At 35.2% G+C, this 120826-nt stretch overlaps 3 protein-coding genes across 3 annotated transcripts in view; 1 reads left to right on the forward strand and 2 right to left on the reverse strand.

Moving 5' to 3' along the window:
• Window positions 1-7584, reverse strand: part of opn7d (opsin 7, group member d) — an 89294-nt gene extending 81710 nt beyond the window's left edge. The window contains exon 1 of the mRNA XM_051116933.1: window positions 7337-7584. The gene's annotated coding sequence lies outside the window, so the exon portion shown is untranslated. The remainder of the gene's footprint in view (window positions 1-7336) is intronic.
• A 3978-nt stretch (window positions 7585-11562) lies between these two features.
• On the forward strand, window positions 11563-40533 carry rasef (RAS and EF-hand domain containing). The gene is made up of 17 exons (XM_051116925.1): window positions 11563-11999; window positions 13764-13910; window positions 16592-16682; window positions 19982-20077; window positions 20987-21064; window positions 21152-21267; window positions 25248-25316; window positions 27674-27755; window positions 27934-28031; window positions 30859-31138; window positions 31296-31430; window positions 31548-31695; window positions 31781-31862; window positions 35755-35869; window positions 36838-36957; window positions 37516-37592; window positions 39783-40533. The coding sequence occupies exons 1-17, from the start codon at window positions 11677-11679 to the stop codon at window positions 39886-39888; spliced, it is 2163 nt and encodes a 720-aa protein (XP_050972882.1). The 5' UTR covers window positions 11563-11676; the 3' UTR covers window positions 39889-40533.
• A 316-nt stretch (window positions 40534-40849) lies between these two features.
• On the reverse strand, window positions 40850-119736 carry frmd3 (FERM domain containing 3). Its single transcript, XM_051116926.1, has 14 exons — window positions 118478-119736; window positions 98671-98775; window positions 97930-97972; window positions 94424-94502; window positions 90948-91045; window positions 90481-90604; window positions 90119-90206; window positions 89865-89953; window positions 83699-83762; window positions 71924-72012; window positions 70317-70391; window positions 70157-70225; window positions 67071-67195; window positions 40850-47145 (listed from the first exon to the last, which is right to left on the reverse strand). The coding sequence occupies exons 1-14, from the start codon at window positions 118580-118582 to the stop codon at window positions 46493-46495; spliced, it is 1806 nt and encodes a 601-aa protein (XP_050972883.1). The 5' UTR covers window positions 118583-119736; the 3' UTR covers window positions 40850-46492.
• Between the last annotated feature and the right edge of the window lie 1090 nt (window positions 119737-120826).

The raw sequence follows: 120826 nt of genomic DNA on the forward strand, positions 1-120826 counted from the left end.
AAATGAAACGTTGTTATGATCAAAAAGCAGTTGTGCGTAACTTCCTGCCAGGAGAGAAAGTTCTGGTATTAATTCCTGCTCCTGGGTCGGCATTCACGGCGCGATTTTCCGGTCCCTACGTGATTCAAAGTAAAGTAGGTGAGACTGGTTATATAATCCATACTCCAGAACGGCGAAGAAAAACTCGCTTATGTCACGTAAACATGCTAAAGCGGTATGTATCTCGTGATGTAATGGATGAGGGGGAGACTACTAATGTTTCCGTATGTGATTTAGCGACTGAAGCAAGAGAGCGCGTTTCATTGCTTACTCATATTTTGCCTACGCAGGACAGCGATGATGGATTAAATGTGTCGATGGAAGTCTTAAGTGGCGGTTGTCTGAAAAACTCTGAGGCTTTATTAACACTCCCCTCTCAACTTTCTTATTTGTCCACTGAACAGCAGCAGGACATACAGAAATTGTTGAAGAGTTTTCCTAACCTGTTCAACGACGTTCCTCCCGGTACTTCTGTTATCACGCATGACATTAATGTCGGTAGCACATTGCCTATTAAACAACATGCCTACCGTTGTCCAGTAAGTAAAAGAGAAGCAATGAAGCATGAAGTGACGTATCTTCTGGAAAATGGCTTTGCGGTTCCTAGCAGTAGCCCTTGGAGTTCCCCCTGCGTTTTAGTGCCAAAGGCCGATGGGTCTTTTCGTTTCTGCACTGATTTTAGAAAGGTTAATTCCGTCACCGTACCAGATGCTTTCCCTCTGCCGCGTATCGACGATTGTATTGATAGTCTTGGTACCGCAAAGTATATTACGAAATTGGATCTTTTAAAAGGTTATTGGCAAGTGCCATTAACAGAGCGTGCGTCTGAGATATCCGCGTTTGTTACACCAGATTCATTTCTTCAATATACGCGTATGGCATTCGGTTTACGGAACGCGCCCGCGACATTTCAGCGCTTGATGTCTTTAGTTTTAGGTGATGTTCCGAATTGTAATATTTATTTAGATGATGTAGTCATCTTTTCGTCTACTTGGGATGAGCATTTGCTGTCTCTATATGAAGTGTTCCGTCGTTTATCCGCTGCGTCCCTTACATTGAATCTTAAAAAGTGCGAATTTGCTAAAGCTTCGGTTACTTACCTAGGGAAACAGGTGGGGAACGGTCAAGTAAGACCGTTGGACGCAAAAATCGCTGCTGTCCTCGAATATCCGATCCCTACTACGAGGCGAGAACTGCGTAGGTTCCTTGGTATGGTGGGATACTACCGTTGTTTTTGCAAGAATTTCTCAAGTGTCGTTGCACCATTGACAAGACTGTGTAGTCCGAAAGTTGATTTTAATTGGACTAATGACTGCCACCAGGCATTTTTGTCTGCCAAATCTCTTCTTTGTAGTGCTCCTGTTCTCTCTGCTCCAGAGGTATCCTGTGCGTTTCAATTGGAGGTTGATGCTAGTGCCGTTGGAGGGGGAGCTGTCCTTCTACAGGAGGGTGCTGACGGGTTACTCCATCCTGTTTCTTATTTCTCTGTTAAGTTTAACCGTCACCAGTTAAACTATTCGACCATTGAGAAAGAAACGTTATCGCTTTTATTGGCATTAAGACACTTTGATGTTTATGTAGGGGGCAGTATGTTTCCTGTTACGGTCTACACGGACCATAACCCGTTAGTTTTTTTGAGTAAAATGTACAATCACAACCAACGCTTGATGCGATGGGCACTAATGGTGCAGCCATACAATTTGAAAATTCAACACAAAAAGGGATCTGAAAATGTGGTGGCGGATGCTTTATCACGGTGTTAATTTTGTTCTTCTCCGAAGCAGTTTTTCCTCTTTACCCTTTTAAAAGTTTAAGGGGAAAATAACAAAACTGCTTCTGTTTTTAGGGGGGAGGTGTTACGGTCAAAGTTACTTCGTCCTTATTTTGTGTTTGTATACGTTTTCTTTGTATTAATTTGGTTATCTCCTGTCTTCTCGAGGTTGAGCTCCGCCCCGTTACACCTGTGGCCTGTTTAGTGAGCGCTGAATTGGATATGAGGGGGAATCAAGATGGTGTTGCCTCTCTCTGTTTCCAGCGTGTGTTCAGAACAGTGAATTCCTGGCTCGGCTGAGAGCATGACTCGCACTCGTTTTGAAGCTCTGTTCAGCTACCTTTTACGAAGCACTGTATCCCGCGAGCTTCGTGTGCGTCTTGATGCAAGTCAGCCTCCGATAAGCGGTCTGTTTGTTTGTTGTTTTGTTTTCTGGTTGATCTGTTAATTTGTTTGTTTTTGCTATGTTTATTCCTTCGTGTTGTGTTTTTTAAATTAACGATTAAATGTGTATGTTGCCTGTTGCCGAAAGTGGCACGTGAGCCGACTAGATCTGTTAATAAAAAGCTGAATTGATATCTGTGGTCTCACGTGTCCTTGTTATGTTGCTTAACCCCTTCCCTACGAGCATTTTAAAACGGGGTTCGTAACAAAATTATTTGTAAATTTTTGTTCTGGAAGTGGACTTCTCCTTTAAAGCAAAATCTGCAAATTCTACTGTTGGCCTGCAATGAATATCTTTATTAGTTGCTGTCTGTGAACGATTCCACAGGTATACACTTGATTCATTTAAGTAATATTGTTAGCGGTAAGCTAGATGGTCTGTCACGTGAAAGTGAAAGTAAAGTGAAATGAATTTGATCGCAGCATTTCATTTATAGTAGATTTGCTTTATTATTGAAAATGCTTTTTTGAGCGCGGTCTGCAGCGTTGAGTATTGAGTAACAATCACACACGTTTTTGATGAGCTTATGAATGTAATATCCAGTCAGAGTTGTTTTGATTCCTCACCGCGGCGAACTCATGAAAAAAATCTCTCATCAGCTAACAACAAACTGCCACTGCATGACATTGCAGCTTTAACTTTTAATGAGATATGAGTTAAGGTAGTTATAAGTAAGAAATGCCCCTGTGGAAATCAGTTAATTATTCAAAGTAGTTAGTAACTCGCTACTTGAGTAGATTTTTCATTGGATACTTTTTTACTTTTAGAGTATAGTTTTTGGCTACTCTACCCACCTCTGCATTTTTACCACAACACAACTCAGAATGAGCAACTTGGAAAATAAAATACTGATACAATGCCACATTGTGTGGCTTTTGGTTGTAATTTTCCATCAAAGGGCAACAAGAGAAGTCTTCACCGCTTTCCTACTGATAAGAAAAGGAGACAAGAATGGGAAGATACCTGTGGACGAATAAAACTTCCTGAAGACCCTCGTCTTTGTTCTCTCCACTTTAGCCCTGATGCCTTTAAGGCTTCTAGTGGACCACAGCTACTAAAAGAGCTTACAAATGGCAGAGACAAGAAACGCTAGATGCCATCCTGGCAGGATGTAAACATGCCGACGCTTGGCATGACGTTTCTCAGTGTGGATTTCACTAATATCCAGGCGTGTTTAGACATTTGGTTTAAGTCTATCCATCGACGCCTGTAAGCTTTTCAGTGGCTGTGCTCATCGTGTTAGTATTTTATTTTCTTGAGTTGTGTTGCGGTAAAAATCATCATTGAAATAATGGCGTCTCCATAGTCCAAAATATGCATGAAACGATGCAAACCACACAAGTCCCGGGGTTCCCTTAAAAAAACTAAGAGTGTTTCTTGAAATCAATGCTTCCATGAAGAACCTTTAACATCCATGCACTCTTAAAACTAAAGGTTCTTTTTTGGCATTTATGGTTCTATAAAGAACCTTGATCAACCATGGAACACTTCTATTCCACAATGGGTTCTTGATAGTAAAAAAAAAAAAAAAAACGTTCTTCTTAATAAAAATGGATTGTTTAAGAACTGTTCAGTTAAAGGTTCTTTGAGGAACCCAAAATGGTTTTCATCTAAAATGTAATGCAGTGTGTGGTGAAAAGTATCCAGTTTTTATCAACTGCGGACAGTGGTCAAGGCTCAGTGAACCCCGATCTCTGAACAACTGAGAATCTTTTGATCAGCCAGCAACAGTATCTACAGGGGTGGTGTGCTGCAGTGATTAACACTCAAGGCTGAAGACCGAAAGGTTTCTGGATCAGTGCCCCTAAGAAGGGAGCTATAAGTCAACAGTGCTATGCCCTTGAGCAGGGCACTCAACCTCGGGTTACTCTAGGGGGCTCGTCCTTGTAATAAAGCTCATGGCATCATTTGGTGGTGATGGCACATGACACTGCAGAAACAACAGCAGACCCAATCGAGTGCCAATGCCAATTACAGAAAAGTTTGAGTAAAGGTAAGTAAGATTTTATTTAAAGAAGTTAATAATTTTATTAAGCAGGGATGCATTAAATTGATTTAAAAAAAAGTGACAAAGACATTTGTACAAAAGATTTCTGATTTAAAAAAATGCATTTTTAATTTCTATTTATTCAGAATCATGGTTTTCACCAGAAATGACAACTGTTTTAAACATTGATAATAATAAGACATTTTTCTTAAGCAGATTTTTTTTAGATATATTCAAATGGATTCAAATGTTTCAGAAACATCTTACCAAACCCAATCTTTTGAACAAATATTGCATATTATTATTATTATTATTATTATTATTATTTTATTTTATAATTTTTTTTTTTTTGGCACACCACAGAACTACACTACCAGTCAAAAGTTTTTGAACAGTAAGATTTGAATGTTTTTTTTTAATTCTCTTCTGCGCACCAAACCTGCATTTATTTGATCCAAAATACAGCAAAAGTAGTACTATTTTGAAAATTATAGTAGTAACTATTTTAAAATAACTGCTTTCTAATTGAACACATTTTAAATTGCAATTTATTTCTTTGATCAAAGCTAAATTTTCAGCATCATTACTCCAGTCTTCAGTGTCACATGATCCTTCAAAAATAATTCTAATATGCTGATTTGATAATCAAGAAACATGTTTTATTATTATTATCAATATTTAAAACAGTTTTCAGAATTCTTTGATGAATAGAAAGATTTTGTAAATGTTATTCTACTGAACTTTCTATTCATCAAAGAAACCTGAATAAAATCTACTCCGCTGTTTTCATAATAATAATAATAATAATAATAATAAATATTTTTATAAAACATTTACAGAATATTAGAATGATTTCTGAAGGATCATGTGACTGGAGTAATGATGCTAAAAGCAGTTATTTCAAATAGTAAAAATATTTTACAATATTACTGCTTTGCTTTTAGATTAAAAAAAAACCATTTAAAATCTTACTGTTCAAAAACTTTTGATTGGTAGTGTACTTGAGTGAATATATATTAAAATTTACATTATGTATACATTTTAACTAACCGTCTTGATGCTGAAAAGCATTATTAATTAATATAATAATATAATAATGCCCATTATACATTTCAGCTATTTTTTAAATAATTGTTAAGAATATTTTGTAACACAATATCATGTTTAATTTGGAATTTCAATGCTTTAAAAAATAAAATATATAATATACACCAACATTTAAAGGGGTCATCGGATGCCCATTTTCCACATGTTGATATGATTCTTTAGGGTCTTAATGAAAAGTCTACAATATACTTTGATTAAAAATTCTCAATGGTTTTGTAAAACAACACCCTTTTTACCTTGTCAAAATCAGCTCTGCAAAAATCAACCTATTCTGAGGGGATTGTTTCTTTAAATGCAAATGAGCTCTGGTCGCCCCGCCCCTCTCTTCTCTCTGCTGCTCTGAGAGATTGTTTACTTTAGCCGCGTTTAGCCGTGAAACTTGCTAACTAGCACATTGTTAAGAAAAGGTGGTATTTGACACCACACCGACAGGCATCTGAGAACGGCTCGATTTGAAAAAGGGGATATTATTTTTACAGATTAATTAAAAACCACTACATGGATTTTTATCATTATAGGGTAGATTTGTCCATACACTGCCAACACACATTAATCTTCAAACAACATGTAAAAGTGAACTTTGCATCCGATGACCCCTTTAAAGTTAAAGTGATTAGTAATTCAGTAAAATTACATTGCTATATCACTTGTATACTCTCACAAGTTGCTTGTATTTCAATCCAAGACTCTTTTACAAACTAGATTTAGTACTGAATGAAGGACATTACATTCCAGCAGAGCCAATTACCATCAAATTAGTCTTCTGACGTTTGACAAGGGAGATTTGCTTTGTCTATAAGAGCCATCTTCACACTCACAAACATTTATATCACGATCTAAGAAGGCTTTTGTGCTGTGAACGACTCTTGGCTAAATATAAAGCCTTCAAAGTATAGCGGTATAGGAGATGGTGACGCAAGTCAGCAGTCAGGAAGCAGTTTGCTATCATTGTTTGTGTCACAGCGTCCAGGCTAGATGCCAAAATGCCCATTCGACTGAAGAAACATGTCATGTGCAAGTCATTGCAGCAAAAAAAAAAATGAATGAGACAAGCTACCACATTTATCTAGGGAATTAAGCTCAACCTAAATACTTTGCGATGCCTTGGAGGCTTATTATTAATAACTTTACAAACCAAAATTATTTTTAAAGCTCTGAACCAGGGTTGTATTATCTAACAAAATGATTAGGCTTCATACAGTAGTTAATTAATTTTTAATTAATATTATAAATCACATACTTTTTTTTATGAATCATATAATTCATTGTCACACTCTGTATAATCATATTTAAACTATTTATGTCTATCATATAATAACACTGGAGTAATGACGCTGAAAATTCAGCTTTGCATCACAGAAATTAATTACATTTTTAAATATATTCAAATAGAAAACAGTTATTTTAAATTGCAATATTTTTTACTGTTTTTACTGTATTTTTATCAAATATATTCAATATTTTATGCAAGAATGCATACTCTTACATTTTGGGCAATTTTTGCTTTGCATGTAAAACATGAAGCAGATAAATGGCATCTGGGAAACTAAACTGTAATAATATTTCACAACATTACTGTTTTACTGTATTTTTGATCAGATAAATTTGATATTAAATGCAAGCTCTTACATTCTGGTCTATTTGCACATACTGTACAATGAATTAAGCAAATGGCAAAATGTTTCACAATATTACACTCTTTACTGTATTTTTTTATTTATTTATTTATTTATTTTTTAATATTAAATATTCAATATTCAATATTCAATATTCAATGGAAGAATGCACGCTCTGACATTCTTAACTATTTTTACTTTGCACATAAAACAAGGCAGACAAATGAAATCAAGGAAACTCTGAAAAGTCGTGGACGATTGCATCCCACAATTTGTCCCAGAAGAACTTAGAGTGGAAAAGCCCCTGATTTCAGTAAATCAAACATGAGATAACACATTCCCTTCTCCTGTTACACTCGGGTTGGTCTTACCTTCCAGGGAGAGGCTGGATTTCCTCAGCTGCACTCATGGAGGCCAAAGGTGTTCCAGGGCAAACGCAGCAGCGGCCAAACTCCAGCAGGAGAGGCGAGAGGATGCGTCCGTCCTCAGACTGAGACTGAAAGAGCGCTAGAGCGAGGAGACTGGAGCTCGGAGAGACCCGGTGCAGAGCAAGCCAGCGTCTGACACACATACAGACACACACTGATGGAGAAATGTGCGTTTACACTCACACACACATCCACACAGGAGTAAGGGCAGTTTGGACAGACAGTTGCAGAGGTGTGGTGTGCATTGGATTGGACTCACTCATTCAGGCTGCACACACACATACACACACTCTCTAAGTCAGTCCAGAGTGCTGCCAGTCCAAGCATGGCAAGAGAGACACTGAGACTTGTTGTCTACCTAACAGCATGGTCTCTCTCACTTTCAGTCTCACTCTCTTTTCTCCCTCCCCCTCTGTATCTTTCATCCTAGCTATATCATACATGTCTCTCCACCTTCTGCTTTTATATGGCTTTCCTTTTGCTTCTGTTTCTCTGATTCACTCTCTTTTTGTTGGGTTGACAGATACTTTCCCTGTACTTGTCACAATTCTCTTTTTTCTTTGCTTTATCTTTGTCTTCACAATTTAGCACTAAATCATACAATACTAAATACCATGTTAATTATGATGATTAAACCTAAAGATACTTGGCAAAATTAAGCCCATTACATTACTGCTCAAAAGTTCTGAAGTCTCTTATGCTTGCCAAAGCTGCAATTATTTTAGGGGGGAAACCAGTAATATTGTGAAATATTAAAATAACTTTTTACTGTTTGAATTTATTTTGCAATGTAATTTATTCCTGTGATACAAAATAATAATAATAATAATAATAATAATAATAATAATAAAGCAATACTTTTGAATGAAAGTGTACATATGATTAATATTTAATCATTTTAATTATCCAAAAAATACTTACTTTTTGCATTACTGGGGACTGATTTTGTGTATTTAATAATATTATGTATACTTGTTTTTGACAGTTTAAAACTAATGGTAAAATTATATAAATATGACAAAATTAAGTCCATTACATTACTATATATATATATATATATATATATATATATATATATATATATATATATATTATTATTATTATTTTTTTTTTTATCATTCAATTTGCATTTTGACTAAACACATTTACCCCCAAAATTTCCATAAACTAAAATTATTGGCCACAATGACTTTAAACAATATATATTATGAGCACAGTGACTTTAAACAAACACTAACGTACAATTTTATAAATCTATTTAGAATTTAGAATTACATTAACTCAAATGAGAACTGATTTTGGTATTTTGTAATAATATGCAGACTTGTTCTTGATTGATATATATTTATTTGTATATTTATTTTATTTTATGTATTTATTTTTTCTCCACTCACCTCACTGGAATGTAATACTGAAATAAGCTTCAGATTTAGTGATGTATGCGATAAATCCTCTTAGGTATTGATCAAAATGTTTGAATATTGTAATGCTATAATTTGTCAAACAGAACATCACGTGCATTAATATGTGCAAAGCTGAACAGAACCAGACATGTTTCGCAGTGACATGCTCTATTTTTAACCTCTATTTTTAAGCCTTTCCTGCATTTCAGCAGGAAAGATGCATGAAATAAGATAGGTGCCTCTTCATTTCTTTTTAAACTCTTCATTTTTCTACATCAAACCAGTGTCAGATCTGAGCTGTCCATTTTATGCCACAGGAGTGAGATGTGAAAGCATTCACAAGCACAAGGCTCTTCTTAAATACAGCTAGAGAATCCCTGTATGTTTCTTCATGACCAATAAGGTTTATGTGCAGAATTTTGTACAACAGTGACTGATCAGATTGAATCATTATTATCAAATTGTTTCTAATGGACAGTTGAGATGTTTGCAGATGCCAGATGGTGCTGGCATGTGGTGTGTGTTGTTTCAGTAGTTTTCTCCAGCTGTGTTTATCATCTGTTTTTCTATCTGTGTTGCAGATGCAAGACACAATGAGAGTCATTTAGGTGAGTTTGTTCAAGGGCAATTTGTTTCAGTGATCTGCAAAAGAGCACAATATTCAAATTGGCATCATTAATGAACTCAAAGTGATTTGACAGGACACCCACACACAGTACATGTACTTTATCAATTTTCATACCTGGCTAAGTTTGGCAGGCATCTAAATTGATGATGGTTGGTTGTCTTAAATGTTTTGTCTCCATCTAGTGTTTCAGGCATTACACTGCATGCCATAGGCAGTTTTTACATTACCTTGTTCCTGCATAAAGAGCCCACTGGTGTTGAACATTGTGAAGATAATGATTGTTGCAACAGATGAATTTAGAAATCTTTCTGAGCAGCTGCACATGATGTTTCAGTGATTTAATCTTCTTGAAATCCTTTTCTGAGACAAAAACATGAATACAAAGATAATAATAGCAAAAAAAGAGTGAAGAATAAAATCCCAAATCTTATTAGGATTTACACACCATTATAACTGCAGAATATACCCAGCTGCCCTTCTCTTCCAGATGGTCCTGCCTAGTTGTGTGCTTGTCTCATGATCCAAACCTGCTGTTATCCAAATCTTTGGAGCGGTTTTAGACAGATAGAATTGGAGATTCAACAGCTCACGCTGGTCTGATGAATTTGGTTGGGGACATTTGTGGAAAAAAAATAAATAAATAAAAAAATTATATTTACAGGGTTTTTGGACAGTAAGGAATTCTCTTCTGCTCACCAAGATTGCATTTATTTGATCCAAAAGCGAAGCAGTAATATTGTGAAATATTTTTACTATTTCATATAACTGCTTTCTATTTGAATATATTTTTAAATGTAATTTATTCCTGTGATCAAATCTACATTTTTAGCATCATTACTCCTGTCTTCAGTGTCACGTGATCCTTCAGAAATCATTCTAATGTTCTGATTTGCTGTTCAAGAAACATTTTATTATTATTATTATTATTTTTATCAATATTTAAAACAGCAAAGTTTTTTTTTTCTTTGATGAATAGAAAAATCCAAATATCAGCATTTATCTGAAAAAAAAAATTTTTTTTAACATTTTACACTATACCATTCAAAAGCATGGAGTCAGTATCATTTTATTTTATTTATTTATTTTTATTTTTTGGATAAAGAAATTATAGAAATGCACACTTTTACTTAGCAAGGATGCGTTAAATTGATCATCAGTGATAATAAAGACGTTTATAATGTTACAAAATATTCTATTATTCTATTTCTATTTCAGATAAATGCTGTTCTTCTGAAATTTTTATTCAGCAAAGAAACCTTAAAAAATTCTACTCAGCTTTTTTCAACTTAATAATAATAATAATAATAATAATAATAATAATGTTTTTGAGCAGCAAATTAGAATAGTATAATGATTTCTGAAGGATCACGTGACTGGACTAATGATGCTAAAAATTCAGCTTTTAAATCACAGGAATAAATTACATTTTTAAAAATATTCAAATATAAAACAGTTATTTTAAATAGCAAAAATATTTCATAATTTTTACTGTACTTTAGATCAAACAAATGCAGGCCTGGTGAGCAGAAGTGACTTTCTTAAAAAACATTGAAACACTTATTATTGGTAGTGCATGTAAAAATAAATGGCATTTGTATTACCAACAAGTGGTCCTAAACTACTTTGGTCACTACCGGAGTAAATACTAAATATGCACCCCTGTCGCCAATTTTGCTTTATTTTTAATAATAACAACATTAAAACTAAAAGTAAAAATGTTTGCTTAAAGTAATGACAGTCGAGAGTCGCAATTTTTGGAAACGGTGTTGCAAATATGGAACTTCATATAAAATGAATGTTAAATAAAATTCCTCGTTTTACTTATATTTTATTCAAAAAGAAAAAAAGGGGTTTGTTCTTCAAGGTTTCAAGATCGTTTTTGTTTCCTACCCTTTTTTGTAAAGAGTCTCAAAATGCGGTAGTCATGCCACTGTATATGCCTCTATAAAACTCTGCGTTGTAGAAATCTGGTAATAAATTTAATGCTATACGTTAGTTTTCTTCTTACTGTAAACAATATTTTATCGTCAGGTATTTCTTGACTATTTTGTAAACACCTCGTGACGCGCCGCTGCAAACTAAACGCCTCAAACAGTTGAACGAGTTTGTTTACTTAACGCAGTTTGTGTAAGGGGCGTCATTCCACTCACTCAACTCATAGAGCCACTGTACAAGTATGATACCACAAGGTCAACAGCGTTTGAAAAGTCGCTCTTCTGATGTTTGCTAAATAATACGTGTGTGGAGCAGTCATGGAGTCTGACGCTCAGAAGGAGAGACTTCGCCAGCTCTTCCACGCCTGTGATGTGGATCAGTCAGGACGCATCGAAAAATGGGAGTTTGTCAAAATATGTTCCGAGCTGCACGTCCGGTCCACAGAGGTAGATGCGCTTTTCTCCAGACTTGACTCCGACCAAGACGGCACGATCAATCTGGAGGAGTTTATCGACGGGTTTCAGGAGTCACACTTCTTGACGGACGAGGAGATGAGCAGCGAACACGCCGGGGAAAGTTTCTCCGCCGCCTGGGAGGACTTTAAATCCCGCCTGGGGGATCAGCTCAAATTCATTCCCAGGTAAAACAACACCTGGCTGTCTTTGCCATAGCTGTCAGTTTAAATCCCGAAGGAATGCGTGAGGAAGTTTGTACAGTGTTCCAATTCAAAAATGATTCAAATGTATCTTTAAAGTTCTTAATGGGAATTCTGTTTATTCCAATGTAACACAAAACGGTTTTGTGTTAACGTAGCTGATTTAGTTAACTAACTTAATAACTAACTAGAAAAAAAGCTTTTTTTCTATTTATTTTTTATGATTGCATATGACTTTTCATAACATTCCTGACTAGTTTTCCATCAGGACATTTAAGTTTAAAAGACATTTTTGGGGTTTTAAAAATCCACATTGTATTTAACTGTTTATTTTAAAGAAACACTATCTTTAAATTTTATCTATCTTACAAAAGATATAAATAACTTTTTTTTTTCTTTAGAACTCCAGTTGAAATTTATTATAATTTGGTATCGATCTTAAAATATTGTAATCATTCGTATGTTTTTATAGGATTTTTTTTTTTTTAAATTCTAACAGGACAAATAAATAAATATATAAATGTGGAAAACAAAAGCACACAAAGTCTAATTATTATGAGTATTCATAAAATTCCAGTTCGTTATGATTTTGAGTTGGACAAATCTATAAACTCTAGTCTCTATATGTTAAAAACAAAATAAAATGTATTAGTAATACAATTATACTACTAAATAAATTCAATATATATTTTGTTATGTAATTGTTAAATACTTATGTGTGTGTGTCCGTTGTAACATGATGTATTTATGATTTTAAGTTCTCTTAAGTATCAACGTGAAGAAAAATTTAATTTGTTAGTAAAACAATTGTACTATATTATTATTATTATTATATATTATTAACCATATATTATTTTAAAATATTATTTTTAATTTATTTTCTGTTATTTATTTATTTATTTTTACACTTAAAAAATAAAGGTTCCAAAAGTTTTCACAGCGATGCAATTGAAGAACATTTTAATGTTTTAATGTAATGGTTTCTTCATGCTTTATTTTTAAAAGTGTACAATCAGGGAAGCAGCTGTTCTGTGTTTGATAAATACTCTTTGGGTAACTAAAGTTGTTGAACATATTCACATAATGTATGACTGAAAAGTCCAAATAAAAGAGTATCACATTTCAAAATGAAAGGTATTAATACAGTATATTAGAATACCTAAATATATCTGACCTAGTTGTGTTTATCAGTCTGTGCAAATATCCTGTCAGGTACATCACCACCCATTTAACATAATCTATAGATTCCCAGAAACACACAGTTTTAGAAATATGTTAAATTATTTCTCTAAATGCCATGTAAATGGAATTTTCTTTTCTGAGAAGTTGTTTCATATATGTGTTGTGTTGATGTTCTTTATGGTTTTAATTTCCCAAATTTTAAAATTTCAGATAATGAGATGTTCAGCTTTTGTTTGGTTGATGGTGGTTTTTGTTTACATGAAGTTTGATGTATCTCATGACAGGTCGGTGGAGTTGATTCTAGCCAGAGGCTTGACATGAGACACATCACCGTTGCACCACGCTAAAGTCGACAGAACATTGATTAGTCGTGGGCTCTCAATACCTCTCTTATTTCACTCATCCGCTATAGCATTTGATGACACAAGTGCTACTTTATAAAAGAGAACAGCAAAGTCATGAGGCTCAAACACATGCAGTTATTCACAACTTGGCACCATCCAGTGATTGTCCTTAATCTGAACCCTGTCTCATTAAACTGTGTTTCTGTTGTTTTTGTGTGTGTAGGAATGATCAGATATCAACTCTGTACCAGAACATAAGTTTGACGGAGCCCAGAATTGTCCCTCAGTATGAAAGAGTTCTTCTCAGTTTCATCAAAGAGATCCGAATACTGAACACAGAAATGGAGCATCTGGCACTTGCTGTGAAAAGGTACACAAACTCATGCATACGTACTTACATAGTCATGTGGCAACCAGGTTTTCTTTACTGTACTTTCCATCCAGGAGTTTAGAAACTGGGTGGAGTTCAAATCATCAGGGTTTCTTCAGAAATTCCTTCCAACATCTTTGTATCACAATCTGGTTTTGGTTGTTTAGGGTTCTTGAGTTGCTATATGTGACCCTGGACACAAAACCAGTCATAAGGGTCAATTTTATGAAATAGAGATTTATACATCAATAAATATGCTTCCCACTGATGTAGGTTTTGTTAGGATATGACATTATTTGGTCAAGATATAACAATTTGAAAATCTGGAATCTGAGGGTGCAAAAAAATCTCTCAAAAGGGTTCTCAAAAAATATTGAGAAAATCACCAAGTTGTCCAAATGAAGTTCTTAGCAATGCATATTACTAATCAAAAATTAAGTTTTGATATTACAAAATATCTTCATGCAACATGATCTTTACTTAATACCCTAATGATTTTTGGCATAGAAGAAAAATCAATAATTTTGACCCATACAGTTTATTATTGGCTATTGCTACTTATGACTGGTTTCATAGGGCCATATATGATAGTAGCCGATTACATGTAATCTGGATTAGGTAATCAGATTTCCAAAATTAAATACTTGTAATTAGATTACATTATTATTTTTTTAGAATACTCATAAATAGACTACAGTTACTTTTTACCAGCGAAAGTTACTTTTAAAAGTACAATTACAGTATTACAAATACAGTTACTATATTGAATTACTCCCTAAAAAAGTAACTAATTACGTTACGTTACTTTTTATGAAAAGTAATGTGTTACTATACTTTTGCGTTACTTTTAAAATCTGTGCAGGGCTTGCTTGTTTGTTTTTAATATAAAAAGTTATTTTTTTGGTTTTGAGAAAAGTAAATTCATGTCTGTACAGTAGACCGCAGAAGAAAAAGTCAACTCTTCAGCAATTAAAAAGGAAAACAAATGTTAGATTATCTTGAGTAATTTTTGCTTATTAGTATGGTTGAATTGGATCATCGAAGGTTGGCAGCAAAGACATTGGTTAATAAAATGGGATTAAATGCATAAAGGATATTTGTATTATTTAACATATTTAATTATTGCAGGTTTGTGTCATATTCTGAGTTTTTATTCATTTTGAGGAATACTGAATCTGTTTTTTGTGTGAGTGAGATGAATTAATGCAGGTTCACATTTATTCTAGAACTAATGTCTTACTCCCAGTTTCTCTCAACATGGGGACAGGAGAGCCTTTAATCAATAAATGGGGGGGGAAAGTAACTGACGTTACTTATTTGAAAAAAGCATCTCAGATATTTTCTTGTCAATTAAAAAGTAATGCGTTACTTTACTAGTTGCTTGGAAAAAGTAATAATGTTACGTAACTCGCGTTACTTGTAATGCGTTATACCCCAACACTGCTTTTTACTATTACATTATTACAAAATATTCACAAAATGGCAGTAAATTATTCATAATCTTATTGATTCTTCCTAATTCTTTTTATCTTTTACATTTTTGTTTTCTAAAAATCACTTGTATAAGTGTTTTGTTGAATTGCACTAACAATTATTAAGCAGCATATTAACAAATGAAATATTCAATATTTTTAGTGATGTATTTTGATCAGTTTGATTTTATTATCATTATTATTATTATTATTGTTAACATGTTTAAAGATTTCATTAATTAGCTTCATTGCAATTCCTTCACAAACTCCATTTTTGGAAACCCTGATGTGATGCACTTCATCTTGTTGATAACAAAGAATGGAATACATTTTCTTTTCTTTATATTTTATATCAATATGGTGCAAGATTATCCAATTCAAATCAGTGTGGAAACGAGTTGTGCCAAAAGTAATCTAAAAGTAATCAAACCAAAATTTGTGTAATGTAATAGATTGTTACTAACTACACTCTTAAAAATAAAGGTGCTTCATGATGCCATAGAATAACCTTTTTTGTCTAAATTGTTCCGTAAAGAACCTTAAACATCTGAAGAACCTTTCTTCAGATTATAAAAAGGTAAGAACAAGATGGTTCTTTAAAGAACCTCTGACTGAATGGTTCTTTGTGGAACCAAAAATGGTTCTTCTATGGCATCACTGTGAAGAACTTTTTAAAGCATCTTTATTTTTATTTTTAAGAGTGTACCTCTTTTATTATTTAGTAATGGATTGCAATTTGTAGGTAATCTACTGTTTATAGTTCTGTGAGCTTCAAATGTGATGCTAAATTTACTGTTTGTTGATTTCTGGGTCAGGAACAGTGCATAGGTTGTTATCTGCATGACATTAATTGGCCTTAAACACACACACTGCTGTGTTTTGGGAGTGAAAATTATGTATAAATTAAATATTAAAAATGTGCTTGAGAACTTAAAAAGGTTAAGAGCCTAACTTAAATGAGTAGTTCAGCCAGAAATGAAATTCTGTCATTTTATCATATTGTGCTCCAAACCACTTTGACTTTGTTTCTTCTGTAGAACATTTTCTTATCTATACAGTGGAAGTCAGTGGCAACCCAAACTGTGGTTATCAACATTCTTCAAAAAACATTCTTTGGTTGTGAGCTGAACATTAAGAGAATTTTATTAAGAGAATTGTGCATTGCTGCATATGTGACGGCCAATGTGTGTTCTGCTGGTGTTTGTTCAGAGCTCAGGATCAGACAGCTATACAGCTGAGTGAGATGGAGGAAGAGATGGATCACCGCATCCAGACCGCAGAGAGAAACGCACGTCTACAGGTCAGGAGACAAACAGAATTTGCCTAATTTAACATCGGGAATAATATGTACGCGTGTATTGGGGCGTTTCCTCCGAGGAGGCAAGGAAGACAGTGTCTCCTCAAAAAAATAAGCTAGTACAAAATAAAAACAACATAAATATTACAAAATAAGACATAGAAATAGTATACTAGTATCACTAGTATCACTAGTTTTTCTAAAGAAATATTAAAGAATGTAATTGAGAATGAATAAGGGAAAATGACGCGAGAGGAGGCAATTCCTCCATTGCGACTGGTTATGATCAGCTGTGATTGGTTCATGCGATAAATCCCGCCTCTTGTGTTTGCGTGCGTTCTGCGTTTGTAAATCAGTCTAAATGAACAATATAATGGCGCTTTAAGTAAAGTAAACAACTCACACACTTAGATATAATCATTTTGTTATGTCAAAATAAGACTCAAAATGGCATGAAGACAGGATCTTTGGGAGTTTTTAGTGAGTAATCAACTTGGTGAAGTTTAACCTCTTAACGGTCACCCGTCCCCTCAGTGGAAGTTTACTTCACCATAACATGACAAACTATATATTGTTAGAAAGGTCTAAGACTCCTAAGTAGATATTGTACCATATCTTTGTTTTACAAATTATGTAGGAAAAGTAATAGATTAATATATGTCAAGAGTGCAACTCTTGAATCTGCATCATAACAGGAGTTCTGACCTATCATTTCCTTATCATGCTCTAGAAATCATAAGAAATTATATATCAGTTAAAATCTCAAAATTCATTCTTTGAAATCCATTTTAAAATCAGATATTGCATTACCATGGACAATATACATCAAAATCATATTACAAAATGTTTTCATTTATGAATTATAAAAGTTAAAGGAGAAGTCCACTTCCAAAATAAAGATTCACATATAATGTGCCCTGAGTTTGAACTTCCAAAATGCAGTTTAAATGCGGCTTCAAACACAGTTGTGAATGATCCCAGCTGAAAAAGAAGGGTCTTATCTAGCTAAACGATTGGTTATTTTCATAAAAATAATACAATTTATATACTTTTTAATGTCAAACGCTCGTCTTGTCTTACTCTGCCTGGACTGTTTTTGTTCTGGTTCGTGTCAGTTAGTGTATGTCGAAAAACTCCCATCTCATGTTCTCCCTCAACTTCAAAATTGTCCTATATTGCATTTTTGTTAAGGGTGTTTGATCTTCTTGCATGTTCGCTTTGCAAAGACTGGGTCAGTACTTCTGCAGTGATGTAGGATGATTTGAAATGATTTTTGAAGTTGAGGGAGAAAATACGATTGGAGTTTTTTGACATACACTAACTGTCTTGAGTCAGAATACACAGAGTTCAGGGAGAGAAAGACAAGACAAGCGTTTGAGATTAAAAAGTATTTAAATTGTATTTTTTTTTAATGAAAATAACCGATCATTACACTAGATAAGACCCTTCTTCCTCAGCTGGGATCGTTTACAACCGCATTTAAACTGTATTTTGGAGTTCAAACTCAGGGCACCATATCAGTCCATTATATGGAGAAAAATCCTGAAATGTTTTCCTTAAAAAGCACAATTTCTTTACGACTGAGGAAAGAAAGACATGAACATCTTGGATGACAAGGGGGTGAGTAAATTACATGTGAATCTTTGTTTTGGAAGTGGACTTCTCCTTTAAAGGGTTAAAGTAAATCTCTGTGTCTGTGACCAATATTTACGTAACATTATACATTATTATGTTACACATATTTATTTTAATATATTTATATTTAGTATTTTATTAAACTTTAATATATATTTATTTGTTTTTTGCAAATTTGCTGAAAAAAAATATTAAGTTCTCAAGTAAATTCTTGTTTTAAGCATGTTTAGATTTTTTTTCAAACTTGAAAACATGATTTCTGTGTCGCAAAATCTCCGCCCACAGTGAAACCCTTACTTCAGTTTCAGTTAGGGTGGAAAAGGTACTCAGATTATCCACCCATGACCCATCGTTAAGATAAGCAATTCACACTGTAAATACTGTCCCTCATAAACATCTGTAACTGCACTTGATATTCTGTCATGTACTGAGCATATTGAGCTCATAAACTGTATATAAATGCAGTGTGCAAAAGGTTTATTTTACAGAACAGGTGCAGTATAGATATTTACCATAATGATAAATGATGTTCATTTATGCACATTGTGATGAACAATGCACATTGTTCATCACATGTTTAGTACTACTGTTTAAAAGACAAGTCTACTTTTTAACAATTTACAGATAATGTACTCACCCCTTTGTCATCCAAGATGTTCATGTCTTTCTGTCTTCAGTCGTAAAGAAATTATGGTTTTTGAGGAAAACAGTTCAGCATTTTTCTCCATATAATGGACTGATATGGTGCCCCGATTTTGAACTTCCAAAATACAGTTTATGCAGCTTCAAACGATCCCAAATGCGTTATAAAATGTTTTCCTCACGACTGAAGAAGGAAAGACATGAACATCTTGGATGACATGTGGGTGAGTACATTATCTGTAAATTGTTGTTCTGGAAGAGGACTTTTTTTTTTCTTCTTTTGCTTGCATTTTTTTATCATCACTGTAATCAAGGATTAAATTTATTATTATGAAATTATTATATATCACCACAGCGCTTGTATTTATATTGTTTCTATGGATACGGCGCTCTGTTTACTGTGAGTTAGGAGTTGTTATACACAGCTCTAAATGAACTGCCACAGGTGTTTGCTGTGATCTGGGGTCCAGCCAAATCATGTGAGTGTCAAGGCTTAATTTATCCGTGACATCACATTTTAGTCCAGACAGTTTTTGACAGTCCTGCATTTGTTCTTGTTCCCTACCCCGTTCCTTATCTGAGACCCGTGTTCCACGACTTATCACATTACGTAATATCAAATGAACTGACTGTTTGTTTAACAGCACCTGTTCAAGTTCCTTTGAAAAGTGAAAAGAAAAAAGCATTTGTTTCCATTAGTGCACTGACATTCCTAAACCTTTTGTTACCTTAATTGTCTTGCTCTAATGTTGTATCTCAGTTTTAAACTTCACTATCGAGCTTTCAGGTGTCTTATTTTAATGTTTTATGTTTGAAAAAAATATTATATAAAAATATTTTGACTTGCAGTCATGATTCCATCTTATGCTGACACATTAGGATTATTAGGATTGTTGTAAATTTTACTTTTTTGTGTTTTTGCCCATTGTGAGTACCATTTTAGTCCTTTTTTTGTTTTAGAAATGTTATGAAATGTGAAGATTTATGATTTTTACCACCTGTGAATTGATTCTATTCTTTTATAGGAGACTAAAAAAGCTGAGGCGACTCTGAGCAGCATGAAACACCAGTATGAGTCTCAGATATGTGAACTTCAGCAGAAGATACAGACTCTGCAGATGGTGACTGACTCCTACTGTCTCATAATATCAATGGGCTTGTATAGATTTATATCATAAATATTCAGTAATATTATTGATTTGACTGCACTTACACTGTTAGATGAGAACAAAACTTGAATTGATTGAAGGCGAATAACGACACTATTGTCTACTGTAGAGCTGCTTTCAAAACTTTGCATCATTGGCACTGAACTGAATTCAATCAACACTGAACTAAATCAAGCTGAAAAATTACACTATTGTTGTATTTAGAGCTGCTTAAAAGCTGAATTTATTCAGTTTTATAAGTGATGAGCTCTGCAACATCAACGCTGTTATTAAACTTAAATGAACTTGAATTTATTTATGAATTGCAACATTGACACTTATTAAAGTAAATTGAACACTGAACTAAATTAAGGCTGAATAATGACACCATTACTTTGTGTAAAGCTTATTTGCACTTAAAATCAGATTTGTTGGTAACACTTTTCAATAATGTTCATTATTTAACATTGACTGCATTAGTTAACATGAAGTAAGAATAAACAATACTTCTAAAGCATTTAATAAACTTAGTTAATATTAATTTCTGCATTTACTAATGCATTATTAAAATCACAAGTTGTGTTTGTTAACATTAGTTAATGCACTTCTAACATGAACAAGCAATGAACAACTGTATTTTTATTAACTTACCACTACAAAGATTAATAAATACCTTAATGTGTTGTTCATTGTTCATTCATGTTAGTTAATACATTAACTAATGTTAACAAATGAAACCTTATTTTAAAGTGTTACCAATTTGTTTAATTATTGATGAATTTTGCAACATTAGTAGTTATTTTCCCTTCTTTGTATTTGTTTGTATTGTATAAAGCATTATATTTAAAAAACATTTATTTTAGAATTTTCTTTTTTTTTTAGATTGAAAATCAAAACAAGAGTGTCAGCCTTAAAGAGGAAACGTCAGCACTGAAACGACAGAACAACGAGCTGTTGCTGGTATGGCTCCTATTTGACTCTGAATAGATCATTAAAATTTGTCTGTGGTGTTATATAATGTGTTTTTGTCTTGTATCCCTCTTTCAGCAAAACCAGAAGTTGAAACAGGAGCTTTTGGAGTCCCAAACTAATATTGCGTTCTTGCAGAGTGAGCTGGACTCTCTGAAGAGTGATCTTACAGACCAAAGCATCAACTTTGAACGGTACGGGCCGCGTTTGTTTGTTTGTGTGTCACAGTTGACTTAGTTATTAATGAATATATGGTAAGCCCTGTGGATATGAACCTTCAGACCAGGGATTTTTTAAGAAGCCCATCAAATATGTACTCTGAAGTAACTCGGATTATCTCTTCTGACTCAGTCTGACACTCCCAGCTGGATGTGCAATGTCAATACCATGTCAATAATGAAAGAACGCATAATGGCATAATGGCTGTGAGCAGCTGTAAACCGGTTTTGTGAGTGTTTGCAGTGCTGACATCATCAGAGCAGGATATCCTGGTGTCACGCGTCACACTGCACAGGAATGTCTGAAACTTGTCACCTAGTAACGACAAAACACAGCACAGTTTACATGTTTGTGAATGTCCCAGAATTAGTATAATGAGTTTAGAAAACATTAGGAAACCCAAATATTTAATGACTGAATCCACCCGAGTACATTACCTGAAACCAATGAAAGATAAAAGCATAAATTGGTAACACTTTAGTTTAGGGACTAATTCTCACTATTAACTTGTTGCTTATTAGCATGCACACTGAAAAAAATGATTCTGACCCCTTGTAAATGTTACATGTTTTTATCTGGTTAATTTCACTGATTTTAATGTGTTATTTAATCCTACTTATTTTTTATTATTAATTTTCAAATTCACTGCCCTTGTTTAAAACAAGTTAATTTCATTCAATTAAAAGTAATTAGAAAAAAATAAGTTTCATTTAATTTCCATATACACTCAAAAAAATATTTCAGCCCTAAACTTAATTCAATTACATACATCAGTTCCATGCATTTAGATTACATAGTTTTAATTTAAACAAATCAATTAAACTTAATGTGATTCAAATACATCAGTCTTACGTAAATGAAACAGGTAAAGTTGATGTAATAGTTCCCAGTGTTAAACAAACCCTGCTCAGTGTTCATGTGTTTCCACACTACAGAGTGTTCAAGTAGCATTGACACAGTGTTGGAGTTAAGGAGATCATTATGTCATGATTGACCAATAATGATGAACACCTGTTGTTTACAAGCAGAATCATCGAAGGAAAGAGAAACACAAGAATCAGACACAGCCAAAGATAAAATGAACTTTAATATAATAAATTTAATATACATTAAATCTCTGATTAAACAACTCCACAAACATTACAGTTTGGCTTGATTTCTGTCATATATCTACAAATATTATTTCAGAACATCTAAACAGAGGTTTAGATGTTTTATATATATATATATATATATATATATATATATATATATATATATATATATATATATATATATATATTTTTTATGTTTCAATTGACCTCACCATCATGGCGATCAGGGTTTACTTTAGTTGGACTCTTGATTTTTTTTTTTTTTTTGGCTGCTATAATTATGTGTATGAAGCGCATCTATTACAGCAAAATAACAAAGCCAAAAAGAAGTCTGATTAGGTGTTTTTGGTTAATTTTTATTTGTGGGGAAATCACTAACATCCAGTGGCCTGATACACTGATCTCATGCAGTGGTTAGTCTATTATTTTCATAATGTTTACAACAAGTGTATGAACTATTATGGATGTTTATCTTATACACTAAACCTTGAAATCTACGGTGTCCCTTTGACACACACAGACATCAAGAATCAGCATTTGAATCTCAACAATGGTGACATTCAACAGCTGCATGCTGGGTAACAGCAGATTATAAAACTCACCCATGACTCCCAGCATGCAGCTGTTGAATATCACCATTGTTGAGATTCATATGCTGATTCTTGATGTCTGTGTGTGTCTAAGTAATGCTGGAGATCTTAAAGTAGTAATAGTAAGAGTTCATACAACTATTGTAAATATCATGAAACTAAGAGGTAAACCATAGAACGATATCAGCAAATCAGACCACTGGATGATGATTACACCATCAATAATAATTAACCAAGAACATTTAATAAGGCCCTCCCCTTGTTTTTTTTTGGCGCTATAACAAATGTGCTCTGTAAACACAATTACAGCAACCAAAGAACAAAAAAATTATATTAAGAAAGTGAAGGCTCAAGAGCCCAACTAAAGTAAACCCTGTTCGCCATGATGGTGAGGTCAAATGAAACTTTTTTTTTTTTTTAATAAAACTCAAATAATATTTGTGGATATATGACAGAAATCAAGTCAAACTGTAATGTTGTTTGTGGAAAAGAGATTAATAAACTCAATGTATAAAATATAAGTACAACCAATTTATAAAATATAAGTAAACTCAACTTATAAAATATAAATTCTCTCAACTTAAAAAATATATCTGGATTTAGATAAATTTATTTCGTGCAACCCCTTGACGTAATAAAATTAAGTAAATTCAACATAACATTTTTTTCAGTGCATATTACTAGCATATTGGCTGTTTATTAGTACTTATAAAGCTTAGTAATATCTTTGTCAGGGTTGTGTGTAGTAAGGAGCCGTAGGGACGAGGAAATAACGCCAACATGCTTTAATGAATATAATCCAGACAGGGAACAGGAACAAGCAGAAACAGCAGGGAAAACACACGCTAACACAACAAAAACTAACATTAAGAACCGACAAGGAACGAGGAACTGAATCAAACTTATATAGCAGGCTAATGAGACAAGGACAGGTGTAAGTGATTCAACAATGACGTCATAACAAGAAACGGAACAGGAAAGACCAAATAAGGACACATGAGGGAAAAACCAACAAAACAGTCCACAGGGGTATGACAATCTTATTCTGCATGACCATATTTTAGATCCTTCAATCCTAAACTTAACAACTACCTTACTAACTAATAATAATAAGCAGCAAATTAGGAGTTTACTGTGGTAAAATTCATTGTGAGAATGTGTCTCCAAACTAAAGTGTGACCCTGAAATATTTATAATGTAAACTGTAAAATGTTAGTAGTGCTGTTTATTTTGCTCGTCCTTAGAATGTAAGGACGAGCAAATTGTATGCAAATTGTATAATATCCCAGGTACACCATTCTGGTAATTGTGCAGTTAATTCTCATATTGTATTTACAGAAAGTTTTGGAATATTTGTCCTCTCTCAAAATTTGTCACTACTGAAAAACAGTAATGTATAATTTAATTAGGGTTATATTGACCTATTAAGATTTTTAGGTAATACGTATTTTTGCTATTTTATTAACTTTTTTTCAGAGGTAAATCAATTACATTTCTAACAATATTTCAAGTGTAATTTATGAGATTTGTTGTATTTTTAATCCAGTTTTTTCTTTGTAAGAGGCAAAAAGTTGATCATACTGATTTTAAAGTTAAAGATTCATTAGTTTGAATATACACTGAACCAACTATCATAACATCTTAGTTGTTAATTCAGTATACTTTATTTTTGACAAAACACCCAGTGTTTTAATGACTACAGCACATTTTGGGTAGTAACATGTTTTTGTAGTGACCACGTCACATTACAGAATTTTAACCCACATAATAAAAATTTAAATTTTGCATAACTGTACTAACTGTACTACATAACTGTTTGTTTATTTCTCCCAAATAAAGTGTTGTGTGTTACCTTTTGTCACTGCCGAAACAATGATGACATGTTTTGGTTGTGACTGTTTTGGTAGTGAGAAATGTATGGGATAACACCCCCCAAAAAATGAACCATAAACTTACTTTTAAAAACAACAGTGGGAAAAAACAAACAAAAAAAAATTATAAGCTGAAATTTAGGGGTTATGGTTCGGGACAGTCACCTCCTAATTGAAAGTACACAGTAATTGATGATTTTATATATTAAGTTTACTGATATTTGAAATATTATTGTGGGTTTCTTAGTAAACATCTAAGATTTGAATATTTGGTTGTAAAATTTTTGGCTGTAAGACAGCAGTTTGCACCAATTCTGTAGAATGGCCCATATTTTAATTTGGATAAACCTTGAACAATAATTATTACAATTTGTGTGTTTGTGTGTCTGTGTGTCTACAGAGATGAGGCTCTTATGAAGTGTTTCTCTGAGGAGAGAGGTAACCTGGAGAGACAGATCGAGGTGCTACAGTGAGTTGAACACACAGCACTAAATGAAAATACTGCTACTGTAGAAACTCTTCACAAAGTTTTTTTAAGCTGTTTCTAAGCCACATTTGAGAAATCAGAAAAACAAATCGAAACAAACTGGAAATAGAGGCCAGAAACTAGATGCACTTACAAGAAACTCTGAGACTTAAATATTGAGGAAAATTAATTCAGTATTTACATATTTCTTCCAATTATTAATCCCAAGCATATTTAAATACAATTAATTCCAAATTTAATTTCTTATTGCTTCTCCATCCAAATTTGTTTTCCTTTAAAACAAAAAAAATCTACACATTCTCATGACTTAAATGAGCTTTCACACTTGTTAACCCGTCATCTTGTTCCATTTTCACACTGTACACATTTTATCCTTTGCTAACAAGAACCATGTCAATGGGAAGTCATGATTCAAGATTTCACTGCAAGAAAAGGGTTGTATCCGGTAATATCTGGCAATGGTAAACTCCCGTGCAAATTTCAGGTTTGCCAGATGTATGTGGAAAAATCCTGAACCAAATTACACAGAACAGTAAATTTCCAGAAATACCCTGATACTTAGGGTGCACGGACATATACAGGAATCCGTGAAATTTCTGCGTCTTTATGGAAGTATACGGATCTGTGGTATTCCCCATATCTGGTCAGTAATACTCCTGGATTCATCCGAAAATCTGTATACAGGAGTGTACTGGTCCGTATACAGCTCTTTTCATGCAGTGTTTTATACTGCAAATCTGTTATTGAAGCAGCTGTTTAAACAACATATACATGTCATATACATTGACTTTCGCTGTCTTGCATCTTCTGAAGTATGCTTATAAACACAAAGACAAGTCATTAGAAAACTGAGATCAGTTTTTGCTTGTGTTAGTGTTTTGCTCTTTTATAATTTATTTTCTTGCTCAAATGCTCAGGGCTGTGTTTCCCAAAAGCACTGTATCCTTAAGTAGACTATAGAAACTTTTGACACCACTGGTCTCAATATACAATATACTTTACTCTTATTAATTTACCCTTAAAACCCAGTTTGGGTGTGATCTTAGTAAACTAATAATAAAGCTCTCAGTTTGAGTTAAATGAAACAATAATTTTCAGAAAGGTTTTTTTTTTTTTAAATGAAAGAAAGTGTTTTAAAATTATTAAATGCTTTTAATATTTAACCCTTTCAGACCTGAATTTTTTTCACTGAACAAACAATTTTATCCACTTTATATTTGCTCTTCTTCAACATATAAATGAGTCATTTTTTGTTAGATTTTTCTCATGTCCACTAGAATGGACACCAGGACTGAAGAAAAATAAAAATCCTCATATTTTAACCATACATAATAGGTAGAGTTTGTGCACTATAGTTGAACTGGTGTTTGAGATTTTGAAAAGAACACATACATTAAGAATGAACAATGTTCATTCATTAATATCGCACATATTCATTTGCATGAGTAAAATGCGTGCTTTTAATTTTAAGCAGTTTTTAAGTTGTTTCTTATAATTGCAACTTTATATCTTACAAATGGCTTTTAAAATTTTAGAAATTAAATGAAACTTTTTTTTTAAGTTTTTAATGTATTTTTGATCAAGTACATGTGACACACACACACACACACACATACATACATATATATATCCACCTTATTCGTCAAAGCAGAAGTAATCCTGTGGGCGAGATTTCTGGTTCATTAGCTATAGCGAAGTAACGCGAAGAATAACAAGGTGCAGTAAACGGTAAAACTGTCTGCACTACAAACCAGTTCATAATTAAGATAATACATTAAAATAATATAGTAAGACACACAAGTTTTCTATAACAAGGAGCAACATTAGCTATTTTGTACAGCTAAAAAGGTGGACACGGATAAGAACAGAAGCCAGACCCATAAAATTTACAAATTGCCGCGCCGCTCTTATAGGGAAAATAAGGTGGATATAAAACACTATAAAATAGTGCTATGGTTTTCCAGAGATTAACATTAACAAAGTGAACAGATGTCTTGTCTTCCTCTCTACTAAGTGTTAATGTACTGGTCTTGCAAAGATGCTTAATACTTACCACACTAATGACACTTTCACTCCCTCTGTATCTGTGAGATCTTTCAACTTATAACACACTTCTAACACACAGCCAAAGCCAATGCAGCAATTAATCACAGCTTCATACAAGTGTGAAAAGTCTTGCTAACATTGTCTATTTTAAGAGACACACATCCATTCAGTTTTTAAGAGTCTTGCTTTTCTAAATGTGCAACAAGGTTTGCTACATTAGAAGTCCAATATTTTTTTATTTTTGCTTTATAGTTTTGTTGCAAAATTATATTTCTGCTGTTCTTCATGTGCAGGGCGGCGAACAGAAAGCTCCACGACAGTAATGACAGTCTGCGAGCGGTGCTGGAGAACAGTCAGAGCAAGAGTAAGACTCAGGTAAGAGCCTCCTGTGTCCAGAGCCTTTCTTTACTGCAGATGCTGTTGTAAAATGGATTAAGCTGTTTGAGAGCAATGTTTGCTGATTGGGCTAATACTTTGATGGCTGTCTGTGTTTTTTACAAGGTGTGGATTAGAGTTCTAGTTTACTGTATTTACACTTCTTCTTATCCATTAGGACAGACGTGATGTTTCTCTCTTACACCGTGTTAGTGGGATGTCACCTGGAGTTTACATGAGCACAAGAAAGAATGTCTGTTCTTCTTATTTTGATCGGTAAGACATGTATGTACAGTTCACTTCGGAGTTGAGGTCTAAATGTACTGATATTGATCACACTTTCTAAACTCTTAACATTAGTAATTAAACCACTGCATCATTTCAGCCCAAATATACAGACTCCTTTTAAACTTTACTTTGTGCTTTATTGCTGTCTTTTATTATTGCTACGGGATGCAATAATACTACAATTCTGACCAACAAAACAAAATATTAAAATTAAAATATTATTTTCATTTGATATCTGATATGATATTAACTGTTGATTTATTTTGTCAAAATAAAATAAACAAATAAAAATAAAAACTCTAAGCACTAAAATTAAGTGAATTTGTGAAATTAAGTGAAATTAAAGGAGAAGTCCACTTCTAGAACAAAGATTAACAGATAATGTACTCACCCCCTCGTCATCCAAGATGTTCATGTCTTTCTTTCTTCAGTCGTAAAGAAATTATGTTTTTTGAGGGAAACATTTCAGCATTTTTATATAATGGACTGATATGGTGCCCCGATTTTGAACTTCCAAAATTCAGTTTAAATGCGGCTTCAAACGATCCCAAATGCAGTTGTAAACGATCCCAGCCGAGGAAGAAGGGTCTTATCTAGCGAAACGATCGGTTATTTTCATTTTAAAAATACAATTTAAATACTTTTTAATCTCAAACGCTCGTCTTGTCTTACTCTCCCTGAACTCTGTGTATTCTGGCACAAGACAGTTAGGGTATGTCAAAAAACTCCAATCATATTTTCTCCCTCAACTTCAAAAATCATTTCAAAATCATCCTACATCACTGCAGAAGTACCGACACAGTCTTTGCATAGTGAACATGGAAAGAAGATCAAACACCCTTAACAAAAAAGGTAAAACAGTGATATAGGGCGATTTTGAAGTTGAGGGAGAACACGAGATGGGAGTTTTTCGACATACACTAACTGTCATGAACCGGAACAAAAACAGTCCAGGAAGAGTAAGACAATACCAGTGTTTGGCATTAAAAAGTATATAAATTGTATTATTTTTATGAAAATAAGTGATCGTTACACTAGATAAGACCCTTCTTCCTCGGCTGGGATCGATTACAAACACATTTAGGATCGTTTGAAGCTGCATTTAAACTGCATTTTGGAGTTATATGGAGAAAAAATGCTGAAATGTTTTCACCAAAAAACATAATTTCTTTATGACTGAAGAAAGGAAGACATGAACATTTTGGATGACAAGGGGGTGAGTACATTAAATGTGAATCTTTGTTTTGGAAGTGGACATCTCCTTTAACCCTTCCCAATACACTCAAAAAAATATTTCTTTTTGGCTTTTTTATTTTGTTGTAATAAATGTGCTTCATACACATAATTACAACAGCCAAAAAAATCAAAAGTCAAGAGTCCAACTAAAGTAAACCCTGTTCGCCATGATGGTGAGGTCAATTGAAACTTTAAAAAATAAATAAATAAAACATCTAAACCTCTGTTTAGACGTTCTCAAATAATATTTGTGGATATATGACAGAAATCAAGTCAAACTGTAATGTTGTTTGTGGAGTTGTTTAATCAGAGATTTAACGTCTTCAGTTATTTAAGTTAATTTTATCTTTGGCTGTGGCTGATTCTTGTGTTTCTCTTTCCTTCTGTGATTCTGCTTGTAAACAACAGGTGTTCATCATTATTGGTCAATCATGACATAATGATCTCCTTAACTCCAACACTGTGTCAATGCTACTTGAACACTCTGTAGTGTGGAAACACATGAACACTGAGCAGGGTTTGTTTAACACTGGGAACTATTACATCAACTTTACCTGTTTCATTTACGTAAGACTGATGCATTTGAATCACATTAAGTTTAATTGATTTGTTTAAATTAAAACTACGTAATCTAAATGCATGGAAATTTTGTACGTAATTGAATTAAGTTAAGGGCTGAAATATTTTTTTGAGTGTACCTAAATATAACTGTTACAAAAAACTGCTTAAATACTTTCCTAATGCAAATTATTACAGAATACTGTATATAGTAGAATATATGTAGTAGTTTTTGTTGATATTTTGAATTTGATTTGTTTTTCAGTGTAATTTTAGTAATTTTGTTGTGTTTTTAGTGCTATTAATCTTTTATATTATATCTGTATAGCTTTTATTAAGTTTTCGTTTTAGTTTGTTGGCGTCAATAGCCTTGTGGTTAGTGCGCCGTCATATGTGCTCGTGGCAACCCGAGTTCGATTCCTGTCTCGAGGTCCTTTGCCGATCCCACCCCACTCTCTCCACCCAATACTTTCCTGTCTGCTCTCTACTGTCCTATCTAATAAAAAGCCTAAATTTTAGTTTAATTAATTTTAGTTATTTTAGTACTAAACATAACAGAACAACTAAACAATGAGAAAAGGGGTCTCACTGACGTCAGTCGACGTAACATCTCTATTCACTCCTTCAGGGAACGAGGGTTACAAATGTAACCGAGATGTTAGAGTTGATACAATACAAAAAAAATATTTTATTTTTTAAGAAATTGAATATAGAACTTTGGAATATAGAAAATCTCCCTTTAGCTTCCACTGATAGAATGTTTGCAGTTCTAATTTGACAGTGATGAGGTTATTGTAATATTTGCATACTTAATTATGATTGGTGTGTTCTTTCTTGCATCAAAGTAACAATATAACATCTTTAACATGGCTAAGAGAGTGTCACATTGATTCTGATAGCAAACTGACCTTTCATGTACACAGAACTAACTAAACTAAAATTAATGCACAACTACTTCCTTAAGGAAATGCAAATCTAGTTTTCAGTAACCGTGATGTTGACACAGTGAATACTTCCGCAGGTGCTGTAACACGTGCGTGGATGAGGACTTTGATCAGTTCGGACTGATGGAGGATCTGCACAGACCGAGGAGTGATTCTTTGGCTCTGGCCCTGTGCGACCCCATGCGCAGACGCAGCTGTGAGGAAGACAGTCTCCCCGACAGCTGCGTGGACAGCGGCATGTCTACCCTGCGCTCAAACAACGGCTACGATTACGAGCACGAGAGAACTTCCTGTCCGAGTCCAGTGCAAGCAGCGGACACCAACACCACTGTGTCTGGAGACACTTCGGATACAGAGGTATAATATCAGTAAATCAGACAATGACCAATCAAACACTAGAGACAGCATGAGGCAAATATGAACAGATTCAAATAATTCAGATTCAGATCATTCAAAGACATCTGTCTGTGTACTTGCTGTCATTTCTTTATCAGTGAGCTGTGTGTGTTCACAGGTTATGGAAGTGCGAGAAGAGGAAGCGATCGGGTCGGACAGTGAATCCGTTCTGAGCTGGACTCCATCACAACCTGCTCAGAAAAGCGATGTTACTGCTTCAGGGAAGAAATGCCTCTCTGCTATCTTCACAGAGGTACTGGATTCACCTGCTAGAAGTATCACAAAGGCTTAAATTTGACCCAAGGCATTCAAAATCCTGAACTCAAACAAATCCCAGTTCTAAAGCCCAAATGTGTGTGTATGTGTGCAGAAAGAGGAGGATGTGTTGGCAGTGACTCAGCCTCCATCAGAGAAAGCTTACAGGATTGTGCTGGCGGGAGACGCAGCGGTGGGGAAGTCTAGTTTCCTCCTTCGCCTCTGTAAGAACGAGTTCAAAGGCAACACTAGCGCCACACTGGGTAAGACATTTCTAACACTTCACCACACTTGAATATAATCTCTAACTCAAAGATTGTGAAATCATTTGCGTTTATTTCCTTGCAGGAGTTGATTTCCAGATGAAAACTTTGGTGGTGGATGGTGTTCCAACAGTGCTTCAGTTATGGGACACAGCTGGACAGGAGAGGTAAGATCCCAGCGGCCCCACAACCAAAATATATTTATACCACAGAGTAGTGTTGCACGATATAGCGGTGCTTAAAAAGTGTTGCGATACCCTGCTTTTAAAAATGGTATGATTACGCATTTTACTAGTACCGGTATTTCAAGAATGCATTTTAATAAGAGCTGTATTTCTGTGTGTCTGTGTTAGTGAATGACACAGACGCGCAGTTTTGTTTACATATGCATGACGCTCACAGTGTTTTCAGCCTCTGCCGCCACAATATATAAGTACATGAACACATGAACATAATCTCCAGAACTGCTCCGAGAGTCACTTCATGAGCATTTTACAGTTTCTTTTGCGGAAAACTATCGTCGTATAATGAAGACCCTAAAGATCTTCACAGCAACCCGTCAAAATAAAAGTTCGGTTTAACTTGACAGTCAGAAATATATTAATATATTACTTAATGTAAAGATAGTAGTACTACTACTAATAATAAAAATATTATTAAAACAATGTTTAAGGAATATTTACCAGAAAAAAATATTTACCTGAATTTATTTACTAGAAAATTGTAAATACACAACACAGTATTTCTTAAAAAAAAGAAAGAAATAGCCTATAATAAATTAATTCTAATCGAATTATCCTTTATAAATTCATTAGACATGCTTTTGATTATAAAATGTAATGAAAAGATTAAAATAGAATTTAGAAAATTAATGGAAAACAGAGATTCACAAAACTGAATTTGAGAAAAATAATAAAACGTATTTCACAGAGCCTTAAAAGCTTAATTTTTGTTAAACTTTTAATAAATTGCTGTTAAATTCTGCAAGTTTCATGATTTCAATTAATTAGACATGCTTTTTGATAAATCTTTTATTAATGTAACCATTAAAATAGAGTCTAGAAAAAACAAAACAGATTTCATAGGGCCCTCTTTATTTCATTTGTGTCTTTGTTTTATTGTAGTTGTCCTTTAGTTTGTCACTTGCATCTAGGTTCTTATTAATAACAAAGATAAAATAACAAAACATGACTATGTCATGATATAAATTGTTGTGAAATAACATTACTATATCATGAAATAAGAATTGGCTTTATCCTTTATGTTAACTTACCAATATAGCAAAAATCTTTACATACCTGTTGGCTCGCTAGTTGTTTACCATAATCCTGTATAGTGGCATTGGCATGTGGTTTTTATTATTTTATTTTATTTTATTTTTTTAAAGGGGGGATGAAATGCTGTGTTTTAATAGATACAATAGCTATGATCTCCATCATCTCTTATTCAATTACTTTTCCTGTTGTTCTATGTTTTTTTTCATAGTATCGTTTCAGTAGTAGTATGGTGATATTTTAGACAGGTATTGTGTCCGAGTCAAAATTTTGGTCTCGTGACAACACTACCACAGAGAATAAACTCTAAAGCCTGCAACATACTAAACAGACATCAAAGAGCAAGTGTCAATATAAACTGACTATGTTGTTTCCTATGTCTGAGCCAACACAGAAAAAACACTATCAAATACAATCTGTACCTGCATGAGAAGAAGAAACTCTCCAGACAAGCAGGTGGCAGTAGTTTGTATTCATGATTCAAAAAGGTTGCATTATGTTGCTCAGTTGGTCTTTACTTTCTTCATTTGAAATGACCATGTCTGACCTTGAATGTGAAAGGTCTCACCAGTGGAACACACCGCAAAAACTGAGCTGATAGATGCTCAATAACATAAGTGCTAAAATCTGTAATTGAGCCATTCTTCTATTCGCCAGATAGACTTCATCTACTTTATAGTCCAAAACAAAACCTAGAAATTAAGGAACTGTTTTTGTTGATCCTCTATAGACCTTAGCCATGGTATCGCCATGTTTATGACATGTCATGTTCTGTTTTTGATCAAATTTAAAACAAGACTGTGAGGGAAATAAGTACAATGCGTTCAATTGATTGCACTGTTGTTTAACAACGTACTGCTCTACAAAACAGCTGTGAAACTTGTGAGCTGTGAAAATTATGTGATGTAGGACCTGTATACAGTGCATGCCATTTTAAAGACTGTTTAAAGACCAGTTTTCATTGGTGTGAAATTCAATGTGGAATTTAACACCAATTTAACACGATGTGAATCTCCCGTTCCACCACTTCTTAAAGCTGCTCTTATTGGATGGAGATCTGTTGACTATGGAGGCTATTAGTGTTGTCACGATACCAAAATTTTGACCCTGATATGATACCTGACTAAAATATCTTGATACTACTACTGAATCGATACTATATCAAAAGCATAGAACGACAGGTAAGGTAAAAATGAATAATAGATGATCCAAATGGAGATTATAGTTATTTTATCTATTAAAAAAGCATTTCAATAAAAAGACGTGCAGAATGTGCAGGATTCATATTTAAATAGGCAAAATCTGTGATATTCCGTGCTATACAGTAAATTCAGTTTTTGTGACTGGATCTTCCCCATTCTGATGCACAGTTTGAAATTCAGCAGATTGTCTTGACCATGTCTACATGTCTAAATGCATTGCAAATGCTTGGCTGATTAGATACCTGTGTTAATAAGCAGTTTAACAGGTGTACTTTAAGGGTTAGTTTGTTCAAACATGACAATTAGCCCATTATTTACTCACCCTCAAGGCATCCTAGGTGTATATGACTTCCTTCTTTCAGACGAATGCAATTGGAGTTATATTAATAATTGTTCTGGCTCTTCCAAGCTTTATAATGCGTGGGTGGGCGTTTCTCTTCAACAGTCCAAAACAAGTCCAATAAAGTGGATCCATCCATAATAAAAAGAAGTGAGAAGTGATGAACGGGACGCACAGTGGAAAGACCAAATGAAAGGTCATGAATTAGAAGTACAAAACGAGAATTTGTAAAGGAAAATGACTGAGGATTTTGATAAAAGCCAAGAGGAGACTGGTTTTCCTTTGCTAATGTAAGGAAACTTCCTTTGCTCCTGTAAACAAACTTTAGTTTTCGTGAGACTCACAGGCGCATGTGTAACCCCCCCAAGTCCTACGTGCACTAACAAGGAGGCTAAAGACTGCAGCCACTAGCGTCAGTTGCTAGTGCGCTTCTTGAGATCACATGCGCTATGCTTATGTCCTACGTCACCCATCCGGAACGGCTTCCGTGTACGACAGTTAGCGCAAGCTAGATTAAAGTGATTATTATTTTATTTTAAATATTGAAATTTGTCTTACAAAACCGCGGCGATTCGCTACAGGAGGCTTTTATTCACCCCCTAGAGCCGTGTGAGGCACTATTTATAGTTATTATAGATTTTATTGAACTTGTTTTGGACTGTTGAAGAGAAACACTTCAACCATTGCTGTTATACAGCTTGGAGGAGCCAGAACAATTTTTAATGTAACTCCAATTGGGTTCGTCTGAAAGGAAGTCAGTCACGTACACCTAGGATGGCATGAGGGTGAGTAAATAATGGGCTAATTTTCTTATTTGAGTGAACTAACCCCTTTAATAAAAATGACCGGTGAGTCTATGTAATGATCACAAATCCCCTGAAGTTCCATCATAGACCTCTAGGGGCACCGTTGTCCATGATACAGCTAAAGTTTGGTTTTAAAGCAAACACTTAGTGTATGCATACAGACGCATGCACACCCTTTCAAAGTATATTGTGTTTGATAGCATGTGAACACAGGCACATTATATTTCCTTGTCTATTGTCTGTGCTATTTCTCTACTAGTATTACCACCTTGTGGACAAACAAATAAGTGCAAAAAAAAAAAAGTGCATGTTTGAGCTAAGTATACAAATTAAGTGTACAAATTTACGTCACGTACTATATAGATACACTAGCATATGTGTAAAAACCAAAGTGTACTTTGTTCAAAGGTTTAATTACTGTGGTGTCTCTTTCACAGGTTTCGGAGCATTGCCAAGTCTTACTTCAGGAGGGCAGATGGAGTTCTCCTACTGTATGACGTCACATGTGAGAAGAGCTTTCTGAATGTGCGCGAATGGGTCGACATCATTGAGGTAATTCCTCTACTTAAACAGTCCTAATTTAGTTATGTAGACTTGACCAGTTTCCATACTTTCAAGGAATCAAATGGGCTATTTCTACCTGGTGATACTACACCACTACATGTCGCTCATCAAGACAGGTCTAGTTGCTGAACAGTCCTATGCTAATGTGTTCATGATTTCTGATTAAAGCTTTTTTTTTGTTTGTTTTTTTTTTTTTACCTTTTTTCCATAAATGGTCTAGGACTAGGTGAAGACTAGGTTTTTCTTTGTGAGAGTTAAATGTAATGTGAGGTTTTTCATGATATTGTCATATTAAAGGTGCTGTATGTATTTTTTGACTGTACTAAACCAAAAAAAAAAAAAAAAAAAAAAAAACTAACATTTTTTGCGAATGTTTTGAAAACATACTAAATTCACATACTTGTTTCTCCGAAAAACAATGCTACAGACAGTTATTCTGCATTCAAATAGTGTTCCGTGTCGGAATGTCGAATTTTGTTTTGGTTTGAATGACTCAACCCACTGCCACTTTAGCCAATAGCAGTTTGACACCACGGGTTGCCAGTTGGTGGAAAGCACAGCGTATGGCAGCCATTGAAGCCAGCAAACAAACTAGATCAGAGATCACAGATTCCTAAAAAGCCTCGGCATCCATCTAAAAAGCACTACAATCAGAAGCATATTAAAACGTAAATAAATCAACCCATCAACTTACAGCATAAGGCTTGTTACCTGCCACTGTCACTTGTGCTCGCTCCTGTTGGGTGTCCTCAATCTGGCAACCAATGTGAGTGTGGAGTCTGAGAAGGAGGGGGCAGGAGAAACAATTTTTTTTTGACTGCAATACCCATTTAAACCACTAGCTGTCAATAGTATGCAGTATACCTTTAAATAAACACTACAATGGGAAAAGATACAGAAATGTAGGATGTTGCTGGTTCAGTTTGAATACTAACTGGCAGTCTTTTCTGATGCAGGATGTGTCCCAGGATGACATTCCCATCATGCTTGTGGGGAATAAGACAGACATGAGAAAGGAAGCTATTCTGAATGGAGTTACCTGTATTCCAACCAGCTATGGAGAGAAACTGGCCATGGTTAGTGCCTGGACATTATTCATTGTGATTTACCATTGCTTTCTGTTTTCTGCAGGAATTGTTTACCCAAAAATGAAAACAGTCATAATTTACTCACCCTCATGAAAACTGCAGTTGACCATAAATGGAGACGGAAGAATTCAAGCTTCAAAAACACCATAAAAGCACCATAACAAATAGTCTGTATGACTAATGCTCTATATTTCAAGTCTCCTGAAGTCTGTTTAGTCAGACAAAGCTATCACAGACTTAAGAAGACTGGGCTTTTTGGCTGTTTCTCAAAGAGTGGCCTGCATTCAGAATTTCTCCTATTGTGTTCCATGAAATAAACAACATGTGGGTGATTAAATGATGACAGCATTTTTATTTTTAGCTGAACTGTTTCTTTCCTGTGCTTTCATACTGCCTGTGGGTGTTGATTTGATTTGAACCTTCCGTTATGCAAAACACTGCCACCTGCACATGAATGAATATGACCTAAAACAGTCTCTGTTAATTACTGTTTTTTTTTTTTTTTATTAGTGTGAGTGCTAAACTGTGGCTGCTCTCTGTGTTCAGACATACAGTGCCTTATTTTGTGAGACGAGTGCAAAGGATGGATCCAACATCATTGAGGCTGTTCTTCATTTAGCCCGGTAAGTCCTATTCCAAACTCGAAATGAAAAAATACTGTAAATATAGTAAATCTATCTGGTATACATCGCCACCTTGGAATTATAATGTTCTATCTGCATTCTGAGCAGTTTTGAGATATTGAGCTTCACAGTTTTTGGGGTCCATAGACTTCTGTAGATAGAACCCTTTTTGTTTTCTAAAAAAAAGGCCCAAAATGTGCCCAGCCAAAAGAAGAGAAAAGAAAGAAGTTGTCAGAGAATAAGAAAATGTGAGAAACTTAATTTTGACAAAAACATCAGATAAAACCTTATAATTCCAAGGCGACAACATGTTAATGTCAGAATCTTGGGCAAGTTGCATAAACTGCTTAGACTAGTCTTAAAGGGGTCATCGGATGCAAAGTTTACTTTTACATGTTGTTTGAACATTAATGTGTGTATGTACAAATCTACCCTATAATGATAAAAATCCATGAAGTGGTTTTTAATTAATCTGTAAAAATAATATCCCCTTTTTCAAATCGAGCCGTTCTCAGATGCCTGTTGTTGTGGCGTCACACCCACAGAGGCCACTCCCACGATAGTTGATTGACATGAGCGTCTTACCTCAAATCAGCTGTAACAGTCCGACCTCCATTGTTTCGATGCTGGAGCAGGGATGTAAGTTAGACAAGAATATCTCAGATTGAGCGATTGAGGTGTTGTGTTGCTGGATGTAATAATGAACATAGTGGTCGTCATTTACTCCCGACATCTGAGCCGCTGAAGATGCAGTGGATTACGTTTGTTTGTGAAGGGAATGCGCCTCCTGATCTACATATATCCGTCTATGTTCACGCGAATCATTCGTGATCCAGCTTCACTTACAGCAGAAGTGAGTATAAGGGTTTATTTATGAATCTTTGCGATCGCCTTTCCTAATAACGTGCTATTTAGCAAGTTTAGCGGCTATACTCGACTAAATGGGCTAAAGTAAACAGGCTTGTCACTCCACAAAGAGAAGAGAGGGGCGGGGCGAACAGAGCTCATTAACATTTAAAGCATGTTATAGACGTTTCATTAAGACCCTAAAGAATGTGGAAAATAGGCATCCAATGACCCCTTTAAAAAGTTTGTCATGTAATTTTTTTTTCTAGACTGGTCATAAGTTTTAAAAATCAGCTACAAAAAAGTAGACTGCTTGAAAAGTAAGGTTGGTTAACCCTTGGCTAGCTGATAGTTGGACAAACTAGTATTTAACTAGTTTTTAAGTTACTTACATAGCAGCTATATGCATCTGGTCCCTGACTTGCAAAACAAAATAGATCAAATACACTGAGAAGAATTTTACAAAAACATGTCCAACTCACATTTCACCATAAATTGAAAAGACTCAGTATGTGCAGTATGTATACCTTCCAAAAGACTGTTTCAATTTGTGTAATGAAATGTGTAATGCACTGATGCAATCTATATAATACAATACAAGCAAAATATTACTATGCATATGCATTCTTGATAGGTTTTGTGAGATTCACACACATTCAGAGCATTCAGATGAGCTGACTGCATGCAGTATTTGTAATATTAACACAAAACACAAGAGGGCAGCAGAATGAGTTAAATTGTGTTTCATAATGCTTTGATGAAACCTTGTAAAGTGATTAAAAACACATTCCTGTAGTATTAGTCGATTTCCTTGAACTTATATTTAATGTAAAAACAAACAAACAAGCAAAAAAACATGAGTTCTCTTTCTCTCTATATATACCCTAATAATACAAATATAATAAATAAAAATAAATTACATAAAAATGAATAAATATTTATCCCATTTCCACTGTTTACCACACGTCATACTATATCATTGGAAGCCAAAATTGTTATACAAATTTAATTTTATTAAATGCTCAACTCTGTTGTTAATGCCCAAATTCATTACTTATGGTCAAATCACAGTTTAAGTATAATGTATACTTGCTGGGACAGAAAATTGTATAAATATTTGTATTAATAAATATTAAATAAATTAACTGATATTATGTATTTAATTTAGTTAATTCAGTTTAAACAATTATTTTCTGTATTTTTTAAACCTTTTTTTTTTTGTTTTTTACTAAATTTTAATGCACCTCTTCCTAAGTACTTCCCTCTTTTATTAACAAATTGCACCGTGATTATACAGATATTTTAACATTACTTGTTGAATGATTTCTTTGTCCTGCACATCAGAGAGGTGACGAAGCACGCTGATGAACACAAGGAGCCCGTATCAGTGGCCAAACTGTCTGGAAATCACAGCAAGAAGATGTCCAACCCAAACTGCTGCATGGGCTGATGCGTGTTGACGTCACATGACCAACTGACAGCCTGTGTGCAGGTACAATGCAAGGCTTCTGCACACAGCAAATTGAATATTTAACTATTCAACTATTTATTCAAGTCACGTTGGATGGGAAATGTTGTTTAAGAAATTCAACTGCGTATTGTCCTCAGGACTATCTCTGATGTTTTGCAACGCTGAGTCGCTTGTTGAAGCAAATCACTGTGAGTCATGCGATGCCTTTAACAGACCTGAATTTCACAGCTTCTGGATTACAGACAATTTCTAGTAGCTTATGGAGTGAACAGAGTTCAGTATGCTGCACCTTGCCTCTATTTATTACATGAAAATCCCTTAGCTAAAGTGAACAGGAATAATTGATCTGTAATGTGTTACAGGGTCATTGAAAAGTGTGAGTGTGTGTGTGTGTGTGTGTGTGTGTGTGTGTAGAATGTGAAAGTTGATTGATTGATAATGTAAAAAATTCTGTTTGTCAGGTAGAATTAGACATTCTAGAAGTAGAACTCGAAACAAATGACAGAATTTGTTTAATGAGAACTGGAAGTTGATGCTTAATGCAAAGCATTTATTTTTGGCTTGTAGCTTAATATTAAAAATAAATATATATATTAATAAATAAATATATTTTTGCTCAGTGCTGATACATTTTAAAACATATTGACAAGCTTTTGTGGATATTATCATTGCTTTATGCGTTTCACAACAGCACAGCTGGCTTTTAATGCTCTTTACGTATATGTAGCATTATATTCTATAATAAACATTTATGTTAAATCTGTTCACAATTATATGAATGACAAAGTCAGTAACATCTGAATGCTAATGTCTTATTTGTAATTCTTTTTTCATGTTTTCATTTCAAACTCGTTTCACTGTTTTCATCTTTTAGAAATGTGTTGCATTTAAAATGTTGCTTTAAATTTCAAATCTTAATAAGCAAAAATAAAGATTGCAATGTTTTCACTCCAGTTTTATTGTGGCAGTACTAACATATAAAACAATTCAGTTTTTTGGAACATATAAACAATCAAAAATCACTTTACAAATTTAATAAGGCGATTCCCAGTGAATCTGGAAACTGATTTTTTTTTCTGATACTCCCAGAGTTGTATTTTGAAATTAAATGACAGACTGTTTTAAACTGAAACATTAAAAATGCTGCTAAACATGCAAACAAAACACTTCACATATGCCGTGAAATCACCAAACACTCAAGAAGATCTCAAACCTCTAAAGAAAAAAACAAAAACAAAACATGTACAAGCATTTTCCAGATGTTTGCAATTTGCATATTTTCTTTTTTCACTATATAATTATCAGTTTTTAAAGGGCAATGGATGGTTTTCATGTTATGTAAGAATCATCTGGGTGTTTTTAACACAAAATGCTGATCAAGATCTAAAAGTAAATGACAAGAATTAGTGAATGTTGCTTTTTCTATTTTTTTTTTTTTTTTTGTTGTTGTTGTTTCTTCAAAAGACAATTGATTTTAATCACAGCATATACAATTAACAGACTCTATACTGTCATCCAAAGGGCTGAATTTCTTTTCCAAGTCATATTTCATCCTGAAAACACATTAAAAAAAAAATACAATAAATTTTACATTATTTATGAACCCATCAAGATTTCTTTGCACTGTGACAGTATTGTCATGATAATTAAGGACATTTCCTTCACAAACCCTCATTACTGTAATGCAGCCGGATGTTTTCGTTTGTTTGTAATTCTCATTATTTTCAATGATGATTCTCATTATATAAACATTACTGTAATGAGAGCAATGAAAACCATGCTGTCCACAAACAATGTTTAGGTTTTTTAATCAGAAACACTGAGATGATGTAGAAATACTGCACAATTTCATTTTTCTTTTCGCAATATGTTATATAGGCGTCATTTTCATAACAATAATAATTCATATTAATATTTAGCAAAACATTCTTTTGATTTTGGGGTAAATTATGACCCTGATATGATGTTTTTGACAGGACTTGTAAAAATTCACCAGAAACACTTCATTTAACAAATGCTGAAATATCGTAATTTACCAAACAGGATTGATTAATTAATAATGGATGTTTGAAAAAATAAAAACTGTTGTTCAGTCAACAAATGCTGGGATAAAAATGAAAAACTTAAAAACATAATTCCCATTTCTATTAGTGTTCAGCTTTGTAGGCAAATAAAATCACAGTTCTACCAAACATATGAGACAAAACAAAGGATTCAGTTAAAGTATTTTTGTTGTCCCATCATGCAACAGAATAGCAAGGCTACAAAAACAATAAACACAAATTCAGTGCATGACATTTCTGAATGCTAAATGAAATATGTTCACCCTCTAGCCAATTAAAATGAGTTCGGACATCTATATTTTGCCACACTACGATATACGATAAGAGATGTTCAGGTTAATGGGCAAATTCAATCAACCTGCCATTGCCTGTCATGAGCGAATGAAGAGCACAGTCTATCCGTCACTGAAGCACTGGCTTCATAGCAGTTTGATTGAATGTGGCCACTGCTTCTCTGCTTTCATTGGTCATGATAACACACATTAAAGCACAAAGCATGACTATCTATTATCTACATTGTCCACACATGTCATGTTTTTATTACAATGAGAGCTACGACATTGACAGCAGCATCAGAACTAAGCATTAATGTTGTATTTATGTTATTGGCTTCTTTATGAATCCATCAATAAATATGACTCAACCCTGAGCTGAAAGTCCAGAGAAACCTGAACACGACACAAAAGAAAAAAAAAAAGCCTTCATGTCCTTTTCATAGTCCTATGATCATATAGAAATAAGACTTAGATGAGCTAGCTGGATACATGAGGTCAGACATGTGAGAAATGAGAATGACGTTTTCTTTTTTTTTCACAGTATTTACAGACGTTATACACATGCAGAAGAGTGAAACTCAAACAGAACCAGTCAGTTTTTTAATGCACATATCTATATTCAGTGTATGTGGATGTTTAAACTACCGGTGAAAAGTCTGGACACACTTTTTCTTCTCTGTTAATAAAATGTAAATATAACAGTTATTTAGTAGTGACCAATTGTAGCATGGCAAATCAAATGTATATTTCAGCTTATTTTCATTTACTATTGGTTGCATATATATATACATATATATATATGTATACATACTGTATATATGTTATAAGTGCATTGTATCACAAGATTCAAATAAATTTGAATACGTAGTAGTTAAAGATACTTGATATAAACCCAAAATGTATATTTTTCAAATATTAATGAAATATCAGTATGAATTATTATTATTATTCTATATACATTTGTGGTAATTTTGCATATTGATTAACTGATCATGACATAAATTCAAATTAAGTGTGTCCAAGTTTTTGACTGGTAGTGTAAACAGTATGCAATTAAAAAACAAAACAAAACAAAAAAAATATATTCATGATATATCAGAAAAAGAGCTGTTAATTTACAGTGATGAATACTGAATCACAAGCGTATGCAGTATGTTGGTGTTATTCTGATTCTGATGCACATATTGTATTGGTGAATAAATGAGTCAGTATGAATATCAACCACACAATGAGCCACAAATAACATACAATAGCAATCAAATATTTACTTTATGGTAATGTAGCCATATAAATGCCTGTATGCTAATATGCATATTTGTTTTGTTTTCTTTTTTTATCAGAAAATAAAGAGCTTTTTTAAAGATCCTTCTGTATTTGACATTCGTTCCTGAGAGCGCCACCTGCTGTTAGACGGTAAATATCAGAGATCGGGGTTCACGTTGAACTGGATTCAAACTACAGTGTGATGCATTGACAGAATTGTGTCATTAGCCCTTTTGCTATCACCTCAGCAACAGATGTGACGTCACATCAGATTTGCATCACAAGTAGCCGCGTTAATTTGATTAGTTAATGTGCTGCGCTGTGAACATGAGATCCAAAGGGAAGTTAAACCGGAACAAATCATTTCCATGATTTAATCAATTCAATCAAAAGAGAAAAAAAATTGTTTGCACGAATGACTAAAACCTCTCACTGATTATCGATGATTTTTTTTTCTACCACAGAATTAATATAAATAAATAAATAATGGTGTTTATACCTTGCAATTCAGGGTTTTTTTTCCTCAGAATTTTTAATTAACATTTTGCAATATTGTACAGGTTTTTTTTTCACCAATAAATAAAACATTTCAAATTTGTGAGTTTATCGTAATTCAGACATTTTTCTCAAATTTGCAAGTTTATGTCTGACAATTCAGACTATTTTCCTTGAATTTGCAAGTGTATATCACAGTTTGGACTTTTCTTCTCACAATTGCAAATTTATGTCTCACAAATTCAGACTTTTTTCCTCAAATTTGTGAGTTTATATCTCATAATTCAGACTCTTCAAATTTGTTTATATCTTATAATTCTGACTTTTGCAAACTAACTTTTGCAAATTAATGTCTCACAATTCAGACTTTAAAAAAAAAAAAAAGTGTTTATAATCCAGACTCATTTTCCTCAAATTTGCGAGTTTATATATCACAGTTCAGACTCTTTTCCTTAAATTTCTGAGTTTATACCTTACAATTCAGACTTTTTTCCCTCAATTTGTGAATTTATCTCACAATTCAGAATCCTTTTATCAAATTTGTTTATATCTTATAAAAAAAAAGAAAAAGACTTTTTATTCAAATTTGCGAATTTATATCTCACAATTCAGACTCTTTTCCTCAAATTTCTGAGTTTCTATCTTACAATTTAGACTTTTTTGTCAAATGTGTTTATATCTTATAATTTAGACTCTTTTTATTCAAATTTGTGAATTTGTATCTCTTAATTCAGACTCTTTTTCCTAGTTTATTATTCAGATTCTTTCTTCCTCAATTTGAGTTTATATCTCACAATTCAGACTCTTTCAGACTCTCAGACAATTCAGAGTTTATCTCATTTGCAATTCTGAGTTTATATAAACAAGTCAGAAAAGTAAGTAAAAAGTTGCAGTTGGCTTTTTATTTATTTTATCCTGTGGAGGAAACAATCTTCCATACAAAATAGCCTGCATTAAAAATAAATTAATATCTATAAAGAAAAGCTAGGTGTGCAAATGAAATAACTTTTCCATTGACAACTTTTTTGGGCCGAATGGACTTAGTTTGTAAACTATATTTCATTATCTGCAATTTCATAGTTTGAATACGTTCAATCTTTTGACTTCCCCATAATGATATTGACACAATATTTAGGTTCTTTCAGTATGTAATATTTGGATTTGTGGCATTTTCATGCATTTCGGTTATGTATTTTGTGTTTATGTATGTTGTGTGATTACAGTGATCAGTTTCAAAAGAGCCTCTCAAATGTACTAGCAACCTGCTGTTACATCTGCTCATGACATCTGAAAATCTGAGGAAAAAAAATGTTTTATAGTTTGTGCTATTCTATATAAAAAACACAGCACAGCATTTTAAGGTAAATTGTTGGTGATAATAAAAATATTTCACTTCTATACCACCTACATTTTTGTGTAAATCAGTTTAAATAAGATAACTTAAGCTTTTTTTTTTTTTTTGCTGAAAAATATAAGTAACTGTAAGCGTCACATAAAAATGTATAAAATTTTTAAAAACAGATATTAAGTTTTAGCATGTATAGCTTGCCCTCTTTGTCATATCTATGTGTTGCTCTGCGAGAGGCAGCAATTTATTCCAATACAGTGTTATGAGGTCAGAATCTGCTCGTCTTAATGGCTGCGATTTGAGTTTTAAGAAAATAAGTCTTGATTTAGGGAAGCGGGTCTGAGCTCATTACTTGCCTGTGCCTCTTCTACATTTTGGCGTGCATTATTTGTGTTGTTATGGAGGTCGACTGAGTCATCAGGACATCAAATCATTTGAAATGGACTCTTCATATGAGTTTATACAGGATTTCACACTCAAACCAGCATCAGGGTCCAAAATTAAGCCAGCAAAACAATTGATTAAAAGAATTAAAAAGAATTGATTCCTTTTGTAAAAACATTGACTCATATGGCTAAAACTGCATTTACTTGATTAAAACACAGTAAAACAGTAATACTGTGAAATGTTATTACAATTTAAAGTAGCTTTTGTCCATTACAATACATTTTAAAATGTCATTTATTCCTGTGATGTCAAAGCTGAATTTTCAGCATCATTACTCCAGTCAGAAATCATTTCAGTATGCTGATTTGCTGCTCAAGAAACAATAAAAAGTTAATTTTGGACCCTGATTGACACACTTTTTCAGGTTTATGAAAACAGGCAGATGAAATGAATGTAAATATTGAAAAAGCATACATATCCATTGTTAATGTTGAAATGTATGATGTTCCAAAGCATTTCTACCAAAGCTGTGCTCGTCACCATTTAAAGGCCCGTGCTGCTGTCCGCTGTCTAACGCTATGGCTAAAACACTAGACAACTACAGCGCTACTGCTAGGAAACTGCCTCCGGTACTGCTACGAGAATGTATCGGCGTTATCCGGGAAGGGTGTGAATGAATAAATCATGTGATGTAGGAGAGCAAACCTGTCCGGTCCATTATATTCCCGCCCCCCCGTTCCCTGTAGTCCCCCTCAGTCGCCCCAGAGCTGCTCCGTCATGAGTTCCAGTTTGCAGAGGAACCAGCGGCGCAGGGGGCAGTAGTACTCGTAGTGGAACTGCTCAAACTCGGGCGTCTGCCGGATGTCATGCAAGAACGAGATGTCCAGGTCTGACTCCAGCAGCACGAGGAGGAGGGGAAGAAGAATCATGAGGAGACCCGTGGCCATCACCACAAGACGGGCGGCACTGCGCAGACAGGCCTGCATCTGTTGCCGTCCACTCGACGGGTTGCACAGCGACTGACGATACGCCTCTCTGGCAAGTTCCCTCTCCCTCTCGGCCTGGAGCTCCACCTGCATTTCTGGGTCAGCGTGCAGCTCCTTCAGCAGGCGAGCAGGACTCTGAAACAGCAGGTCTAGGCCGCCCTGGCTCTCCTCCACCGGTGTCGGCACCATGCTGGCACACGGGCTGTACGCGGTGTCAGATATGGTGAGAGCAGAGCATGCTTCATCTTCATTGTCGACGTGTATCTCTCTCCTTTCCTCATCCACTCTCGTCCTGTTGGCTGCTTCGTCTTCACGTCTTTCCTGAACGTGGTTTTCCCTCTCCTCCATCTCCACCTCCTCAGGAGTGACCGACGGTTTCAGCGGGGACAGATGAACTGAGTCTTTCAAAGCCGACAGTCCTGCGGAGTTAAATTGGTTGTGTTAATCACTGAAAATTCACAGTTAAAGGGATAGTTCACCACCCAAAAGATCATTCTGTCATCATTAATTTACTTTCAAGTTGTTCCAAACTTGTATTAGTTTCTTTCTTCTGCTGAACACAAAATAAATGTTTAAGAATTTTGGTAACCAAACAGTAGCTATTGATTTCCATAGTATGGGGGGAAAATAATATGGAGGTCAATGGAGACCAAAAACTGGTTACACACATTCTTCAAAATGTCCCCTGAATAAATGACACAATGTTCATTTTTGCGTGAACTGTCCCTTTAAGATTCATTTTTAATATGAATGGATGTCAACATTTCCTAATACTAATACGAAGAATACTAATGATTAGTAAAACTAATACTATTACTATTACTAATACTAAGAATACTAATGCTTAGTAATGTTACTACTCAAACTAAGAATGCTAATGCTTAGTAATACTACTACTAATGCTAAGAATGCTAATGCTTACTAATGCTAAGACTAAGACTACTAATGATTTGTAATACTATTACCAATAAATACTAACGCTTAGTAATGCTAATAATAAGAATACTAATGCTAAGTAACACTACTACTGCTATTACTAAGAATACTAATGCTTAGTAATACTAATAATAATGATACTAATGATTGGTAATAATACTATTACTAAGAGTACTACTGTTAATAATACTATTACCAAGAATACTAATGATTGGTAATACTATTACTAGGAATACTGATATTAGTAACACTACTACTAATATTAATGCTAAGAATACTAATGTTTGGTAATACTACTAATGCTACAAATACTAATGATTGGTAATACTAATACTATTACTAAGAATACTGATTCTTAGTAATACTACTACTACTAATACACTGTGTGCAGAATTATTAGGCATGTTGATATTCTGGTCATATTTTTTTTCCAAACACATTTTACCAATTCCAAACCACATCAGTCTTAATAACTACTGTTAATTTTGTGTTTAATCATTTATATGTGATATATAATTGTCCGTGAAGGCTGGAAGTGAAAAACTCCTTATATTCAGGTGTGCAGAATTATTAGGCATGTTTTCGTTTACAGCTAAAATGAGCCAAAAAAGAGATTTAACCCAGACTGAAAAGTCCAAATTATTAAATGCCCATGAGAAGAATGCAATACTAATGCATTACAAGAATTTGCAAAGTTAAGGCTTGACCATTGGACAGTGAAATGCTTGTTGAGTCTGCATGGTCAGAAAAAACAGGTGGAGAAGAAAAGATGCATGTTAACTGCAAAAGAATTAGGAATTAAGGTGAAGAATTAGGTGTGACACCATCAGGAACCGTTTCCAGTTCTCCAGCGCCACCATTTTCCAGAACTGCAACCTACCTGGAGTCTTCAGAAGTACAATGTTTCAGGTTCTCAGAGACTTTGCTTGGTAAAAAATCCTAAAAAATGCCCCTGACTTAATAAGAATAACAAGCTGACGTCTTGTGAAATACATGAAGACAGTTTTTTTATATGCTTTAGAGACAGATAAGTTGAGAGTGACTCTTGAAGGACAAGCAACACATCCTCTTGTGCCTCTGATTCAAGAATTTATCTTCTAAAATCTGGCAGTAAGTTTTGGGAGTTCATTTTAGTCCATCTCTGCAAGTCAGACTTTTCAGGATAAGAGACTAAACATGAACTCCCAAAACTTACTGCCAGATTTTGGAAGATAAATTCTTGAATCAGAGGCACAAGAGGATGTGATGCTTGTCCTTCAAGAGTCACTCTCAACTTATCTGTCTCTAAAGCATATAAAAAAACTGTCTTCATGTATTTCACAAGACGTCAGCTTGTTATTCTTATTAAGTAAGGGGCATTTTTTAGGATTTTTTACCAAGCAAAGTCTCTGAGAACCTGACACATTGCACTTCTGAAGACTCCAGGTAGGTTGCAGTTCTGGAAAATGGTGGCGCTGGAGACTAAACGGTTCCTGATGGTGTCACACCTAATTCTTCACCTTAATTCCTAATTCTTTTGCAGTTAACATGCATCTTTTCTTCTCCACCTGTTTTTTCTGACCATGCAGACTCAACAAGCATTTCTCTGTCCAATGGTCAAGCCTTAACTTTGCAAATTCTTGTAATGCATTAGTATTGCATTCTTCTCATGGGCATTTAATAATTTGGACTTTTCAGTCTGGGTTAAATATCTTTTTTGGCTCATTTTAGCTGTAAACGAAAACATGCCTAATAATTTTGCACACCTGAATATAAGGAGTTTTTCACTTCCAGCCTTCACGGACAATTATATATCACATATAAATGATTAAATACAAAATTAACAGTAGTTACTAAGACTGATGTGGTTTGGAATTGGTAAAATGTGTTTGGAAAAAAAATATGACCAGAATATCAACATGCCTAATAATTCTGCACACAGTGTACAAAGAATACTAATGCTTAGTTATACTAATATGAGGAATACTAATGATTGGAAATATTAATAGTATTACTAAGAATACTAATGTTTAGTAACACTACTCCTCATACTAATACTAAGAATACCATATGGTTGGTAATACTAATACTATTGCTAAGTATACTAATGCTTGGTAATAATAATACTAATACGACAAATGCTAATGATTGCTAATACTAATACTATTACTAAGAATACTGATGCTTAGTAATACTAATATGGGGAATACTAATAATTTGTAAACTAATATGAAGAATACTAATGATTGGTAATACTATTACCAAGAATACTAATGCTTAGTAACACTAATACTAATGCTTAGTAATAATAACACTAATATGAAGAATACTAATGATTGGTAATACTAATACTATTACTAAGAATACTATTACTAATGATTTCGTAATACTAGAAATAATAATGCTTAGTAATACTAATACTAAGAATACTAATGATTGGTAATACTAATACTATTACTAAGAATACTAATGGCTACTAGCAGTACTAGTAGTACTAATGCTAAGAACACTAATGTTTGGTAATACTACTGCTAATGCTACAAATACCAATGATCGGTAATACTAATACTATTGCTAAGTATACTAATGCTAGTAAAAATAATAATAATAATAATACGACAAATGCTAATGATTGCTAATACTAATACTATTACTAAGAATACTGATGCTTAGTAATACTAATATGGGGAATACTAATAATTTGTAATACTAATATGAAGAATACTAATGATTGGTAATACTAATACTATTACTAAGAATACTAATGCTTAGTAACACTACTACTAATACTAATGCTAAGAATACTAATGCTTAGTAATACTGCTACTAATGCTAAGAATACCAGTGCTTGGTAATACTAATACTATTGCTAAGAATACTAATGCTTAGTAATAATAACACTAATATGAAGAATAATGATTGGTAATACTAATACTATTACTAAGAATACTACTACTAATGATTTAGTAATACTAGAAATAATAATGCTTAGTAATACTATTATTAATACTATTACTAAGAATTCTAATGCTTACTAATACTAATGATACTAATGATTGGTAATACTAATACTATTACTAAGAATACTAATGGCTAGTAACAGTACTAATAATACTAATGCTAACAACACTAATGTTTGGTAAAACTATTACCAAGAATACTAATGCTTAGTAACACTAATACTAATGCTTAGTAATAATAACACTAATATGAAGAATACTAATGATTGGTAATACTAATACTATTACTAAGAATACTATTACTAATGATTTCGTAATACTAGAAATAATAATGCTTAGTAATACTAATACTAAGAATACTAATGATTGGTAATACTAATACTATTACTAAGAATACTAATGGCTACTAGCAGTACTAGTAGTACTAATGCTAAGAACACTAATGTTTGGTAATACTACTGCTAATGCTACAAATACCAATGATCGGTAATACTAATACTATTGCTAAGTATACTAATGCTAGTAAAAATAATAATAATAATAATACGACAAATGCTAATGATTGCTAATACTAATACTATTACTAAGAATACTGATGCTTAGTAATACTAATATGGGGAATACTAATAATTTGTAATACTAATATGAAGAATACTAATGATTGGTAATACTAATACTATTACTAAGAATACTAATGCTTAGTAACACTACTACTAATACTAATGCTAAGAATACTAATGCTTAGTAATACTGCTACTAATGCTAAGAATACCAGTGCTTGGTAATACTAATACTATTGCTAAGAATACTAATGCTTAGTAATAATAACACTAATATGAAGAATAATGATTGGTAATACTAATACTATTACTAAGAATACTACTACTAATGATTTAGTAATACTAGAAATAATAATGCTTAGTAATACTATTATTAATACTATTACTAAGAATTCTAATGCTTACTAATACTAATGATACTAATGATTGGTAATACTAATACTATTACTAAGAATACTAATGGCTAGTAACAGTACTAATAATACTAATGCTAACAACACTAATGTTTGGTAAAACTACTGCTAATGCTACAAATACTAATATTGGTAATAATAATACTATTACTAAGAATGCTAATGCTTAGTAATAATAATACTAATAAGAAGAATACTAATGAGTGGTAATACAAATACTGTTAGTAAAAATACTACTACTAATGATTTATTAATACTAAGAATACTAATGATTTAGTCATACTAATACTAGGTATATTAATGATTAGTAAAAAAACTTGTTTATAATAATAATTTATAAAGACTTTTTTGCATTAAAAACAGTAAAATCAAATCCTAAAACATTTTGCATGTAACAGGTTTGGATGTTTTCAAAGAGACTATTAAACCATTTTTGTAGTTTCAGTAGTTTACTGTTTTAAGATAGATTTAAAACTTCAATAAAACATTAAAAAAAATACATAATTTAAATATTTCACAGTTATTGCTCTTTTTGTGTATATATTGTATCTGTGTTTATTCAGCAGTTGAGAGGCACGGCTGTAGCCTGTGTTCTTTGGGCAAGTCCGGTCTAAATATAGACCCAGCTGCCTCACTAGTGTGGATTAAGACAAGTCTCCCGGCTAAGTTGTCAGTGACGTCGATGCTTCTCCATGCAACTATTCTCTAACACACACAGAGCTCTGCAATGTCATCTGACGTAGCCATCCTCTCATTTCACAATGACATTTAACATACTATCAAAAAATAATTCACTTCTTTTCAGATGAAAACTGGATTATGGAATGAAAAGCATTAATTTTACACTCTGTAATTAAATTATCTATCATTGACAGGATGTACCAGATTTCACGGCATCAGCAGTGACAGCCACTTAACAGTTCCTGAAATGTAAGATTAGTCAAACTAATTGGATAATCATGAGTTATCTATTAAACAGCTTCCACTGAAACACACTTAAGTGAGTAGATGCAGACATATGGGCAAAGAGAAGTGTCACCATAGCGACACAAAGAGCCATTTAGCCCAGGAGGAGGCAACAGTCGTCACTAGCAACAGACCATCATGGCTACCATGGCAATGGTTTGATGCAACAATAACTAAAGCTGAGGGAGATTTTCCTAAGGAATATAAAAGACATAAAAAGAAAAAGAGAACAATTTCATTTAACAAAAGTTGACATGCCCTCCCCTCCTATGATGTGTCATAATAGTACAAAGAACTAGATTTTTCCTTTTCTGAGGAAATTGTTCATTGTCTATTCAAAAATCACAGCAAATTAAATAAAAAGTGAATGCCTCTGAATGCTTTTATCTGCAAATACAACTATGTTCATTCATTTGCCACTTCTGTTTGCTCCTCCCGATATGTCTAGAGGTGCGCGAGATTGTAACAAAAAAAAAAAAAAAAGAAAACAAAAAAAAAAAAAAAGAAATGTCTGACGGTCACGTCAATCCCCTGATCCAGAAACTTAACAAACACGAAAGTTAAACAAAATAATCTTTTTATTGATAGCAACAGAGTAAAGGAAGCAAATCTTCAGGAGAGGGCAAGGCCAACATAACAAACAAAACCCTCTAACTATCAATGAAATTTTAAATATCCTAAACAAAAGAAAAATAAATAAACAACAGAGTCTTACCTGACTCCCTTACTAACATAAACATAGGCAAAATTACAAGGGTAAAGAAAATGGCACCCCCTCCCTACCGCTTCCGAAAAACCAAAATATTTACATAAAAATTAAGAATAACTCAAAACAACGATAAGCACAAAGAAAAAGAATACATAGCAGCGTTCGCACGCTCCCTCGCCTTTTGTGATTGGGCAATTCATTCACAAAAAGGATTATGACCGCACTCGGTCACACAAGACCACTAATAAAGAAACATTTCTGGATCAGGACAAAGAGTGTGGCGCGTTGCCGTCAGCAGCTAGGGCTTGCTTCTTTGCTGTATTATATCGCTTGAGTTTCTGCGGCCTTCCACTCACTACCGATGGCTGATGCGCATCAGCTGGAACCCAATTAGCAGTCTGAGACAGGGAGAGAGAAAGAGCGAGAGAGAGAAAAAGAAAGAGAGAGCAAACATGCAGCACGTAACATGCCCAAAAGTCAACATAACTCTCAAAACTCGCATATTTGACAAATACGTCCACAGGACGTAACACCCCCACCACCAGGAATGTAACACATACCAAAAAAAAAGTAAATACCAACTCGACTATCCATTAGATAGTGAGTACCCAGTGTTTTAGAAGCGCTCTTTATACTCTCGAAAGAGCATCCGCCATAACGTTCTCCACCCCTTTTTTATGCCGGATATCCAAGCTATACTCCTGCAGAGTGAGGGACCACCGCAGCAATCGTTGATTGGCACCTGACATACGGGAAAGGAACACCAGGGGGTTATGGTCAGTGTACACTACAACAGGGCTAATACTGTTTCCCAAGTATACGTCAAAATGCTTGAGGGATAATAACAACGCAAGGGCCTCCTTTTCAATTACACTGTAATTCCGTTGAGCTCCAACAAACTTCCTAGAAAAATAGGAGACAGGATGTTCAACACAAGCTTGATCCTCCTGTAACAGTACTGCTCCAGCACCATTATTGCTCGCATCCACCTGCAATTTAAACGATTTTGAAAAATCAGGAGCAGAAAGAACAGGGGCCTGACAGAGTAGATCCTTTGCTGCTTCAAAGGCAAATTGACAGTCAGTAGACCACACAAACTCTCGTTTTGTACTGAGGAGATCGGTGAGTGGACAAACCAAGGTGGAGAAATTTGGACAAAAGGCTCGGTAGTAACCACTCATCCCCAGAAAACGTCTTAGTTCACGTTTATTAGATGGAACTGGAAACTGGAGAATGGCTGTAATTTTAGCATCAACTGGTTTAACCAGCCCCTGACCAACTTGCTTACCCAGATAGGTAATTGTACCTTTAGCAAATTCACACTTCGCCAAATTAAGTGTTAATGATGCAGTCTCCAAACGTTTACAAACTCCTTTGAGAGTCTCCAAGTGTTGTACCCAATCATCTGAATGAATCACAATATCATCCAGGTACACTTCACAATCTGGCACCCCTGAAAGCACTTGATGCATCATCCTCTGAAATGTAGCAGGTGCATTTCTCATCCCGAAAGCTAAAACCGTATATTGTAGAAAACTATCGGGAGTTACAAATGCAGATATTTCAGAGGCTCGTCGAGTAAGAGGCACCTGCCAGTATCCCTTCAACAAATCCAGCTTAGTAACATATCTAGCTGAACCAACTTTATCCACACAATCCTCAATACGAGGAAGAGGAAAGGAGTCAGGTTTTGTGATATTATTGACTTTACGGTAGTCCGTGCAAAATCGAAAGGTAGAGTCAGGTTTAGGTACAAGCAAGCAGGGAGAGCTCCATGGGCTCTGACTGGGCACAGCCATACCATGCCTTAACAGGTAGTCAACTTCTGCTTGCATAACTTCTCGCTTTCGTGGATTTAATCGGTAAGGGTGCTGTTTTATTGGATTGGCATCCCCCACATCGATATCGTGGACACAGACAGAGGTTCTACCAGGCACATCTCTAAACAAAGTAGAAAAATTACTCAACAAATCCATCAAGTCATGAGACTGTTCCGCAGTAAGATGTGAAAGGAAACCAGAGAGATCTTGTAGTATAGCTGAATTCTGAAGACGGGTAGGGAAAATGGAGTAGTCCCCGCCTTGAAATCCCTCCTCCTCTGTCGAAGACTTAACTACTACACTCACTGTAGCGGCAGCGCAGGCTAAGGGAGAGCCAATCTGATGGATACTCTCCTCAGAAGATGTTCTACTCACATAGGCTTTAAGCCGATTCACATGGCATACCCGACGTTTACACCTCCGCTCAGGTGTAGCAACAACATAGTTTGTTTCGTTCAACTTCCTTTCAATCAAGTAAGGACCAGCAAACTTGGCTTGCAGAATTGATCCAGGCGTTGGCAACAAAACCAATACCTGATCACCAGGTGAAAAGTCTCGTTTCACACTTTTTATTTCAAAACGATCTTTCATTTTTGACTGGGCTTCAGACAAATGTAACTTAGCCAGATCTCGTGCCTTACATAACTTTTCACGAATAGAGGTGACATACTCATCAACAGGCACCGGTTTAGGAGATGGACTTAACAACTGATCACTTAATAGCTTTAATGGACCACGCACAGTGTGTCCAAACACTAGTTCAGTAGGGCTGAAACCAAGGGACTCTTGTACGGTCTCTCTGGATGCAAACATCAAATAAGGAAGTCCCTCAACCCAGTCTCCACCAGTTTCAACACAGTAACGTCGCAGCATTGCCTTGAGAGTTTGGTGGAACCTCTCCAAGGCCCCCTGCGACTCTGGATGGAAAGCAGTAGACATTTGGTGGCCAATACCAAGCATCTGCAAAGCTTGCTTGAAAACTTTGGAGGTAAAGTTTGAGCCCTGATCGCTCTGGATTATCCTTGGTAACCCAAAAGTTGTACAGAACTTAAGAAGTTCTTTCACCACCACCTTAGCCCTCAGTGTCCGAAGTGGAATTGCTTCAACAAAACGGGTTGCTGCACACATTATCGTTAAGATATACTGATGTCCTGCTTTCCCTTTTGGCAGTGGTCCAACACAGTCAATAATCAGTCGATCGAATGGATCATTTACAACGGGAATTGGACAAAGGGGTGCGGGAGGAATTTTCTGATTTGGCTTGCTCGCTATCTGGCAGACATGGCAAGATTTACAGAACTTAGTGACAGAGTTTTTAAGCCCAGGCCAGAAAAAGTATCTAGAGACACGGTAATAAGTTTTAGTTATACCAACATGCCCAGAAAGAAGATGTTCGTGGGCAAGTTTTAAGACCTGTTGCCGATAATTAGATGGCAAAACTATCTGCTGCACCTCCTGCCATCCTAGCTCTTCTTGTCGTGGTTTCCATTTACGCATCAGTAAGCCCTCCTCCCAAAAATAAACCACCCCTGAGTTGGAATCATAGACACTACTCTCAGCAGCCTTTATACACTTCGCCAAAGAAGCGTCTGCCCTCTGTGCAGCAGCTAAAGACTCCCTGCCCACCTTCAGTGAAGTTTGTGTGTCAATCTCCTCGTCCACAGAAGGAATGTCAACATCATGATCTGGTGCTACAAATAAAGTACACTCCGAAGCTTTAGGCATGTCATTAGCTAAAAATGAGTTTGACAGATCCACTACTTCTTTAAACTTCTGTGCTTGAGCACGAGTTACCACACAAGAGGGGAACACAGAAGGAAACTTTTCAGCTAGATCACAATTTTGGGAAGTTTTAGGCATGTAAGTTACAATAGGGGTTGGGAAGACTATGCCACCTGCAAGATCATTCCCAAGAATCAAGTCAACACCCTCTACAGGTAGCTGCTCACGCACAGCAAAGTTGACTAGTCCACTAACAATGTCAGACTTCAAATATGCAGTATGAAGCGGCACATTGACACAACGCATCCCAATTCCACGTACTAATACTTCATTGCCAGTAAAAGAAGTTTCAGAAAACGGCAGAACTTCTGCAGATATGAACGACTGAGCCGCTCCCGTATCTCGCAGAATTGTCACAGGTTTAAATTCTGAATCGGGTGATAATGAGACTGTACCCCTAAACAAAAAAGGCTGATAAGTCTCTCCTTTATCAGAGCTAACACACACAGACTCAACAAGAGCGACATTTTTAGGCTTAGAAGCTCCACTCTTCTGCTTCCAGGCTTTACAGTCCGCAATTCGATGATTTGGATCAAGGCAAAAAAAACAACAAACACGCTTATCAGTGCCCTCATTTGATTTACGAGGTACGTCGCCTTTAAACGAACGCGTAACACGCTGTACTGAATTCTCCGAATTCCACACCTGAGATTTAACAGTCGCACCTGACGAGAAGACATTTTTGTGCGTCAACACAAATTCGTCTGCCAAAACGGCAGCATTGGCAAGCGAAGTAACCTTTTGTTCGTTCAAATATACAACGATATTAGATGGAAGGCAATTTTTAAACTCTTCTAGCAAGATTAACTCCTGCAACTCCTCCAGGGATGCAACCCTGCTAGAAAAACACCACTTCTCAAACAACACTTTTTTTTTCTCTCACGAACTCTACATACGTTTGTTTGACTGTTTTCATTTGTCCGCGAAACTTCTGCCGATACGCTTCGGGGACTAACTCGTATGCGCGCAAAACAGCTGACTTCACCGTTTCATAGTCAAGAGAGCCTTCAATAGGTAAGGCTGAGCAAACCTCTTGAGCTTTCCCTGTAAGACTACATTGTAACAGCAAAGCCCACATCTCTTTTGGCCATTTCAGTTTACTTGCAATTCGCTCGAACGCAATAAAGTAGGAATCAACTTCAGCCTCCCTAAATGGAGGTACAAGTCGAATATACTTACTAACATCAAATGACTCACTCGAAACAGTGTGGGAAAAATCCTCAGTTACAGTGCTCCCAGCCATAATTACGGGCGAAGATACTGCATTAGGCCGAATATGGGGAACTGGCGTCCGAGCCAAACGCTCAGATTCTAAATCCAATTTACGCATCTCAATATCTCTATCTGCCTGCTTTTCTAGCATGCGAAACCTAATCATCTCTGCCTCACATTCTTGCTTCTTAATTAGCAGATCCATCTCTTTTAACTTTATAGCAATCATTTCATGAGGCACAGAATCAAAATTTGGACTTAGACCTACCTCTTGATCCGCGTCCCGCACTATTTCAGCACTCCCTGCCACACCAGTCTGAAGCTCACCATCATCACCAGCTTGCCTAGGTAAAATACCTGCAGCGATCAATTTCTCATACAAACTCTCCTTAAGCACTTGCTTGGTGGTATCCCTCTGAATTTGAATATCAAAGAATTCCGCGATCAAAATTAAATCTTTTTTTCTACAACTATTAAAAACTTCAACCGTGGGCGCAAGAGTAAAAGCTGTTAAATCGAATTCCATTATTACTACGTCTCCCTCCTACTCCTTCCCTACGCAAAGATGAAAACAGTCAAAACGTGAGAGAAAGAAAAGAATACTCACCATTATAATCCACAGTCAGTTACGAACGCACAAACGGAGTTTGATTCATGGCGAACAGAGCAAAAGTTTAATTTGGCGATCCAAAACCAAACGAACGAATTCTCACTTTGTGAAGGAGAGAAAAAAAAAAAACGGCTAGACGAGCCCCCACTTGTTACAAGCCTCCCGATATGTCTAGAGGTGCGCGAGATTGTAACAAAAAAAAAAAAAAAAAAGAAGAAATGTCTGACGGTCACGTCAATCCCCTGATCCAGAAACTTAACAAACACGAAAGTTAAACAAAATAATCTTTTTATTGATAGCAACAGAGTAAAGGAAGCAAATCTTCAGGAGAGGGCAAGGCCAACATAACAAACAAAACCCTCTAACTATCAATGAAATTTTAAATATCCTAAACAAAAGAAAAATAAATAAACAACAGAGTCTTACCTGACTCCCTTACTAACATAAACATAGGCAAAATTACAAGGGTAAAGAAAATGGCACCCCCTCCCTACCGCTTCCGAAAAACCAAAATATTTACATAAAAATTAAGAATAACTCAAAACAACGATAAGCACAAAGAAAAAGAATACATAGCAGCGTTCGCACGCTCCCTCGCCTTTTGTGATTGGGCAATTCATTCACAAAAAGGATTATGACCGCACTCGGTCACACAAGACCACTAATAAAGAAACATTTCTGGATCAGGACAAAGAGTGTGGCGCGTTGCCGTCAGCAGCTAGGGCTTGCTTCTTTGCTGTATTATATCGCTTGAGTTTCTGCGGCCTTCCACTCACTACCGATGGCTGATGCGCATCAGCTGGAACCCAATTAGCAGTCTGAGACAGGGAGAGAGAAAGAGCGAGAGAGAGAAAAAGAAAGAGAGAGCAAACATGCAGCACGTAACATGCCCAAAAGTCAACATAACTCTCAAAACTCGCATATTTGACAAATACGTCCACAGGAAATACTAATGTTAAGAATACTACTGCTTAGTAATACCAATACTAAAATACTAATGCTTAGTAATAATACTACTAATGTTAAGAATACTACTGCTTAATAATACTAATACTAATAATACTAATACTAAGGCTAATGTTTGGTAATATTACTACTAATGCAAAGAATACACTGCTTAGTAATAATAATCTAATACTAATGATTGGTAATACTATTACTAAGAATACTAATGCTTACTAATACTGATACTGATACAAAGAATACCAATGATTTTTAATACTAATAATATTACTAAGAATACTAATGCTTATTAATACGGATACTAATACGAAGAATGATACTATGATTGGTAATACTAATACTATTACTAAGACTACTACTACTACTTCTCTCCCCATCTGGTGTGTGTAATTTATATATGATTATGATGATTAAAGGTGTGTTGCACAATAGGTAGGGTGCAATTTAGTTGTTCACTGTATACTGTGAGTGGGACAGTGATGGGTCGCTGCATTGTATGTATGTAGCATGTTACTTCTATGAAACAGCAGATATCAAATGTACGTGTCCAAACAATAAAAGGACAATAAAAGGTTATCTTATCTTATCTTATCTTACTAATGATTTATTAATACTATTACAAATTTTTAGTAATAATATTATCAATACTAATACTAAGAACTTATCATTTACTCATCCTCATGTCATTCCAAACCTGTATGACTTACTTATTTCTGAAGAACATAAAAGAAGATATTTTGAAGCTGGTAACCATGCTCGTACTGTTGAACACTGGATGCACAAAAATACACATAGAACATTTTTCAAATAAAAAAAAAAATCCCCAAATTTGAAATTTGGTATTTGGGATGAAGCATCCCTTTAAGTTTTCAGAATAAAAACTTGCTATTCAATGAAGAAATAAAGTAGGAATAATCCTACATCTAATCCACCTTTACAATCACTAACAACACTGGTAAATCTTCATTTCAGCAGGATTTTGGAAGCTTCCATACCGGTTCCTGAGATGCGATCTCCGTGACCAAGCAGCCGCACATAGACATCTCGTGCCGTGTAGTTGGCCATGCGGAGATGCAGGTTGTGACGCGTGGTGATCTTCACCTGACACCGCATGGCATCCACTCGCTCCTCCAAACCTTCATCCAGAGATTTCAGAACCTCATCTACATCCTCCTCCCTTAGACCTTCCTCAGCAACCTTTTCATGACTCACCACACACTCCTCCTGCTCTCCAATAACCTCCATATCTGAGCCCTCAACAGCTCCCTCTCAATCCACCTCAAACTCACTGCACTGTGACCTTCTTCAAACACTGTCCCTGACTCTACTAGATGGGTTAAGGCTCATAGGATGGGGTCCTGCCGGCCCCTTTACTTCAGTGGATAGCGGACATGTGAACAAAGTCGGGGCATTAGGGGCCGGATCAGCCCAAATGCAGGATGAGCTATTTATACAGCATCAGTCATAGCACAAGGCTTTGCTAATCACAGCGGCTGATTATGGCGAAAAGATCCAGTCCGGAGTACAGTACAGCCAGCAGACATCACAAGTATCCAGCTCTGAGGCGTCCTGCTGTAGACCCTGAACAACCTCTGACTCCTTTTATTATATTATTAATACTTCATGACCAGATATTAAAGGAATAACAGAGCAGAAAAATGTTCCACTCCACTGGAGCTCACAAAACTCATTTTGCCTTTGTGTTCAGTTAAAAGAATATTCTGGGCTCAATACAAGTTGAGCTCAGTTGATAGTATTTTAGGCCTACTCTTGATTACCAAAAAAACCCTTAATTTGTCCCTTTACTGAGTTTATGGTTAGGTACTCCCTTGTGAAAAGGAAGTTTTAAAAAGAGTATTTAGAAATAATGTCTTTTAAAAGAATACACTTAAAGAGACAAAAATACAGAAAAATGTACAGATTTACTCACCCCATGTCATCCAAGATGTTCATGTCTTGCTTTGTTCCGTCGTAAAGAAATTATGTTTTTTGAGGAAAACATTTCAGGAATTTTCTCCATATAGTGAACTTCTATGGTGCCTGTGAGTTTGAACTTCATAAATTCAGTTTCATTGCAGCTTCAAAGGGCTCTAAATGATCCCAGCCAAGGAAGAAGAATCTTATCTAGTGAAACAATTGTTTGTTTAAAAAAAACAAATAATAATAATTTAAAAAAAAATTGAATTTATACACTTTTTAACCACAAATGCTCATCTTATCTAGGTCTGTGAAGCACATGTGTACTCCAGTTCAATAAAGTTAGGGTATGTCAAAAAAAACTCCCAATTCTCCTTTCTCCGTACTTCTGCAGTGATGTAGGATGATTTTGAAGTTGGAGGAGAAAATGAGATGGGAGTTTTTTGACATACCCTAACTGTACTGAACCGGAGTGCACAGAGTACACATGCGCATCGCAGAGCTAGACGAGCATTTGAGGTTAAAAAGTATATAAATTGTACTTATTTTTAAATAACCGATTGTTTCACTAGATAAGACCCTTCTTCCTCAGCTGGGATCATTCAGAGCCCTTTGAAGCTGCATTCTGGAAGTTCAGACTAGTGGGCACCATAGAAGTCCACTATATGGAGAAAAATCCTAAAATATTTTCCTCAAAAAACATAAATTCTAGACAGACATAAACATCTTGGATGACAAGGGGGTGAGTAAATTTTTGTTCTGGAAGCGAACTAATCCTATAAATGTGAACTCAGTGTAATGATTTTGGACACTTAATTGTACAATATGCTACTTTCAGTTAAATTAAATGATAGTTTATATTTATCAGATGCAATTAGTTTTAGTAATTAGTTCATTACAAATTAGATATTTGTAATGAAGTTGCAATTTAAGAGCCAGGAGGTGAAAACTTTTTGAATTTGAAAATCAGGGTAAATTGAATTTATTTTGTATTCTGGGAAACATGTAAGTATCTTCTGTAGCTTCTGAAGGGCACTGCTAAATGACAAAAAAAAAAAAAAAAAAAAAAGACATTTAGGCAAAAAAATAAAAATGTACACATTCAGTTCAAAAGTTTACACCCCTGGCTCTTAATATATCGTTTTATTTTCTGAAGCATCAGTGAGCATTTGAATCTTTTGTAATAGTTGCATATGAGATTTGAGAGCTCATTAAATCTTAAATTGTGTCTATTATTTAATTTTTTATTTAATTATTTTTATTTATTTATTTATATTTATACATTTATGTGTATTTTTACAATTACGTTGTTTCTTTTTGGTTTAGCAGTTATAAATGACTATCCACTTTTATCGTATGGAAAACAGCATCTTGCACATTCTGCTAAACTTCTCTTTTAGTGTTTTTTTACAAAGAAAGAAGGTAATGTCAGTATGAAACCTAAATTAATTGTTGTGGTGCAAAACTTAAACACAGTGTGAGACAAAGTCAAGTTAAATATTTCTCATGCAAAGCAAATCAGCATTTACACTGTCTGATCTAACTAATCAACTCCCTCCAGCAGATATACGCATGTCTGGAAAGATCTGAAAGCCTCTGAATGAAATGAAGCTATATAATAGATGGTGTATTTTAAAAAGCCAATTCAACATGTAAGAGGTGAGCCAACAAATGGTTTATTTTAATCAAAAGCCATGTTGATGTCACTTGCTTGAGTTGTAAATTTCCACTCTAAAAAACCAGAAGCATCTTTAGCATTATGCTGACAGATTCATCGCACCAAAGAGAAGCCAGATTTTCGAGTGTGAGTCACTGTTCTCCAGGGCGGAAAATGAAGCACAGCTTGACCCTACAACTCAATACCCAGTGATTCGGTACTGCTCAAAAACACCAGAAATCATACCAAGACAACAAAATGAAGTCAAATTTACACGACCAGTAGATAATTAGGTTTATAGTTCATTTCTGTCGAGTTTTAGCATGTTTAAAATAGTAAAATATATGTATTCCAATCAGTATGATCAATAGTACACTGAAAAAATGATAATTTTAACAGTAAAAGACTAAAAATGTAAAAATGCTACTGTAAAAACTTGATAATTACTTAGTATCAGAAAATGCAACACTTCTCTCAGAAAATTGTTCCAATTGCAAATGTTTTGGTATTCACGTGCTTATTGTTTTTGTTTGCACTGCAATAACACAAAAAAAAAAAAAAAAAAAAAAAAAAAAAAAACAGAGAAGAAAAGTCCAACTTGATAAAATTTCACACAGAACTCAAAAATGGACTGGACAAAAATATTGGCACCTTGTTAAAATTGTATGAAATAATTGCTTTTCAAGCATGTGATGCTCCTGTAATTTGTATTTAGACACACCTGTGGGCAATATAGTAATCACACTTGCAACCAAAATGGAAAAAAAGTTGACTCAACCTTTGTGTTGTGTGTCACACTGAGCATGGAGAAAAGAAAGAAGTGTAAAGAGTTGTCTGTGGATTTGAGAGAAATAAATTGTGGAAAAACATGGTCAATCTTAAAGCTACAAGTCCATCTCCAGAGATCTTAATGTTCCTGTGTCCACTGTGTGCAATATCATCAAGAGGTTTACAGCCCATGGCACTGTAGCTAACCTCCCTGGACGTGGACAGAAGAGCAAAATTAATGAAAAATTACAACGAAGGACTGTTCGAATGGTGGATAAAAACCCAGATTAACTTCCAAACAAATTCAAGCTGATCTGCAGACACAGGATACAACAGTGTCAGCTCGCTGTCACCATCTGAATGAAAAGGGACGCTATGGTATGAGACCCAGGAGGACACCACTGCTGACACAAAGACATAAAAAAAGCAAGACTGGAGTTTGCCAAAAATTATGTGACAAAACCACAATTCTTCTGGGAGAACATACTGTGGACAGATGAGACAAAAGTAGAGCTTTTTGGTAAAGGACACTGTTGGCACTGTTTACAGAAAAAGAAATGAGGCCTTCAAAGAAAAGAACACAGTCCCTACAGTCAAACATGGTGGAGGTTCAAAGATGTTTTGGGGTTGCTTTGCTGCTTCTGGCACTGGATGCCTTGACTGTGTGAACAGTATCATGAAATCTGATGATTACCAAAGAATTTTGGGGCGCAATGTAGTGACCAGTGTCAGAAAGCTGCGTCTCTACCAGAGGTCATGGGTCTTCCAGCAGGACAATGACCCGAAACACACTTCAAAAAGCACTCAGAAATGGTTACAAACAAAGTGCTGTAGAGTTCTGAAATGGCCAGCATTGAGTCCAGATCTGAATCCCATAGAACACCTGTGGAGAGATCTCAAAACAGCAGTTGGGAGAAGACATCCTTCAAATCTGAATGACCTGGAGCAGTTTGCAAAAGAAGAGTGGTCCAAAATTCCAGTAGAGAGGTGTTAGAAACTCATTCATGGTTACAGGAAGCGACTGATTTCAGCTATTTTTTACAAAGGTGGTGCTACCAAATATTAAGTTAAGGGTGCCAATAATTTTGTCCAGTGCATTTTTTGGGTTCTGTGTGGAATTGTATCAGATTTGACATTTCTTCTCTGTTTTTTTGTGTTGTTCCAATGCAAACAAAAAAACAATAAACATTTGAGTACCAAAACATTTGCAACTGCAACAATTTTTTAAAAGAAGGGTTGCATTTTCTGACAGAATTGCAAGGGTGCCAATATTTTTGGCCGTGACCGTATATTATGCTTTAAATTTAATGTTTATTGTATTATTTTAGTGTCATATGTGGTTATGTTATGATGGTGCTTAGTATTTGTGTAAATGTCACTAAGCACCTTCTGTGTTAGTTTTTACATCACCCTGTGGAAAAGGTTTTTTAAGTTGTTAGTATATTATAAAGGTAAAACACGTATTTTAATAGTTAAGTAGTTTGGTATATTAACATTATATCAGTTAATGGAATACACATCTTTACAGAAAGTTTTACATTCAATCTGTCAAACATCTCACAGCTGCTGTTTTTTTTCACTGTAAATTTCACTGCTTTTTTTTTTTTTTTTTTTACAGTTTAGTGGTGATGCCTGTTTTATCAAGCGCATTGTTTTTATACAGGATGTACAGGGAACTGAGAAGGACCGATGTGACATTCAGTCTTTAAAAGCTTGTCCTGTCCTCCGGTAACTGGATCTGTGAAGGGCTTAGCATTGATAAAGCAGCCTCAGGTGTCCTCACACGGACTCCACGGCTTCATAACGTGACTAGACCCCTACGCAAAACTCTCTAGTCCTGCTCCTCCTTCACTCTGCCTCAATGATTCCAGTTTAAACAGCTAATTGGTTCCATTTAAGGACTACATTAAACCAGTATCTTCTATCTTCATAATCATGTGTAGCTGTGTGTCACTGCTTTAACACACACCTCTGACAGCTCAAGCCCAAGCAGGCCTCGTATTAATCACTGCTAACATGCCGTCTGCTGGGAGATTCACAAGTATGTTTAAAACTCTGATTGGAGTCTCCACAGATACCAGCAGCTCATCGGCTCAAACTGAACAGATCCCCGGAGAACTGAGGGTGTTATACCTGGCAACACCGTCTGTTTTAAAGGTGCAGCAGGTCATTTTTGCTGAAGTATTTTCATTTGTTTAGAGTTAAAGATCTTCACAGTTGAGAAAGGCGCACTGTTAAAGGGGTCATCGGATGCCCATTTTCAACAAGTTGATATGATTCTTTAGGGTCTTAATGAAAAGTCTTTAATATACTTTGATTAAAAATTCTCAATGGTTTTGTAAAACAACACCCTTTTTACCTTGCCAAAATCATCCCATTCTAAGGGGTTGTTCCTTTAAATGCAAATGAGCTCTGCTCGCCCCGCCCCTCTCTTCTCTCTGTGGAAAGACGGTCTTGTTTACATTAGCCGCATTTAGCCGCGTTTAGACGCTAAACTTCCTAACTACCACGTAATAAGGAAAGGGGATCGCAAATATTCATAAAAAATGCTTATACTCACTTCTGCTGTAAGTGAAACTGGATCATAAATGATTTGCGCGAACATAGACGGATATATGTAGATCGGGAGGCGCATTTCATTCACAAACAAACGTAATCCACTGCGTCTTCAGCGGCTCAGATGTCGAGAGTAAATGACGACAAATATGTTCATTATTACATCCAGCAACACAACACCTCAATCGCTCAATCGGAGATATTCTTGTCTAACTTACATCCCTGCTCCGGCATCAAAACATGGAAAGTTACTGGACTGTGACAGCTGGTCTGAGGTAAGAGCTCATGTCAATCAACTATCGTGGGAGCGGCCTCTGTGGGTGTGACGCCACACCAACAGGCATCTGAGAACGGCTCGATTTGAAAAAGGGGATATTATTTTTACAGATTAATTGAAAACCACTGCATGGATTTTTATCATTATAGGGTAGATTTGTACATACACTGACAACACACATTAATGTTCATACAACATGAAAAAGTGAACTTAGCATCTGATGACCCCTTTAATGAGTATATGTATGCAGGTGTGTTACCGTTGTCTGCTGAGGAGTCTCTGTTTTCCCTGCTGGAGCTCAGTGCTGGTAGAAGAGGCTCCATGTTCATTATCAGTTGTTTATGACTGAGAGAAGTAAAGCTTCTGCTTTGACCAAACTGAGACCTGAAACAGCCACAGAGCAGACACATAGAGACAAAAATGTTAAAACATGAACTTCTGAAGTCATATCATTACAAACCAGTGCTTTTACAAGCAACTTTTTTATTGTCTTTGTTTATATTTAAAGGGATAGGTCACCCAAAATGAAAATTTGCTTTTAATTTACTCCCCTTCAGGCCATTCAAGATGTAGGTGATTTTCTTTTTTTTTTCAGTGTAAATAAACATTTTAGCTAAAATTGTGGTCCTTGGTGATTCATAAAATGCAAGTCAGTGGCTTACGTTACTTTAAGAGACAAAATTAATGGCTCCTGACAATATATTAAGGTCTTATGAAGTGAAACAATCGGTCTGTGCAAGAATCTGACTATCATTTATAACATTATTACCTGTAATCAATAGCTTCAGACAAACAGGGAAAAGTCTGATTCTTTTCTACGAACTGGTTCTTTTAGACAGTTCATTTCAATCAACTAGTTCAATTCACTAGTTTGTTTATGTAGTCATGCAAGGACGCAACATATGCACAATTATATTATTAAAGCACCCAATAATGATATGACAAATGTATGTTTTACATATCTAAAGCATATGAAGTAATAAACAAGTCTTTTTCATCTCATTCTTTTACAAAACCATGAGTTGAGCTGGCAAAAACCAGCAACACAAAATTATGTTCATCATTGTTTTGGCTCATCTCGAGTTGGAACAACTGTCAGACGTACAAAAGTGAGTTCGAGTGAGTAACATAGATCTGTGCTGATTTAAGCCGCAAAATGTTTCAGACGGTTCGGTCCAATTTGGTGAACTGGTTCAACTAGTTCACTAAAATGAGCTGGTTCAAAAAAATGATTCATTTGTGAACCAGAAATCACTCCAGACGGTTTGTCTGAGGCTCTGAATTACAGGTAATAATCTTGTTCAGTTTCTTGCAGAGACTGATCATTTCACTTCATAAGACCTCTATATATCATCAGGAGCTAGAGGTATTATTATTATTATTATTATTATTATTATTATTATTTTTTTGTTCCTTGATATGCTTTTTTTCTTGTCTTAAATACAGGCAGCTGCTGACTTGCATTTTATGAATCAACTGACAGTGTTGTCAGTTTCATCTAAAATCTTCTACTGTTCTACTGAAGAAAAAAGTCATCTACATCTTGGATGACCTGACTCTGAATAAATTAATAGCAAATTTTGGGTGAACTATCCCTTAAAATAGGTTTCTTTTACTTGCACTCTTAGGGCCCTATCATACACCTGGCACGACGCAAGTGATTTTTGCTAGTTTCAGCCCGACGCAGTTATCATTTTCACGTCCTGCACCACGTTGTTTAATTAGCAAATGCATTTGCGCCCATTTGTGCACCTCTGGGTGTGCTGGTCTGAAAATGCGATGTGGTCAGGCGCATTGTTGGCACATTGCTATTTTGAGGCAACTGAAATAGAGTGCACCACTGGCCAACTAAAACCTGGTCTAAAGTTAATGGCGCAATATTTTTCTTGTTATTTAAAGAGCGTGTTAGTAATCTGTGCCTATAGGCAGGTGCACAAGGTGCATACACTCTGAGTTGGCCAAAACCAGCAAAACAAAATTATGTTCATAATTGTTTTGGCACATATCGAGTTGGAACAACTGTCAGACGTCCAAAAGTGAGTTTGAGTGAGTAACATAGATCTGTGCTGATTTAAGCCACAAACTGTTTCAGACGGTTCAGTCCGATTTGGTAAACTGGTTCAACTAGTTCACTAAAATAAGCTGGTTATAAAAAATGATTCATTTGTGAACCAGAAATCTCTCCATACTGTTTGTCTGAGGCTCTGGATTACAGGTAATAATGTTGTTCAGTTTCTAGCAGAGACTGATCATGTCACTTCACAATATTTTTCTTGTTATTTAAAGAGCGTGTTAGTAATATGTGCCTATAGGCAGGTGCACAAGGCGCATACAGTCTGCTTATTACACATACAGGGATACGCAGCAGCACACAAACATGCCAAATATTAAAAATGAAAGGATTACAATGTAAAAGATTATTATTGTGTACAAATATCAAAATGCCTACATGTCATAATGGATTCTGCTTTCTTATGCACATTTTTTTTTCGGTTTCACTTTCGCTTTCGAAACAACCACATTCAGCAAGGAGGGGAGAGGATGGAAAGGGGGTGCATAGTAACTCGTTCGCCTGTGAACGCCCCCCTTGGTGCCCGCCCTGCTCTCTGGAGAAGCAATCAGTCTTTGTTCTTGCAAATTTGCCTGTGTAAATAGACAATCCGCCATGGCACAAGTGCAACTGGCTCTTAAAGGGAATGAAAGATGAGACTCTGATTGGTTTGACGCACATTATGCCAAAAACACACCCATGACTCATTAAGAGAATAGGCACAACCTTTTTAGACCATGCGCCTGGCGTGCTGACCATTTTTCCTGTTGTGAAACTAGTAAAAGTGGAATCGGACACACCCTAAGTGCACCTGTGCCGTGCACTTTAGTCCATGCGCTAACAGGGCCCTTAGTCTTAATGAAGGCCAGTGTGCTACAACACACTGGCAAAATAAAAAGTTATTCTTTTCAGTTCCACTGTCTGATTATTTTGACTTTTCCATCACATAACTGTTGCTGGTTTCTCTTTAACATATACCTTTGTTATTTAACTTTGTCATGGCATACATATTAAACGTATTAAACGCAGCGTCAAAAATTTGTTATTTAACTGCGAGGGTTGAAATGGGCATGAAAAACTAAATTTAACTTTTTGATCAAAGAAACGTTAACTAAGATTGTAAGTGGACAAAAATAAAAAAATAATAATAATACCAAGTGTATATTGTAGCCCTTTTAAACTATATGAACAGCCTGATTTCTACCACCTTATAACCCACAAACAGTCTGAGTGAGTGAAGTTTGGACTACATAGAGTAAAAAAACACGACAGATATGCTTCAAATGGAGTCGGACCTGTGTACAACAGGAGGTTCTCTCTGAATCTTTGAACTGGCTTCAATGACTTCTTTAGCCACCCGACCACTGAAATCAAATCAGAAACAATTATATTAAATAAAAATATCAGCATGTTTGACATATAGTTTGCTTCCATCAGACAAGCACTCCATCTCACCTGTAGCGAAATCTGCTTCCCTTGAAAAATATACTGCTGCTGGACACAGTTTTGATCTGACTGGACTTTGCACATCTAAATCAGAAAAAAAGCAGCAACCAGACATTTAGTTATGGCTCAAACAATCAATCCTGTGACCAACAGCCTGCATCAACTATGTTCAGATTCAAGAGTATTGAATTTTTATTTTGCTGTTTTCTTTTCTATAATTAATCCTCGTTTTCTATTTAATTCTGCAGCTTTTCTCCCATAATCAGTGCAAAAGAACGCAGACACAGTATGGCTTAGCCAAGTAAGCGGTTAGTGATTGACTGACTGATGTGTGTGTGTTAATATAAAGATGGTGTTGTTGTTTGACAGAGGCAGGCCTGCTGTCTGGCTGGCATTTAAGCTCTTAATTAAAGGGCTTTCAACAGTAACGTGACACCACTCACACATAGTAACAAGAGACAGAGAAAGACATCCAGGCACTTATATCAGGATCATTCTCAGCAAACCATACCATCTGTGTGCTGCGTTTGTCCCCATGATCTCATACTGATATAATTAACAGAATCCACAACTTACTCACATTATTACAAAGATGTAACTCTGTTAGTGTGGAATGCTAATCTGTTTTTAAAAATGTATATTCAAAGCTTTCTCACAATTATGAGTTTATATCAAGAAATTCTGAGAAAAAAGTCAGATTTTTGAGTTTTTATATCGCAATTCTGACTTTTTAACTTACAACTGTGAGTTTATATCACACAATTCTGACTTTATTTCTCACAGTTATACGTTTATATCAGGCAATTCTGAAAAAAAAAGTCAGAATTGTGAGTTTTTATAATTCTTGCAATTCTTACTTTATAACTCATAATTGTAAGTTTATATGACACAATTCTGACTTTATTTCTCACAATTGTGAGTTTATATCAAGCAATTCTGACTTTATTTCTTAATTATAAATATTTGAAAATATTTTAAAATAAACGTAATAATAAATACAAATATTTTTAAATAAATAAGCAAGCATGTGCAAGTGTTACTACTACTGTCTGACAATGCCCCATATACACTACTATTCAAAAGTTTGGGGTTGGAAAGATTTGTGATGTTTCTGAAAGAAGTCTCTTACACTCACCATGGCTGCATTTATTTGATCATATTTATTTGATTAACATTTTGATATATTATTACATTTTAAATGTAATGCAATGCAAAGCTGAATTTTCTGCATCATTACTCCAGTCCTTCAGAAATCATTCTAATGTTTTGATTTGATGCTCAAGAAACATTTCTGATTATTATTATGTTGAAAACAGTTGTGACGTTTTTGTGGAAACTGTGATTTTATTTTCTGGATTCTTTATTGAATATAAAATTCAAAAGGCCAGCCGTTATTTAAAATATAAATCCTCTGTAACTTTACAAATATATTTGCTGTCCTTATTGATACATTTAATGCATGCTTACTAAATGAAAGTATTAATTTCCTTCTAAAAAAAAAAATCATACTGACTTTTGAATGGTACTGCATAAAAACACCAAAACAAATGCTGCTTAAAACAAACCCAGAGTGTGATAAACAGAGACAGAGATATTGATGAAAGTACGACTCTCACTTGTAAAAAGCCTGGTTTTCCACGGCACATTTCCACAGGTGTTTGCAGGCTGCTGGTGTGGAGGTGTGGAACGTAAGAACCAGTTTCTTCTGCAGAAAGATGAAGAGAAAGAATGAATAATTGAAGTGTGCAACAGCAAAGGTAGATACAATCAGCTTAAGTGAACAGGGAGGTCAAAGCGAGTAAGGACATAAAAAATCTATAAATTACACGGAGATGGAATCTGAGCACAATGTCATAAATAATGAGAGCTGAACAAAATGCTGACCCAAATCTGTGTGCATGTTGGTGAGAGTGATGGCCGCTGAGTGTGTTTGCGGGCAGCAGGGCGGCTTTACCGGGAACAGAGCAGGGAATATGAGAGTACGGATCAATATAACGCGTCATAACGGCACAGTCAGTCAACCGGTAAGAGACGCTTTGACTGGAACGAACACAAAGTACACTACACTTATTAACCTTCATTTACACTGTAGATCATTAGTTTAATAAATGAGTAAACCATGAGGAGCTGTGCATCACTGTGATTTGACAAAGATTGTGGGGGGCTGATGAAAGTCTCAAATGGCCACTACAAATTACTTTTATTATGATTAACAATCACAATAAACAATTCTCCCAAGTAATAGAGTTCATTAGCCTGGTAATTAATGCTTCGTAAAAACTCAAGTGTATATGTTTATGTCTGGAAATTCAAAAAGGTGGTTCATCCAAATCTGCTATCAGTTTTATATTTTAGCAGTAAGATATTTATACAGATATTGGGAATATAACTAGAGGATGTTGTTAAAACCTTCAGCTGTGGCTATTTTCATACACTCAGAAAAAAAAGTACAAAACATGTAATATGTAGTATAATACTGATGAGTACCACTTAAGAAATAAACGGTATTTTTAAAGTGCTAATATGTAACTTTAAGGTACAAATAAGCATGCTTTATAAGTAAATAAGGTACATAAGTGGACCTTTTGAAAAAAATGACAGCTTTTGTACCTTTTTTTTTCTGAGAATAATATAGCACAGTTTAATGTCCCTTATTGCTTTTGTAAGACAGTTGCTGTATAAAATATCAAGGATATATGAGCAGTATTACATGAGTAGTTGTGAGATATGGCTGTGGCTGGCTGAAAACATAAAAGGAAAATTTCAAATAGACATTATCTTTATTAACAAACTGCATATTTGAAGTCTAAACAAGTGCAAAAACCCTTAAAACTACATTCTGTGACACAAAAACAGTATTATTTTTAAAATTATAGTGGACACTCACTGTGAGAAATTCTGTGAGGAGTTATCACTCTAATATTGCACTCTCATCAGCCAATCAGATTCGATTGAAAGAAAGAAGTGTTGTATAAACTTTTTTATACTTTTTTATTATGTTTACATGTTTCATAATGTAAACAAAGAGTAAAATAACCATTTTAGTTATTTTGTTAAACAAACTAATAATTTGCAGTCAAAATTTAATGTTGTCAAATTATGCAAAAAAGGCCAATTGTATTCCAAAAATGTTCAAAACGTAATTTCATTCACCAGCATTTATGTCACAGAATGCAAACATAATACATAAACGAAAGCTGTTTTGATAATTTTCTAAATAAATGAATAAGCATATACTATGATGCATGTTTGTACTAGACAAATTAAATAGTAAGAGACTACTGTCACTGTAACTTTTTTAGGAGAGTTTATTTCCTAAATATGCTGTTACTGAAAGAAAAAAAAAAAAAATCATTGTTTTATTTTTTAAGTAGTATATAGTCCTGACATAACAGAAACTAAGGTTCAGCAATACACTACCCATACGAAAAAGTAGTTTATTCAAGTGTGCTATTAGTATACTACTTTTAAACTAAAATAGGAAAGTATACTTTTAGTCTGCTTTTTATGTGCTTACTGTGCTATACTTAAAATGACATTTAAGTATACTTGACATACTTAGAAAATGTCTAAATATATATACTTGTGCTCCTAGAATCCATGTTTTCATTGTTATATGTTTGTTATACATTGTTATAATTTCCAAAAAACACAAGTGAAGAAGAAACTTAAACATGTTTCCACGTGTAATCTAACACCATCATCAGACATAAAACAGCATCAAAACTGTGTAACATTATGGAATAAAATGTCGACCAATGAAGAGGTAATAATGACTGTAAAGCTTTGGGGTGTTGATCGACTCCATCTACATTTTGATTATTATTCTCAATCATATACCACCAAATAAGTTCACTTTTAGTATAGCTGCAGTACAAGCTAAAAACTTTGATGTAAACCTATTGTGTACTCAAAGTTTACTACTGTTGTACTTAAACTTTGCAAAGCTATTTTGTTTTAGAAAAAAATCTCTTATGCTCAGGCTGCATTTATTTAATCAATACAATAATATTGTGAAAAAATATTAAAATCTAAAATAGCTGTCTTCTGTCTGAATATATATTGTTTACTTTTTTTCCTGTGACGCAAAGATGAATTTTCAACATCATTACTCCAGTCTTCAGTGTCACATGGTCCTTCAGAAATTACTCTAATATCCTGAGTTGCTGCTCAAGAAACATTTTTTTATTATTGCTTAATATTAAAACTGTGATAATTATTTTTTTTATTTTTCTTTTTGATGAATAGAACATAAAAAACTGCAGTTTTTAAATATATTTTTAAAATTCTGAAGGGGTCATCGGATGCCCATTTTCCACAAGTTGATATGATTCTTTAGGGTCTTAATGAAAAGTCTCTAATATACTTTGGTTAAAATTCTCAATTTTTGTGTAAAACAACACCCTTTTCACCTTGCCAAAATCAGCTCTGCAAAAATCATCCCATTCTGGTCGAGGCTGCTTTAAATTCAAATTAGCTCTGCTCGCCCCGCCCCTCTCTTCTCTCTGTGGAGTGACGATCCTGTTTACTTTAGCCGTGTTTAGCCACTAAACTTGCTAACTAGCACATTATTAGGAAAGGTGATCGCTAAGATTCATAAAAAAAACCTTATACTCACTTCTGCTGTAAGTGAAGCTGGATCATGAATGATTTGTGTGAACATATGTAGATCGGGAGGTGCATTGCCTTCACAAACAAAGTAATTCATTATTACATCCAGCAACACAACACCTCAATCGCTCAATTCTTGTCTAACTTACATCCCTGCTCCGGCATCAAAACATGGAGGTTGGACTGTTACAGCTGATCTGAGGTAAGACGCTCATGTCAATCAACTATCGTGGGAGTGGCCTCTGTGGGTGTGATGCAACAACGACAGGCATCTGAGAATGGTTCGATTTGAAAAAGGGGATATTATTTTTACAGATTAATTAAAAACCACTGCATGGATTTTTATCATTATAGGGTAGATTTGTACATACACTGCCAACACACATTTATGTTCAAACAACATGAAAAAGTGAACTTAGCATCCGATGACCCGTTTAAAAGTCTAGATTTAAAAAGTCTTTACTGTCACTTTTGATGAATTTAATGCATCCTCGCACTGAGTATTTTTTTCGAACAGTAATATGCAGAATCAAATGAAGGGGTGTGTCATAAATGTTAGTTTATTGTGTATTTTATTACCACTTAGGAGGATATGAACTGGTTTATAATGACAGTCACATGTTGGATTAATCATCTTGCATGAGAGAACGAAAGCTACATCAGCGCTGTAATGAAAATGTATAGTGGGTATTGGTTTTCTACTGGGTCGATATGCGTCGGATTCCCGGTTCTCTCGTTAACACGGCTGAGATTACGCTGGGGTGAATGTGCTAAACTGCCAACCGGACTATGTGACAGCCTGAGCCCAGCGAATATACATCCTGGATTAAATGTCCAGGACTGAAGCGGAGGTGAATATGTACGTGTTAGGCCGATGTGACAGAGATATATATGAGGCCTGATAAAGTGCTGTGAAAAACAGAAGTGTCAGGAGAATAAGTTCCATTAACCCCACGCGTGGTGTAATCTGAGACCGGGATCGATAGATGGACTACTAAACAGAACAGTGGATTCAGAAAGAAATCAATACAAACCACTTCCAGGCCGTTTAGCACCAAACTGCTGCCCCTGCAATATACTGCTGAACGCTCACACTGACATTACACGCACATAATTTAAACAAAGCTGAATGTCAGAGCGCTCACCCAAACTATGACAAGGGACAGCCCACTAATCATCTAGGCTTTGGACGGGTATCCCGCACTAAACTAACTGGGATTGTACACAGAGTGATATCAGCACAACCCTAAAAAACATAACCCTGCTAACTGATTAAATGTAAGTTACTTAACTCCAATACAGAAAACTCCAATACAGATTTTCCATTCAGTCCTGCTAGATAATGGTAAACAAACTTGCCTTGCGGACACAGCCGAATCATTTCCATAATGACTAACGCAATCTACCAAGAGAAGCGCAAATTAGCATAGAGCTGATAATGATCAGGTGCGGATAATCTACTAACAAGAACACAAAGTGGGTTAAGACATGCTTTTTTGGCAACTCATGCTCAATGAAAATACATACTTGTGGCAACGTTTCTGCAACACCTTACTGCACTTTTCAAAAACAACAACCCCCCCTGACAGCACACACACATCTCGGAGACATCTATTTGATGTCTGCATTTACATCTGAAGACATTTTTTTTAAAAGTGTTTACTCATCTGCAATACGTCTACAGGACATTTCCTATCAGATGTCAAATACACGTCTATTAAATGTCTTTAAGATGTTTGTGATCTAGAATGTATGTAAAACTGACATCTTCCAGACATCTGAAAGATGTTTGTACACAGCAGATGCTTTCCATATCAAGTGATCTTTAACAGGCATCTTGCAGACGTACATGTGCTATCTGGGCCCTTACACCAATCCCAACCCTAAACCTACCCATTAGAATTAACAAATACAAAAGGATGTAAAAACACATCCACTCATACAGCCCTGCTATTTTAACTTCCTTATATCCCAGATAGCACACTTACATCTGCAAGATGTCTGTTAAAGATCACTTGATCTGGAAAGCATCTGCTGTGTACAAACATCTGACAGACATCTGTAAGATGTCAGTTTTACATACATTCTAAATCGTAAACATCTTAAAGACATCTAATAGACGTCTATTTCACATCTAAAAGGAAACATCCCATAGTTGTATTGCAGATGAAAAAACACTCTAAAAAACATGTCTTGCAGATGTAAATGGAGATGTCAAATAGACGTCTCCGAGATGTATGTGTGCTATCAGGCATATGGGTTTGAGCTGTTTTGTCAAACCTGAGTTTCACAGGATTTGTACCGAAGCACTTCAACTTATTGAGTTAGAAACCCCATACATATGAAGATGTGAAGCTAATGTTCAAAAGTATCAGTTTTCAATTCTCGCAGCATGAAAAATTGTTTTGAAGGCATAACAAAATAGTTTTTAAATTAATTATATAGAATTCCAAGCACTACAAAACCCCTTGTCCCCACAGTCATGTACAGAGGGAAAGTGCTTATTTAAGCAGGTTATTTACCATTTAAAACACAAAAATGTATTTACAACTATCAAATATGTGACCCTGGACCACAAAACCAGTCTTAAGTGGCACAGGTATATTTATGGCAATAGCCAACAATACATTGTATGGGTCAGAAATATCGATTTTTCTTTTACGCCAAAAATCATTAGGATATTAAGTAAAGATGTTCCGTGAAGATATTTTGTACATTTCCTACCGGAAATATATCAAAACTTAATTTTTGATTAGTAATATGCATTGCTAAGAACTTCATTTAGACAAATTTAAAGGTGATTTTCTCAGTATTTTTATTTATTTATTTTTTTTTTATTTTTTTTTTTGCACCCTTGCACCCTCAGTTTTTCAAATAGTTGTACATCAGCCAAATATTGCCCTAGCCTAACAAACCATACATCAATTGAAAACTTACTTTTTCAGCTTTTCTCATTTATCTCATGATTTTATATGAGGCTTTTAGTTGAGGTCATGACCTGCTTTATTGTTAGGGAATTGTAAAAAAAAAAAAAAAAAAAAAAAAAAAAAAAGTACAAATAGATTCAACTACTTTAGTAATTATACCATGATTGACAACGTGTGGTTTGATACATTGCAGCAGCCATTTTATAAAATGCATTTTTCATGAAAACTGTCACTGGTGTTACTGGTGCCTTCCTTATGTGGTCTTTAAATAACTGCACAAAAAAAGATTTGAAAAAAATCATTAAGCTGTCATTTATCTGTATTCATAAAGTCAAAATGCAATCTAATAATGTAGTCTAAGTTTAAATGTTACGAAAATAAATACATTTTAAGACATTTTGAAATAAAAAAAAGTGGCCATTTCTGTAGAATGACCTAGGTATGTATTTGGAGTTTTGCAGAAATTTAGGTAGAGGCCTGTATTTCCAATGAGCCTGGGTAGTTTTTTGGGGTTGTTAGATGACTAAATTGAATAGTGCAAATCTTGGTAAATCATGTTGTGCATCTGAAAGGGAAACTTCTACAAATGCATATGCAATAATGACTCTATCCATGCATTTTAATTGCTAAAGTTTCACTGTGTCTTTAGTAAATTCTGACAGTACTTTTTTATGCCAAAAGAGGGTTTGCGCTAAAGCAAAATGTGAGTAAATCTGACCTATAATGGTTTATCATCACATTATGTGTGATTTTACAGTAAAATACTGTCAAGTTTGTGTTTTTTCAAAAACAATCAATTTCCGTGTGATTTTCAGTAAAAACAGTAATAGGACATTGGTGACATCACATATGTGACCCTGGACCACAAAACATGTCACATGTAGCACAGGTATATCTGTAGCAACAGCCAAGAATACACTGCATGGGTCAAAATTATTGATTTTTCTTTTATGCCAAAAAATCATTAGGATATTAAGTAAAAATCATTTTCCATGAAGATATTTTGTACATTTCCTACCATAAATATGTCAAAACGTATTTTTTGATTTATAATCTGCATTGCTCAGAATTTCATTTAAACAGCTTTAAAGGCGATTTTCTCAATATTTTGATTTTTTTGCACCCTCAGTTTCCAGATTTTCAAACAGTCGTATCTCCGCCAAATATTGTCTGATTATTTATTCCGATTTCAGATGATGTATATGTATTTCAAAAAATGTACCCTTATGACTGGTTTTGTGGTCTATGTATGATTATATATAAATAATTTAGTTTTGTTTCATTTTTGTTAACGATATTATATATTAAGATGTTTGTGTTCAGTTGTTCAGTTAATGTTTATTGTATTATTTTAGTGTCATGTATACATTATTAACATTCTATCACTTAATTAAATATAAAAGTTTAAAAGTTGAACACTTTTATAAGAAACACTGGATTCAGCACTTCAAGTTGTGAGGATCAATGAAACCAGAGATAACAGTTCAAGTGAATTATATACATGAGAGATTTTTCATGTAGATGTTGACATTTAAGGGACTTGTTGATAAATGATGTGGGAACCTTTTTATAAAAATTAACAATAGCTTTAACAATAACACTGGCATTTCTGCTACTTAATTTTCTTTAAATATATTTTACTGCTATTTGAAATCTAATAATGATGTACAGGGAGTAAAGAAAAAAAAAACTCGCAATTTTGTAATTATAAATATTAAAAAGCACAATTTGCGACATTTTTACTGTCCACATGCAATAAATATAGCATAAATCTCCTCATTATGCCACACAATTTGAGGTATGATTCATGTCAGGAGCGCAAACGGTGCAGGGTGAGTTATGTAAGAAGTCTCTAAGGTATGTTCAAATGCCTGACTCTCTGTATATGAATAATAATTCAGAAATCATTTTGTGAAATTTGAGTAGGAGAACAGGTCAGCTGTTGCTCAACCTCTGGGGATAGTGAACAGTCTGCAGTCCAACACTTCTGAGCAGAATAGTGTGTATCACAGACAGACGTGTGCACGTGTGTGTAAAACACGGTCAGTACACGTCCAGTAAACACACACACATCCTTTTCAAGTGTGTGTGAACATGCAGAGAGGGACAGACTTCAGTGAGAACAGCACAAAATGAGTCTCCCTGTTCTCATACAGAATCAACCCACTTTCAGTCAACTCTCAGGCTTGCATGGGTCGTGACCCAGACAAGCAAAGATACAGGTACAGAAATAACCAATCACACACACTAGGTCTAGACATCAAAAATGCTTTAGTTTCATACCCATCATAAAATATGCATAACTGCACAAGCAATCAGATGTTTAATACTTTTAAACCAGTGGTTCTCAACCTTTCTGAGTCTAATAACTCCCAATAAGTTTTCCAGGTGTTTGTTTGTAGGGAATGAAACAAAATAAAACAATACAGAGTTGACTTAAAATAACAAATATCGTATTTTACAATTATTTTTTATTTTTGCTTGTTGTAATACTTGTGTGATTTGAAAATGTTTTAATAAAAAGTCTTAAACCTCTTGATTAAAAACCACTGTTTAAACTGTTTTAATAATTCTAAATTCTACATTTTATCTATAGAACTTTTGTCTGCACAATTGTTTATAATCAAGTTCACACAGTTACAGCTGTGACAATTACAATATTGCATTTAGATTAATTCTTAAAATTCATTCATTCAATGAATCCAAAATAAATCTTTTTTTATTTTTATTTTTGTTTTCATAATTGACAGTGTTGCTCATGAAACTCTTATGAATACTCTATGTTGGGCATTACAACTAAAGTCTGATTAAAATCAAGGCAGATATGTGAGTGAGGAAGTGTACTAAGGCTATAGTAAGGCTGTATAATCATAATTCATGAGTTAATCAATGACCATGATGTATATGTTTACTCACCAGCAATGGAAAAGTGCACACAGAGAAAAGAAGACAGAAGCACATGTAAAACTAGATTTAAAGCGTGACACACAAACAGAAGGACAGGCACAGGACGCTGAATAAAGGCCTGTTCACATCAAGAACCATAACTATAACAACAACATATTAGCACTCACACCAAAGGACGTTCTGTCTATTATAAGCACACAGTTTTAAGATTTTCAAAAATTAAAACTTTGTGCTTATAGTTCATTGTAGTTATACTGTATAGTTATATTGTTACAGTTATCATTCTTGGTGTGACCAGGCCTTCAATCTGTACTGGCAAACACTGCCACTTTGATATCTGCATGAAAAAGTATAAGGGGTGGTTAATAGTAGAGTGACCATATGCCCTTTTTTGTCCCGGACATGTCCTGGCCAAGATTTCTAAATTCAGTATATTGGTTTTGGCTTTGTTTGCCTGTTGCTTTCATACTTGCTGAAGGTAATGACTGAAAAGTAATTTGACCAATAGCACACTAACAATACACAATTGACCAATCAACCAATCACGGCATATGAGAAGGCGGGATCTACAGATAATGGTCAAAGCAATGCAAATACAAGTGCATTATATAGCTGTTCAAGCGCTTTAAGGCATTTAAGCACATATGAAAAAGGAATAATTTAGCAAGCCTGTAACCATCTAAATTAATGATTTTTAAAAGCATTTTGGCAAATCCAGGTAATCTACCATAGAAATATTATGTTTTTTTAACGGTTATGACTCTTATATATACAGCTGTGGTCTGATCTCCTTGAAACTTTGCATTTTTGTTAAAAAAAAACAAAAAAACAAAAAAAACTGTTGCATGTGCTCACCAGAGTTTTGTGAAGTTTTGAGTATTTCTTTAGGCTTTATAGGATTTTGGGTACATTTGGACAGGCCCCTTTTCTAAATAACCCCATTATAGCTTTCCCAAAAGGTAAATTTCAACTTTTTTTTCTTTGGTAATTATTGACTTAGAGAGTCGTACTTAGAGAGAATTGTACTGCAGCGGGGTTTTTTCCCGACTGAGCGAAAAACCTAGGACTAGTTCACAAAAGTAGGTTTTATACATCCACTCAATCATTTAATAAACAGTTTGATTGACAGTAGTGGTTCTAGAGGCAAAGTTGTTTGTAATGAGGAGTTATATTGTATAATACAAATATTGCGTGTATATGTAAAAAAACATGCAATGTACAATCACTGACGCACTTGAAAAATGTGATATCGCCACCCCAGTTGCCGAATTCTTTCAAATTTCTCACAGACCTTTGGGGGCTAGGTGCTCAAACTTCTTCGGCCAATGGCAGCCATGTTTTTTTGAGATACACAAATGTCCTTATAGACACTCGTGGCACTTTTGACCAAGTTGATTTTCACTCTCTAAAGAAACCTAGGACTAGTTCGCAAAAGTAGTTTTTTCAAAAAATCCAAAATACCTGAAAATTTCGCCAGGCTCACAAACAAATCTGAACCATCCGTTTTGTCCGACATGAGCCAAGGATTCGAGCGACATAAGACACCTGAGTCTGCGCCTGATGGTTGAGGAGTTATGAGCAATTTTGTACTTTTCATTGCTGTAGCATCCCCATCAGGCCGATTGGGGTGAGCCTTGGTGACATTAACGGCGGTGTGAGTACTACCATCCCTCCAAGTTTCAAGTCTCTACGACTTACGGTTTGGTCTGCACGATCAATTTCACACAAAGTATATATAACTGCAGACCCGGAGATCTCCAAAATGGGGCAGGAACTCCAAAAGTGGGCAGAACCTCCAAAATGGGGAGGAGTCTCGTCAAGCAAAGACTTTCCCCATTGGCTCTGGCTTCAGCCTATTGTTATTGACTTACATTTCAAAAGTAAACTTCATAAATGAAATATTGTTTGTAGTCCCCAAAGCTCGTGGCCAGTGGTTAATGATATAAACTAGAATCACCCACGAGCTCTCCCGCGAACCGTGCCAGTGAAGCGCAAAGGAAAGGTTATACTCTATTGCTTTGTTTTGAGCAACAGGGCATCCCGGGGCTTGAAATTCGCAGGGTAGGACTGGGTAGAGACACTGGATGTAACTAAAAAGGTCCATTTTTTTTGGTGAGGTCTGGTTGGGGAGTTACAGAACGGCCCGACGGTCTCATATCGTATAATCTTATTAACTGTTTGTCTACCATGCTATTCAGCACCAATCCCACCGTGCATTTTTACTGATAAGGTTAAGCTTAGGGTAAGGTGTGGGGTAGGTTTAGGGGTTAACATTTGTGTAGCATAGCATAGGAAATCAACACTGTGATTGACACAACCAATAAAATCTTTAAAATCAGCTGTGGGGCGGAGTTTGCACTGAAGTGGATTGGGGGAAAAATTGCACATGTGTGTCATGTCTGTCAAAGGGAGGAAGCCACGCCCTATTTTGGAGTGCCCACCACGTTTTGGAGTGCCCACCCCCATTTGGAGATCTCCAGGCTGCAGTTATACTCCTCTCATTTTACGTGGAGATTGCTGAACCTTGGCCATTCTAGCGCTACTTGCTTGAACCCCTAATAATGTATGAGGACTGTAAAAAAACATTAATAACAAAAACTCTGACATTTTAAGCAATTTTGCCTGGCTAGGACACATGTGGGAAAAAAAGAGGACATACGGTCACCCAATTTAATAGGTTTTATTCTATATGAATCTTTGAAATTAATTTTCAGCAATTTATTATAGTAGAATGAAGAATATGGACATGGTAATGTTACCAAAGCTCTCAAATGAATGAACGATAACATAAGATTGTGTTTATAACATCCTCATGATGTAATGCACAGCATAATGAAAATCTGAATGGTTTTAAGTCAAATTCCAATGCCGTTACATGGTGGGTAAATGCAATATGAGCCATTTGACTAAAATGAATGAGAGTTTTAAAAAGATCACTTATCTTACCTCTCTTTGCACTCCAATCACATAAAACGTTTTGCCTTCAAACTTAAATTTGCTGACATCTGCCCTGCAAGAGTGAGGCATACAAATGAAATGTTACAAGTGAGGCGTTCAATGTAACAGCTTCATGTCAACAGTCACTCTATAGGAAACTCTTCAAAAGCATTCATCTGCTTGTTGACTGTAGGCTGGTGTTAACAACCGTGCGAAACCTCATATGCTATAGATCAGGAGCAGACCGCTCACCGACCAGCTGATCGACCGGCCTTACATAATGTCTGTGAGTCACAGCGCACAGGCTTTCAACTGTCTGTCGGGAAACAGTTTTATTTGCAAGCTCTCAAGTTGATTTTGAGGGAGTACAGTTTCTAGTTGCAACTCAATTTTCAAGGTTATTGCATCAGATCTTTAAAAGATATTCAGGACTGGAGATGTTTAATGGCAAGACATCCTTGAGAAATATACATATTTTTTTGCTTTCTTTTTAGAGTCTGATTTCAGATTTAAGGCCTAGGATGATAATGATAAAGATAATTATAACATTTTCATTCAGCAAAAATAGGAAATCCACACCATAGCAATAACAGTAACAACACAGTGGAAAGATAATGTTTGTATCACTATCAAAACTATTTATTTCCCAGCTAATAAACAATAAAACCTCTAGCAGCCAATCAGAATCAACCCCTAATTTTAAAGAGCTCAAGCATTTAAAACAGCAGATTACAAAACTGCACAGTGAGCTTATAATAAACGGAATATTACGATATGTTGGTGTGGACACTAATATAGTTTCAACGTCTGTCGCTTTAAATGCTCAAGCTCATTTAAAGTATGATGGATTCTGATTAGCTGTTGATGTTTTCATCATTCATCAGCTAAAAAAATATTCTAAAACTGCTGTTTTCTGTGTTATTATTGCTATGGTGTTGGGTTCCTTGTTCTTTTAGAATTAGAACATTTATTGAAATATTAAAGTTATATCCTTGTAGTTATCATCCATGGTGGCATTAAAGGGATAGTTCACCCCAAAATTAAAATGACCTCATGATTCACTCACACTCAAGCCATCCTAAGTGTATATGACTTTCTTCTTTCAGATGAATATAGTCAGAGTTATATTAAAAATGTCCTGGCTCTTCCAAGATTTATAATGGCAGTTAATAGGTGTTGAGATTTTTTAAAAAGTACTCCACACGGCTTCAGGGAGTTAAAAAAGAAAAGAAAGTTGCCAGCCACCGCCAGCATTTTTGGTGATTTTCACCTAAATTTGACGGCCCTCAGAATATTTTCTGCTATGAATATACAGAAAGATGAGAATTTCTTTTTTTTTTTAATCAAAGTAGTGCATTTTCAAGCAAAATATATTCAGATGTCATATTCTTTCACCTGTAAATAATTATATGAATAATTGAAATTGCATTCAACAAACAGAACAAACACACACACACACATACATATATGTTTGTATACACAAACACACACACACATACGTATAAATGCATATACAGATCACGCACACATATACATACATACACTGCCCTCCAAAAGGTTGGAAACTCCCTAGAAAAGTGGGCTTTTGGACAATATTGGCATGAATCCTTTTTAGAAATAGGCAACTTAAGTCAGTGCTATATTCTTGATAGTTTTTCTTGGCAGAAGCTTTGCATTTGGTTAGCTAATAAAATATTAAAGCTTAATTCAATATTATGTGGACAATTTCTTAATTCTGTCATCATGGTATCGTGGACTCACTCTACTGTTTCATACAAACGCAGCTGCTGCCATTTTTTATTTATTTTTTTGGTACACTGTAATGGAAAATAAGATAACTAACAAACTAGTACACTACTTAATTATTTATGTGGTGAAATGTTGTGTAAGAAAACTGGTATGACTGCACTGTATCCCTAAAATGTCTAGTTTGAACTTGCCATTTGCTAGCAACTGATTTCTTCATGGAAGCTTTGCGTTCAAATATTTCAGCTCAGACAGGTTTTTCGTGTCTAATTATTTTGACACAAAACATCTAAATAATCTATCAAGCAGCTGTGTAATAAGTGGGATAATGTACATCCAGCCAGCTGTTATCACAAAATAAAGATGTATATTATCCCTTACTTATAATCTTAATTCAAGTGATAAAGTCTGTCAGTCGTCAGTGTTAAGTGCTACTGTAGGGTTAATTCTGCCTGGTTTAAATGTTTCAAAATGATTAACAGTTGAAAATATTAGAAATTTAGAAAAGTAATCAAAAAGTAATTAAAAGTAATAAGTTACATTACTTTAATAAAGTAATTGAAAAATTACACTACTTATTACATTTTAAATCAAGTAACTTGTAATGTGTAACCTATTATATTTCCAAAGTAACCTTCCCAACACTGATCATTAGCAGCTATTACAGCTCTGCATAATCTGGGCCTAAATTCATTAAATTCTTAACTTCACTGGCAATCAATTGTTGAAGCTATTAAGGTGTGTGGACCCAAAAATCTTTTAAAAACCTGGGCCAAGTTTAAACCAGTAACCAGGCATCACAGCTGGCAAAGGGGCATGTCTGACTTTGACATGTCTATATTGTCATTATTATGTAATCAAAATGAAAATTATTATTGCTGGTCTTCAATGATAATGTCAATTTACTTAAAAAATGATAATGATATATGCTGATATCATCCAAAACCACACTTTGGCAGGGGTGTTTCCAAACTTTTGGAGGGCAGTGTACATATACATATCCATATCTACGGGTTACACCTGGAAGACCTGGAAGTCCCGTAACTCATTCGGGGAATGCGCCAGGGCTTTCTCTACCGTAATACACCTAGAATGCGGACTGCCATAAAAACTTGTCTTTGGCGGGGAAACGTTGTCTCTTAATTGATGAGATATCTCGTCAATGGCAGGAAAGAGTTAATAAAGGCCTTCTTGGAAGTGGCGTTCCAGCGGATGATGTAGGCATAGCATAATCTCCGTTGAGAATATGCTGGTCTCGTAAGAACCAAATTTTGTTTACAGCAAAGGAAAACCAGTCTCCTCTTGGCTTATATCAAAATCCTCCAACATTTTCCTTTACAAATCCTTGTTTTGTACTTCTAATTCACAACCAGAGGTTTGTCTTGCTCTCTCCTTTGCACTTCTGCGTTCGCCAAATCTCACCGGAGCTTATACGCTACGCCTACATCCTACATCATCCGCTGAAACGGCTATAGCTAGAGATTAAGGTTTATATTGTGAACTATAAAGCCTGGAAGAGCCAGGACATTTTTCAATATAAATCATATATGTAGTCATCTGAAAGAAGAATGTCATATACACCTAGGATGGCTTGAGGATGCGTAAATCATGGGGTAATTTTTATTTTTGAGTGAACTATCTCTTTAGAACAGGATGAACCTTTTTTACAAAATAAGCTGCAAAGTGGACACTACACTTACAGTGAGGTTGCTTTTAATGTTGTTCACCAAACTGTCATGCACAAAATCCAGTCATTTCAAAAGGAATCCACATAACCTACACTCTAAAAAATGTTGGGTTCAACCTGCTGGGTCATTTTATTGGGTTGTTTTTAATAATTTTTTACCCAGGTGCTGGGTAGTTTTTCTGTAACTAAGCTGCTGGGTGATTTTTAATTCTGGGTTATTAAATATTGGGTTATTTTTTTCTACCCAACCGCTGGGTTGAGCCTGTCGCTGGCAAAACAACCCAGCTGCTGAGTCCTCTACAGGAGAGAGCGGATCTAAGCATCGCAGATTTGGGGCACTTCTTCAGCTAAATAAAGGTTTGTATACTTTTTATTTCATTTATAAAGTCTTTACTATGCTGTAAATTATTTTACACAACGATGAAAACGCCTTTTGCCCTGCATAACATAAATTGATTTGATTCATTATAATATTGAATTGAATTTAATTTGATGTTAAAATACACTGACCAAAATTATAAATGCAACATTTTTGTTTTTGCCCCCATTTTTCATGAGCTGAACTCAAAGATCTAAGACTTTTTCTATGTACACTAAAGGCCTATTTCTCTCAAATAATGTTCACAAATCTGTCTAAATCTGTGTTAGTGAGCACTTCTCCTTTGCCGAGATAATCCATCCACCTCACAGGTGTGGCATATCAAGATGCTGATTAGGCAGCATAATTATTGCACAGGTGTGCCTTAGGCTGGCCACAATAAAAGACCACTATAAAATGTGCAGTTTTTTCACACAGCACAATGCCACAGATGTCGCAAGTTTTGAGGGAGCATGCAACTGGCATACTGACTTCAGGAATGTCCACCAGAGCTGTTGCCTGTGAATTTAATGTTAATTTCTTTACCATAAGCCATCTCCAAAGGCGTTTCAGAGAACTTGGCAATACTTCCAACTGGCCTCACAACCGCAGACCACGTGTAACCACACCAGCCCAGGAGTCCAGCATCTTCACCTCTAAGACTATCTGAGACCAGCCACCCAAACAGCTGCTGCAACAATAGGTTTGCATAACCAAAAAATTTCTGCACAATCTGTCAGAAACCGTCTCAAGCAAGCTCATCTGCATGCCCGTCGTCCTGATCGGTGTCTCAACCTGACTGCAGTTCGTCGCCTTAACCGACTTGAGTGGGCAAATGCTCACATTCGATTGCGTCTGGCACTTTGGAGAGGTGTTCTCTTCATGGATGAATCCCGGTTTTCACTGTACAGGGCAGATGGCAGACAGCGTGTATGGCATCGTGTGGGTGAGCGGTTTGCTGATGTCAACGTTGTGGATCGAGTGGCCCATGGTGGCGTTGGGGTTATGGTATGGGCAGGCGTATGTTATGGACAATGAACACAAGTGCATTTTATTGATGGCATTTTGAATGCACAGAGACACCGTGATGAGATCCCGAGGCCGATTGTTGTGCCATTCATCCATGACCATCACCTCATGTTGCAGCATGATAACGCACGGCCCCATGTTGCAAGGATCTGTACACAATTCCTGGAAGCTGAAAACATCCCAGTTCTTGCATGGCCAGCAAATTCACTGGACATGTCACCCACTGAGCGTGTTTGAGATGCTCTGGATCGCGTATGCAACAGCGTGTTCCAGTTCCTGCCAATATCCAGAACCTTCACAGCCATTGAAGAGGAGTGGACCAACGATCCGCAGGCCACAATCAACAACCCGATCAACTCTATGCAAATGGTGGTCACACCAGATACTGACTGGTTTTTGGACTTTTGTGTACATAGAAAAAGTCTTAGATCTTTGAGTTTAGCTCATGAAAAATGGGGGCAAAAACAAAAGTGTTGCGTTTATAATTTTGGTCAGTGTATGTTTTTCAAACACAGTACTGTTTGTTTATGGGCAGGTTATGGAGTCAGTCACAGCACCTTTCAGCTACAAGTGAAACGCGAGGCTAAAGTTCATAGTTCCCCTGGCGAACAGCAGCCCATCACCGGCTTAGATTTCGCAGACACACCAGCATGAGAATCAGTGCTATTTCGGTAAAAAGTGATTACTTAAAGTTGAATACACTTAAATTAAAATGCTACTTTTAAATGTTAATTTTTTTTATTTCATGCTTGTTACTCAAGCTTAAATGTATGTAATATTGTAAACTATTGTTGTATTCACCAAAATAAATTTAATTTGTCTTATATTTTTGTCCATGGGTGTTCTTGCTTAATAATAAATGTTCATCTTGATTACTGTTGCCTCTATAATTCTGCAATTTTTAATTTCCAGCCCATTTTTTTGCCAGCAATGTATTAATTTTTGAACAATAGTTGACTTGACAACCCAGCATAATGGGTAAAAACATTTCACCCAACCAGCTGGGTCAAAATAACCCAGCATGTGTTTTGTACAATATTCATCCAGTATTGGGATGCCAAACAACCCAAGTTGGGTTTTAGAGTGTAGAATTTTGTGCCAGGAAAAAACATTTCCCTACAGAGATTTTCAATAGGTTTATTGCATTGACCAACACGAAGCTGGTTTAAAAGCGACTCCTGTGTGAGCTGTGCTTTATATGTTGCTATACTGTTGACAACAGACAATAAGCCTTTTTTGTCTGTGAAATTTCTCTGAAATATTGTTAATGTGACCACACTTTCACACAAAGTATAGTGATGGCAAGTGAATCTGATGAAAAGTAAAGAGATATTTAAAATTGATAAGATAGTTACCATTTTAAAAGGTGGATCCTCTTATTTCCCTGGAAAACCACAAACCCTCTTGCAGTGAATCCCAGGAAGGCTGTGGATCCTGTGAAATCCTGAAATGAATTAGATTAAGGTTCAGTTTCATGATGTTTCAGCTACAGCTACAGTCTTCATCACGTCACACATACTGCAAGTGCTGCATATTTCAGATGCATGCCAATTTAAAAGAAGTTTAATTACTTTACCAGATATTTTATGCTTTTTAGGAGAGTCAGTACCTTGCAGGGGTGTGGGTCGACTCCATATGTGTCCAGTGTGTGAGCCCTCTGAAGAAGATTTAACTCTGCAAGGGCAGGACACTGTCCCCTACAGAAACAAACAACACAATCTTACAATCTAACATCTACAAATATATCAAAACTTTCAAATCTCTAAATTACTACTATTAAATGTTTCTTAAGCATCAAATCAGCATATTAGAATGATTTCTGAAGGATCATGTGACACTGAAGACTGGAGTAATGATGCTGCAAATTCAGCTTTTTCAAATAAAAATCTTCCAAACTTCCGAACGGTAGTATACAATTAAATGTAGTTCTCCAGTGGTCATGCAGCTTAAATTTGGCATTTTTTCTCTCACCTCAGCTCATTCTGATGGATCTCCATGATCTTGCGCTCTAGCTTGAGTGACTGTTTGGGGAAGAGCTTGAAGTCGCTGATGTAGTCTGCTGGATGTTCTTCAGGATCGTAGTCCCCAAGCTCAGCTACAACAAAACCAGCCTTAAAACTCATCAAACGACCATATGAAAAGCTGATGAGCCTGTGGAACAAGAGACTTTCATCTGCTCCTGATCTAAATGAGGTACATATCTATCAGAAACTCTCTTTGCTGTTCACTTTATGAGCAGGGAAATGTGGAAAGAGGATTGGAATATGACAGTTCATTAGTTAAAAAGCTTCCAGTTAGAAAATGTCTCAGGAACACCGTGTTACTAGCGCTGACAGAGTCTGAGGTCAAATTGTAGTCAAGCTTTGGTTATATAAGAAAATGTAATGAAAAGTGTGATTGGTTGTAAAAGCTGTTTTAAGATGAGACTGTTTTCTTACCCTGTACTATACAGGCTCCAAGATACGCAGCATCAGCGAACGGACATAACAGCCTACCGTGGTACACGTCTCTCTTCAACTGCAGGTACAGAAGATACCTGACAATAGAAACAAGGGGACATTTACAAAGAGTGTTTGTGTTATTTTGACATGAAACATGCACCATGGATTCTCTACGCTACTTTAAAGAAATATTTCTAAATATAACAAAAGCTGTTGTTGTACGAGGAACATACAAAACAACAGGTGACTGAACAGGATGCTTTGTCTCAAAGTGTGACAGCTTTAATGAGCTTCTAGTGTTGCAATTGGCTGGTATTTAATAAAGATACCCTTCCATTCTGGCAGCATCTCCTCATTTCCAGAGCAGAAACGTCTACCAGATGGTCTGCATGTGCCCGCTGGCAAATCAGCCCTGCTTAAGTACACTAACATTACTAGGACCTGAGCACTCAGCACTACGGTTGCCTTTAAGAAATGTTACTCTTGTAAAGCCTAAAAATAAATATAGACATGAGATGATACACCTCAAAGAGGTAAGTATAAAGTAACAATGATATTCACACAGAAAACACACATGTACTTCAAAAAATAAACTTAATCCCTATGAAAATCTTTAATTAATTTAAGTACAGAAAAAGTGCATTGTGCTCTAGGTATGGAGGAGCTCAGTATTATTTTTTAAAATGATGGTCAGGCTTGAAAATGCACAATAAACCCTGCGTTATTATTTTCATCCAAGTTCATGCATAAGGACAGGACTAGTGCAAATTCACTATACTTATTAAAGAAATAATGATCTAATAATAGGATTATACTGAAGGTTGAAATGTTTTCTTATCTACTTATCTATATGTAGCAGCTATTAGTTTTTGAATCCAATGTTTTAATGTTTTTTGAAAGTGCATACCAAAGCACACCAAATGTAAGCATTAATCTGTAAACTAAAATATTTTTACATAATTACATAGATATTTTTAATTACACATTTGTTATGATGAAGTTGACATTTAATACATTTAAAATATATTAACTTTAAATTTCCTGTTGAATATCAAACTACAGTTAAAATTATAATCAATTCTTACAAAATATTATTAAAATATAATTTAAAATGTACTTTGAAGGAAAAAGAATAATTTATTACAAAGTGCACTTCTTAAAAGTCTACTAAAGTTTGTTATGAAACAGTCATCAAAGTGTCATTCTTTAAGTACACTTAAGTTGCATATTATATTTTGTAATAGTACAGTTTTTTAAAAATACTTTAAATAACATTTAAAGTACACTGCTGGTGCACATTAAATACTATTAAGTGCACTTATTTCCAATAAGAGTTATGTGACAAATTTACAGGTGAAACATTAGGATGGTTTGCAGGACATTTCAAGCCATTTCAGAGGTTATCACATTTGATGAAAGACTATAAAAGCTTTTTTCTACTGGCATAATGTGCACTCATGAATCGTTACTGATAAGAATAATAGAGTGCATTTTGATTTTAAGTTGACTTGTACAACAGGACTGCAGTGCATTGGCCAAAAGCTTTTTGTGCACTTGCACATTTCTGTTTTCTCCATTCTCGCTCTTCCTAACCCACTGCACTCAAATCTATTCTTTATATTAAATATTAAACACAGAGAGAGCAGTAGGAAAGAAATATAGTTGTTTTCTATGTCAAAGTGAGCTTTAACAGAAAAAAGTGGTACGGAGCAGAAAATAGCGTGAATGTTCACATAAATGCATCTCTTGTCCATCTCAATCCCTTCATTCCTGTTTCACAGGATGTTCCAATTTAAACTCAAAGAACCTGGGCTACACTCTCACACACATACGCCTTTGCACTCTTTCAAGCTTCTGTCTGGCCACAGGAACATCCTGGTTTTCCAGCGCGCAGAGAAAGCGTGGAAGATCCAGAAAGACAAATACATTTATCTTCACAGTTCAGATGGTGCACATGCACCGAGCATCATGTTGAGAGAGCAGCACTAATGAGTTAGTCACACTAACAATCTGTGAGTGTGTGTGTGTGCGTGTGTGTGTGTGTTTGAGATGAAATCAAAGCTTGCTTTTGGACGACTGCTCTCTGATAACGTTGGAGGAATATGTGACACACACTGACACTGACAGTCTATTCAGAATATTTTTACTTCCTTTTGAGGACAAAAAAAAAAAAAAAATCCTATTAACATAGAACTGAGGAGTAAACATGTTTCATATTCATTTTTGGAAAAATAAAAATGTCCAAAATAATAAAAAGAAAAATCTTTTAAAAATCTAGTTTAAAAACAGAAAAAGTTTGTGCTTATTAAACTATTCTTGATTTTTTTTTTTTTTTTTTTTGTAATCATGTATTTTTAAGTATTATAAAGTATACAAACAATATCACTCTAACAGATAGATAGATAGATAGATAGATAGATAGATAGATAGATCTGAATCATTCTAATGAATCATTTCATCCTAAACATTGCTTTCTCTCTCATACATAGCACTGGGAAGTCTGAATCATTCGAATGAATCGATTTGTCCTAAACGTCTCTGTTTCTCTCATATGTAGCACTGGAAAGTCTGATTCATTCTAATAAATCATTTCATCCTAAACATTGCTGTCTCTCTCACATGTAGCGCTGGAAAATCTGATTCATTTTAATGATTAGGTTTCTTCTAAAAGTCAGTCTCTGTCATATGTAGGGCTGGAAAGTCTGATTCAATCGAATGACTCGATTTGTCCTAAACATCTCTGTCTGGGCTGGAAAGTCTGAATCATTCTAATGAATCATTTCATCCTAAACACTGCTGTCTCTCTCATATGTAGCGCTGGAAAGTCTGATTCATTCTCATTCTAATGAATCGTTCGTGAATTCATGAATTCATTCTAATTAATTGTTTTGTCCTAAACATCACTATCTCTCATATGTAATGCTGGAAAATCTGATTCATTTGAATGAATTATTTCGTACTAAACTTCACTGTCTGGAAGGTCTGATTCATTCTCATTCTAAAGAATCGTATTCATTCTAATGAATCGTTTAATACTAAATGTTTATTCAAAAAGCCATATTATAAATATACAGAATAACAGTCCACCCACCTGGAGATTTCTGGCTTTGTCACTGATTAGAGCACAGATTTCGGTAAACGTGCTTGATTTTTCTGAAAATAATGTTCTGGAGTGAAATATGACCCGGACATGTTCTTAACAGGTTTCATGAGATTCACTATAATGAGATCACACTGCTTACTTTGACATGAAAGCAGCCGCTTTGGCTTCAGCTGCAAAGTAAACATGCTCTTTCCAAATGAAACTGGAACAATCTGCCCAGGAGGCGTTTTTAAAATGCAAATCTCTTCCAGAGCATCCTCGGCCTCGTACACTTGACTTGAGCGATTCAGAGCTGTTTATACTGTGACTGGCCGGGGTTGTTTTTACGTTATTCTAATGCCATTTGAACATTAGATCACAGCCCCGTTACCTTGTCAGCTCTTCCTTGATCTTGATTGGCTCCTGCGGGTAGAACTTCACCCTGAAGCACATAGTGTACGGCTGCTGACCTGAAAACAGCACAACATCAACAATCAGACGAGGGGAGAGAGAGAGACAACACTTGAGGGTGAGCCGGTAAATGTGAGACAGATTATGCAGAGAACTGTAACCGAGGGCATGAGGGGAGCTAAAATGATTATATTAATCCATGAGATGAGGGAAACCCCTCTGGTGAAGAATGAAATGAAGTCTTCAAAGATAAACGTAATGAGTCTGAGAAGTTTACAGCTCAGAGGGAAAGATTGATTTCATTGACGTCACTTCAGAGAATGTCTGCTTAGAAGAGTCATTTCACACTTTGTCTGCGATCTCTCTCTGTCATTTTTTTATGATTGTGAGTGACGTTTAACCTCTCTAAGTTTGGTCACATTAGCAATATTTCTGTGACATTTCTCAGGCGAAAAGTCCTTTGTCTATATTGTAAATAGCATAAACATATGAAGCACAACTCACACATAAGTCACTTTCAAACAGAGCAGCTTCATGTTGATCAAAGTAGCAAATTATTATGACGAAACTGAATCCGTTGCAAAATCTGTGTGGGTAATTTTCCACCTTACATAACATTTCAAATGGCAAGGATTCCTACAGAAATGTAATGTTAATTTTGACAGCATTTTTTTTTTTATATCTACAATAGATTTAATAGACTAAAAACAGGTTTAGTTAAACTAGTTAGTGCATTATTAATTATAATTATTATTATATTATTCTAATCATTATTATTATTATTATTATTAAGATTAAATTAATAAAAAAAATCCATTATATACTTCTGGGAAAAACATTTATTAATATGTTAATAAACATGCAATACAGACACTACTGTGACATTTAAAATGTTTTTTTAGGCTGCTATCACTTCAAGACCTAATGCACAGATCCACTACATTTATACACATCTGATATTCTCCCAACTGTTTATGTTCACTTAAGACATAACTAACTGTGTTGACATGAATACTCATTTTGACATCATTTTGTGTGTATTTGTCTGTTCAAGCACAATAAGATGTGAAAGAGAAGTAAATGCATTGCTTTCTGTGTGCACTTTGCGTATATAAGAATAAATTGCGTCCCAAATGATGCTCTATACGCTATGCACTTGCACGCTATTTGCTTGCACTATAGTATGCACTCAGCCATGTATACATTTTTATAAGGTTATTTTGTCATTCATAATTGGAGTCTGATAGCCCCTCCCCTTCCGCTATGTAATTAAAGCTGCAACATTTAATTTAACACTCCACACTTGTTTTTTGTTTGTTTGTTTGTTTCCCAGTTATTTAGTGCATCATCCGGTATGCATTTTTTAATCTTGGACTTTTAATCTTACATTTAAAGGATGCCCATTTTCCACAAGTTCTTTAGACAAGTCTATAATATACTTTGGTTAAAAATTCTTAATGGTTGTGTAAAACAACACCCTTTTTACCTTTGCCAAAATCAGCTCTGCAAAAATCATCCCATTCTGATGGATTGTTCCTTTAAATGCAAATGAGCTCTGCTCGCCCCGTCTCTCTCTTCTCTCTGTGTAGTGACGAGCTGCGCTCGGAGAGATTGTTTACTTTAGCCGCATTTAGGCCAGTGACACACTGGATGCGTGGCGTAAGCGTCTCAGCTGCGTGGCGTGTCCGTTTTTATTTCGGCTCCCATGTTAACAGGTTAGAGCTTGCACACTGCCTGCGTGAGACGCGCGTAAAACGCGTGCTTGCTAGAAATAGAACCGACGCCTATTTTTCACGCGACACGCAAGCGTGTTGGAAGCGTTTCCAGGCAAAATAGAATAGGAAAATATGTTTATATGTCATTTTGTACACAAATACATATTAATTAATGATATTTTGATGTTGGAAAGTTTATAGGTTGACATAAATTCAGATATATATGTAATTTAAAAATAAAAAAATACATCATCTTAATACAAATTTTGGTTAGAGAAAACCTGAAACCCCCAAATTTATTGGTGACTTAAAAAAAAAATATCCCATTATTTTTGCCAGTAATTTCATGTCATTTTATTTTTTTAAACAATCGAGTCCTGGTGTCCAATACAGAGGTCATAGCATATAAAATATAAAAAAAAATTCCCATTTGTTTCTTAATTTGATTACATGAAAAAAATATGACACACTACAATAACGTAGTGTGTATTCTGAGTGACGGTCCAACATCAGGTAGGCTAAATAAGCTCTTTAAAACTACACAAATTTGTAAATGTTATTGAAATAAACAGACAGCCCACTTACCCATTTTTCGGATTTTGGAAGGTGTAGGTGTGTGAAAAAAATTGAAAATGTTGTCGTGAAGACAAGAGCCTGGTCTGTCGGAGGCCTCCCTATGTCACCTACAGCAGCAGCAGCGCGCCAGCGCCGCGTCTGGCACGGTTCTGGTGTGTAAAGACACAGAAAACGAGACGCAGCCGCCACGCAGCTGACACACATCAGAAACGCCACGCTCACGCCACGCATCCAGTGTGTCACCGGCCTTAGCGTGTTTAGCCGTGAAACTTGCTAACTAGAACGTTATTAGAAAAGGTGATTGCAGAGATTCATAAAAAAAAACCCTTATACTCACTTCTGCTGTAAGTGAAGCTGGATCACAAATGATTCACGCCAACATAGACGCATTTATGTAGATCAAGAGGCGCATTCCTTTCACCAACAAATGTAATCCACTGCATCTTCAGCGGTTCAAATGTCGGGAGTAAATGACGACCACTATGTTTATTATGACATCCAGCAACACAACACCTCAATCGCTCAATCGGAGATATTCTTGTCTAACTTACATCCCTGCTCCGGCATCAAAACAATGGAGGTCGGACTGTTACAGCTGATTTAAGGCGGATCTGAGGTAAGAGCTCATGTCAATCAACTATCGTGGGAGCGGCCTCTGTTGATGTGACGTCACAACGACAGGCATCTGAGAATGGCTCGATTTAAAAAAGGGGATAATATATTTACAGATTAATTAAAAACCACTGCATGGATTTTTATCATTATAGGGTAGACATACACTGCCAATGTAAAAGTGAACTGTGCATCCGATGATGCCTCTAATTAATCATTTGATGCAATGCACTTATTGTGGACATACATGATTTTTATTGTACTTGCATTTTAAAAATACCTGAATGTAAATACATCTGTAATTAATTTCTGTAATTACATTTATAGTTACACTTTTGACCTATTCCTTTCACCTAATCCAGCATTAAACCTACCCATACCAGCAAACCTGTCTCTAACCTAACCCGTATCCCACCTCAACAGCAGCAAAAGTGTTTTGCAATATAATATGCACACAATAACTACACTGTACTTATATTTTGATATAAGCACATAGTAGTTAAGGCCACCTAATATAAAGTGGGACCCCTCTTCCTCAGCTGAATCTGGCACCTTGAGGCCAAAAACCAAATAAATAACTTACACTTCATCTGTTTCACAACCGGTTTGCTCGGGTCCAACCAATGCTGTAAAACAACGACAAGAGACAGAAATGATTGACTGCTGCGCACTGACAGCTAAAGATGGTGACAAATCAATATTTTTATGGTAAGCACTTTGGACAATCATCCTGCTCAGGAAAAGATCGTAAACAACATTCCCACAGATGATTTCGCCTTTTTTCTATAGCGTACATTAATATTACAACATAAATGACTGTAAATAATTCACTGCAGTGCTGCTGGGTGGTTTTCTGCTTGACTGAAGAAACATTGTCATACATACAGTAGGGTAAAACCCCTTGGTCGGTTGTCATGGTAACTTTGTTGAGAGTTTAAAGCCAGTATGATAGGCTACTTAAGAATGAAATATCTACCCTAGTGACTAGAAACAAGCATGTTTAAGATTTGTGAGGTTCTATTTCTATTTCAATCAGCATATCAGAGTGATTTCTGAAACATCTTGTGACACTGAAGACTGAAGTAATGATGCTGATAATTCAGCTTTGATTACAGCAATAAACAATATTTTAAAACATATTCAAATAGAAATAGCTGTTAAATTGCTGTAATATTTCACAATATTACTGTTTTTTCTGCATTCTTAGTCATGCAAATAAATGCAGTTTCGATGAGAATGTTACGTAAGTTACAAAATCTTTTAGGTCAGTATTTGCTTACTGACTATTGAAGCCAAAAGAAACGAGTTGTGAATGTGTATTTACCCTTTGTTTCTCTGGATCCACATATCTGATGCCAAAGTAATCCTTCTCCAGCAGGCTGTAGTGATTACACACGTGATCCAAGAGAAACTGCCCTTTAGTGTCTCTCTGGAGAGGAAAGAAAAGTCAAATGAATACAAATCAAAGCCATAATCAAATACAAATCAATTACAAACAAGTCATTTCATCAGAGAGTTAGGATAAAATGAAATAGGGAGCCAGTTCTTATGAACATATCATCATTTTGACTGTTGTCTGTATAATTTCATCGATTTACAGGGGCAAAATACAATAATATAGGGGACAAAATATGACAAAAGTCAATATTTTTTAATATTGGCTAAATTGTTTATCTTTTTATTGTGCTGTAATTACGCACTCACTAATAAACACGACCATAACATGGAACCAGTGTAGTCTGATCGATGAAGAAATGACTCTTTTATGAAATGAAATGGTTATTTTACTGAACAGCACAAAAAGACTCAGACTCACGTTATTACTTTGAATCATTTTGACAAGACATTCACTGAACAAACTCATTGAATCCAACCGAGCTGCGACTAAATCAACATCTGACTCTAACACTGAACTGCAAGTCGTTATTTTGAGCCAGAATTAAAATGTGTTTTTAATTTTGTAAAACTTAATTCAGTATCATTATGAATTTCATTCATATAAATGAAAATACATTTACAGTTTTTAAATAAATAGTAACTGAATTTTAATTTAAAAATGTAAAAATACATTTAATAACATTTTAAAAATGAATAAATAAATACACATTATATAATTGTTAAAACAGGGCACGGGTCCACTTGATATGTTTTTAAGCGGAACACAATTATGGGCTCAAGTTCTTAAGAAAAAAATGTTTCATCTCTGAATACGTTTTTAACTGTGCACTCAGTCAATTTTTCCATCCTAAGAAGCTGGACAAAAGCCATGAACAGTACTTTCACTCATGGAATAAATCAATCATGACTCACTCTGAACAAAGCATTTCATCAATGTCTTTTGTAAATGAAATTTTTTGCTTTTGTGTGATTTGTAGAAGATAAAAGTCCATGATGACTCCAACATTAAAAGTGGACTAGTGAGTAGATGAGTTCAGCTTAATGACATTTAATGTAAGTTAAAGTCCTGCAGAGGTGGACAGTCTTTCTGCAAACACTGGTGTTCAGTGAGTGATGAAGGCTTTATGGTCTGATATAGGACAGTGTCTCTGCTCCACTGAACAGCTCTCATGACCATCAGCATTTTGACCTTGCTGTTATTACATATGGTGCAGGGTGCTATAGCACACTCCTGATGTGTGAAACACATCTCACTGAAAGCGAGATCTTAGTAGCACTACAGAGTGACACTACCAATCAAGACTGGCTTGGATGTTACATGTATACAGTATATGAAGAACACATCTTTCTTAAAGCTTCACATGCTGAATATTAATGATTACAAAACAAACATGTCTCTCTCTGCATATTTTAATGTGAAATGTAGATCAAGGTCGACATTAGACAGAATTAAGAAGAGATTATATACCCACTGAGAACACCTTAGCAGTCACATAATAACACCCTAGAAACCACAAATAACACCCTAGACACAGCATTAACCACTCAGAATTCCTTAACAACCTCATAGCAACACCCTAGAAACTAGAGAGATTAAAATAATAATAATAAGAAGAAGAAGAATAATACATTTTATTTATAAAGCACTTTACATTTTAAAGAAAATCTCAAAGTGCTACAGAAAATTCAATAGTAATACACAACAATACATCAAAAAAAATTAATGTTTGAAGAAATGTTTGTTGGTGTTTTCCACTATTGTAGGGTGTTATTGTGGTTTCTAGGGTGTTGCTATGTGGTTTATATGGTGTTCTGAGTAAAGGCACTTTCACACGAGACGCAGCAGTCATGAATGTCTAGTTCATTTTCAGTGGGAGACATGCGGAAAGCGGCGCGCGGAGGCGGAGCGCAAGCGGTGATCGTGCACCCAAAATCCTGCCGATTCCACGAGCACGGCACTTCGCAGCAGGCGCCGCCAAAGATAGCTCTATTTAATAATAAAATAAACAAATAAATTTATAAAAAAATGTCTTGTCAGTAGGCTGGTTACTGTAGCGTATGATTACACTATGATTAGGGTGTTGCTATGCAGTTGATAAGTTGTTCTGAGTGATTGTTGCTGTTTCCCACTATTGTAGGGCGTTATTGTGTTTTCTGGGGTGTTGCTTTGCAATTGCTTAAGTGTTCTCAGAAATTAAATTGTTGGTGTTTTCCACTATTGTAGGGTGTTATTTGTGGTTTCTAGGGTGTTGCTATGCAGTTGATAAGTTGTTCTGAGTGACTGTTGCTGTTTTCCACTATTGTAGGGCGTTATTGTGGTTTCTGGGGTGTTGCTTTGCAATTGCTTAAGTGTTCTCAAAAATTAAATTGTTGGTGTTTTACACTATTGTAGGGTGTTATTTGTAGTTTCTAGGGTGTTGCTTTGCAGTTGCTAAGTTGTTCTGAGTGATTGTTGGTGTTTTCCACTATTGTAGGGTGATATTGTGGTCTCTAGGGTGTTGCTATGCAGTTGATAAGTTGTTCTGAGTGATTGTTGCTGTTTTCCACTATTGTAGGGTGTTATTGTGTTTTCTGGGGTGTTGCTTTGCAATTGCTTAAGTGTTCTCAGAAATTAAATTGTTGGTGTTTTCCACTATTGTAGGGTGTTATTTGTGGTTTCTAGGGTGTTGCTATGCGATTGTTCAGAGTGATTGTTGCTCTGTTGCTACAATGCTGATGTGTTATTTGTGGTTTCTAATGTGTTATTTGTGGTTTCTAGGGTGTTGCTGTGAGGTTGCTAAGGTGTTCTGAGTGGATGTGAATTTATTGCCACTAATGCATGGTGTTATTTGTGGTTTCTTGGGTGTTGCATCATCCTTAAAGAAATTCAAAACTTTCGCAAATAATAACTTCTAGTTATTAATCTGATTTCAGATATTTTTAAGTGAAAACACTGTCTCAGTTTTTGCTCTCTTTTGTTTTGCCACTCTTCAAAAACTGCACTTTCATTCTCTTGACAAACTAAAAGAAGTCAAATGAAATCTGCATAAAACTCCATATGTCAAACTAATAAGAAACTATGCTTCTCACCACAATGTTTACAAATGTTTGTTGAAACTATGGTTTTGGGAAACACTAAATTGTTAAACTATGTTTAGAAATGTTAAATGTTATGGTTTGTTTAAATACTAATCCTGTGAGCACTAGTAATAGTGATGCTCACTTTAACAAACACCTCTAATGAATGAGCACGCATGCATGATGGGGAAAGAGACAGGATGGGGGCAGAGATGATCAATTATTAAGGAGTCTAACAAGATGGCGTGGAACACAAGTTGAAACACCAAGCAACCACGCTGCATTGCTGCTCTTTCTTTAACTCTCCACCTTCCAAAATCCCTTCAAGATTCACTTAGCGTTAGCAATGCCTCTGTCAGCAGCTCTAGTCTGAACAAACAGAGTTTAGGACCGTGAAAGCTTTGCCCTAGATAAAATGCTCAGTAATTAATACCCATGCCATATCAATTATGAGTGTGTCTCCCTTAGAACTAAACGTCTAATGTTTGCTAATCCAGAGGTCGCAAGGATCTGCTCATATCATTACGCAGAGGACATGGAACATGAGCAAAACAGGAAAGAGTGTAAATTAATTTTAATATGAGCATGAAAAATCAGAAAAAAAAGTAGAAAATCAAAGTAAAAGAAAATAGAAAATAATGGAAAAGGCAAATATTAGCATTCTGCAGCATGCATTCTTGTCTTACTTGAGCACCTGACCGTGTGTGAAAGACAATCCCTCTGTCGATTTCCATTAACCCCTCATTTTCTCAGAATGCTTTAGTCTGTCCTTGGCCCAAATACATAGGAAGGACTGGTCAATGTTAAAGGCTTGGGGGTATGGTGACGTAAACACACACATATATATATAGCAAATCTTACAGGACCTGCCTTATTCCCGATTTGCTAATTTTCTGCATTGCAACAAGAATCTCTACAGATACATAAAGATAAAGATACATAAGTTAGGATGCTGTTCAGAAGACTGTGTATGGAATAAAGTCTCACACTGTCACATTTTTAAAATTAAAATGTTTGTCTGCCAACTTACGTATTAAATTAGTGTGGTTAACTTGAAAAACAGAAGAGAAAAAACTATTAAAATTAATGCAATTAAATGGATGGCACATCAAAAAATACAAATTCTCATTGCTTACTCACCCTCAAGTTATTCTAAACTCTTATGAGTATAATCACAAAAGAACACAGAAGAAGATGTTTTAAAGAATGTTTTTATCAATTCAGTGAAAGTCAATGGGGTCCAAAAGATTCTAGCTCCAAAATAAATAAATAAATAAATGAACCCATGTAACTCCACACTGTAAAAAACAATTTGTTGAGTCACCTTAAAATAATTTGTAATCCTGCTGCCTTAAAATTTTAAGATCAGTCAACTCAAAAAAAAGTCAACTTGAAATGTTAAGTTGTACTAAGTGACAACTTAGATATTTGAGTTCATTCAGCTTAAAATTTTAAGGCAGCTGGGTCACAAGTCCAGCTGTTAAATTTAACAAACCAAATTGTTTGTTTAATCAATTCAAATATTTTTCACTTAGTACAACTTAACATTTTAAGTTGTCTAAACTTATTTGAGTTTACTGAACTTAACATTTTAAGGCTGCAGGGTAACAAATAATTTTAAGTTGGCTCAATAATTTGTGTTTTGTTGTTGTTGTTGTTGTTGTTGTTGTTTTACAGTGCAATAGTTTAATCTAAGTCTTGGGTCACATTAGTGAATCACACAGCAAATTGAAAGTCCATTGTCTATTTTCAATAGTAGAGTATAAAGCACAGCTCACACAGAAGTCCCTTTAAAAGCAAACAGCTTTCTGTTGGTCAATGCAAAATGTGCTCAAGCAAACCTTTTGCAAAATTCCTGATCACATTCCTATTGAAATGACTGGATTCCACCCACAAGCACCAAGTACTGCTACCATCATGCCTTTTTAGAGCTTGATGCTTTTGAACCCCATTAAGTTCTATTGCATGGAGAGAAATGGTTGAAAAGTTCATTAAATATCTTCTTTTGGATGAATTATACATTTCATCATGCCCCCTGACCTGTATATAAATTCTTTAACAAGGAATGCTCCTACAATTTGAGAGATTCAAGCTTGAAGTACCACTATGAAGTGCTTCTTGATTGACATACAGTCTAAAAAACACAAGGTGCTCATTACGTGAGATGCTTAAAAAACATTATTTTTGTATAGTGACGTTGGTGTCACAGACATTTCACACTGCAGATTCTGAATCCATTTAACAGTCCTTCAGTATTGTTGTGGATCTGACCCTGATGACCTGTGCGACATTTATGGCTATAATGGGAACAATCTTGAAACCATAGAAGCATTTCTCTGTTCGCCCTCTAATCCCTGAGCACAGGAGAGTGGATTATGCTGACAATGGGTTTGAAGTGAAACTGACCTGGTGTGGTAACACAACACCTTTGTCCAAGTCTTTCTTCTGTTACTGTGTATCTCATGCTCAGTTCATAATTAAAAATCAAAGCATATTCTACATATCACATCTTAATGATCAGCTCCTACACCTGTTTTTTAAACTGTGCAACATAAATCCATGTGCACTGATTTACATTACATTCGATTGCCATTTTTGATTATGCATGTACACCTGCAGTCTGAATATGTCACTGGTTGTATGAATAATTTGTGAGGTGACATTTGCCCCATTTCGCTTGCAATGCATTAAGCAATTCCTGCATCAGAAAAGATCACAATTATTAGTGCATGCAAATGTGGACGTGATGTGGCTGGTTCAAAGATGTTGTGATGTCACAACTTCACTAAAAAAGGTGTCATTAAGGATGCTAAAAGGTTAAAAACGTCAAGTTGAATACAGTAACTAATTGGTAGAAGAACATTTAGGAGGAAGTACAGATGCCAAAGTGAGTGACTCACTATTTCTAACTGCGCTGCTGTGATGACGGGATCATTCAAAACAATTGAAGTCACGTCATGCTGGAAAAACGGACAAAGGATGTCCTATTCATTGCAAATCTTCAATGCTTAAATTGATAAATGTAATTACTTATTGATTAAACTTTCCATTTTAAGAGTAAATGATCGTTAATACTGATTATGAAGACAACAGGATCCTGAAGATGGCAAATGTGGTACTTTTGTTCTCGAAATGAATTAATCTGTAACAATCACAAGTCTTTGCGGCTGCATCATAAAACATTTAATCATTTTACACTGACAGCTTGAGTGAATTTTCATGTTGTTTTCTGGGTTCCCTTGTGAAAAAGAAGTACACTTTAGCATACTTTTAAAAAGAGTATATATTATGGATATAATAAACTTTTTAAATATATATGTATATATATATATATATATATATATATATATATATATATATATATATATATATATATATATATATATATATATATATATATATATATATATATATATATATATATATATATATATATATAAGAATATATTATATATTTGTTTCCTCTGAGGAGGCAAGGGAAGGAGTGTCTCCTCATAAAATCAGATGAGATTGTGATATGATTGGATATGACCATATGGTTTATGATCAGCTGTGATTGGTTCGTGTGAAAAATCCTGCCTCTTGCATTCGAGAATCAGTCTGAATGAACAATATAATGGCATTAAATAAATAAAGACTAATTTAAAAAAGTAAATAAACAACATTTAGATAGATTAGATACATTTTTGATGACCCAAAAATAAGTTTATTATATTCAGCTGAATAACAGTTCATAAATTAAATATATAATTATTTAAATAAAATATATTGTTTCAGTCGTTATTATTTTTGGAATAATTGTAAAATGCTTAAAAACACTAAACTGTTGAGAATTATACTTGGTTTTAATAAATATGCATATAAATATACATTGGTAATGTAAAAATAAAAAATAAGTTTTTATTCTGGTAGTGTAGGTAATTTACATTTAATTAAAAAAAAACAAAACATAAAAAGGTGATGACTTGGCCATCTAATTTCAGAACACACTGTACACCACAGATATATTCTTTAAGTGTGAAGTCAATATAATATTTTCCAGAACATATATGCAAATTAATTGCAATTAAATTAAAATGTATTATAGTTTAAATTTGCATTCAGTGCAATTAGTTTTAGCTACTTTACATCTTTTTATTTAATTTCATAATTAATACTATTTTCTTTGAAATATGGTTCTGCAGTACTGATATAATTGTACTGACAATCATTTATGGTAAACCAATATGTATTTAAACGTACATTTAACTTTAAATGTAATATCGAATAACACTAGTGTACACTACCAGTCAAACGTTTTTGAACAGTAAGATTTTTAATGTTTTTAAAGAAGTGTTTTCTGCTCACAAAGCTTATTTGAACCGAAGTACAGCAAAAACAGTAACATTTTGAAATATTTTTACTGCCCTGACCAAAATTATAAATGTAGCACTTTTGTTTTTGCCCCCATTTTTCATGAGCTGAACTCAAAGTCTGGTGAGTATGCTGGCCATGCAAGAACTGGGATGTTTTCAGCTTCCAGGAATTGTGTACAGATCCTTGCAACAGGGGGCTGTGCATTATCATGCTGCAACATGAGGTGATGGTCGTGGATGAATGGCACAGCAATGGGCCTCATCAATAAAATGCATCCATAACATACGCCTGCCCATACCATATCCCCACCGCCACCATGGGCCACTCGATCCACAACACTGACATCAGCAAACCGCTCACCCACACGACACCATACACGCTGTCTGCCATCTGCCCTGTACAGTGAAAACCGGGATTTATCCGTAAAGAGAACACCTCTGCAAAGAGCCAGACCCCATCGAATGTGAGCATTTGCCCACTCAAGTCAGTTGCGACGATGAACTGCAGTCAGGTCAAGACCCCGATGAGGACAGCAAGCATGCTGATTGAGCTTCCCTGAGACGGTTTCTGACAGTAAACAGAATATATTTTATATATTCAACTAGAAAGCAGTTATTTGAAATAGTAAAAATATTTCACAATATTACTGCTTTTGCAGCATTTTGGATCAAATAAATGCAAGCTTGGTGAGCAGAAGAGAATTCTTTAAAAAACTTTTGACTGGTGTATAAATTATAACTTTATGTAGGCTTTAGTATGTTAGTATGTTAAGACATCCAGTTAAATATTTCCATGTCAAATATTTTTAACACATTAAAATATTTTGAGGTGAACTGTAAATTTACAAATATATGACTCAATAATGAGAGCATCAACAACGATTATTTCAATGGCTTTGCAGCGTGATACATTAATATGATACTAAACACATTATTACACATCAGGCTTCAATGCAAGCTTGAGTAGTTGAATGGGCTGTTCTATGGAGCGTGATATGCTTTCATTCCAGCAGAAGTGCTGTGAGTGACAGATACGAGTGTGTATCAGTGTGTGTTTGTGTGTTTAACGGGTCATATATCCCCAATGGCTAAACATGCTGTTGTCTCTTAAAATATCTATCATCACACACCACACACTGTCACGGCAATGCCTCAGGCTACTGATGTACAAACAGAACGGGAGGACACTTCAACACACACACACACACACACACATGCTTACTCTCTAACTTAGGACATATAGACATTAATTATAAAAAAAAATATACTATTTTTATTAAAAACTAAATAAGTAAATATAATTACTATAGACTAAACCTACCTCCATCCCTAAAAGAAACTTTTATCATTTTTCAGGATTAAAAAGATTTTTTATTATCTTATTTTATGTATTTATTATTTTTTTACATATCCCCAAAATTCCACATTTCCAAAAATAAATGTGTTTATGCAGCATTAAAAAAAAATGTGCTGTGTTCTGGGTGCAGACATACACACTGTCTCTGAAGCGCAGCGGTTACATATGCACTGCACATCACTGACACATCATTCACCACCAGAGCAATGACATCATTCATTTACACCCCTCCTGCTCGCCCTCTCTCTCTCTCCTCCTTTTTTATGATCTCTTTTTTCTTTCTTCAGTCATTCTTGCAAAAAAATCTCATCAAAGGACATGGAGGAGGAGGATAAGAATAGCATAAGCACTATTTATAGTCTCCACCACAACACCACCTTCTCTCCTTCTTGCTCTCCGGACATTTATTGATGAAAAGAGGGAATGAGAGAGGATGAGAGATACATTTCTGCAGATGGGGCGATTTGCATTCGGTCTAATACAAAAATAGCAATGTTTAATCAATGATGACACCGCTGCATTTTTAAGAATAGCATAAACAGGATTTTCAGTGTGACAAGGCTACGACACCCTGGCATCTTAATAACCCTTACCCTTAAAATACAGTGGTGGTACCATGGTGGGATGGTGTCAGATGGTACAATATATATATTTTTTATGAATACTCCAAAAATCATTTAAAGGACACCATGATGTTTCCAATAAGACATGGTAAATGCTACTTTCTTGTTAGTGAATATATTTGGTCTCCTTTTCTTTTACAGGTTTAATGGGTAGATATCACAAATTCTTGTGAACATTTTTTATTTTTTCAATTATTAAAATAATTAAAATTAAAATAATTTTCAATTATTTTCTTTTAACTTTTCTATAGAAGGCCTTAGTACCCATAATACGCTAGTTTAGGAAAAGTTTAGGTTTTCTAATCAACAAGTGTTTCTGATTTTTATAGTTATTTATACGTTTTTGTTTATTTTTTAATTAAATATTGCTATTTAGGGTTCATTTATTTTTATTTCAGTTTTAGTTTTTATTTATGGGTCATTAATGTATAAAGATTTTCACATGTCAGGGTTAGGGTTAGATTTTAGTGTTTTTTCATCTAGATGAATTGGCTGTAGCCTTAAAAAATGTCATGCGGTGTGACCATGATTTATATTAATTAATTTCTCTAACATGCTAAAAAACATTTTTGATGTTCTCAGTAATTAAAGTGTTTAGAAACAAAGTAATTGTATTTCTTTTGTGTTTTTGTAAATAATTATCTCATATTTTTGGTTTATAATTTCATAGACACTCTCTTAAATGTAGTGAAAACTGCATAAAACTGATAAAAATGTTTTTAAAAATACCATTTATTTAAGCATGCTGTAACAGTGATTTATATTTCAACCACAGAAATTAGATATTTTATTTTTATTTTTATTCAGTTATTTATATTATTGGTTGCACCACACGATGAGTGGTCGCTCCAAATAACACAAAGACCTTTTATCATTAAAAATTTATTTAAAGAGACGTGTGAAAAGTGCAGCACATGGCATTAACTGCAGGCCTTTCTTTAGCACGAGTTATTTCTGAATTTTGCCCAATCTTGGCTGCTCAATTGACCCTTCACCGGGAGTTTGATTAACAGGCGATCTAACCAATCATATCAAAACAAATACACTGTTTTGACCGATAAACAAACCAGAAAGGAGAGTAGATTAAAGTTGGTGGATTTGAACTTGAAAAATGGTGTGTACTGATGTCTTTTCATGGTTAAAACAAGATACCTTCTGATGTTCATTCATGGTTATTTTGTGCTATAACTAGTAAAGATGAAGAGATGATCCGTTCATGTGCTGCTTGAACTGAGGTGCTACAGTGATCTGTCATGACACATTAAAGAGCCACAAAACTTAAAAAAAGGCAAAATTTTTCATACTAAAAGTAACCTGCTCTGCCTTGTCTGTCTGCGCGTTGTCAGTGTTCTCTTTGCTCCGTGATGTATTTTTCACTGCATGAGAACATGATGTGTGGCATTAAAGTGTCATGGTTTGTCGGACGTAGTAACAGTAACCAAGAGGAGGTGTGGCTTTGCAAAGGGTCAGTAGCAGGAGGTTGCTGGCTCAGGTCCTGAGATGAAATCATAAGCATCTTTCTTACAGTAGAAAATGACATCTGGAGTTTGTGCTTGACTGCAAGGTCAAAATGAACATGCTGCATATGGAGAGCATTTATTTTACTCTGCTTGGGAGTGGAATTAATAAATAAATAAGAAAGTATTAATAAATGCATAATTACCAAACCTAAATTAAATGCTCTCATTTTTTTTTTTTTTTTTTTTTTTTTTTTTCATTTTTTCTCATATTGTAGAAAGATTAAACATCTTTCTACAAAATATATATATATATATATATACATATAAATGACCCAAACTGCATAAAAATCTATTCCAAAGGAACTGTATTTTATATATAAACCATCAGTTGAATATAAAAGCAAAACATAAAAAAATATAAAATATAAAAATGCAAATCTGGGACATATATCTATAATGGAAAACACTGCAGTGGTTGCACCACATGACACATATTTGGTCACACATATAATTTACAAGCACAGAATTAGCCACCTAAACAAAACAACTTAGCTTCCCAAGAAAGGTCACTATGAAAATTATAGTAAAAATAAATACTTGTAGAAATAATTGAGGTCATACCACATGATATCCAAATGTGGAAAGAGAGTTACAAACCTGCTTGATGCTTCTGTAGATCCTTGGCAAATTGGTATATGATGCAATGTCCTATCTATGAATCTAGGATTTCAGTATAAAAATCCCAAAATTGTAGTTTCTTGATGGTTGCACCACATGATATTTCATAAAATGGAGATGATCGGACAAATTTTGTTTGTACATTATATAGGAGCCATGTAAACATTCATGTGCAATGTCATGTGACCGTGGGAAAATGTCATTAATTATGTGAGAATTAAAGCACCTGTTGTGGGGAGGAAAGGGTTGGCAGGAAAGAAGGGGGTGAGTGTGGGAGCACACATTTGTTTGTTGACCATAAATTCATCAAAGTTTTGCACTGATTCAAAATGATCTTCTGATGCTTTAAGAAATGCTTCAGTGTCAAGTATTCGGTGGAAAAAAATAAACTTCAAGATGCAAATGTAATGCATGACTGACGCGTCACAAGTTATTCCCACACTCAGCTCCTGTGGCTTTGGGTGGCCTTTTAGGCCGCTAGACATTATGATGGAAATATAAATACAAATGCTTTGCAGTTTTATACAGGATTACAAAACACTTTGGAAATCATGCCAAAATAATGCATAAAATTAATCTGAATAAATTTAGGGTAATTTCAAAGATGTTTACAAAACAGTCACACCACATGACATTTTAACAGGTTGAAATAACAGAAAAAAATACAAATAACTAATGTTTTTTGAAAAATTAAAGTTGCTACACACATGGGAGACGTACTTCATATGTATGGCATCTTTATAATGCATACCAATTTTTAACAGAAACAAAAAAAGAAAACGGACAAAAAAACTAGGCATCACATCACTGACCCTTATTTTTGTGCTTCAGCTTATTTCAGTTAGCTAGCTCAAGACATTAAGTGTTATAAAAAATGCTGATTTCATATTTTATGTCCCTAAAGTCACTCTGAATGTTCTGCGTGGCTTAATTTTGTCTGGTTTTGCGCATGTGAGGATTGTGAAGGCAGAGGCCGAGCGTAGCATCAGTAGCACATGAGTGATGCAGCAGCTACGCTGAAGAGCATGATCTGCCTTAATAATGCATCAGCGATCTGTCCTTCAGACACCGAGAAGACACTCACTGAGCACTGACCCACACAAAACACACACACGCGCATCTCATTTACTACTTAGATACTAAAACATGCTGATTTTGTTATCACTGACCAGTAGACTGGCTAGAACCTGACATGGATTCATTCTGTCCAAAACAGGTAAACACAAGCTACTGTTTTTGATTAGGACTAGTGCATTTCACTCGACTGATACCTGAAACACACGGGGCCAAACACTCAACACTCTAAATCTTTAAAATGATTTCATGTATGTTTCATTGCAGACATACAGACTTGTAAAATAAACTAGATTTTAGCATTTTCTAAATTTTAAACAATGTAATTTTTCTAAATCTAAAATCTGTGCTGTTTTTCTTTGCGAAACTCATGCTTTGGGGATGTTGCTTCAGCAGGTGTTTGGGTGTTATAGTGATTTCTATATCACTATAGAAAAAGTGATTCTTAGCCTAGCAAATGCAAAAAATACATTGCAAGGGTTGCTATAATACAAATAATCACAAATGCCTAATTTTTCAACCCACCTTGTATGATTTTGTATAGTTCTGAACTTTTGACTGGGAAACACAAAGGCTATATACAAAAGTTCTTTATGTAATCATTTTTTAAATTAAGTTCTTGGCATGCTCATTTTCATGTTATATCATTTTTGGCTCCAAAATAATATTTTGGAATAACACAAGCTATTTTTTTTTATCTCTAAGGGAGATTATTAAAAATATTATAAAAAGACATGGTAGTGGGAGGAAAACTGCATTTAAAATTTAGCTTTTTGCATTTGCTCACATAAATCGTACTTTGTAACTTTGGTGTTGCTCACAAAGGTTTTGGGTAACTCCCCAAAAATTGCACTCAACAAACTGGTGGTAAAAGGAAAAACAATTTCAATGCTATTTCATGACCCTGGACCACAAAACCAATCATAAGTGTCAATTTTTTAAAATTGAGATTTATACATCATCTATTCAACTATTAAGAAAACTGAAGGGTGCAGTGCATCTTTAAAGTTGTCCAAATGAAGTTCTTAGCAATGCATATTACTAATCAAAAATTAAGTTTTGATATATTTACAGTAGGAAATTTACAAAATATCTTCATGGAACATGATCTTCCCTTAATATCCTAATGACTTTGGCATAAAAGAATTTTTTTTTAATTTTTACCCATACAATGTATTGTTGGCTATTGCTACAAATAGTCAAAACAAAAATGATGGTCACATTTTTACTACACAACAGTAGTGCCGTTTTGTTACTTAATGAATCAGTGTTATGAAAGTATGAGTCAAGTGAATAATTCAATGACTCATTCATTGAGACAGGGTAATAATGTAATGTGTAAAAAGCAGTGCTGGAAAGCAACTGATTACATGATACATCACATACCAAAAATTAAATACTTGTAATTAGATTATATTATATTTTAAAATACTTGCAATCAGAAAGGTACTTTTTATTGATTATATGATTACATATTGTTTACACAGTATCAATAAATTATTAATCATTTATTGATTCTCCCTAATTATTCTTTTTCATTAAATTCACAAACTCCCTGCAGTTCCTTCACAAACCTTGATGTGTAATGGAATCTTTCTTTCTCTTTGTATTTTTATATTAATATGGTACAGGATTATCCTGTTTAAAATAGTCCATGTGACATCATTAGGTGCATTTACATGGAGCACTGTAATCGATTTAGAAGTCCAATCTGAATTAAAATGCTCCATATAAGCACCTCAATCAGAATAAAAATGCTCAAACTGAATGAAATTGTAATCGGCTTAAGAGGGGTGGGATAAACCTTTCTATAAACAGAATAAAATTAAAATTCGTAAAATAAAAAAAAAGTCAAAAATAAAACATGTTTAACTGATTACTTTGTGCCTACCTCAAGCAAAGCGTACATGTAAACAGTCCACCGAATCTTTTAATCGGAATGACAAAAAAAGTGTACATGTACACTGACCAAAATTATAAATGCAACACTTTTGTTTTTGCCACCATTTTTCATGAGCTGAACTCAAAGATCTAAGACTTTTTCTATGTACACAAAATGCCTATTTCTCTCAAATATTGTTCACATATCTGTCTAAATCTGTGTTAGTGAGCACTTCTCCTTTGCCGAGATAATCCATCCACCTCACAGGTGTGGCATATCAAGATGCTGATTAGACAGCGTGATTATTGCACAGGTGTGCCTTAGGCTGGCCACAATAAAAGGCCACTCTAAAATGTGCAGTTTTATCAGACAGCACAATGCCACAGATGTTGCAAGTTTTGAGGGAACGTGCAATTGGCATGTTGACTGCAGGAATGTCCACCAGAGCTGTTGCCCGTGAATTGAATATTAATTTCTCTACCATAAGCCGTCTCCAGAGATGGCGTTTCAGAGAATTTGGCAGTACATCCAACCGGCCTCACAACTGCAGACCACGTGTAACCACACCAGCCCAGGACCTCCACATCCAGCATCGTCACCTCCAAGATCGTCTGAGACCAGCCACCCGGACAGCTGCTGCAACAATTGGTCTGCATAACCAAAGAATTTCTGCACAAACTGTCAGAAACCGTCTCAGGGAAGCTCATCTGCATGCTCTTCGTCCTCATCAGGGTCTCGACCTGACTGCAGTTTGTCGTCGTAAAAGACTTGTGGGCAAATGCTGTTCTCTTCACAGATGAATCCCGGTTTTCACTGTACAGGGCAGATGGCAGACAGCATGTATGGCGTCGTGTGGGTGAGCGGTTTGCTGATGGATCGTTATGGATCGAGTGGCCCATGGTGGCGGTGGGGTTATGGTATGGTCAGGCATATGTTATGGACAACAAACACAGGTGCATTTTATTGATGGCATTTTGAATGCACAGAGATACCGTGACGAGATCCTGAGGCCCATTGCTGTGCCATTCATCCACGACCATCACCTCATGTTGCAGCATGATAATGCACGGCCCCATGTTGGAAGGATCTGTACACAATTCCTGAAAGCTGAAAACATCCCAGTTCTTGCATGGCCAGCATAGTCACCGGACATGTCACCCATTGAGCATGTTTGGGATGCTCTGGATTGGCGTATGCGACAGCGTGTTCCAGTTCCTGCCAATATCCAGCAACTTCACACAGACATTGAAGAGGAGTGGACCAACATTCCACAAGCCACAATTAACAACCTGATCAACTCTATGCGGAGGAGATGTGTTGCACTGCGTGAGGCAAATGGTGGTCACACCAGATACTGACTGGTTTTCGGATCCCCTCCCCCCCTCCTTTTCATACGATCTGCTTATACTCCACTGACAATCAGGTTTGCTTTTTTCCTAAATATCTTAAGTTTCTGTACAAATCACATTGCATACAAAATCACCACCTTGTTAAACAGTTACGGTTTCTCATGAGACCGAGTTGTACTGACAGTCTATCTGGTACGTGCAAACACAGTGAAAAGTCAAAGGTCTGTATATCAGCACTCTTTGGCCCATCAAACTCGAGGACCAGCACTAACTGCTGACCTGCACTACACACGACACAGCAGACATAAACTCAGCATTTAACTCTTCATGTAGCTGATAAAAAAGTAAGGACTGAGTGCTTATAACATGTAAAAGTGCACCAACAGAGGTGCAGCCTCTGTCAATGAGGACGGTCATGAAATATGCAGGAGAAAGCCATCACAGAACAAGAAGCCATTAGAGCCTCGTGGCTTTCTGAAATATTCATAAGACCAAACAGAACACTCCTTCTTTTAGCTCAAAAGTTTATAAACACACCGAAGAGAGACACAATGTATAAAAAAAGACCGGAACGCACATCACTCTTCCTGTCATCGCTTCACCTCTTCCCCTTTGTGGAAGAAAGGATACATCAGAAAAGTACTCAAGAGATATTTTAAAGATAGTAGAAAGTATTTTAGCTGTTTTCACTGATCCAGGAGTAGCTTGAACCTAGGTAGAACCATTATAAGAGGACAATTTCCTGACTTCACCATCATACTGTAGCTTTCTCAAAATGTAAGACAGGAAGTGGATGTTGATTCCATTAGACTGCATGTACATTAGTGCGTACTGCTAGCGCTAGACTACACATCATCTTCCGTTATCATCAGTTATCATCAGACACTTAAGCCTGCATCAGAGCTCAACGACAGTAACTACATTACGGCTGCCTCATGGCCTTTATAGATTCAATTATATTTTTATTAGCAAAACTACATGCAGATTTTCAGTGGATTGGATGTTTTTATTGTTTCCAAGAATGTTCTGAAAGGAAGTACATTGTCAAGAGTCTTTCCCAGAAATGGGTTTGCTCATTTATCTTATACTGGAACATAGAGAGCATGGCGAGATGAAATTCACTGGCTGCGTCTCAAAAATTACTGATCCACCTACTCGGACAAGATTTTTGGGCATCATCGGTACATTAAGACGCTATGCGGTGCTTTCATTGGCTTTGCGAAGATCTCAAAAAAGTGGCATGACAGTGCCAAAAGCTTGGTGACTAAATGAGCAAGTCATTACAGTCTCAGCCTCAGAAGTCACACCCATGGACCACTGGCTGAATATGGCACACAAAAGTGAAAACACATTACATTTACAGCTTCATCAGGATTAACTAAACACTGGATTTTCAAATGTACGTGAAACCTTTAAAGTTCGCTGCACAAAATCTTTAAAATACGTCATTAAGAGATTTACACATCAGTCTGTTATTGTGGGGACATTTCCAAGCCCATAAACATGACACGGCACAAAGCGAAACATGACTGGTTGCTTTACCTGTCAGTCATATGGCCTCTTGGGCGGGCCTTGGCCATTTAACACAGATAAGGTTCCCAGACTTTCTGCCGTCAGTCTGAAGGCCTGTCTACGTGAGACTAAAGTCATTATAAGTGCATATTCACGTCTCAAGTGTTAACTAACATCATAGGATGTTTTTTTCCATGCCATAATTTTCTTTGGTTTGCTCACTGAAGATTTGTAAGTCAATCCCTTGTGTAAAAGAAGCGTGGTTGTATTCAGTGTGCACGTGTACTGTACTTCAAAATTTGAAAGTATGTTTAAAAACTACTTGCAGATAATATTAATGAAACAAAAGACTACTTAAGTGTACTTAAAAAGAGACACTTTCATGACTGTTTCTTAGCACACTCATATATCTTTTTAAGAAGTTCACTCTGCAATAATGTCACATTGAGAATACATTTGAAATCATTACGTTTTAATAATCTTTTGTGGTGCTTTACAGACGTACGCTTATTTTAATGTGTTGAGTAACATACTAAAGCACATATACTGTACCTGATTATACTTTAATCTGTAGTGTGTTATTTGATTTTTCATTTAAGGTTAATTTTTATACAAATTCTCTAAAAAACGCTAGGTTAAAAACAATCCAGCACTGGGTGAAATATGGACAAACCCAGCCACTGGGTTAAATGTTTAACCCAACCTTCTGGATAGTTTTATTTAACTCAACTATTGTTTACAAAATACTATATATCTTGCTTAAAATAAATCCGAAATAAGTTGTAAATGAACATATATTAATATGTTCAATGAATAAACGTTAACTAATAAGTTGAATAAATAATAATTAAATATTAAAGATTTAGTTTTTAGTAAATGTTCACATTTTCATTATTACTGATGCCACTAGTAATTATATGTCTGATTTTAATTTCCAACCTATTTTGGGTTCATTTTAAGCTAGCCATATAGTAATTTTTAATAGCTGAGTGAATAATTCAGTTAAATAAAACTACACGTGAGAAGTAAACTGTTGGATCAGCTTCAGGTGGTAACAAACTAAGTCTTCTTGGTAAGAAATTAAGTTTTTTCAGCTTCTTTTATTACTTTTATCAGTAATAAATTAAGTTGAAAAAAAAAACCATCCATTGTTTAGGTGTTACCCACTGAAGTAATTGTTTTAAGTTGATCCAACTTTTTACAGGTGCAGAAGGTTGTGTTAAACATTTAACCCAACCGCTGGGTCAAAACAACCCAATTGCTGGGTTTGTCCATGCATAATCCAGCATTTTTTAGAGTTTATAATTACAATTTTTAAATACAATGCATACAAGTTTCAACAGAAATTGCATTCAGGTATATTTTAGTGTAACATAAATGCTCTGCAGTACATGCAGCAGTTTATTTGAACTATTTCAAATATAAATAGTTATGAAACTAAATTTCTACTTAAGTCAGTAAAAAGTCCAAATACTTGCATCTAAACTTAAAGTCATTTAATTGTAAATAACATGCAATTAAGTGTCCGAAAATAAAGAACATGACTTAAGGCTATTCCTTTAAATTATACCTACTGTTTTCATTATTAGTACTCTTTTTAAAATTATGCTAAAGTGTACTTTTTCACACTGGCTAACTGCTTTGAAACACCACAGCCTATGTTGTTAAAAGTCCTATATGGATAACACAATAAAGTTAATTAGTTAACTACATTAGTTAAAATGAACTATATGAACAATACTTCTACCGCATTTACTAATCTTAAAATCACAAGTGTGTTTAATATAAGTTAATGCGTTGTGAACAAACGACTGTATTTATGTTCATGTTAGTTGACAGATTAACTAATGTTAACAAATGACACCTTATTGTAAAGTGTTACCCAGTTACCACAGCAAACAGTTGTCCATCACAGACTTTCTCAGCAGTCTTTCTTCACTTTGAAAAGAAAGAAGACAGATCTCCCATCAGCGCAGGAGACACATGGACGCGTACGTGCTGCCTTACATCATGTTCATGTTCACAAAACACTGCGAATTAAATTACACGGCGTTAAAACCTCCAGCAGGCTTTCACTACTTCTATTCTGTCATTTCTAAACGAAACGCGTTTTGCATACGAGTCTTTCTCCAGTACAAAGAAAGTCAAGGGCGTAACTGTTTAACAAGCGATCCAGTGACGGCAGTAATGAAACGAGCAAACCCTGACGAAAGCGTCATCATCACTCCCCAGGCGTCTTCCACCTAAACAAACGCGAGTGTACACCTCACAGACACCAGTCAATGAGAAACTGTCCATTTAACACGTGTAATAAGCGTTATGGCATTTAATCGCAATACAGAAGAGCATCGCATCACTGAGCGCACACGCACTCGCTCGCGCCTACCTGGATGCTGCACGAGATCTCGGAGTCGTCGAGCAGCCGAACCGTGCACTGGACCTCCTGCGTGAGGGAGGAGATGCTCGGACTCCGGAATCGAAGCATTTTCATGGCTCTTGGTTCCGCATAGCAAAGCAAAAAGCGCCTTTGGTTTGGGAGAGGAGCACGGGGTGTCGGTTACGCGTCGCTTATGTCGCCAGCGGAGAGGAGGAAAGAGAGATGTCGCGTTATATGACCGGGAGAACGATCCCCCTTTTTGCTTCTCTCCCCCTCCCTGCAGAACGCGAGCGCGCGCGCCTGCCTCCCTCCATCAGTTCAATCCCATCAGCGATATCAGCAGGATTCACCTGGGATCGACAGCTACACACAATGTGTTGCCATAACAACGGGAGTTGCCGCCTAAATTTAATAGTTACTATTTGTAGAACCCTTAAGAATAGATTCATATGGGATTGAGCTTTTAAAGTTTATTTATTTGTTTCGTTTCACTGTGGTTCATACTATAATGTTGCTGGCTTTACAGTGGTAACAAAATATTGTGTAGACTAATTATAGTAGGCAACAATACCTACTCTTTTCTTTTGTAGGGGGGCTTTTTTATTAAAGGTTTCTACGATAATGGAAAACCAGTCATTGTGATTTCTAGATTTAAAATAATAAATATACCAAAATAAACACACGTAAGTAATGGAAATTCCTATAGAATTTTCCACATAATTTGTAATGGTGTTACTGGTTATTATGGGAATTGTACTGGTTTTAATGGTCTCTACTGGTAATTGGTTGCTGGTGGCTTGTTAAAACCATTAAATCCAAATGGAGTATGTCCCAAAACAAACTACAGAACACCATTTTTAATGGACTTAATAGTTAAAATTTGATGGTTTGTAATTTTTGTAATGGTATTTCTAGTGGAAACCATTAGAATTCCAGCAGGGTTACCAATTAATTCTTTCAAATTAATTATTTTCTGAATTTTAGACAATTAACCACATGTGCACCTTTTGTACTATGGTATATGAATAGCAGTACTTCAAATCAGAAGAATGGGTTTAATGAATAATTCAATGAATCATTCATAAAGACTGGTTAGATTCATTAAGACTTTGTCGCCATCTACTGGTACAGCGATGTAACCTGCAGGAAAATGTCCAAACCTGGTGCACAGATTAACAGTTTGATATTACACACTACATGAGTAAATTGTGAGAAGTACTACTGAACACGAATGTAATATGTTCTCATTTTCTTAAGCAACTTTCTGAAGTTTGTAGGCTAATGCATTGTGTAATGCATCCAAAATTTTCACTCAAAATAAATGCACAAATAAATCTATTTTGTAATCTATTTTGTAAATAAAATGATTAAAATAACTGTATTATTATTTGTAAATAAATAAATAAATAAATAAATAAATAAATAAAATAAACTGCCAGATTTTTACTTCAAGCATATAAGGCCACATTCATGTATGTTTAACCTCCATTAACACATTAAAAACATTGTCAAACAATGTGCACAAACACACCGTACCTTCAGTGCAGTGGTTTGCGGTGATATTCTGAAATGAGGATGCAAAAAAACGCAAAGTTTTTTTTTTTTTTTTTTTTTTAATCAAATGTAAATTAATGTCCCAGTCACATTTTCTTGGTTAAATAAACATTACTTACACTGTCATGAAAAGAAAGAAAACCAAACGAACAACAACAACAACAAAAAAAAAACTTTTTAATAGTTAACTTTTAACTAGGCCTATTCTTGAAATTTTCTGATCATCATTAATCAAAGCTCTGTATAAAGCTAAGAGCTTATTTTACGATCATCAGTGAATTAGGTGTACCAAACAATCGCTAAGCAAAGAATAATTAAACATCTAACAGCTCCAGCATAAGGCTAAAAGCAGCCTAACATTATCAAAGAACATCATCACTGATTAGCCTAGCCTATTCTAGTGCAAGTTTATGCATTTAAAAAAAACACTCGCGTTATAAGTGAAGCTAACATTATCTACACTGTATGATAAATAAATCTCTTATCACACACTGCACGTGGTGCGTTACGGCACCAACGCGGCAACCGGAGTAGATCGCGGCTTCAGCATGTGTTTCGACCCCCTGTACTGCACACGTCTGCGGCGCGTTACTGCTCTGGAGAGGCCACTCTAGTCAATGCTTGTGTATATACCTGCCACACTGCCGCTCTCCACACTGCATCATTAGGCTAAACCCTCACATCCCTTTGGAGTGGACTTTGAGATTTGTAACTTTGTAAATCTTTTTTATGCCCAAAGATACACACTGACTACAGTTCAAAAAGTGAAAAAGCATAATAGCACCCCTTTAAAACTCAATAAGC

This window comes from Labeo rohita, chromosome 8 (assembly GCF_022985175.1).
Source record: "Labeo rohita strain BAU-BD-2019 chromosome 8, IGBB_LRoh.1.0, whole genome shotgun sequence".
NCBI classification, from domain to species: Eukaryota; Metazoa; Chordata; class Actinopteri; order Cypriniformes; family Cyprinidae; genus Labeo; species Labeo rohita.

Excerpts from the sequence above, each read along its gene's own strand:
- rasef (XM_051116925.1), top strand. The coding sequence starts at position 11,677 with ATGGAGTCTGACGCTCAGAAGGAGAGACTTCGCCAGCTCTTCCACGCC. Across the intron at positions 20,078-20,986 it reads AGATACAGACTCTGCAGATG|ATTGAAAATCAAAACAAGAG; the intron begins GTGACTGACTCC and ends TTTTTTTTTTAG. Across the intron at positions 35,870-36,837 it reads AATGGGTCGACATCATTGAG|GATGTGTCCCAGGATGACAT; the intron begins GTAATTCCTCTA and ends TTTCTGATGCAG.
- frmd3 (XM_051116926.1), bottom strand. The coding sequence starts at position 118,582 with ATGAAAATGCTTCGATTCCGGAGTCCGAGCATCTCCTCCCTCACGCAG. Across the intron at positions 98,776-118,477 it reads AGATCTCGTGCAGCATCCAG|AGAGACACTAAAGGGCAGTT; the intron begins GTAGGCGCGAGC and ends TTTCCTCTCCAG. Across the intron at positions 97,973-98,670 it reads TGGATCCAGAGAAACAAAGG|CATTGGTTGGACCCGAGCAA; the intron begins GTAAATACACAT and ends GTTGTTTTACAG.